At 43.8% G+C, this 115,024-nt stretch overlaps 2 protein-coding genes and 1 long non-coding RNA gene across 6 annotated transcripts; 1 reads left to right on the top strand and 2 right to left on the bottom strand.

Moving 5' to 3' along the window:
• Window positions 1-5,987: 5,987 nt before the first annotated feature.
• cops9 (COP9 signalosome subunit 9) lies at window positions 5,988-33,870 on the bottom strand. The gene is made up of 3 exons (XM_067995488.1): window positions 33,712-33,870; window positions 27,812-27,884; window positions 5,988-6,269 (listed from the first exon to the last, which is right to left on the bottom strand). Exons 1-3 carry the CDS (start codon window positions 33,772-33,774, stop codon window positions 6,232-6,234), a joined length of 174 nt encoding a protein of 57 aa, XP_067851589.1. The 5' UTR covers window positions 33,775-33,870; the 3' UTR covers window positions 5,988-6,231.
• Window positions 33,871-46,426: 12,556 nt separating this feature from the next.
• Window positions 46,427-64,777, bottom strand: otos (otospiralin). 4 transcript variants are annotated; one of them, XM_067995492.1, is made up of 5 exons: window positions 64,658-64,777; window positions 48,460-48,517; window positions 48,201-48,263; window positions 47,914-47,940; window positions 46,427-46,848 (listed from the first exon to the last, which is right to left on the bottom strand). In XM_067995492.1, the coding sequence occupies exons 3-5, from the start codon at window positions 48,256-48,258 to the stop codon at window positions 46,631-46,633; spliced, it is 303 nt and encodes a 100-aa protein (XP_067851593.1). In that variant the 5' UTR covers window positions 48,259-48,263; window positions 48,460-48,517; window positions 64,658-64,777; the 3' UTR covers window positions 46,427-46,630. The 4 variants fall into 4 exon arrangements, with proteins under 4 accessions (XP_067851593.1, XP_067851596.1, XP_067851592.1 ...); XM_067995495.1 differs by lacking the exon at window positions 64,658-64,777 and adding an exon at window positions 51,251-51,269; XM_067995491.1 differs by lacking the exon at window positions 64,658-64,777 and adding an exon at window positions 50,476-50,722.
• Window positions 64,778-73,903: 9,126 nt separating this feature from the next.
• Window positions 73,904-78,597, top strand: LOC137331100 (uncharacterized). Its single transcript, XR_010965378.1, has 3 exons — window positions 73,904-73,939; window positions 76,010-76,126; window positions 78,535-78,597. It is a non-coding gene; the product is annotated as an uncharacterized lncRNA (long non-coding RNA).
• Window positions 78,598-115,024: the final 36,427 nt, after the last annotated feature.

Raw genomic sequence — 115,024 nt, forward strand, 5'->3', positions numbered from 1 at the left:
TGGCAATGGACCACATATTCTTAGACCATTCTTTCTGCTTAGTGTATTTCCACTGACAAATCCAAGGCTTGGGACAGAGTTTGGGCAGCTGTGTGCAAGGACAATTAAACTTGTCACCAATGTTAGTTCATTACTTTTTATTTGACAGTCAATTATAAATTGAGTTACCTTGTGGTGTGACTCTTGGTACAATACTTTCATCCTTCCTTTCATTAGTTGTAGTAAATGCGGTTTACCTTTGGCACAGGGACATCGATAATTTTTGGTCAACTTTACCCGTTCTTCATCAAAACACGATGTAGCAATGGAGAAATTTAAACTGTCAAGCATACATGTGAAGCTGATAACAGATAGACATGAACAGCAGCTGTAGAGAAATCCACAGCCTGGATTATCCATTATCCTAGCAGAATGACAGCAGCAACAGAGGCACGAGGACAACAAAGGTAAGGGAGGTTCAGTCTGAGTTTTCCAACCATCCCAGTGCTTTTACTTTTTCCAATCAGCTCCAAAAATACTTTGTGTTTTGCTTCAGTCTGAATGGCTGCAATCATATGTCTCAAAAGCAATCAGATATGAGGAAAAACCCTTTCAAATCCCTTCCAGCTATCATACCAGTTCTCCACTTCAATTGCCATAGCTAGCACAACATTGATAAGGAAAAGCAAAGATGTAAGTTCTAACTTACTGCCATAACTTCTTCCAACAGGTTTAACATTGCCTTTGAAAAATGTATGCTTATTTTTTTTCTCCTCACAGCCGTTTAACCTTCCCAACCACATTGCTGCCAGCACCGCCTTAGCCCTAACCTACCAGTTGCATCCCCAGCCTCACACTACCTGACTTGGCCTTTCCCAAGTCTCCGGCTCTCTGATGTCCACCGGCCGTGTCTCCCTACCCTCCCGCTCAGTCCTGGACCATCACATCCACAATTTCTCCGGCCTCATCTTTGATCAAGACTGCGGGAGATACAAGACATAATAAAAACAGAAAGAAGCAGAAGAGACAAGTACATTTGAAGAAGATTTTTAAAAGGTTAATGTTTTGAGTAAAAATCCTTCAATAGAATGCGTGCTTTCGACAGTGGGTCTCAAACCAAAAAGTTAACTTGCCTTTTCATTCCAGAGGTCTACTATGTATTTCCAGCATTTAAAAAAAAAAATTATTTCAGATGTCCAGTATTTGCAGTATTACTTTTTCTCTCTCTCTACGGATATATAGTTTTTTTTTATCAAACACATTTAAAAAATACTAACAAAGCAGAGTGAGATTCGGTTAACCCCTGAAAAACACCAACAGTTTTTAAATTAACGATCAGAAACTTTCGAAGCATTTCGAACAGAGCACATTCCTCGGCTCCACAAGTTCTGCCAGTACAGAACGTTGAAATCATCACAATCTGACCTCGGTAAAACACTATGCAAATTTGTCACTTACAGGAGCTTTCACCTATAATAGCATTTTGTAAATTTTGAACTTATCCTCTTCAGCACACTTGTTACAGAATTTTAGGTGGGCTAGTTAAAATAGTAGACTGTACTGAGAGGACAGGTTAGGCAAACTGCAGTAAGTACTTCTAAACACCTATATCAAACTTGTATCAAATTTTTCATACTGTAGTAGTTTAAAAAATGTGACCAACCCCTTGTCAATGAATTTTATTGTCCCCTGAAATGTTTTAGTATATGATGTTTAAGTGAATATTTTTAGACCTGGAAATGCAGGTTTACCAGAATCATAGTAGGTACAGCATAGGAGAAGGCTGTTGGGCCATTGTGCCTGTGCCTTTGAAAGAGCTATCCAATTAGTCCCATTCCCCTGCTCTTTCCCCATAGCCCTGTAAATTTTTTCCTTTCAAGTATTTATCTAATTCCCTTTTAAAAGTTACTGTTGAATCTACTTCCACCACCCTTTTAGGCAGCGCATTCCAGATCATTACAACTCGCTGCGTAAAAAAATGTTTCCTCATGTCGCCTCTGGCTCTTTTGCCAATCACTTTAAATCTTTATCCTCTGGTTACCGACCCTTCCGCCACTGGAAACAGTTTCTCCTTATTTACTCTATCAAACCCATTCATGATCTTGAACACCTCTATTAAATCTCCCCTTAACCCTCTGTTCTAAGGAGAACAACCTCAGCTTCTCCAGTTTCTCCACATAACTGAAGTCCCTCATCCCTGGTACCAATCTAGTAAATCTCTTCTGCACCCTCTCTAAGAATGTTAAATATTGCTCCATGAAAGTCTTTTTTACAGAATGCCTCATTTTAACAGCATCCAGCCAATTCTTTATCTTCTGCTCTTCTTTTCCCCTCTCTCCCCTGAACTACGTCCTGTTGCCAGGGCTCTGGCAATGCCAGTCGAGTCAGTCACTGAGAAATGCACAGAGCCAGGTCAGGTTAGTGCAACCAGCTTTCTCTTTTCTCCCCCCCCCCCCCCCCACTTTTTTAATTTCTACTCAGTACAATCGTCATTGGCAAAGCCAACAGTAGAATGGACTCGTCATAATCTGTATTCTTGAACCATGTATCCTACCAGTCTGTGGCTCACAATAATTGATATGTGGACATGTTGCACCACTAAACCACCTGGCATGACGCTTGGTAATAATTTTTTCTATTGTTCAATAACAGAAACCACTCCAATTTAATGCTGTCCCCCAGGGTTTTAAGATATCCACGATTATGAATTCAACATACAGTTCTCTATATATATATATATATATATATATATATATAGAAAATTTAATTCACTTTTCTTGTCAGCTATTATATTTAAACTATCATGTAGCAATTCAATAAATCTGAGAAACCTTACTTGGAATTAATTAAATACAGAGAGTGACTCTGAAATGGCTTATTAGCATTTCTATCTGTGCAATATCTTGGTTTATAAAAAGCTACACCTTACCAAGTGGCTTGTGTTTTTTGCGGTGCACAAACTTCAATTTACTGCATAGGTTCAAAGTACTGCACAATACAGCACAAAGCCTGCTTTAGTAAATCAGTTGTATAACCCACCAAAAGCAAACGTGCAAACAATTAGAATACTGCATATATATCAGACAAATGGTGTATTATAAATATAACTCAAGCTGCTCCTAATTATGTGTGTGGGAGTGAGGGGGAAGTAAAGCTTCAATTTGTTACTGCTTACAATTAAAAACAGTCGCTCTGAGTTTGTTTTAAGTATGTAACTGGCTTGTGATACTGATGGGAAAATAAATCTGGACAGCTGCACTGCTGTGACAAACTTGCAGGTATTCATGTTCCTCTCTACAGCAAATAGAAGTCAAATTGCTACCAAAATCAAATCTGCCAATTTCACTCATTAGAAGTAACAACCACTTATTTTGGTTTAAAAATGCAACCTGTCCTTATGCGTATATCATTCTTAAAGATAAACATGTTTCTTATTTAAACAAGTTAATACTTTCCACCGCTCCTGCTGATTTTTTCTTATTCATACTCGGGATGTGGGCGTAAATGTAACTCCTAACATTTTTCCAATGTTGAAAGATTTGTATAGTTCAGCAACATTTTTTCCAAATTGAGAAACCAAGGTGAAGGGCCATGGCCCATAGTGCAGATCATCAACTGAAAGGATTAAAAGAGGTGAGGAAAATTGTTCCTATTGCTACCTTTCCAGCAGAGAGTAAAAGTCACGAGGCTTTATATCACACATCACCAGATTTGCCTTTTTCAATATACATGTGTCCATGGGGGCAGGGCAAAAGAGGTGAAAACAGCTGATGAGGTCATACCTCATGTGCTGCTGAATCTGTCCCTTTGAGTGTGTGATGGAGAGAAAAGTGCTCTTAAAAAAAAAAATTGGAAATAAAAATACTTCAGGATGTCCAGTATAAACAATGCATTCAATTAGGGTCAAAGTGACAGTTTTTCACAATCACGTGTTCTGAACACACTATGGGTAGCAGTTGTGATAAGTAGTTCTTCTTCACGTAACAGTCTAATGGAAACATTCTCTATAAATCAATTCTGTAGTGTTTTTAAAAAATATATATAATTGACTAACAAAATGTCACTATTGAAAGAAAACGTTTTATATATGGAAAAATATTGTACATGTATACGGGATATAGAATAGTAATACAATTCCGTTTACATTCAAGTTAATGTAATCCATACTCATGACCTTACAGACCAAAGATATTTCAAATATACTAGTCAATCTCCCATGGAACTGCACACTGAATAGTCTTCAGTTAAAGCAAATCAGAGGGCAGAGGGTAATTGGACCAGGGCATGTAGGTGTAATTCAGTTCACGTTTTAAAGTCATACACTCTGTCCCAAGATTTATATTTTTTTATTGTTTATAGCTAAATAGCAAAAAGATACAGTAATTTAGTTAAAGAAGTACAGTTGGTTGGAGCATAGGAGCTTTTCTGCAGCACAGCACCACCACTGGCAGGAGGAGGTAATTACAGCATTATAAATTAACAGGCAGTTTTCATTTCTACTTATCTGCTTCCCAAATCAAAGCATTATTATGAGATGGTATTATTTTAAAATGGTGTCTGAATTATGCCTGCATACGCTGGTCCAATTATCCCCTACTTCATCTCAAGATAAATAAATCAAGCTGAAAGTTCAATTTTGAAGAGTGATTTTCAATTTGGACACAGGAGGAAACCTGGCAATTGTGGATTGGCCGCCCGTTATACACCCCACCCAAATTAATCAGGCAGGATGCATATCAGGCAGCCAATCTACAACTGGCAGTTCACAGCACATGCCCAAAGTGAAAATTACACCCAGAATTTCCCAAGTGTATGCCTCCAAGGGTCTGATCTTTGACAGAATTTGTACATGCTTCTGTACAATGAAAACATCTGAGGCCATGACAATGTTCATAAAACACCATGCTGATTATCAAAAATCTGCAACTATAAACCAATCGCAATTTGGGCCCACTTCAGCATCTAATATGTTAGAGAGATACTTCGGTGAGATCAGAAGAATCACAGACGTTAAAGAAAAACCCTATAAACTCACCATTTGAGAGAAGAAAGAAAAAGATCTGGAAACTAGAGTAGACTCAACATAAAGATGTCCAGTCACTGTGCAGCAATGAATAAAGCAAATAAAATGCTGAGCAATATTGTGTACTAATTTGACAAGTCGGAAGTTTCAAGCTGTATGGTCACTACGGCCTAAGGGAAACATTCAAGCCCTGGAATGGATGCACAGAAGAACTATGGGACTTATCCCTACTATCAGAGGAAAGGATGCAAATGAGAGGGGACCTTATAGAGGTATATAAAATACTAAGTGACATAGAAAAGGCTCACCCAATGCACTATTCCAACTTAAAAACCATGAGTGCAGGGTAAAGGGACATAGGTACAAACTGGGAAAAAAAACAAGTTCAGGCCTAATGTCAGGAAGCTTTTCTTCACACAGGGTACTTAATACTTGGAATGATCTTCGGCGAATGGAGGCAAACTGGAATAACTTAGAGGCAGTTGGAGATTGTGAGGGAGATGAGCAATGGCTCCCATGGAAGGGTGAGTTAGATGGGCTGAATTGCCTCTTTCATCCGTATTTATTTTTGTGGTAATTATGTACTCAAAAGGTGTGCATTTAGCATTTGAGTCAAACACCAGCAGAAAATTGGAAGCCTCCACAATGAGTTTAATAAACTTCACAGCTCTGTAATATTCCCAGCATGTATTTTTGAACAAAACATATCCTATTCAATCTGTAGGCTTGCACGCACGTAACATAATGATAACGAAGCGTTTTGCGACCATTAAAACTAAGAGTAGAACTCTATTTAAGTAATTATAAGCAACCTATGCACCCCAGCAGATGTTTTGTGAACCACAGCCCTTCAATTATGTTTAAAACTATGATTAGGAGCTGAAAAACCTCAAAAGTTTTGTATTCATGAAGGAATGGCAGGTTTGTTGAGTGTTGGAAAAAAAGCTGCAACTTATCTATAATATGTTTTAAAAAAAACACAAGATTTTGTTACATTTTACTTTAATAAAATAAATTCAAAATTTTAAAACACACAAAAAATTAGCACAGTGACCGTACATAGTCTATGCGGGTTTGTGAAATGTGGGCTCGCTGATTGGAAAATGTCCTGCCTTGAGTGTTTGTCCATGGAAAGGCTGCTGCTAATGTTCTAAGATGTTGACCATTCTTTTCCGTGTGTCATGTTTGAAGACGTACAGTAATTCAGATGGTGAAGTGTGGAGAACGAATCACTGAATATCGTCATCATCAAAGAGGTCTTCAAAATCTAAAGATTTAAACAATAAGTACAATTAATATCCTCAAATCAAGGTTTACTTGAGTTCACATGAGTGCAAAAGACAAGGCTGAAGCATTTGCAACCATCTTCAGCCAGAAGTGCCGAGTGGATGATCCATCTCGGCCTCCTCCCGGTATGCCCACCATCACAGTAGCCAGTCTTTAGTCAATTCGATTCACTCCACGTGATATCAAGAAACGGCTGAGTGCACTGGATACAGCAAAGGCTATGGGCCCCGACAACACCCCAGCTGTAGTGCTAAAGACTTGTGCTCCAGAACTAGCCGCGCCTCTAGCCAAACTGTTCCAGTACAGCTACAACACTGGCATCTACCCGACAATGTGGAAAATTGCCCAGGTATGTCCTGTCCACAAAAACCAGGACAAATCCAATCTGGCCAATTACCGCCCCATCAGTCTACTCTTAATCATCAGCAAAGTGATGGAAGGTGTCGTCGACAGTGCTATCAAGCGGCACTTACTTGCTCGCCAATGCTCAGTTTGGGTTCCGCCAGGACCACTCGGCTCCACACCTCATTACAGCCTTGGTCCAAACATGGACAAAAGAGCTGAATTCCAGAGGTGAGGTGAGAGTGACTGCCCTTGACATCAAGGCAGCATTTGACCGAGTGTGGCACCAAGGAGCCCTAGTAAAATTGAAGTCAATGGGAATCAGGGGGAAAACTCTCCAGTGGCTGGAGTCATACCTAGCACAAAGGAAGATAGTAGTGGTTGTTGGAGGCCAATCATCTCAGCCCCAGGGCATTGCTGCAGGAGTTCCTCAGGGCAGTGTCCTAGGCCCAAACATCTTCAGCTGCTTCATCAATGACCTTCCCTCCATCAATAAGGTCAGAAATGGGGATGTTCGCTGATGATTGCAGTGTTCAGTTCCATTCGCAACCCCTCAGGTAATGACGCAGTCCGAGCCCGCATGCAGCAAGACCTGGAGAACATCCAGGCTTGGGCTGATAAGTGGCAAGTAACATTCGTGCCAGACAAGTGCCAGGCAATGACCATCTCCAACAAGAGAGAGTCTAATCACCTCCCCATGACATTCAACGGCATTACCATCGCCGAATCCCCCACCATCAACATCCTGGGGGTCAGCATTGACCAGAAACTTAACTGGATCAGCCATATAAATACTGTGGCTACAAGAGCAGGTCAGAGGCTGGGTATTCTGCGGCAAGTGACTCACCTCCTGACTCCCCAAAGCCTTTCCACCATCTACAAGGCACAAATCAGGAGTGTGATGGAATACTCTCCACTTGCCTGGATGAGTGCAGCGCCAACAACACTCAAGAAGCTCGACACCATCCAGGACAAAGCAGCCCGCTTGATTGGCACCTCATCCACCACCCTAAACATTCACTCCCTTCACCACCGGCGCACAGTGGCTGCAGTGTGCACCATCCACAGGATGCATTGCAGCAACTTGCAAAGGCTTCTTTGACACCACCTTCCCAACCCACGACCTCTACCACCTAGAAGGACAAGAGCAGCAGGTACAAGGGAACAACACCACCTGCATGTTCCCCTCCAAGTCACACGCCATCCCGACTTGGAAATATATCGCCGTTCCTTCATCGTCGCTGGGTCGAAATCCTGGAACTCCCTTCCGAACAGCACTGTGGGAGAACCTTCACCACACGGACTGCAGCGGTTCAAGAAAGCGGCTCACCACCACCTTCTCAAGGGCAATTACAGATGGGCAATAAATGCCGGCCTCGTCAGCGACACACACATCCCATGAATGAATAAAAAAAAAACTATATTTTCTCTATTCTCTTTTCCTTCCTTCTCTTATCCCCTACCCTCCGCAGTTACCTCCCCCAAAGTTCCACTGATTTGTTAAAAATGAGAAAATACTGTAAGCTCTTTATACAGCTCCATGACTGCAATCATTATCACTCTCTAGTCCAACAAGAAAGCATGGTTACATCGAGTTACATAGAATTTACAGCACAGAAGTAGGCCATTCGGCCTAACTGATCTATGCCGGCGTTTATGCTCCATACGAGCTTCCTCCCACCCCTCTTCATCTAACCCCGTCAGCAAATTCTTCTATTCCTTTCTCTCTCCTGCACTTATTTAGCTTCCCCTTAAATGCATCTATGCTATTCACCTCAACTACTCCTTGTGGTGGCGAGTTCCACATTCTAACCACTCTTTGGGTAAAGAAGTTTCTCCTGCATTCCCTATTGGATTTATCAGTGACTATCTTATATTTATGACCTCTGGTTTTTGACTCCCCCACAAGTGGAAACATCTTCTCTACATCTACCCTATCAAACCCTTTCAAAATCTTAAATGTAAGGAATCTTACAACACCAGGTTATAGTCCAACTGTTTTATTTGAAAATCACAAGCTTTCGGAGGCTTTCTCTTCGTCAGGTGAGCGAGTGTGGGATTCCATGGAAGGTTACCGCATTCATAGTCAGAGAACAATACCTGGTGATTACAGATAATCTTTCCAACTGCCCGTTGTCAAGGCAATCAAAGTGTTCAGACAGAGTGATGTTACCTACAGGACCACCGAATACACAAATGGCCAGAACACAAAACAGAGAAAAAGAGAGGGAGAGAAACATCCGAAAGGAAGAGAAAGACAGAGAATGACCCGTTGTGTTAAAAACAGATAACTTTTTTTCGCTGGTGGGGTTACGTGTAGCGTGACATGAACCCAAGATCCCGGTTGAGGCCGTCCTCATGGGTGCGGAACTTGGCTATCAATTTCTGCTCGACGATTTTGCGTTGTTGTGTGTCTCGAAGGCCGCCTTGGAGAACGCTTACCCGAAGATCGGTGGCTGAATGTCCTTGACTGCTGAAGTGTTCCCCGACTGGGAGGGAACCCTCCTGTCTGGCGATTGTTGCGCGGTGTCCGTTCATCCGTTGTCGCAGTGTCTGCATGGTCTCACCAATGTACCATGCTCCGGGGCATCCTTTCCTGCAACGTATGAGGTAGACAACATTGGCCGAGTCACAGGAGTATGAACTATGTACCTGGTGGGTGGTGTCCTCTCGTGTGATGGTGGTGTCTGTGTCGATGATCTGGCATGTCTTGCAGAGGTTGCCGTGGCAGGGTTGTGTGGTGTCGTGGACACTGTTCTCCTGAAAGCTGGGTAATTTGCTGCGAACAAGGGTAATTTGAGGTTGGGTGGCTGTTTGAAGGCGAGTACTGGAGGTGTGGGGATGGCCTTAGCGAGGTGTTCGTCGTCATCGATGACATGTTGAAGGCTGCGGAGAACATGGCGCAGTTTCTCCGCTCCGGGGAAGTACTGGACGACGAAGGGTACTCTGTTGGTTGCGTCCCGTGTTAGTCTTCTGAGGAGGTCTATGCGATTTTTCGCTGTGGCCCGTCGGAACTGTCGATCAATGAGTCGAGCGTCATATCCCGTTCTTACGAGGGCGTCTTTCAGCGTCTGTAGGTGTCCATCGCGTTCCTCCTCGTCTGAGCAGATCCTGTGTATTCGCAGGGCCTGTCCATAGGGGATGGGCTCTTTGACATGGTTAGGGTGGGAGCTGGAAAAGTGGAGCATCGTGAGGTTGTCCGTGGTCTTGCGGTAGAGTGAGGTGCTGAGGTGCCCGTCTTTGATGGAGATTCGTGTGTCCAAGAAAGAAACTGATTCTGAGGAGTAGTCCATGGTGAGCTTGATGGTGGGATGGAACTTGTTGATGTTATCGTGTAGTCTCTTCAGTGATTCTGCGCCATGGGTCCATAAGAAGAAAATGTCGTTGATGTATCTGGTGTATAGCGTTGGTTGGAGGTCCTGTGCAGTGAAGAAGTCCTGCTCGAACTTGTGCATGAAAATGTTGGCGTATTGGGGTGCGAATTTGGTCCCCATGGCTGTTCTGTTTGTTTGGGTAAAGAACTGGTTGTCGAAGGTGAAGACATTGTGATCCAGGATGAAGCGGATGAGTTGTAGGATGGCATCTGGAGATTGGCTGTTGTTGGTGTTGAGTACTGAGGCTGTTGCAGCGATGTCGTCATCGTGGGGGATACTGGTGTAGAGTGGCGAGACGTCCATCGTGGTGAGAAGTGTTCCTGGTTCAACTGGTCCGTGGGTGCTGAGTTTTTGTAGGAAGTCTGTAGTGTCGCAACAGACTCAAAATCTTAAAGACCTCTATCAGGTCACTGCTCAGCCTTTTCTTTTCCAGAGAAAACAGCTCCAGCCTATTCAGCCTTTCCTGATAAGTATATTCTCTCAGTTATGGTATCATCCTTTGATGAAGGCAAAATGACTTCCATCCTGATCAATTATCCTTCCCTTCTTGAGCAATAAGTGAAGAAAACCTTATTGTGGGTGCCAGTCAAGAGTAGGATTTAAACTCAAGGCGTGTTCTGGGTTGGCTTTTTTTCATTCATTAAGTTGATGAATGGAACTCTTTTCATTTCAGGCACCCATCAGGCACTCCCAGGTTAGCTATAGCACAGCCAGTTGCAAAGTGAAGCTCTCTCCCCTCAGCCCCAACTTCAGCATACTGCACCAATATGACACTTTCACCATTTCCAACACCAGCCTCTGAGCGAAACTGCCAATTAGTGCTTCCTGTAACCTCCTGCAGCCCTACAACCCGCCGAGATCTCTGTGTTCTTCTAATTCTGGCCTATTGCGCATCCCCGCTTTTCGTCATTCCACTATTGGTGACCATGTCTTCAGCTGCCTAGGCCCCAAGCTCTAGAATACTCTCCCTAAACCTCTCCACCTCTCTACCTCTACCTCTCTCTCCATCTTCAAGATACACCGTAAAACCTACCTCTTTGATCAAGCTTTTGGTTACCTGTCCTAATATCTCCTTATGTGGCTCAGTGTCAAATTTTGTTTGATAATGCTCCTGTGAAGCACCTTGGGATGTTTCACTCCATTAAAGGCGCTATATAAATGCAAGTTGCTGTTGTTGAATTGGGGACAGTTTTGTACTACAGGTTCGTACCCAGTAATCTAACTATTTGAGACTGTCCAAACTAATTTCATACAAGACCATTGGGGTGGGGTACCTAGGCTGTTCGAAAATCTTCCGTCAATCAAATAGCGTCTGACTCAAGAAACTATTACATAGAAACATAGAAAATATGAGCAAGAGTAGGCCATTCGGCCCTTCGGGCCTGCTCCGCCATTCAAATTGATCATGGCTGATCATCCAACTCAGTACCCTGTTCCCGCTTTTTCCTCCTATCCCTTGATCCCTTTGGCATTAAGAAATATATCTATCTCCTTCTTGAATACATCTAATGACTTGGCCTCTACCGCCTTCTGTGGTAGAGAATTCCACAGGTTCACCACCCTCAGTGAAAAAATTTCTCCTCATCTCGGTTCTAAATGGCATACCCCGCATCCTGAGACTGTGACTCCTGGTTCTGGACCCCGGTTCTGGACCCCCTGCCTTCGGGAACATCCTCCCTGCATCTAGTCTGTCAAGTCCTGTTAGAATTTTGTATGTTTCGATGAGATCACCTCTCATTCTTCTAAACTCTAGTGAATATAGGTCTAGTTGACCCGATCTCTCTTCATACGTCAGTTCTGCCATTCCAGGAATCAGTTTGGTAAACCTTCGTTGCACTCACTCCATGGCAAGGACATCCTTCCTCAGATAAGGAGGCCAAAACTGCACACAATACTCCAGATGTCTTCTCACCAAGGCCCTGTATAACTGCAGTAAGACATCCCTGTTCCTGTACTCAAATCCTCTTGCAATGAACGCCAACATACCATTCGCCTTCCTAACTGCTTGCTGCACCTGAATGCTCGCTTTCAGCGACTGGTGTACAAGGACACCCAGGTCTCTTGCACCTCCCCTTATCCCAATCTATCACCTTTCAGATAATAATCTGCCCTTCTGTTTTTACAACCAAAGTGGATAACCTCACATCTATCCACGTTATACTGCATCTGCCATGTTCTTGCCCACTCACCCAACTTGTCTAAATCACATTGGAGCCTCTTTGCATCCTCCTCACAGCTCACATTCCACCCCAGCTTTGTGTCATCTACAAACTTGGAAATGTTACATTTAGTTCCCTCATCCAAATCATTGATATATATTGTGAATAGCTGGGGCCCAAGCACTGATCCCTGCAGTACCCCACTAGTCACTGGCTGTCACCCGGAAAAAGACCGGTTTATTCCTACTCTCTGTTTCCTGTCTGTCAACCAATTTTCAATCCAGGCCAGTATATTCACCCCAATCCCAGGTGCTTTAATTTTGCACACTAACCTCTTGTGTGGGACCTTATCAAAAGCCTTCTCAAAAATCCAAGTACACCACATCCACTGGTTCTCCCCTATCTATTCTACTAGTTACAGCCTCAAAAAACTCCAGTAGATTTGTTATGCATGATTTCCCTTTCATAAACCCATGCTGACTTTGTCCAATCCCGTTAATGCCCTCCAAGTGTTCTGTTATCACATTTTTTATAATACTCTAGCATTTTCCCCACTACTGATGTTAGGCTAACTGGTCTGTAATTCCCTGTTTTTTTTCTCCCTCCTTTTTTTAAAATAGTGGGGTTACATTTGCCACCCTCCAATCTGTAGGAACTGTTCCAGAGTCTATAGAATTTTGGAAGATGATCACCAATGCATCCACTATTTCCAGGGCCACTTCCTTTAGTACTCTGGGATATAGATTATCAGGCCCTGGAAATTTGTCAGCCTTTAGCTCCATTAATTTTTTTTAAATAATACTGATTTCCTTCAGTTCCTCCCTCTCACTAGACCCTTGGTTCCCTAACATTTCTGGCAGGTTATTTGTGTCCTCCTTTGTGAAAACAGAACTAAAGTATGTGTTTAATTGTTCTGCCATTTCTTTGTTCCCCATTAGAATTTCCCCCATTTCTGACTGTAAGGGACTATTACCATCAATCAGTGGAAACTGCTGCCCTAGAGCTCAGTGTATTGATTTCCTGCCTCACCACTGAAACTTTTTATCAATGGATTGGTCAGTTGAAAAACTTCAATTGTACAAGGTTTTTATCATTTGTCTTGTCTGGTAAGCTGTTCGCCACTAAGCACCTTTTACAAGAATGGTCAGGCCTCAAACTTATTTCAGAATGTCCATCAATGCCATTCTTGAAGGCGGCATGATTCAAGTCACCTATTTTGGTCTAGGATTTTGAATTAATAACATAGATTTATAAAGAAACAACAAATACTTTTCCCACAATGCCATTCTTAGGTGAACTTGAGATTGTGAGACAGAAAGACCAGCCACATTTACATTTCTACAAAGTTTCTTTATGATTATTCCCTTCAATTACAGAACAGATAGTGATTATATTAAAAGTTAGAATGTAGAAGGCTGTAAAATATTGTTCCAATATTGAGCTTTGTTTAGGAGGAACATCGGCATACATCTACCTACACTGGGATACCACCATAAACGTAAATACTTAAAAAGGTTTGCAGTTTTGTTCAAGTCACCAATACATTTTTTAATTCAAACGAGTTTTGGGGATGGTTTAGCTCACATAATTTAGCTCTATAGTTTTGTCCTCTTCACCATTCCAAATATTTGAACTAGATTTCTGCTCTCTTATTATGTTAAAGCAGCCTGTAGTCACCATTCAATATAAGTTCTTAACTTCAAATTTTTGATGAAGTTTAGTGCTTATTGTGATGAAGGATCTCAGTGCTTTTCTACTTTTGCCATCCAGTGTCCATATTATATACTGCCAGTTAAGGTACAGAATAATCTGATTCAGAAGAAATGTCTCTGTCCAGAGCCCCAACTGCACCAGCATACATTTCCCAAATTAGCCACTGAAGTCTGTGTGAGCTTTTCAAGTTAGTGCCAATCTGTGGGCAGTTCGGTAAATGCACCTACATTGTCTATGAACAGGGCTACACAGGAGCGGTGTGTGGTAGTGGAACACTGTGTTTGTGAAAGCAAAAACTAATAAGGAACACACAGCCAAGGTCGCATCTGTTGGCTCTAAGGAACAGAATGAAACTGCCTCCACAATTAGACCTCTGCCAGCCAGGACAAACCAAGCAAAGGATGTTGGCAATACCTAAAAATCCTACTTAGTTAATGGACAAGAGGAAAATTCCTCATAGTATGGCACATTGGGTGTGTTTCTACTCTGTAAGCCACAAAACCCTGCCATTGCAAGCTACAGCACTTCATAGTTTCCATTAAATTCATTGAAATGAATCACGGTGTTTTAAAATATTAGGTACATAAAAGGACTTGAACTTGTGATCCATGTAATGTGAAGTTAGCTCATCTACTAATGTGACCTAACAAACTTCAAACCAATAAAATGTGAATAGAAGATAATGTGATCAAGAAAGCCACAAATACTCATCCTGGAGTTATCTTGTTGAAATTCCCAATGGCACCACAGTCTCATTAATCTTTAACACATTAAATCAAAACTTCAAAAGAAAAACAATTGATCTTTTGAGACTTGCACGTAAAATTTGGAACGATGCACAAAAATATTTTACTCCTTTTATTATTGTTGTGGCTCGCACACGCAGCACAACCATTCCATTCCTGGATAGAAAAACATCTCCAAGAACTGTAAAATGGTTAAAATAAACATGGTCATACATTTGTAAAATTAGGTTCTATAGTTGGAAGTATACACAACATTGGATACTGGAAACCCTTTTAATTTGCTTATTTATGCAACTGAAGTATAACTGTAGACAACATTTAGGTAAGTATGTTGGGAACGGATCAATTTTAACCTTGGGCATTAGGATAAAAACAACAATTTCAAAGTAGAGCCAAATTTTGGGAGGAATCCTTAAGAAAAAGGTTAGTCACTGCCACGTTACAGTATTCCCATCTACAAGAAACTCGCTGCTGTGTTGGAACACTCCTCCTCCTCCTCCTCCTCCTCCTCCCAGAACAATACACCAAACACAGAACAAAGGTTGTAACTATAATGAGCTTATAAGGAATTCATATCCACAGGAATCATACTGCCCACAAGGTATTTTATTGCCTATTAAAGATTTTATGTTGATTCATTATTCTTAATATGGCCATGTCATTTCCTCTGTAAATCTGACATGCAATTGAAGTATTTGAGTAACTGGAGCTGTGGCACTAATCATAAGTACACAAAGTACATATATAAACAGAGCATTTCATTCAAAAAGCAGTATTTGGGTATAGCAAACTTGTAATCTGAAATCCTGTAATTTATGAAATTATTTGAATGCACCAATGTTTATTCCAGATGGTTTCAGGCACCATCAGGCACTGAGGGTCATTTATTTAAAAATGAATTGGTACACAAAATATATATTAAAGGCAATACATTTTCTTCTATTTATTTAAAGTAATAAACTACTCTGAATGTGTTCCTGGGGGTGTGGTTGATCTGTGATAATGTTGCCCCTTTCTAGCAACCTGATTGTAAGAACCACAGGACCACAAAATGGTTCTGGTGAACTATTTCCATCGGTCTCCAGTGACCACATGACAATTGCCTCCAATCACATGCTTACATCACCCAAAGTCTATCAGAAAATTGGACGCCATTACTGACTAACAACCTGGTTGCAACAGGTCTCTTCACCAGTTGAAAAACTCCAAGACTTTTCCTGACATAAATTTTATTCATCTTTAGTCATTTTATTGAACTGTACACATTTCATTCACATTTCCTTTGAATTTCTAATTACTTCTCAATCCAAATTCAGCAACCTAAATCCTTCTGCGACCTCACAGATCCATGACAACTGGAGTTTTATTCAGCTTTGTGTTCAAGTTTACTGAAGTCTAGACATTTTACACAGTTTTAATTTTTTTTCGGAGTAAGCCTTGGCTCAGTGGTAGCATTCCCGCTTCTGAGTCAGAATGTTACGGGTTTGAGCCCCTCTCCAGTCAGCACCAGCAAGCTGTGACGAGAGTTTATGGTCTCCAGAATACTGGGCTGACATCCAGCGAGCAACTCGCGTCTAACGGAAGCGATGCACTCATCCATCATAGCCCTATTGAGCAAGAGATCAGAGTTCTAGCCTCAGAATACTGGGCTGACATCCAGCAGCATACTCGCGTCTGATGGGAGTGGAGTGACGACCCTCCCCATCGTATCTAGCCGGTCCACCAGATAGGGACACTATTTAATATTTTATTCAATTCATAGATTTACATAGAGTCTACAGCACAGAAACAGGCCATTCAGCCCAACTGGTCTATGCTGGCATTTATGCTCCACACGAGGCTCCTCCCACCCCTCTTCATCTAACCCTATCAGCATATCCTTCTATTCCTTTCTCCCTCATGTGCTTATCTAGCTTCCCCCTAAATGCATCTATGCTAGTCGCCTCAACTACTCCTTGTGGTAGCGAGTTCCACATTCTTACCACTCTCTCACAATGAATCGAACATGAAAGGGATTGTGTTATAAACATATTTTAAATCAATACGCACAATTCTAATCCTTAATCTATGTATCGATAAGATTTATATATCTCTTTGGCACTTGTAGAAGAACAATATCTTTTTCTTTTATGGCAAAATAGCCACAGACAAACAACGCATGCTGTGTGCACAAACTTTCTGAAGGGTACACACTAATTCCAGTAAAATTCATGACTCTGTATGGAGAAAAGTTAAAACATGACACTGGGTGACATAACAGGTTAGACACTGGCTTTTTACCACTAACTAGAGCTTAAATTCAGGGACGAAAAAGTCTCCTGAACGAAGTGTTAATTTTTTTCACAAATATTTTGTTACAACCTAATCTTTGGTTGAACTGTTGGTCATTGAATCCTTGCTCATCAAAATTGCTCAATCAGATAAAAATGTTTAGCTGGTTAATGATAGAATTTTTGGAGCCAAAATTAGGTACATCATATTATGTTGTAAAATCATTTAAATAAGTATATTTCTATAGTCTTAGTAGAAACTCCAACCTTGGTGAGGAGTAATGGATCAGTCGGATAGCCTGAAATAATGCTTAGCTAAGGTACCTAGAGGGAAAGTTTCTGCCCAAGTTTTCAGAAGTCAAGACAGCAGCAGTAGTCATAAGAAGTCTTCAAATAGGAATATTAGATTGTACTCAAATTCAGTTCAGTGGGGAATCCAACAGTTGTCAGGAAGTATGATATGATATTATAACTGTGTGCAAGAGGTTAGCTTGAGGCTAGAAGAGGACAACTACTGATGAAGCACAGAAGGAGGCCATTCAGCCCATTGTGCCTGTGCAGGGTCTTTGAAAGAGCTACTGAATTAGTTCTACTCCCCTGCTCTTTCCCCGTAGTGCTGCAAATGTTTCCTTTTCAAGCATATCCAATTCCCTTTTGAAATCTGCTTCTACCACCCTTTCAGGTAGTGCATTCCAGATGATTACAGACTCACTGAAGACATATCCTTGAGGCAAGAATGAATGCATTGTGCAGAGGAAGACAGATTGTTTTGATATAACAGTTAAAAGAGGTTGTATGTTTTTATATGATCATCCAAGATACAGGAAGAGCATAATTGCTACCTGTTATTTCACTATATAAACAGAAAAGTCCTAAGGTTGTCAAGCAAGTACTCCTCAAAACTACTTACTGATGTTATGTTAAACTGAGGCTGTGATACTGTAATTCTGAATGTAGTTATGCTACATTAAATTGAATATAGTTAATTCTTTAGCTGTAATTCTGAAATGAAGTTAATACTTTGTTTGTAAAATTGCATTGAATTATCCTGGACTATACAGAAGCAGTGTAATATTGTAGTTATAGCACATTAAACTATGCCCTGTTCAATCCTCAATATCTTTGGGGTAAGTGGAATTAAATGGGTCTTTTTAGTAGAGTCGGTTTATATAGTTTGATTTAAGAACCAATTTAAGCATTTGACAGAAAAACTCTAGCTATAAACCTCAATCCCAATCTATTATTCCTACAACTGCTATATGTTGATTGTAAGGGTCCGACTTCAAATAAGTTTGGGGAGTGTTAACCCAGTTTCTCACTGACTATGAGCCCATAGCACAAAACTGGTACTGCATTCAATGCACAATAGTAAAATATCAATGTCTGAAGTAACATGTGAAAAAATGTAAACTCAATGGTTGTGATATGTAAATTTGCCATCAAGTTAAAAGCTTTACTCAGACAGGCCACAGGATGGCTGGTGTAACAAGTGAAAAAACAACAATTTGCATTTATATAGCACCTTTAACCTTCACAGGAGCATTATCAAACAAAATTTGACACCGAGCCACATAAGGAGATATTAAGACAGTTGATCAACAGCTTGGTCAAAAAGGTAGGTTTTAAAGAGCACCTTAAAGGAGAGAGGGGTAGAGGTGGAGAGGTTTAGGGATAGAATTCCAGAGGTTAGGGCCAAGGCAGCTGGAGGCATGGTCGCCAATGGTGGAGCAATTAAAATTGGGGATGCGAAAGAGGCCAGAATTGGAGGAGCAGAGATCTTGGAGGGTTGTAGGGCTGGAGGAGGTTACAGAGGTAGGGAGGGGCGATGCCATGAAGGGATTTGAAAACAATTTGTGTAAACTATGTAAAAGTAGGAATAGACTGGCTGTTAGGCAGTTATTCTTTTCCCAGAGATTGTAAGCCTCTGGAATACATTGCCGGCTTGTGTGGTGGGTGTTGACTTTTCACTAGCCTTCAAGAGGGAACTGGACCTGTTTCGGACTGGGGCAGAGATTGCATCATATAGAAGGAAAGTGTTTTTAATTGATTACACTTGGTCAAAGGATCTCCTGGACTGGTTTCAATTGTTTGAGGGGGTCAAATATTTTTTTTCCCTTATTTTGCTACTTCCAGGAGATTACATGGCTGCAAGGATGGGTGAAAGGTAGGAAGAATTGGTTAGAAGTGATAGGAACATAGGAACAGGAGTAGGCCACTTAGCCCCTCGAGCCTGTTCTGCCATTCAATGAGATCATGGCTGATCTGTGACCTAACTCCATATACCCACCTTAGCCCCATTTTCCTTAACACCCTTGGTTAAAAAAAAATCTTTCAATCTCCGAATTAAAATTAACAATTCAGCTAGCATCAACTGCCGTTTGCAGAAGAAAACTCCTTTCAGTGTAGAAGTGTTTTCTAACTTCACTCCTGAAAGTCCTGGCTCTAATTTTTAGGCTATGTCCCCAGTCCTCGATTCCCCAACCAGCGGAAATAGTTTCTTTCTACTTACCCTATCAGTTCCCCTTAATATTTTGAAAACTTCGATCAAATCACCCCATAATCTTCTAAATTCCAAGGAATACAACCCTTGTTTGTGTAATCTCTCCTCGTAATTTAACCCTTGGAGTCCAGGTCTCATTCTAGTAAATCTATGCTGCATTCCCTCCAAGGCCAATATAACCTTCCTAAGATGCAGTGCCCAGAACTGAACACAGTACTCCAGGTGTGGTCTAACCAGGGCTTCATGGAGCTGTAGCATAACTTCTGGACTCTGCCTAATCATATTATAATTTTCTAAGAGCCCTGTTAATACATCCTTAATAATGGATTCTAGCATTTTCCCTACTATTGATGTCAGGCTAACTGGCCTGTAGTTGCCTGTTTTATCTCTCTCTCCTTTCTTGAATAGCGAGGTTACATTTGCTATCTTCCAATCCACTGGTTCCTGAAATCGAGAGAACTTTGGAAGATTATAGTTAGGGCAACTGCAATGTTCTCACCTACTTTCTTCAAAACCCTGGAATGGAAACCATCTGGTCCTAGGGATATGTCACTCTTTAGTGTCATTATTTTCTTCTTTGCTGTTAATTTGCTTACGTTAATTATGGTGAAACCCCATTCCTGATTCAAAATTAGTTTCCTTGAGGTGTCCAGCATGCTATTCTCTTCCTCTACTGTAAATACTGATGCAAAGTAATTATTTAACATGTCCGCCATTTCCTTATTTCATTTACAATGTCACCATTGTCAGTTTTTAATGGGCCCACATTGCTCTTGACCACCCTCTTTTTCCTATAACTAATGATTTTTTGTGTTGACTTTGATATCCCTTGCAAGTTTCTTTTCATACTCCCTTTTTGTAGCTCTTACTATCTGTTTTGTCACCCTTTGCTGTTCTTTGCATCTCTGCCAGTCACCAGGATCTGTGCTATTTTTTGCATTTTTGTATGCTTTTTCTTTTACTTTTATGTTGTCCATGGCTTTTTTTTGGCAAGTAGAGCTCTTGCTGCTTACTGGTATAAACTGGTTCTGTATCACATTAAATACTTTTTTGAACACCTCTCACTGATCTTCTGTCATTTCACCCATTAACAGATTTGCCCAGTTTACTGTATCCAGTCTCTGTCTCATCCCGTTGAAATCGCCCTTACCTAAATTTAGAATCTTAGTAGCTAATCCGTGTTTCTCCCTTTCAAACACAATGTTGAACTCGATCATATTATGAGGGTCCGGTCATCATGGTGTGGAGCAGGCTTCATGGACCAGCTGGTCTTTTCCTGCCCGTCAATTTCATATGTTCATATGTAACAAGGATGAGAATTTTAAAATTAAGATGCTGCCAGACCAGGAACCAATGTAGGTCAGCGAGCACAGGGGTGATGGGTGAACGGAACGGTGCAAGTTAAGATACGGACTGCAGGGTTTTAGATGAGCTCAAGTTTATGGAGGGTGGAAGATGGGAGGCCGAACAGGAGATCATTAGAATTGTCAAGGCAAGAGGTGACAACGGCATAGATGACAGTTTCAGCAGATGATGAGCTGAGGCAGGGGCGGAGTCGGGCTATGTTATGGAGGTGAAAATAGGCGGTCTTGGTGATGGAGCGGATATGTGTTCGAAAGCTCATCTTGGTCAAATATGATGCCAAGGTTACAAACAGTCTGGTTCAGTCTCAGACAGTGGTCAGGGAACAGAGTTTACGGCGTGGACCGAAGAAAACGGCTTCATTCTTCCCAATATCTAGTTGGAGGAAATTTCTGCTATTCCAATACTGGATATCGGATAAGCAGTGTGACAAATCAGAGGTAGTGGAGGTGGTGGTGAGGTTGAGCTGGGTATCGTCAGCATACACGTGGAACCTGACAGTGTGTTTTCGGATGATGTTACCGAGGGGCAGCATGTAGATGAAAACTAGGAGGGGTCCAAGGATAGATCCTTGGGGGACTCCAGAGGTGACAGTACGGGAGCAGGAAGAGAAGCCACTGCAAGTGATTCTCCAGCTTCAACTGGACAGATAGGAATAGAACCAGGCGTGTGCAGTCCCACCAAGCTGGCCAACGGAGGAAAGGCGTTGGAGGAGGATGGTGTGGTCAACCGTGTCAAAGAATGCCGATAGGTCAAGAAGGTTGAGGTGGGATCATTTACCACGGTCACAGTCACATAGAACGTCATTTGTGACTTTGATAAGGGCAGTTTCATTGCTGTGGCAGGGGCAGAAATCTAATTGGAGGGTTCAAACATGGAGTTGCGGGAAAGATTGACAGATATGGGAGGCAACAACACGCTCAAGGACTTGGGAGAGGAAATGGAGGTTGAAGATGCGGCGGTAATTTGCAAGAAAGTGGGGTCAAGGGTGTTTTTTGCATTGGGGGGTGGGGGGGGGGGGGGTGGTGATGACGGCAGATATGAATGGGATGGGGGACAGTGCCAGACGAGAGGGAACCGTTAACAATATCAGCTAACATGGGGGCCAAGAAGGGAAGTTGGAGGACAGCAGTTTGGTGGGAATAGGGTCGAGGGAGCAGGAGGTGGATCTCATGGACAAGACGAGCTTGGAGAGGGCATGAGGGGAGATTGGAGAGAAACTAGAGAAAGATGTGAGTTCAGGGATAGGGCAGGAGGGCAAACTGTAGGGGAAGTTTGGCTTGGTGGGCTTGGAGAAAGCAAGTAAACGTCAGAGGCAGCAGAATGGGTGGTTTCAATCTTAGTGACAAAGAAGTCCATGAGCTCCTCACACTTGTTGTTGGAGGCGAGGGTGGAGGGGGCAGGGGAGAGGGGTTTAAGAAGACGGTTTGTAGCAAGAGAAGCCTGGGGTTATTTTACATTCCTGGATGATCCTGGAACAGTGAGCAATTTTGGCAGAGAAGAGCAGGACCCGACAGTGCTTTATGTGGGCCAGCAAGATCTGGCGATGAATGGCTAAAAACCAGTTGTCCGCCATAAACATTCAAGTCTACGTCCCTTGGACTTAAAGGAGAGGTAATAAGGGCCATACTAGGGGAAACAATCAGGGTGAGAAAGAGTAATGGTTTTTCTGGGGACGGGGGGGTCAAAGGTGGAGGTGAGGGTGTAAATGAGCAGTTTGGCAGCTGCAGAAATATCATGGTGAATGGAAGGCCAAAGGTTAGACAGGTGGGAATTTGAAAGTGCCGCTGTAAGTGACTTGGGGGTTCGTTTTTGCAAGGGGTGGACACAGAAGGAAGTGGAGTTGGGGGGGGGATGATGTGAGTGGAGAGGGATACAAGGAGGTAATCAGAGATGGCTTTATCTGTGATTGACACGATGGCGTGGGGGGGGGGGGTGGAGAAATGGGTAGGGGAGTTTATATGGAGGGAGAGATTAAGTGAAGATAGGAAGGCAGCAGTAAATTCAGAAGAGAGGGCATGTTGGGTTGAGATGGAGGTTGAAATCATCGAGGATAAGAGTCGCTCGGTGCAGAAGCTGTGGAAGGGAAGGAGTGAAGATACCTCGGTGAGAAACTTGGCGTGGTACTTGGGTGGGTGGGAGAGAACGAGGATTTTAAAGGAGGGATGGGAGGTTGCAACAAGGTGAGATGCTCAAAGGAAAAGGTGCCAGAGGAGTAGGGGGACAAACCAAGGTGTGATTTAGTGATAAGGGCCACACCACCACCGCGGCAGTCTGGGAAGTGGTGGAAGATATAGCCAGGCGGGGAGGCTTCGTTAAGGGGTATGGTGTCATTACTCGTCAGCTAAGTTTCCATCAAGGCCATGTGTCGATGCAATTATTCACAATAAGGTCATGGATGGCAAAGGCCTTCTGGTGAACGAACATTCTGGAAGGAGATGCGGAGAGGGGCAGTTTATCCGCTGGCCAAGTCCACAGCGTCAGCGCTGGGAGGGGTGAATGGGACAGGAAGGAGATTGGCAACATTAGCCCTCAGCGGGCGCGCTGGGCGGGAAAGTTGGTGACAGAGTAGGATGGGGCAGTTGGGGTTGCTGCTCATAAGGAGGCAGCGACGAGTGCCTCCATGGGCCCGTCGGAGGATGCCAAGAGAGGTACACGGTGAAGCTGTAGGCTTATCTAAGGGGGAGTCCAGCCTGGGATGGCGGAAGGAGAGTAGGAAGGTCGAGGAGTGGTGAAGGGTTGGGATAGGGATTTGGGGGGGGCAGAGTACACGAGAGAAGAGAAATGAAAAGAAGTATGACAAAAGGAGAGAGACACCTAGGAGGGGTAAAGAGAAAAGAAGAAAAAAAGGGGGGGAAAGAAAGGGAAATAGAAGTGATAGGGTCGGGTCTAGAGTGGCAGCCAAAACGTGCACGTGAATGGACACAGGGTAATTCAAATTACATAGGCATGGTTATATAGCAAGATTAGGACAGATATGTCCTTGTAGTAAACAGGGAATACAAGGAGGGAGTCCAAGGTTAAAGTCAGAGGTCCTGTGATGGGATAAAGTTGGCATAGATAGGGTGGAGTCAGCTTGGAGCATCGTCGAACTGATGTCCAGGTTCGGAGACGGGTATGGAGGGTGAGTGAGTCCAGAAGTTTTTTTTTTTGTTCGTTCATGGGATGTGGGCATCGCTGGCGAGACCAGCATTTATTGCCCATCCCTAATTGCCCTTGAGAAGGTGGTGGTGAGCCACCTTCTTGAACCGCTGCAGTCCGTGTGGTGAAGGTTCTCACACAGTGCTTTTAGGAAGGGAGTTCCAGGGTTTTGACCAAGCGACGATGAATGAACGGCGATATATTTCCAAGTTGGGATGGTGCGTGGCTTGGAGGGGAACGTGCAGGTGGTGTTGTTCCCATGTGCCTGCTGCTCTTGTCCTTCTAGGTGGTAGAGGTCGCGGGTTTAGGAGGCGCTGTCAAAGAAGCCTTGGCGAGTTGCTGCAGTGCATCCTGTGGATGGTACACACTGCAGCCTCAGTGCACCAGTGGTGAAGGGAGTGAATATTTAGGTTGGTGGATGGGGTGCCAATCAAGCGGGCTGCTTTGTCCTGGATGGTGTCAAGCTTCTTGAGTGTTGTTAGAGCTGCACTCATCCAGGCAAGTGGAGAGTATGCCATCACACTCCTGACTTGTGCCTTGTAGATGGTGGAAAGGCTTTGGGGAGTCAGGAGGTGAGTCACTCGCCACAGAATACCCAGCCTCTGACCTGCTCTTGGAGCCACAGTGTTTAGATGGCTGATCCAGTTAAGTTTCTGGTCAATGGTGACCCCCAGGATGTTGATGGTGGGGGATTCGGCTTTAGTAATGCCATTGAATGTCAAGGGGAGGTAGTTAGACTCTCTCTTATTGGAGATAGTCATTGCCTGGCACTTGTCTGGCGTGAATGTTACTTGCCACTTATCAGCCCAAGCCTGGATGTTGTCCAGGTCTTGCTGCATGCAGACACGGACTGCTTCATTTTTTGAGGGGTTGCGAATGGAACTGAACACTGTGCAATCATCAGCAAACATTCCCATTTCTGACCTTATGATGGACGGAAGGTCATTGATGAAGCAGCTGAAGATGGTTGGGCCAAGGACACTGCCCTGAGGAACTCCTGCAGCAATGTCCTGGGGCTGAGATGGTTGGCCTCCAACAACCACTACCATCTTCCTTTGTGCTTGGTATGACTCCAGCCACTGGAAATTTTTTCCCCCTGATTCCCGTTAATTGTCCACCACCATTCACGACTGGATGTGGCATGACTGCAGAGCTATGATCTGATCTGTTGGTTGTGGAATCGCTTAACTCTGTCTATAGCGTGTTGCTTCCGCTGTTTAGCATGCATGTCGTCCTGAGTTGTAGCTTCACCAGGTTGGCACCTCATTTTTAGGTACACCTGGTGCTGCTCCTGGCATGCTCTCCTACACTCCTCGTTGAACCAGGGTTGATCCCCTGGCTTGATGGTAATGGTAGAGTGAGGAATATGCCGGGCCATGAGGTTACAGATGGTGCTGGAATACAATTCTGCTGCTGCTGATGGCCCACAGCGCCTCATGGATGCCCAGTTTTCAGCTACTAGATCTGTTCTGAATCTATCCCATTTAGCACGGTGATAGTGCTAACACGTTGGATGGTGTCCTCAGTGCAAAGACGGGACTTCGTCTCCATGAGGACTGTGCGGTGGTCACTCCTACCAATACTGTCATAGACAGATGCATTTGCAACAGGTAGATTGGTGAGGACGAGGTCAAGTAAGTTTTTCCCTCATGTTGGTTCGCTCACCACCTGCCGCAGGCCCAGTCTGGCAGCTATGTCCTTCAGGACTCGGCCAGCTCGGTCAGTCGTGGTGCTACCGAGCCACTCTTGGTGATGGACATTGAAGTCCCTCACCCAGAGTACATTCTGTGCCCTTGCTACCCTCAGTGCTTCCTCCATGTGGTGTTCAACATGGAGGAGGACTGATTCATCAGCTGAGGGAGGGCGGTAGGTGGTAATCAGCAGGAGGTTGAAGGGTAGAGTGTCGTAGGATGCACTGCTGGAGGTATTTTCATGGGAATGAAGAGCCAGGAGATGCGCAGAATCGGTCGTGGGGCAGAAAAACAGTGGCGAAGTTGGGGGTCACTATAAGGTCCAGAAGCAGCGTAGAAATGGACTTCGGCCCAGGAGAGTGAATTTCTGGCCAGGACCCACACTAGCAAAATAAAGCTGAAAAACCAGTAGGACAGTCCCAAGCTCAGCAGCTAACAGCAGAGGTGGGGGGGGGGGGGGGGGGATGGGCTGTTAGCTAGGCAAAGTTACCATAAAACTTAAGCAACTGAATAGAAGCTCAGAGTCACAGCAGCTGAGTCTTACTGTGTAGTCCATTGGAATAGCATAATCTTGATGGTAGAGAAGTCCAGGAATTGGGAAAGCCAATTTTGGGCAAAGATCCAGTGCTCACTGATGAAAACAAAGAGCAGGCATGGTCGGGGGATAGGCAGTGGGCCCAAGTAACTTTAAACTTGCAGCTTGAAATTGTAGTTAGGGCTAAAATGCACCCACTGTTAGAGCCAGGGGAACGTAGCAAATAGTGGAAGAGAGGAGATTGGGGGCAAAAGAGCAACGGATGGCCAAGGACAGAGTTACACAGCAAAGGAGCTCCCGAGAGAGTTGCCAGCCCAGGAGCCATCTTGAAAAATTTTGTTTGGAAGTTTTGTTTATGTGGTTGAAGCCTGGGCACAATATTGGAGCTGAGCAGATGAAGCTTTACTCTCTGCTCCTCACCATGCTGTACCTACGCCGGGAGTGCTGGATGCGGATATTGGGTGCTTGAAATCATAACAGATCCAACAGACAAATTGATTGCATCTGTAATTTTGCAAACTTATATTTGAAAACCGCAACTATTTGAAACATTCAGAACCTAAATCAGCCTTTGACGCCTTCTGTAAATGCATAAATACTTTACTGCACCTAGCACCTGCCCCCTAGCTGTGAGTAATACTAACAGCAGCTAAACATTCCGAGTCACGATTCTACCAAGAAACTGGTGTATCACGCACAGCGATTTTTCCAAAAATGTCACTTGGGATAAAACATTAAACTCAAATTCCATTGACCAGCCTAAAAATCAGGAAATCAAAGCAGAAAACATTAGAATAAATGTAAAAATCATTCTTAATTTGTAAAAGTCTCATTTTTTTCAGTTGCCCATTTTTATTAATTTCTTTACTGCAGACTTTTTCGAAAAATAGCTGTTATATACCTTTGAACAAGGAAGTTTGCAATACCAACTGGGGTACTTTGCTTACATATCAGTCCTTTTAGGAGTGAGTGGTGTAAAACTGCCGACAGAACATGACAGAATTATTCTACCACTTTGCTTGAAGTTTTTATTGTTCTTCTTTCTATTCCTGCCAGTCATGCAGTTGTTGCATTTCCTATTAAAATAAATGACGGAGGGAGAAAGGAAATAACCCATCTTCAGAAAACTATCCACTTTAATCCAACTGTCACAATGACATTGGACGGCAGTTCACAAGGTCACATAAGTAATGGCCAGATTTTAACATAATGAAAAATGAGAAACAGAGAGTGCTACCTGCAGCTATCACGGGCTTTGCAAGTGAGGACGATTCAGTGTAAGAAGTTACGATGACAAAGAGATTTCAGAGAAGAGGATGAAGCAGATTAACAAATACTTGACATGAAAAAGAGATTTGTGTAATTGAACAGAAATTACATCAGCATATTAAAAAATGTTAGAGAGCTAGAACAGAATATAATAGGAGACTGCAAAGACTAACTGCAATGCGTGACAGAAATATCAGAGATATGTTTCAATAATATAACAATCTGAGGCAACTAGAGGACACATAGATACAAATGACGTACAAAAAAATGGCTAAGAAAGAAAATGAATCCTTAATCATAATTATTGCATTATTAATCATTTTGCAAACCTGTAATGGCTGCTCAGCCATTACAGGTTTGCAATAAAAAAAAATTCTGAGCATATGTAATAGTGTAAGAAATTACTGAAGAATATCTTACCATTAAAGAAATCTGCATGGACTGCTTTTTCGTTAGCTGCAAGATCCATTAGAAGTCCTGAACTTCCTCCTGCCTGAAAAAAAACCCAAAATGACTGGAGTTATTTAAAGACAGTTTATGGGGTACAAGGTCTGTCAATCATTTGATCTACTTAGAAAAATAGCAAAGCCCAGCTTCTCTTTACTTGAGTAACAAGTGAAGAGTAAATGAAGGTTCACTAGATTGATTCCTGGGATGAGAGGATTATCCTATGAGAAGAGATTGAGTAAAATGTGCATGTATTCTCTGGAGTTTAAAAGAATGAGAGGTGATCTCATTGAAACGCATAAAATTCTTACAGGGTAGATCCTGAGAGGCTGTTTCCCTGGGCTGGAGAGTCTAGAACTAGGGGGCATAGTCTCAGGATAAGGGGCCGGCCATTTAGGACAGAGGTGAGGAGGAATTTCTTCACTCAGAGGATGGTGAATCTTTGGAATTCTCTACCCCAGAGGGCTGTGAATATTCAATCGTTGAGTATATTCAAGGCTGAGATCGACAGATTTTTGGACTCTAAGGGAATCAAGGGATCTGGCGGGAAGATGGAATTGAGGTCGAAGATCAGCCATGATCTTATTGAATGGTGGAGCAGGCTCGAGGGGCCGTATGGCCTACTCCTGCTCCTATTTCTTAAATATAGTGTGATACTGAACCAGATAATTCAGATTCAATCCTGGGAGCGCACAGGGTTAGTTGATCTAAACTGGGGCAGCAACTGGGAAGTTACAAATAAACTAAGGAAGGAAAAAAATAAATCAACCAGGGCTTCTACTCCTGATTCCGGCCGGAAATTGCAATTGTGGTCATTGAGTGAGGTCAGGATTGGCTAGGCTGTGCTGTGCCCATGATCAAATAGCTTGCCAACACTCACTGTCTAGGCTCTCACATGAAGAATGCCCACTTGGCCAACGTACTGGAGTGCTGCCAATGTCTGTGGATTCATATTCTAATACAACTCATTGCCTTAAGGAGACAAAGGAGAAAATTAATAAAAGATTAAAATGTAATATTCAAATATAGGAGGCAATGCACGTTAAGAATAGTAGGAGCCAGACTTTAATTTCCAACAGTGAATTTCCGACTTTGACCACGCTATTGGAAGCAGACACTGAACAATGCAAGCACTTGAAAGGAGAAACAGGATGGAGTTTAGACTGCATTTACACGTATTCTTATAGCAGGTTACACCTGGAATCAGACTACCTACCTGTTCTCTTATCTGGAGTAAGGAGAGAAAATACAAAATAACTTATAACAATCCACAAATGTGGGGAAATCTATAAAACACCGTATATAAAAATAATAGGTGGTATGGGGATGAGTTATCGTACATGTATATAAATGGCCTAGACCCAATTCACTTTCGTGTATGTCTGTACGAGTCCTGACAACTTTTTAATGTTACATTTTTCAACATCAGGAGATAATTGAGAGCCCCCAAATTTTGGTGTTGCATATTAGGTACAGCAATACCCTGGGAGTGAGATTAAAGCAAGTATAGTATGCCATAGCTGATGACACCCAGCTCGACCTCATAGAATGATACAGCGCAGGAGGCCATTCAGCCAATCATTAAGAAAGAGCTATCCAATTAGCCCCTCTCTTGCTCTTTCTCCATAGCCCAGCAAATTTTCCTCCTTCAAGTATTTATCCAATTCCCTTTTGAAAGTTATTATTGAATCTGCTTCTACCACTGTCTCAAGCAGTGCACTCCAGATCATAACAACATGCTGTGTAATTTTTTTTTTCTTCATGTCGCCTCTGGTTCTTTTGCCAATTACCTTAAATCTGTGTCCTCTGGTTGTAGACGCTTCTGCCAGTGGAAACAGTTTCTCCTTATTTACTCTATCAAAATCCTTCATGATCTCCCCTCAACCTTCTCTGCTCTAAGGAGAACAACCCCAGTTTCTCCTGTCTTTCCACATAACTGAAGTCTTTCAACCCGGGTACTATTCTAGTAAATCTCTCCTGCACCCTATCTAAGGCCATTGACATCCTTCCTAAAGTGTGGTGCACAGAATTGACCACAATACTTCCTTGCTTTTGTACTCTATGCCTCTATTTATAAAACCACAGTTCCCGTATGCCTTTTTAACCAACTTCTCAACTTGTCCTGACACCTTCAAAGACTTGTGTACGTGCACCCCCAGATCTCTGTTCCTGCATCCCCTTTAAAATTGTACCATTTAGTTTATATTGCCTCTTCTCATTCTTCCTACCAAAATGAATCACTTCATACTTCTCTGCTTTAAATTTCATCTGCCATTTGTCTGCCCATTTCACCAGTCTGTCTATGTCCTCCTGGGGTCTGTCACTATCCTCCTCACTGTTTACTACATTTCAGAGTTTTGTCTCATCTGAAAACTTTGAAATTATGCCCTGTATACCCAAATCCAGGTCATTAATATATGACAAAAAGACCACCACCTCTCTTGACTCCTCTTATTTGTCACGCTGCTTGTCCAACATCCAGTACTGAATGAGCAGGAATTTCCTCCAACTAAATATTGGGAAGATTGAAGCCATTGTCTTCGGTTCCTGCCACAACTCTGTTCCTTAGCCACCGACTCCATGGACAACATCTGAGGTTGAACCAGAGCGTTCCCAACCTTGGCATCCTATTTGACAGAGATGAGCTTCCAACCCCCATATCTGCTCCATCCACAATATCACCTCCGTAACATCGCCCATCTCCGGCCCTGCCTCAGTTCATCTGCTGCTGAAACCCTAATCTATGTCTTTGTTACCTCTAGACTTGACTATTCCAATGCTCTCCTAGCTGGCCTCCCAGTTTTCACCCTCCATAAACTTGAAGTAATCCAAAACTCTGCTGCCCGTATCCTAATTCGTACCAAGTCCCTTTCACCCATCACCCCCGTGCTCGCTGGCCTACATTGGCTCCCAGTCCGGCAATGCCTCAAATTTAAAATTCTCATCCCTGTATTCAAAATACTCAACCCTGTATACAAATCCCTCCATGGCCTCGCCCCTCCCTGTAACCTCCACCAGCCCGACAACCCTCCGTGATCTTTGGGCTCCTCCAATTCTGGCCTCTTGCACAGCCCTGATTTTAAATCGCTCCACCATTGGCGGCGTGCCTTCAGCTGCCTAAGCCCTAAGCTCTGGAATTCCCTCCCTAAACCTCGCTACCTCTATCCTTAAAATCTACCTCTGACCAATGTATTGGTCACCTTTCCTGATATCATCTTATGTGGCTCAGATTGATAATCGCCTTTGTGAAGTGCCTTGGGATGTTTTACTATGCTAAAGGCGTTGTATAAATGCAAGTTGTTGTTGTAAATAGCAAATGAATATTTATGTAGTTTTACTCACCAAGGAAAGAAGACGGCTACAAAAAGCAAAAGATGTGTAATGATGCACAGTTTTGTGCCAAGTTCTAATTTGCAAAACCATTGGCAGATAAAAGGAGTGCAAATAATAGAAATTTAACTGCAACAGGAACATCGGAACATGAGTAAGTCATTCAGCCCTTCCAGCCTGTTCCACAAATCAGATCATGGTTGATCTCAACTCCATTTATCCATGTTTGATCCATATCCCTTGATACCTGACAAAAATCTATCGATCTCAATTTTGAAAATTTCAATTGACCCAGCATCCACAGCCTCTTGAGGGGAAGAGTTCCAGATTTCTACTACCCTTTGTGTGAAAAAGTGCTTTCTGATTTCATTCCTAAATAGCTTAGCTCTAATTTTAAGATTTTGCCTCTTTTTTCTGGATTCCCCACCAGAGGAAATAGTTTCTCTGTACACACCCTATTGAATCCCTTTATCATTTTAAACACCTCATTAGATTACCCATCAACCTTCTAAACTCAAGGGAATACAAGCTAAGTATATGCAACCTATCCTTATAATTTAACCCTTTAATCCCTGTTATCATTCTGCTGAATCTGCACTATACCTCCTCCAAGGCTTCTGTATCCTTCCCGACGTGCAGTGCCCACAACTCAACGCAGTACTCCAGACCAATCAAGGCTCTGTACAACTGAAACATAACTTCTTCCCCTTGGTACTTCAGCCCTCTTGAAATAATGGTGAACATTCCATTAGCCATCTTGATTCATTTTTGATCATTTTACCAGCTCAAATTTTGGCATTCCACCTTCAGTTATTAAACCTTTGTCAAATTATCAATTTGAAACTGTACCCATGTAAATGGTCACTTCAGAATCATTCAAAAAAGACCAAAAAAAGCTTAAGAGTTTGCATTTTCATATTTAGGGATCAACTGGGGAGGGGAAAAGAGAGTAACCGAAGGCAAGGGCAAAGCAACAAGTTTTGAGGAGGCTTTTGAAGGAGGGGAGAGAGAAAACATTGTGGAAGGGTTAAGGGAGTGTTTGACAGGGTGGAGCCGACACAACTGTAGGCTCTGCGACAAATGGTGAATAAAGAGAGGGATGGATACAAAGGAGGCTAGATATGCGAGAGTGGAGGAAATGTTTTTTTTTATTCGTTCACGGGATGTGGGCGTCGCTGGCGAGGCCAGCATTTATTGCCCATCCCTAATTGCCCTCGAGAAGGTGGTGGTGAGCCGCCTTCTTGAACCGCTGCAGTCCGTGTGGTGACGGTTCTCCCACAGTGCTGTTCGGAAGGGAGTTCCAGGATTTTGACCCAGCGACGATGAAGGAACGGCGATATATTTCCAAGTCGGGATGGTGTGTGACTTGGAGGGGAACGTGCAGGTGGTGTTGTTCCCATGTGCCTGCTGCCCTTGTCCTTCTAGGTGGTAGAGGTCGTGGGTTTGGGAGGTGCTGTCGAAGAAGCCTTGGCGAGTTGCTGCAGTGCATCCTGTGGATGGTGCACACTGCAGCCACAGTGCGCCGGTGGTGCAGGGAGTGAATGTTTAGGGTGGTGGATGGGGTGCCAATCAAGCAGGCTGCTTTATCTTGGATGGTGTCGAGCTTCTTGAGTGTTGTTGGAGCTGCACTCATCCAGGCAAGTGGAGAGTATTCCATCACACTCCTGACTTGTGCCTTGTAGATGGTGGAAAGGCTTTGGGGAGTCAGGAGGTGAGTCACTCGCCGCAGAATACCCAGCCTGACCTGTCCCAGCCTGATATGTGCTGGCATATCAGGCTGGGACAGGTTGCAGACAGATGCGAGGCCTGGAGGGACTTGTAGATGAGAACAAGGATTTTGAATTTGATATGCTGGGGCATAAGGAGCTAATGGAAGTTAATGGGGACAGGGTTGATATGGGCAGCAGAGTCTTGGACAAGTTGTAGTTTATGCAGGGTGGAACTCAGGATCGTTAGAGTGGAAGTGATGAAGACACAGTGGGGTTGAGGCAGCTATCGAGGAGGCCGATGTCCCAGAGGCAGAAACAGGCACCTGGCAGGTGAGAAATGAGGTGTGAAGCTCAGAATAAACAGGACACTAAGCTTGTGCATCATCAACCTGAGTGAGCAGCCACAGCAGGGTCCAGATTCAGGCTGACATGCAGAGTTTATGGTGGGAGTCAAACTTTGGTCTTGCTGATGTTGGGGAAGTGGATAGCACAGTGATGGTTATCTGGATAAGGATGGTGGAGAAAGGTTATGAGCACACACAAGGAAGCCAACCGATGATGTTGCCATGGGGGCAGTATGGAGACAAGGAAAAGAAAGGGGTGAGGGAAGGAGTCTTGGAACACACCCGAGGAGGGAGGAGGAGGAAATGTAGGAATAGAACCAGGCGGGACTCCTAACCCGGGGCACTGAGGCCAAATGATGCCCTTCCACCCCGGAGAGGCCTGGGGCTCGGCTCTGCCCGTCCAGCCCCTTTGACCAGACAGACCTCCGTCTGGGGCCTGGGCCCGGATCCCTTCCATTTTGTTGACGGTTTGACACAGTCTGACACAAACCTCGTCCAGATCCACGTACGGACCCGCGCCCTCGGGGAACATCTCGTCCACCGCCGGCTTCATTGTGACTGGAATTTTCTGTCCCAGACCGTCCCCCGATTCCAAGCCCCGGACTCGAAACCCAGACGGAACTTCCGGTGTCCCACACTCGTTCTGCGTCGATGGGAACTCGCTCCTCGGATAAAAGAGCCGCCGGGGAAACCCGGGCACCTGGCCTTAATCTCACTGTGAATTCAGCGGGTCAGCAGCAAACTCCGTCTGTTAGAAACACAAAGATGCTCCATGGGCTGGTTTATTATTTACACGCATATATATATATATACCATCTAAATAATGGATGTTTTAGTGATATTATTTTTGTGTAAATATGATTGTTAAGCAACAACAAATAAAAAATATTGATAATCACGAAATGCTAAACATTGCATTCGGTGAGTTATTTTTTAAGCAAGGAAGATAACTTAAAAATAAACACACCTGCAAAAAATATAAGACGTTTGCAACCTGTGTCACTCCTGTGGATTATAACTGTAACTCCAAACATCTTCATTTTGCTCCATCAGATTTTGATAAATTAATAGTTAATAACATCAAGTCTTTGTATGCTCAATTCAGGTTAATCATAAATACTTTGTAATGTCCATCAGACAGTGACGGATTGCAGGAGTGAGAGCCAGCATCCAATCCACCTCACCTGAATCATGGCCCTCAAAAGGAGATGCACTTGAGGAGCCAGAATCTTTCGAGTAGTATCAGACATTCATTTAGCTTCACCATTGGTGTAAGGTTTATGAGGGATTCAAATGAAAATGTTATATAGCCAGTAATGGGTAAAACCACAGTTTCATCAAAGTAAACCAATAGCTCAATACAATTAGGACACAGTCCTGTCACCATGACACAGGCAAACTTTTTGATTCCACATTTTTTTCTGTGACATGCTAAAATAAGGTAAAACAGTCTGCTAGACCAACTGAGAAATTATTCTCCCCTCCCCCCCATAGTATGGAAGCTTGACATTGCCAATTATCAAGCAGAATTCTGTTGCAGTTCAGGCTGCCCCCCAACACTTTTTACTCAGGGGAAAAAACAGTTTACCTAAGGCCGGGTCTCCTATGATCTGACATCTGTGCCATTATACATGTCATACATGGAATACTGCAGCCAGCTTAACAGTTATCCCCGAATTGCATTATAGAATACTGGAGATACCTGCCGTGTTCTCCTGACTCTTCCAAAGGGTGGAAAATACCACACCAACTGACCAATGTATACAGACTAAAACTAGTTGGTTAGATTTATTTACAGGTTAATTAATACACAGAATCCAAATAATATTGCAACATACTGAATCAGCACAGTATTTAAAAACAGTAATCAGTCCACAAGGATTTACAATTTTCTTAATATATATGGTTAGACCGCACCTGGAGTACTGTGAGCAGTTCTGGGCACCGCACCTTCGGAAGGACATATTGGCCTTGGAGGGAGTGCAGCGTAGGTTTACTAGAATGATACCCGGACTTCAAGGGTTAAGTTACGAGGAGAGATTACACAAATTGGGGTTGTATTCTCTAGAGTTTCGAAGGTTAAGGGGTGATCTGATCGAAGTTTATAAGATATTAAGGGGAACAGATAGGGTGGATAGAGAGAAACTATTTCCGCTGGTTGGGGATTTTAGGAGTAGGGGGCACAGTCTAAAAATTAGAGCCAGACCTTTCAGGAACGAGATTAGAAAACATTTCTACACACAAAGGGTGGTAGAAGTTTGGAACTCTCTTCCGCAAACGGCAATTGCTAAATTTAAATCTGAGATAGATAGCTTTTTGGCAACCAAAGGTATTAAGGGATATGGGCCAAAGGCAGGTATATGGGGCTCGATTTTACCAGGCCTGCGGGTTTCCGGCGGGTTGGGTTTCGGGAGCGTGGTCAACACGCTCGGTGAAATTAGTGGGTTGCCCGCGCGATCGTAGCAGGCAACACACTAATAGGAATCAATTACCTGCTCCTCCGGGGTCCGCGCTGCTGGTCTGCGCGTCGGGCGGGCTGCGCATGCGCAGTACGATCTGTCAGCTGGAGGCGCTCTATTTAAAGGGGCAGTCCTCCACTGACAGATGCTGCAACCAATGGAACAAATTACAGCATGGAGCAGCCCAGGGGGAAAGCTGCTCCCAGTTTAATGATGCCTCACCCCAGGTATCATCAGATGGGGTGAGGAGGAGGGCGAAGACAGAGATCTTGCACCCGGCGGGCGGGAGGAAGCGGCCAGCCTCTGCCACCAAGAAGGCCTGGCTTGAGGTGGCAGAGGGGGTCACCTGCGCAACCAACATATCGCCCACCTGCATACAGTGCAGGAGGCGCTGCAATGACCTCAGTAGGTCAGCCACAGTGAGAACACGAAGTCTTTCCCCTACACTCCATCTGCCACAACACTGCCCCAACCCCACATCTCCTTCGGCACCGCCAACACTACTCTGTCACATCACCCCTCATACCCACTCAAACCCCATCCTCATCTTACCTCCACCTACTCACCTCGCCAGTACTCATCCTGCCACTAACACGCGACCCAATCCTCATACAATCTCATGGCTCTATCCCATACTCACCCTCTCGTGCATCTCCCTCACGGCCAGCCTCACTCAACCTGCCACCACCTGTGCTGCAGCCACAGGGCATGCATCACATATGTGCAGTAGGCAGCGTAAGGCAAATATTTCGTGAGCATGAAGGGGATGCACAACGGTGTCGGAGGGTTTGCCATGGGTGTTACCTATATTGAATTTCAGAGCAACAAACAGCACACATTATATTGGCACCACCACTGCCATGTCTCCCCGAATCCTGTCTGTTGTGTCCAATAATGCCCGCTCCTGGGTATCACTATGAGGACCCACCACTGATGCCACCCATCGTGTTACTGCAGAGTAGGTGCAGGTGTATTTGCAGGGCTCCTCCGCGCAGACGACTGAGAGACATCCGAGGTGTAGCCGGCTGCACCCTGGAAGGATGCGGAGGAGAAGTTGTGGAGGGCAGTGGTGACTTTGACAGCGACAGGTAAGCAGTTGGTGCTGGGGCCAGCCAGGAGCCGCTCGGCATGAAAGAGCCTGCAGATCTCCACGACTACATGGCGAGCGAATCTGCGCCTCCGTGTGCACTGCTGCTCGGAGAGGTCCGGGGAGCTGCGATGCGTCTCTCTCTGCGGTAGCCCTCCCTCCTGCTGTGCAGGTGGGCATGCAACAACACCGTGTTGGGGGGCTCCACGTCTCTGCGGCGGACGGCGTGGACTGCGAGGTTGCTGGGGCTGGTCATGCTGTTCGTCCTCCGAGGGTGTCCACGCACCACCCATCTGGCAGGTGTTGGTCTGAGGGGTTGTGCAGGGTAGGTGGGTGGTTCCTCGGACTGGGGCTGCAGTTGCGTGTCGGTCTGTCCTCTGGCTTGGCGGGGGGTGGTGGGGGGCAGGGGTTGCCCTATGTGATGCGGTGGCCTCCTGCGTGGGTGAGGGCTCTCCCCCGTGGGGTGCACCTTGGCACCTGCCACAGGCTGCTGGCTGCAACACGCCTGGTTGGAGAGAGACTGTTTCCCCCAGTGTGGGAAACACTCTGCTATGCAGGTGAAATCCCACACTTCCTCTTTTGACAGCTGATTCAGCTCATTAACTGACCTCAACAAGCAAGGTAAGTACTCTCAAGTGGAACCCCGCTGGCTTTAATTGCCTGCGGGATTCCCACCAGTGGGGGCCACGCACGCAGCCCCGCACGTCATCGGGGAACCCGGAAGTGGTCGGGTCACGTGACCGCATATCGGGATTTTCGGGGCCCCCCCGCTGGAAACCCGCAGGAAACCCGACCCTAAAATCGAGCCCATGGAGTTAGATCACAGATCAGCCATGATCTTATCAAATGGCGGAGCAGGCACAAGGGGCTGAATGGCCTACTCCTGTTCCTATGTTCCTATGTTAAAGTTGAAAAAGCAACAAGTCTTTTGGACGAAAGTGACTTTTACGATCCAAAGCTGTACGTGGACAATGTGAATCTTAGTTAATTCACAGAATTTAGCCCTCCAGTTAGATCTAAAGCTGAGCAACCAGGGCTGTTATATATACCTGGGAAGCTCTTTATGTACAGCCATTTCATTAAAGTTAAAATTAAATGACCTGACAATTTGACAGACCTTCGACTTTGAATTGATAGTGCCAGGAAACTGCTTTTTCTGCCATTTCCCACCAAGATCTCCTTTAGACAGAGTGTCATGCTTGTAATGGGTTTTCCTAAAGTCTCAGCATTCAAAGAGAATGGGAGATGTCTCCAATGGGGTAATTTTCACTTTGGGCCTGGGCAGAAAACTGGCAGTTGTGGATCGGCCACCCATTATACAATCCGCCTGATTTTCCTTTCCTTTGATTTCTAATGATAACTCAATCCACCACCGGAGAGATTGAAGAAATACCCCAGCTATCCACAAGTGCCTGACCCAGAAACAAGGTGATGTTATCGTCCATGTAGATATAGGGCAGTGTGAGTCAACTCCCATAAAATTAAGATGCTCAGACAAGGATCTTGTTTTCTTAAGGAAATAATTGGCACCACTGGACCCGAGAACCTATTTACAGCAGACCTGATTTTCGTAACAACTGCATAGAAGCATCTTCCTGTAGAATCTAGCAATGGACGAGCCTTTCAGTAATACATAATACTACACAAAACATAGAGGTAGTTCAACTTTAGCATTTGAAGCAATGTCACCTGAAAAGCCATAGGGCTTTTGCAGGCGTTAATCCTTTTCAAGCAAGACTTACTTTTCAGTAAATCTTTGATTATCTCCAATCAGGTCTAGGTTCTAAGATCCCAACCAGAAGCAGAAATTTTGTCCTATGTGAAATAAAAAGAAATTCGGTATTACATCTTTGTATATAACTGTAGATATACAAGATAAAAGAACCAGATGTTTTGAAAAGAATTAGATGGAAGCTGCCTTTCCTGGCAAAGAAACAAGACGGAGGCTGGAACCCAGCTATCTACAAACTATAGACAGGCTCTTTAATCTACAGATCAACCAGAATGCAGAAGTTATGGCAGATTTTTCTCAATAGGTGCCTGCTATAAATATTTTATAATGTAAATAGCTGGCAATAAGAGAATGTTAGCTAAAATTAAAGCTCATGGAATTGAAGACAAATTATTGACCTGGTTAGGAGATTGATCAGGCGGTAGAAAACAGAGAGTAGGGATAATGGGTATGTACTCAAATTGGAAGGAAGTGACTAGTGGTGTCCCACAAGGATCTGTGCTGGGGCCTCAACTATTCACTATATTTATTAATGACTTACATAACACAATAGAGAGCTATATATACAAATTTGCCGATGACAAAAAGATAGGTGGCATAGTAAGTAGTGTAGACGGGAGCATAAAATTACAACGAGACATCGATAGATTAAGTGAGTGGGCAAAACTGTGGCAGATGGATTTCAACGCAGGTAAGTGTGAGATCATCCATTTTGGACCAAAAAAGGATAGATCTGAGTATTTTTTCAATGGTGAAAAGCTAGGAACAGTGGAGGTCTAAAGAGGTTTAGGGGTCCATGTACACAGATCACTAAAATGTAGTGGTCAGCTCCAAAAACGAATCAAAAAGGCTAATGGAATGTTAGCCTTTATATTTAGAGTGCTGGAATATAAAGGGGAGGATGTTTTGCTACAGCTATACAAAGCCCTGGTTGGACCACATTTGGAGTACTGTGTAAAGTTCTGGGCACCTCACCTTAGAAAGGATATAGTGGCCTTGGAAGGAATGCAGTGCAGATTCACTAGAATGCAACGTGTGGACCACAGTCATGGTGAGGCTGCAGTTAAAAACAGAAATCACACCCCACATCCCAGATTGTCTGTGAGCAATGCCACAAGAAATCGCCCAGTCTTTATTTTTAAAATTATTAGATACAGCAATTCATACTAATGATATAAATATTGACTTGTAAAAACCCAAGCTTTATCTTTCAATTGCTTAGGAAAAACCTCTTAAAAACAATTTTATCTCTTCAAAGTGAGTTCCAGTTTCTCCTCTGCTGATTCTTTAGTCTGAGATCCAGACAGCTGCATAAGACAGACACTAGATTCAACGCACGGACAACCAAGGTGAACAGATTAGTTTTAACCTGAACTTCCCAGAAATAATCCATTGTGTGTACCACAAAATACAGACTGAGGTAATTCGTCATTGTGGATTCAACTCCATAAAATATCCTATGAGAGCACCATACTCAATTTCTAGCTGTGCTAGCTTTTCCCTCAATTTCACTGCTAAGTTACTAATATCAATGCCAGAACTAACAACCAAATGAAACAAAATCTGTGGTTCAGACTCACTACCTCGCATAGTTTCAAATACTTTAGACCTTTTCGTTCTTTCATTGGACCATATGCTGTTCCATTACTATGGGATCAGGTGAATGCCAACGACTGAGGTAACCGCAAAGTTTACATGTGTAAAAAGGAAGAACTAGAGAAGAAAATAAATCAGAAAAATCCAAGCTCTACAGTTTAGTTTGAAAAAAGTACCTCCTCACGGAAGTATATGGCCCTGATTTTCCTCCGCATTGCACCCTAGGTTTGCCTATTTTCCGTGTACAAAGCAAAGGAAAAAGAGGCAATCGAGTTCTATTTTGTAATTTCTCCTCCTCTTTCGCACCTCATGCACATTTCCAGAGATATCCCTGAATGAGGGCAGAGTGCTTCTGCCTGGATACAAGAAGGGGCTGCCAGCAGTTTCCTCCAATTGTCAAACAGTCGAGTGTTTTTTCTCATGGCTGGCAACAAGGATCAGCGGGTTTGGGGGTCTGTTTTTGGACAGAAGACAGAAGGCCCTGAAGCCAACCACCAGCATCAGCTAGTCCAATTTCCTTCTCCTGATTCCGGTTGCAAGTCAGAGAACATAACTTTAAATTAGTAAAAAATAAATTAAAATGGACCCAGCTGCCCAATGTCACCACACTGCTGTATTTCACAAAGTACAGCAGTCATTGATTGCAGGCCATCCAGACAGCAGGTTCCTGCAGCTCCTCTGCCAACACCAGTTACTCCTACTCATCTGTGCATTGAAATTAACCCAGTGCTACCTCCTCAAGCTCACTAATTACATTCTCTGGTATATGAATAGCTGTGCCCTTGTTTGCAAACCTTCATGTAAAGAATGCAGGATGCTTTGAGGTGCTGGAGGAAATTGCAGCGCATACAACACTGAATGTCGGACAGGCAATCTGACAACGCAGAAGCAGTAGAGGGCTCGAGACAGGCAGGGGAGAGGTAGAGCTGAGTGTCAGCAGCATACATGTGGATGGTGACACCATTGGCCCGATATTAGGAGGGAGGCGGGTTGGCAGCAGGGGGTCGACTGGGCGCGTGGGTAACGCACCCAGTGAATTCGGGGTGCTCCGCACGTGATCGCAGCCTAATTGAAGGTACTTACGCGTGCTTCCGGGTTTCCCGTTTCTGAACTGCGCAGCGGGCGCACTGCGCACCCGCATCACAGGCTGTCAGCAGGAGGAGCCCTATTTAAAGGGGCAGTCCTCCAATGCTCCTCCTGCAGCAAAGAACCATATTTGGAGCATGGAGCAGGCCAGAGGCAAGGCTGCTCCAAGGTTCTCTGACTCCTCACTCCAGGTGCTGCTCGATGGGGTGAGGAGTAGGCGGGAATTTTTTTTTCCATCTGATGGGAGGAGGTGGCCTCCCTCTGCCACCAAGAAGGCCTGGCTGGAGGTGGCCGAGGAGGTCAGCAGCAGCAGCAATGTGTACCGAACCTGGGTCCAGTGCAGGAAGCGCTTTAATGACCTAACCAGGTCAGCCAAAGTGTATACTTACGCATTCTCCCACACTCCGTCTTCCACATCACCTCCAGCACCACACAACCCCTTCTGCACTGCCACCACAATGCTCTCGCATCACTCCTCACATCCACTCAACCATCATCCCCACCTTGCCTGCGCTTACTCACCGCCCCAGTTCCCATTCGAACACTACCACGCAACTCAATCCTCATACAATCTCATGGCTATGTTGCACACACACCCTCCCATGCATCTCCCTCACGCTCACCCCCACCCACACCAATGCACACAGCGGGTCACTATGCAACCATCACTCAATCATGCCTCTCTGCGTTTTGCCTTGATAGGAGAAGAGATGCCAGAATGCCCGGGAGAGGGCAAGGACCGGAGGGGGCCCGCCACACCAGGTGGTCCTAACGGACACGGAGCAACAGGCAATAGAAATAAGCCGGATGCTGGAGTGCCTGTCCGTGGCGGACGCAGAGACTAGGAGCACAAAAACGGCTGGTGACAGAAATCTAACACTCAGCACTCATGATAGTGAATGATCTTAGCATCACTTGGCATCTGCTGCACCTCAACATCTGTCCACATGCTTAATATTGCTTTCTGTTCTCTTGCAGAGCCATCTGCGACTACCGTGAGTGCGGAGGACGATTCCTCAGAGGACATGCTAGCTTCTGAGGGTGCATCGTCACATCTGAGGCAGCCATCCACCAGCGCAGATATACACACCTCGGTGGGTGCCCGTCCTCACTTAGTTGGGCTTGCACATGGTGAGTCACCATGCACATGTGAGCACGAGCAGACCCTGGTGGCAGGGGCAGCCGTGGAGAGTCCGCGTCGGTGGGAGCACTCTTCTCCAGGCTCTGCTCAGCTGGACACAGGTGCTGAACCCTGGGGGCCAGCCATGAAAAGGAGAGTCATCGAGGGGCGGCAGCACATTGCCGAGGTACTGGAACAGGTGCCACGCGCACTCTCCACAATCGCGCAGAGGATGGAGGAGTCCAACTCCTGCATGAGTGGAATGGTGGCACAGGTACAGGAGGGTATCTCCAAGATACTGTCACAGGGACGTGAAGGCATCTCTGAGATAGTGTCGCGGGCAGGTGCGGGAATGTCTGCGATGGAGGAAAGGCTAGCCTCCATCGAGCTTCAAGCGCGGCTCAACGAGTCCATTCAGGCCCTGACAACGGCCGTTCGGATTCAGGGTGAGCAACATTCTGCCACCTTAAATAGGCTGACAGATACATTTCAACTAGCCATCCAAGGCTTCACATAAGTCCTCCAAATTGTTGTCCAGCAGGGTGGAAGGAGTAATGTAGGCCTGGGCCAGGAGAGGGATGATGGTGAAGGGGGACATGGAAGTGGGGACGCCACTCAAAGCGTTTCCATGTCTCTCCTGTTGCCCCCCTCTGAACTACCACCCACAATGCTGCCTTCAGTCCAGGTGGCCAAATCTGCCCCTGTACAAGTGCAGGTGGAGCAGTCTTTGGAGGGGCCCTCACAGGCACCAAAACCCAGAGGACGTCGGCCCAAAGCATCTCATCGGTCAGGGCATGGACAAGAGCAACCTGTCACTACCTCTGCTGAAGCCACAGGGGTAGCACCACGTAGGGGTTCCCGTAAACCTAAGGCTAAGGTTTTGTGAGCACAAAGGGGATGCACAAGGGTGTATGACAGAATGTCATGTTTTTGATTTACTTTCGTTTGTTTTGCAAAGCACATTAAAATTTGTTATCACCACTACTGCCACGTCTTTGCAAATCTTGTCTGGTTTGTGCAATAATTCCCTTTCCTGAGGATCACCATGAAGACCCACCCATTGTGTCACTGCAGAGTGGGTGTTGGTGTATTTGCAGGGCTCTTTTGTGCAGACAACTGAGAGAAGCTGGCGATGTCCCTGGTGGCACCCTGGGAGGATCCGGAGGAGAAGTTGTTGAGGGCAGTGGTGACTTTGACAGCGACAGGTAAGAAGATGGTGCTCGGGCCAGCCGGGAGCAGCTCGGCATCAAGGAGGCTGCAGATGTCCACGACTACATGTTGAGTGACTCTTAGCCTCCGTGTGCACTGCTCCTCACAGAGGTCCAGGAAGCTGAGCCTCGGTCTGTGGACCCTATGGAGAGGGTAGTGCCTTCTGTGACACATCTCTCTCTGTGGTTGCCCTCCCTCCTGCTGTGCAGATGGATGTGTCACAGCACTGTGTTGCGGAGCTCCACATGTCAGAGGTAGACGGCGAGTCTGGTGATGCTGTTCGTCCTCCGAGGAGGTCATGACTGCAGCTTTGGTGGCCCCCATCCGGAAGATGTATGTTTGAGGGGGCCCACAAGGTAGCTAAATGTGTCTGCACACCGGAGTTGAGGTTCCAAGTTGGTGAATTTTAGTGTTAGGAGGAGGGTGGTGCAGGCCAAACTTTGTCCAAAGTGACAGAGTGGCCTCCTGCAATGAGTGAGGGTCTCCCCCCAACCTGTCAAATGGACCTTTGCAGCTGCCACAGGCTGGTGGCTGCAACACGTCTGTTTCAACTGGGAGTGTTTCCCCCAGTGGGGGAAACACGCTCAGTTGACCTGAATATCCCACCCCTCCTAAAATATCCTCCCAATCAGGCCTGCAAACGACCTGAACTATCAAAATAATTGCCTTAAGTGGGATGCCGCCGGCTTTAATTGCTGGTGGGAGTCCCGCATGAGGGGGCTGCGCACGCATCTAAGCGCCACGAACGCACCCGGTCGGCCATCCTAAAATCGACCCCCATGTCTGTAGATGATGTTGCTAAAGGGCAGTATGAGGATGAGGAAGAGAAAGGGGTCCAAGGATAATTCCTGCGGGACCGCATAGCTATAAGTGTAGGGGTGGCATGAGATGCTCTGGCTACGATCACATAGGTAAAAGTGAAATCCTTTGAAGACCTGAGCTTTCAGTTGAAAATTCTAGCGTGAATGGTTGCCTTGCTTTTCCAAAAATGATTAATTCCTCAACACTGTCATTTGTTATCTTGATGAGCACAAAATTTTACAATACTTAGAAAATTAGCCTCAGTAAATGTTCACCGGGAAAGGATTGTAAACCTGTATTTCCCGTCCTTTAAAGATGCTTCAAGCAAATGGCTATGGGGTAGATTTTACAACAGGACCTCCAATTTTGGCTTTAGTCGAGCAGTGTATTATTAACACCTACCTGACCATTAAGTGTACTGACCCCAATCAATCTTGCAGCATCAGATTCATTTACATAATGTGGGATCAGGGAGTGGTCACACATTTAGATACTTTGTTCAGGCACCTACACCACTCGGGGCACCTATGAGGCATCGGTTGGCCCCAGCATGCCAAAAAATCCGGCAATTGCTGTCCTGTCTGGACAGGGGTGGGAAGGTGTTGTCTCCTCCTGGACAGAATATAGGAGTACCCCCAGTGACCCCGTTTGTAAGGGGGCCACATATTAAAAAACATGGACTTACTTTTTCGATAAACCTGGTCAGGACACCCGGGTAGGACCCACAGGCACCCTTCGGTGGGCTGGACGCTTCTCCTCACTGGGCATGCCAGCCAAAAATCCTCCCCTAATCAGCGCCTAGGGTATGGGACATGGAAATTCCCAATGTAGGGAATCCCCACCTCCAGCCCTGTCCCTTTCTATGCCATCGACCTTGTAAGGGGTGGGTGGAAGATGCTTCCCCCTTACAAGGCCCTGCAGAATACCTGATGTTAGACTGGGACCTGGGGAAATGCAGGGTTTGGGTCTTGATTTAATTTCCGCCCCTTCTGCCACATTCCCACTGGAATTGCAGCAGAGCAATGCACTGGAAGAACCAAGGATTTGAGGCCTTTTTATCTTGTTACTCTTTGGATGCCCATTTGAAATGCCACAAGGTACTTTCTTGTAGAAATGTTTAGGTAGCCCATATGGGTGAACCAGGGAAGATCTTTTTTTCTTTTTTTATCTTCTGTGAAAGCCAACAAAATATTTCTGTAAGTACAATTCACTTTTGTGAATAATCTTTGAGCAATTTTAGGAATCTAGTTATTTTAAATAAATAAATAATATCTAAAAGCAATCTCTCAGAATATTTGACCAGTGCATCATCTTACGAGAAGAAACAATGTAACAGTGACTGTGATTGCCAAGTATAAATTGCGAGTAAGGAGCTCACTAGGGACAGAGGAAAAAATGTACATTCACACACTAACTGGCAGTATCAGGTCAGGACGAGTTTAGGGAATTTTACAATCAATAGCGCCATTATGTGGTTTTGCTTTCGATTCACAAATTACTCGTAAAATAAGGGCTTTCGTTAGTCTGCTAGGCACTTGAATATATATATACATTTTCTAAGTACAAAAAATGTGTTTCCATAGCATTTAATCCTGGGAAGAGTTATCCATTAAATTATACAGAGGCTGGTTAACAGACTTTAAGAAATGTGGGCATTTAGATTCTATGTTTGTTAAATGCTTTCTTCATTTATACACAATCTGCTCTGTTTATTTTATAGCTGTGGCATAGTTCCATGTGTCATTGAATACAAATTGTAGTCCTCTAATGAATTAAGTGCAGTGCTATGTAATTAAAGGTGCAGTATCCCTCTATTTAAAGCATTAAAGTATAGCATTGCTGTTTACATTTCTATAATAAAATATGTAATTTTACACCCATTCATTAGACACTTACTTTTTATTATAGCTATTTATTTAGAAATAAATCAGTCTATGCACACTGGTTAGTAGATTCTGAAACTATGAAATTGTGTGATTGGCAAGAAATAGGGTCCCTTTGAATAATTCAGATAAATGATTAAGTGTTGCAACCCTCCAATACATTAAAAAAAATACAATTTTAAGTCACAAAAGTTAAAACAAACCAGTTCTTGGAAAAAAAATGAAGATGCACTCTGTGAGAGAAACTTTTAATAGAATGCAAGTAAATTCTGTAACATGATTACATATAAGAAGTCATAAAATTATGGCACTACATAAATGCAACAGATAGATAAGGCAGATTATAATATTACAATAATTTTGTTCTAATGCAGTTCATTCTAATTCTATTTGTTAATGTGTTAAACCAACTGGGTTTCCTTGTATCTTTTTTTCCCTACTCATGTGCCTCCTTTGCAATCTCGACTTGTATTTCATGTTGTTCTGGAGTGTCGTAGCCCATAGTATTCCCTAGAGGAAAATGAGCATAGAAAGTGTGCGCTAGCTCCTGAATCCTATCGTAAGCTCCAATGCTTCGGAAATACTCCACATAGTTCCAGAAATCGCTGGTGGAGTAAGGCCAGTATGGTGGGCTTCGTTTTTCCACATTGTGAACTAAATAAGGAATAAAAGTCCACAAATGGGTACTTCTGATACAAGAATACAATGAGTGTGCTTGTCAGTAAGAAATATTTGATAATATAGGCACACTGGCTTCTCTATAATACATAAATAATAATACAAATATAATCCACATAAACTGATCCTTGTATACAACCTGAAGAATAATGTAAATATAATATGAGTACTCTGGTATATTAATACGGTACGAAGACCAGTAAGAATACTGAGAATGCGCTACAAGTACATTGATCCCTATACACTGCATGTATAGTAACATATGTAATACAGTTACATTGATAACTAAATATGTATAGGTATCATTAGTACACAGCATATCCTTATATCAGTAAATAAATAATAGTATAATACATTTTAATACCAAAATAATATTGCTGCTGTTCCATTAACATATATATTCCTTACCTCTTACTATTGTTAAAATTGGCAATATTAATTGTGTCCAGCTACTAATAATATTTTTTCCAAATAAATTAGGACCGGATAAAAAAAAACTATATTACATTAATTAAGTTTAATTGTATGATTTTGTACACCCGTAGTGTAAATATTTTGTAAGAGTGTTACTACAGAAAATTTATTTGAAACGTTATTTCAACTAGTATTTGCCCTTTGAACCTCACAGGCTCCCTCTGCCCGTGCAGTGGTCTAAGTATTTCCTACACAGATGCCCATTTGTACTAAGTCGATAGTGTTCTTCAAGCTATCTTATGAGGTTTAAGTAATTTATTTTTCCTCCAAATCTAAAGGACCTTAAATTTATCTTTCTTGGATGTGAATCTTACTTCCTCTTATTATCTCTACTTTCTACCTGATGACACTTAAATTATTCCATCGATCAATTCCAAATTACATTCCTACACTGGGACAATAACAGCAAATGTTATTTTAACATTTTGATCCCACAGCATGCCCAGGAACGCATTCAAGGTCTGTAAATTATACAATGGAAAAGTATTCTGCAATAAAATCAAGCCTTTTATATATTCCCAGTGCTGATAAGCTTTTATTGCAAGAATGTAAAATAAGATTTTTTACCGTCTGGCTGTCGGATCACGCTGGCATCTGCAAATAAATAAATAGAGAAATGATCAGAATTCAGAGCCGGACAACTCACAAAAGGGCTTTTCATAGCCCTGAAATAAAACACTTCCCTTGAGTAATGCCAACACATCATTTCAAGATTCTTCCAGATTACTGAACAAAATTAATATAACCGTCTTAGAATAACCCTAAAACAATTTAAAATGTTAATCGTGACTTTTCAAGTTTACAGCAATTTTGAAGTAAAAAAATGTTCCAGAAATAAATTTTATTAAACTTACCAGTCAGTATGTTCAAGATGAGAAATATAAACAACCCAATACAGACAAACCACTTCATTTTGACTATAAAAAAAAGCATAATAATTAAGTATCCAATGGTGAGTCTCAGCATTTCCAAATAATTAGCGTGAGTCATAAATTAAACTTTTTTAAAGGGTTTGCTAATAAATTAGCAAATATTAAATGAAATCACATTTTATTTACTGATCCAAGCTTATACTTACACTTAAAGACTTCTAAATAAACTTTCAATACTTACATTTTTAGTCAGGGATTGCAGTGATTAAGCTTCAGACCTTGACTGCGTTCCTGGCTTGCTGTGGGACAAAAATGTTTAAATTGGCTCGATCTAAATTAGAGGAAATAAACGTCACTTCTCCTACTCAAAGATTTTTTATAATGTGCCCTTTCTACGGATAAGCACGAATATGCTGCCATTTGTGAACGGACCAGTTAGTTTTACATCTAACAGCGCCCTCTTAAGTTAAAGCTGAAAATTTACATTTAAAAGGAGAAAAAGAACTTCCACTAGTGGACTGGATCTTTCTGGAACAATACTGGCGTGTTCGTGACACATGTCATTGTTAACGTGCAAACCAGCCAGCAAGTTCGAGGGGATTAAGAGAAACACCGTGAGTTGCGAATCTCCAGAAGTTGCTGGTTGATTTACGCCACTCCCCCGTTTGCTTCGCACAAACGGCATCTCGCCCTTAGTCTCCCCATTATTTTTAAGAACTTGCTCAATTTGCACATAATTGTCCATTAAACTCACCACAGAAAGTTAAGTCTGATAATTTACAGCGTAAGTACCTTTTTAACGACCTGATAATTGCCAGCCAATCTCACCGGGCCAGAAATTGAACAATTTAAACTGTGGAGTCTCATTCCTTCAGGGTGTAAATTGTTCTTAGAGATTCTTAAAATGTCAAATTTTAAATTTTTACATTTTTTTCCTTACTTTTCCTTTCTATCTCTTTTTTCTCTCTCTCTTAGTCCAACCTTTCTTTTCTCCTCTTTAATTCCCTTTCTGCACCTGATTTGACTCTAGTTCACCCATTCTAATCTACCCTCCTTCTCAGTCGTTCCTCTGTTTCTTTCTCAATCTTTAAATCTCATTAGTTAAGGAGATACACTGTTGGTCCTATCGTTCAGAGATCCCAGATGCCTCTTTTCTGAGAGAAGAGAGAACTATGCACTACCAAGAAAATTAAAAGGATATTAGTGATCACAGTGTTACTTTTACATCCTATCACAATACAAGAAAGAAACTTGACATCTCATGTAAAACAGGGGGAGTTTTGGAGACATAACAGCCAATAATACAATGCTCACTTTATGGGGTAAAGGGGCCTAAGGCTTGCTCAGCATCTGCTTTGTGCTATACTGTGGTCCTGAAGTGCCTGTGGTACTCAGAGAACTACACATCTGTCATGCTATAGGCTCATTAGATGCCCAAAAATTATTTAAATTACTTGATGGCTACATAGAAAGAAAGAACTTGCATTCATATAGCACCTTTCATGTCCTCATGACATCCCAAAGCACTTTGCAGCCATGTAAAATTTTTGAAGTCTAGTTATTGTAATGTAGGAAACATAGCAGCCAATTTATGCATAGCAAGGTCCCACAAACAGCAATGAGATTCATTACCTGTTTCTTTTAGTGATGTTGGTTGAGGGATAAATATTGGCCGCAACACCAGGGAGAACCCCCCTCCCCCTCCCCCTCTCTTCTACGAATAGTACCATGGGATCTTTTACATCCACCTGAGAGGACACCATATCTAGGGCCTCGGAACATGTCATCTGAAAGATGGCACCTTCAACATGACATTACTCCCTCAGTACGGCACTGGAGTGTCAGTTTAGATTATGTGCTCAGGTCTCTGGAATGGAACTGTTAACCCACAACCATCTGACTCAGAGACAAGAGTGCTACCACTGAGCCAAGGCTGACATCTTAACGATAATGAGTTTGAAGCACCTGAAACAGCGCTTCAGATGCCCAATGCTCATATAAAATAGTCACTGCATAGGACAGCCTTACCATATGTTTGGTCTTTCCTCTTAAAGTGGAGCTATTTCTTGGACTGTTCGCAAGTAACTACTGTGTTTGTTTCCACCTGTTTCAATGGCTTGCATGTTTAACTTTTCAAAAATAAAACTTATTGGGGGCTCTTTAAAGCTGGATCCCATTTACTATTTGTGCCTGTTTTTGCCTTCTGGGAATATATCTACTTAAATTCAACAATTGAGAAATTGTGCACAGTTCGTACCAACATTTCCAACATGTGATTCCAGCTGGTGAGGCTCCCGACCGACAGTCACAAAATTATCTCTCTGGAGTCAACACCCAAAATCATAACAGCTTGCTCTATGATGTTGGCTAACACTAGAAACAAATTTGTTACCATTTCATCAATCACCACACATAAAAACAACCGATATACACTGAATCCCTGCCCACTGCCACTTATAAACTTCTGCACAACTGTTTTGACCTTTCAAGTGCATAGCTCCAGGAAGTTAAAATTGCTTTGCTTAAAGGGGCACTGTCATTGTCAAAAATTGTTCATTAAACTTCTTTTGCAAGTGCCTGAGATTATGTAAATCATGTTGAATTACATCTCTGTGCCACATTTACATCACATCATTCGGGTTGAACATGATCCAGGTCTTTTCTCCCTTCCCAACAAAACAAAGTGTTTTCCAAGAACTTCTTGATGAAGACATTGCCCTTTTATCTTAACCCTTCTGCTAAGTAATTTACGTATTAATACAAATCTCTGCTGTGTGTTCCGGATGGTTTTCAGATGAATTGTCTTTGCATCATGACAGATGCAATCTCTAATTTTCTCAGTAGTGCAAATTTTACCACATCTTGTTGAAGGGAAAAAAAATGTTTAGACTGTGCGTATGGATTGAAGCAGTTAACCTTATTAAAAGCAGTTAAGCTTTTCAAGTATCAGGCAGCCCTTTATAGTATCTTATTGGGCTGCCCCCCACCCCGGCCCCCACTCTGAGGTTGGTATTCTGGGGCATGATTTTTACCTGGAGCTGGGAACTCAGCGGGTGGGTAGATTCTCACGTGCGAAACCCAGAACTAAAGTGAGCAACTCAGAATCTGCGATCGCAAGTCAATTGAAGGCACTTAAATTTACTTCCGGGTTTCGTGTCTCCAAGCTGCGCAGCGGGCGTTACTGCGCATCCGGATGACAAGATCTAAAGTCCACTATTTAAAAATGGATTTGGGAGGAGAGAGGAAGTAAAGTATGGATTCACATAGAAAAAATGCAGCACCCAGGATTTCAGATGCTTCGCTTGAAGTACTGCTGGGTGCTGTGAGAACCAGGAGGGAGGTCATTTACCCAAGCGATGGGAGAAAGAAACCTGGTTCTGCCAGCAAGAAGGCATGGCTGGAGGTGGCAGAAGAGGTGAGCAGCAGGAGCTTGGTGCCCAGGTCTTGGCTGCAGTGCAGGAAGCGGATTAATGACCTAACAATGTCAGGAAAAGTGGGTACATTTGCTGATTCATCCACATCCTGTGTTGTACAACGACCCCCCCCCACGCTCACTCTATGTTGGCAAGCCCACTCCATCGTATCACTTCTCACACCCACTTAAGTTTCAGCAGCAACCATCCTTCACTTTCTATGCACTTGCTCACTTCCCCATTTATGCACCCACCACTGCCACTTACCCCAATCCTGATGAAATGTGATTCATCTCTCTGATAGTTACCCTTTGATGCATCTGTATGATAGTCAGCCTCACCCAATGCAATGCATCCATTGGGTGAATACAGCACCTTCAGTCACTCAGTCTGTTCTTTCTTCCCTTGTAGGAGAAGAGAGTACAAAACACAAGGGAGAGGACAAGGACTGGAGTTGGACCACCACAAATAGTCCAGCTCACAGATGCGGAGGAGGAGGCCATGGAGATAAGTGGGAGTGGGACATGTTCAACCCTATCCATCGGAGATGAAGAGTCTTGGGGGGAGAAATTGAATAGGGCCTGATTTTGGGCGGGGGTAGCATGATCCGCTATTATCCTGCGCAGGCAGGACGAGATTTTCATCAGGCCTGAGGATTTATCTGCAATCTGCATTGGAAATCAGCGTTGAGTGAGGATTCCATGCCATCCACACTTTCCACCAGCAGGGGGAGCGCAAATCTCTTAAAGGCAGGCTGTCTCTTAGAAATCACTGAAAGGTAGCTGGTACCTGTTATTTGCTGAAAATAATAGTTTGCTCTCTGCACGGAGTCTGAACGGAGATCAGACATCGCACACGTAAAGCACAGATGCAGGTCCCATCTCTATGTTTACACACCGTTGAGTTATGTTAAAACATTGAATAAAGGTTGTGCACTACTGAATCCCACATCCTCCAATCTGCATGCCAGACCTCACTAATCTACCAATCTGAGTTTGTACCAGGTCTGCGAGAGTGCCTGCACCAAGGTTCTCTGCTGATGCACCAGAGGTCTTGGTGCAAGAGGTGGACAGAAAGAGGGACATCCTATATCCGCGGGGGGGTGGGGCAAGAGGCCCTCCAGACATATACCCAAAAGGCAATGGGAGGCAGTGGGGGACGAAGTCAATGCCAGGCGCACAGCATCATGAACATGGATGCTGTGCAGGAAGAAGTTCAATGCTTTGATATAAGTGGTCAAGGTGAGTGAGGTGAAATGTCAAGTGGCATCTTTTTTTTTATTCGTTCATGGGATGTGGGCGTCGCTGGTGAGGCCGGCATTTATTGCCCATCCCTAATTGCCCTTAGGAATGTGGTGGTGAGCCGCCTTCTTGAACCGCTGCAGTCCGTGTGGTTAGGAAGGGAATTCCAGGATTTTGACCCAGCGACGATGAAGGAACGGCGATATATGTCCAAGTCGGGATGGTGTGTGACTTGGAGGGGAACGTGCAGGTGGTGTTGTTCCCATGTATCTGCTGCTCTTGTCCTTCTAGGTGGTAGAGGTCGTGGGTTTGGGAGGTGCTGTCGAAGAAGCCTTGGCGAGTTGCTGCAGTGCATCCTGTGGATGGTACACACTGCAGCCACTGTGCGCCGGTGGTGAAGGGAGTGAATGTTAAGGGTGGTGGATGGGGTGCCAATCAAGTGGGCTGCTTTGTCCTGGATGGTGTCAAGCTTCTTGAATGTTGTTGGAGCTGCACTCATCCAGGCAAGTGGAGAGTATTCCATCACACTCCTGACTTGTGCCTTGTAGATGGTGGAAAGGCTTTGGGGAGTCAGGAGGTGAGTCACTTGCCACAGAATATCCAGCCTCTGACCTGCTCTTGTAGCCACAGTATTTATATGGCTGGTCCAGTTAAGTTTCTGGTCAATGGTGACCCCCAGGATGTTGATGGTGGGGAATTTGGCGATGGTAATGCCGTTGAATGTCAAGGGGAGGTGGTTAGACTCTCTCTTGTTGGAGATGGTCATTGCCTGGCACTTGTCTGGCGCGAATGTTACTTGCCACTTATGAGCCCAAGCCTGGATGTTGTCCAGGTCTTGCTGCATGCAGGCACGGACTGCTTCATTATTTGAGGGGTTGCGAATGGAACCGAACACTGTGCAATCATCAGCGAACATCCCCATTTCTGACCTTATGATGGAGGGAAGGTCATTGATGAAGCAGCTGAAGATGTTTGGGCCTCGGACACTGTCCTGAGGAACTCCTGCAGCAATGTCCTGGGGCTGAGATGATTGGCCTCCAACAACCACTACCATCTTCCTTTGTGCTAGGTATCACTCCAGTCACTGAAGAGTTTTCCCCCTGATTCCCATTGACTTCAATTTTACGCGGGCTCCTTGGTGCCACACTCGGTCAAATGCTGCCTTGATGTCAAGGGCAGTCACTCTCACCTCACCTCTGGAATTCAGCTCTTTTGTCCATGTTTGGACCAACGCTGTAATGAGGTCTGGAGCCGAGTGGTCCTGGCGGAAACCAAACTGAGCTTCGGTGAGCAGGTTATTGGTGAGTAAGTGCCGCTTGATAGCACTGTCGACGTCACCTTCCATCACTTTGCTGATGATCGTGAGTAGACTGATGGGGCGGTAATTGGCCGGATTGGATTTGTCCTGATTTTTTGCACAGGACATACCTGGGCAAATTTCCACATTGTCGGGTAGATGCCAGTGTTGTAGCTGTAGTGGAACAGCTTGGCTAGTTGCGTAGCTAGTTCTGGAGCACAAGCCTTCAGCACTACAGCCAGGATGTTTTCGGGGCTCATAGCCTTTGCTGTATCCAGTGCACTCAGCCGTTTCTTGATATCACGTGGAGTGAATCGAATTGGCTGAAGATTGGCTTCTGTGTTGGTGGGGATATCGAGAGGAGACCGAGATGGATCATCCACTCAGCACTTCTGGATGAAGATGGTTGCAAACGCTTCAGCCTTGTCTTTTGCACTCACGTGCCGGACTCCGCCATCATTGAGGATGGGGATGTTTGCAGAGCCTCCTCCTCCTATCTCCCACCAATTGCACTAATAGCCACATCCACTCCTCCACGCACTACACCCCCCATCACCCACCTACCAACGAACTTTTTCCATCAGCACTCAACTCTTCCAATCAGATGCTTCCTCTCACCCTCACGCATTACCACTGTTGCAAGCCACACACGCGCAACTCACAGGCCACACACACTGGCAGCTATTCAAACATGACAGGCACATCACCTAGATACATGTCCTACTTTCTTGCAGGCGAAGGTGGCGCATATCAGTAGGCAGCAAGTGGCAGTGACATTCAGCCCCTCGAGCCTGTTCCACCATTCAATGAGATCATGGTGGACCTGTGACCTAACTCCATATACCCGCTTTAGCCCCATATCCCTTAATACCCTTGGTTCACAGAAATCCATCAATCTCAGATTTAGAATTCACAATTGAGCTAGCATCAACTGCCATTTGCAGAAGAGCTTCCCAAACTTCTCCCAACCTTTGCATGTAGAAACATTTCCTAAATTCACTCCTGCACCGTCCTGGCTCTAAATGTTAGGCAATGTCCCCTAGTCCTCGTATTCAAATATAGGAGACCTCCAAAAACAGTTACAAATGTCTCAGCAGCCAGAAGCAATAATCCAACCACTAACCTGTAAATCCTGCATGGTCCCTTTAAATAGCGCCGGCGGGAGGTCCTTCAGGCACTCGAAGACATGTTCAGATAGTCAGGTTTAAGACTGTGTGGTGAGTTGAGCATTAAGTCCCAAAATGGTGACTATCACTTTAAATCAGCGTTGCACACTGATTGAAGCCATTTTCTCCCTACTTTATATGATTCCAGCGTTTGTTACCTGCACCTGCGCTAACTCCTATACCAAGATGGCGTCTGGCACACATCACACTTGGAACATGCGTGCGCATCCAAGACATCATCTTGGATGTCGGAGAGGCCGTGTAGCGCCGAAACAACGGGCACTGCATGGCCCAATTTAGCGCCCTTGGAACCCACAGATGCCCGGTGACAGAACTTTAACATCTTTCACACACATGATAATTTAATTTCATCAATGACTGAACTATGAGTGACCTGAGTATCGTGATTGGCATTATCGTTACTTTGCCAATGACTAATTTGTATTGTTTTTTGTTGTCTTCCAGGGCCTTCACATGTACAAGAAGTATGTGGCGAGCTGGAAGTCATCGATTCCTCAGAGGACCTCATTCCTTCTGAGGGTGCACCGTCACATGACATACAGCCATGCGCCAGTGCAGATACTGGCACTTCGGTTGGTCCTGTTAGCCAGTTATTTGGGTTGTTCTCTGGTGATTCACAACTCACAAGTGAGCACGAGCAGACGCTGGTGGCAGAGGCCGCTGTGCAGAGCCCATGTTGAGGGGTGCATTCCTCTCCAAGCTCTGCTCAGCTGGACACAGATACTGAACCCCGGGGGCCTTCATTGAGAATGAGAATGATTGAGATACAGCTGCACCTTTGCGAGGTACTGGAAAATGTGCCACGCACTCTCTTAACAATAGTGGAGAGGATGGAGGAGTCCAACTTGAACATTGGTGGATTGATGCCACAGGTGGCTGCCTCCATGGAGCTTCAAGCACGGCTCTCAAATGAGTCTATGCAGGCCATGATCACAGCCATGAAAACTTTGGAAGCCAGTATGTCTGCTGCCTTAAAAAGGATGACAGATACCTTATCCAAGGCCTTACAACGCGTCACAGATGTGCACCAAGCTGCTGTGCAACAGAGTGGTGGGAGTGATGTGGCGCTGGCCCGGGAGAGGGATGATGTTGAAAGAGGACATGAAACTGGGAACTCCATTCACAGTGCTCCCACATCTCACCCATTGCCGTCCCGCTACCCCCCCCCCACCCCCACCTCCAACCAGTACCTGAAATGCTGCCTCCTCTCCCGATGTCCGAGTCTGCCCTTGAACAGGTGCAGGTGGAGCATTCTATAGAGAGGTCCTCATGGGTTCCGAAACTCAGAGGTCTTGGGCCAAAAGCATCTCAGCAGTCAGGGCAGGGATCTGAGCAGCCTGCCTCTATCTCTGTAGAGGCCACAGGGTATGCACCACATAGAAGCGGTAGGAAGCGTAAATTTAAACAATTGTAGTTCACACTTGGGTGTTTGAAGAAATGTTATGTTGAAAAGTCTCCATTTTTTTATATTGGCACAGTGAAACTTATTGATTATCACCATGTCCACATCTTAGCCATTATTGCATCCTGAGTGTTAAGTTGCCCTTTCATTTGTTTCATGATGAATGCCACTACATGATGGGACCCATTGGGTGAATGTGCAATGGGTGTATGCATGGTTGAAGAACTGTTCTGTGCAAAGGGTGATGGATGGGGGGGTGGGTGGTTGGTGGTGTTTGTGCTAGGCAGTCTGAATATGACACTTTTATTATGAGAATCTGTGATAGATGAGGACATCCCTGGCATCCCAGGCAGCAATTTGCGTAGATGGTCTAGCAATGGGTGCCCCATCTTCATCTTCCTCCTCCTCTTCTTCAATGTTGTCGCCAACAGATGATGGACGAGCGCCTTTGTCCTCCTCCATCTGTACACCTCTCTGCTGTGCTATGTAGTGCAGGATGCAGCACACCACAATTATTCTGGAGACCCTTGTTGGTGAGTACTAAAGGGCACCTGCAGACCTATCCAGGCACCTGAAGCACATCTTCAACATGCCTATGGCTTGTTCAGTGACACATCTGGTGGTCATGTGGCTTTGGCTGTATCACTGTTGTGACTGTGACTGGTGAACTGTCCCTTCTCATCCTTCTCGACCTGTCTGCAGCCTTTGACATGGTTGATCAAACCGTCCTCCTCCAATGCCTCTCCTCCGTCATCCATCTGGGTGGGACTGCCCTCGACTAGTTCCATTCTTATCTATCCAGTCATAGCCAGAGAATCACCTGCAATGGTTTCTCTTCTGCTCTCACACCGTTACCTCTGGAGTATCCCAACGATCTATCCTTGGCCTCCTCCTATTTCTCATCTACATGCTGCCCCCTCAGCGACATCATCCAAAAACACAACGTAAGGTTCCACATGTACGCTGATGACACCCAGCTCTACCTCACCACCACCTCCCTCGACCCCTCCACTGTCTCTGATTTGTCACACTGCTCGTCCAACATCCAGTACTGGATGAACAAAAATTGACTCCAACTAAATATTGGGAAGACCAAAGACATTGCCTTGGGTCCCTGCCACAAACTCCATTCCCTTGCCACTGACTCCATCGTTCTCCCTGGCCACAGTCTGAGGCTCAACCAGACTGTTCGCAACCTTGGCATCCTATTTGCCCCTGAGATGAGCTTCCGACCACATATCCGCTCCATCACCAAGACTGCCTACTTCCACCTCCGTAACATCGCCCGTCTCCACCCCTGCCTTAGCTCATCTGCTGCTGAAACCCTCATCCATGCCTTTGTTACCTCTAGACTTGACTATTCCAATGCTGTCCTGGCTGGCCTCCCATCTTCCACCCTCCATAAACTTGAGCTCATCCAAAATTCTGCTGCTCGTATCCTAACTCGCACCAAGTCCCATTCACCCATCACTGACCTACATCGGCTACCAGTCCGGGAACGCCTCGATTTTAAAATTCTCGTCCTTGATTTCAAATTCCTCCATGGCCTCGCCCGTCCCTATTTCTGTAACCTCCTCCAGCCCTACAACCCTCTGAGATCTCTGCACTCCTCCAATTCTTGCCTCTTGCGATTTTAATCACTCCACCATTAGCGGCCGTGCCTTCTGCTACCTAGCCCCTAATCTCTGGAATTCCCTCGCTAAACCTCTCCGCCTCTCTACCTCTCCACCCTCCTTTAAGACACTCCTTAAAACCTACCTCTTTAACCAAGCTTTTGGTCACCTGTCCTAATATCGCTTTATGTGGCTTGGTGTCAAATTTTGTTTGATAATCACTCTTGTGAAGTGCCTTGGGACATTTTACTACGTTAAAGGCTCTATATAAATGTAAGTTGCTGTTGTTGTGCCTCGTTGGTGGCGATCCTCACAGGTGTTATGAGCTATGTTTGCAGGGGGTATCCCTTGTCTCCAACAAACCAGCCATTAAGCCTGTCTCCTGTTTGGAAGTGGTCTGGAATATTGGACTGATGTAGAATGAATGCATCATGACAGCTGCCAGGGGATCTGGCACACACCTGCAGAATCCTCCTCTTGTGGTCGCACACCAGCTGTGCATTGATGGTGTTATAGCCCTTTCGGTTTATGAAGTCTCCTGGCTCATGTGGTGGTCCTAGGATTGCCACTTGTGTGCAATTGATTGTGCCCTGCACCCTTGGGAAGCTAGCCAGAGAGGCGAAACCCGCTGCCCGCTCATTCTGGCTGATGTCGTCGTGAGGGAAGTTCACGTAATCGGACGCCCTGACAAACAAGCCATCCATCACCTGCCTTACACATGTGTGTGCAGACAATTGAGACATCCTGCAGATGTCACCAGTGGTGCCCTGGAAGGACCCAAAGGCAAAGAGATTGAGGGCAGCAGTGACTTTTACTGCGACGGGCAATGCGTGGCCACTAGGTCCAGCGGGGAGCAGCTCTTCCTGAAGGAGGCTGCAGATGTCTGCGTTCACCTGCTGACTCATTCTGAGCCTGCGTAGGCACTGCTCCTCAGAGAGGTCCAGGAACCTCAGCCTCTGCCTGTGAACTCTCTTACGTGGGTAATGCCTTCTACGATGTGGCCCCTCTATTGGTCCTCTTTCTGCTGTTCTCCAGGTCCTTGTCGCACACCTCTGTCTTGTTTACCTGCAGATCCCAACGCAGCATGATGTGGCTGCCGTGAATGGTCATTTTCCTCCTACTCAGATGTCCTCTGGAATACATCCATTGCGCCCCCTCATCCTCATCTTGTCAGTTTGAGAGACTCCAAAGTTTTCCTCAAACTGTTTCAACAAAGAACTCTCAGTCTTAACAAAGAACTCTCAGTCTCAACACAAGAACTCTCAGCCAAACATTTGCCTGAGAGAACTGAGAGACCAGCTGCAATGCCTAAGCTTTTATTGAGATGTATCAATCACAGGTTTAAAGGTCCAAATCAACTTCGGCTGCATCTTGCCTCTGTTTCAATGGCGAGATTCAGAAGCCATGGGAAATCCATGCAGGTGAAATGAAATTCGATTCAGGTTCAGAATCAACAAAAAATTACCTACCTCAAGTATTTCAAGTAGGTAAATTGCCCCTTTAATGATCCACCCACCAGCATTAATAGGGGACGTGACTTCTGGGCTTCAGCTGTGCACATCTAAACACGCCCACGTTAAACCCGAAAGCGGGCGTGTTGGAGCCGGGTTACGGTCACGCTTCAAAAAGCTGTTATTTAAAACTCCCACCCACCGGTTTCTATTATTGGATGCATTATTTTCCCTATCTTTGTTACTTTAAACATGCAATGCACAGATCCAAATGGTGGTAGTTGGCTAAGAATTGGCTTGCACTTCTCTTGCTTCACCAAGGCAGCACAGGTTCAGACTGGCAAAAGGCAAATTTGGGACCGGTGTCAAAGATTTTCCTTTACACATAAAAGCATCAACACATGGAATGAACCTCTGGCTGGATAATGGAGGCAAAAGTCTTGGAATCATTGAAAACTGTTGGATGTTGTGATGGGGGAACTGTAGGCTCTTTCTGGACGGACGAGGCAGGATTGACGAAATGGCCTTCTTCATTCATATTTATCATGTGAATTTATGATACGCACTTTCGATCATAACACTTCAAGCACTTAAAACAAAGGCAGTAATAAGTCTGAATTTCCTTCCCGCAGAGTTAAACACAATAATGTGATCTGAAGGATAATTTGAAGGGTAAGCTGACCAACCAGGAACACATATTTGGAATTCAAACTTGGAACGCTCCTTGATTTTCTCTCCATTAAAAAGAATGGATGGAAGATCATGGTGAGTTGTGCTCCCAGCAAGTGGAGTTAAGGCACTCCAAATAAGGCAGCAACTGCCTCCATATGCCATTACATAAAATAGATTCTATGGTGCTGGATCTATAAACTTTGAATTAAAAACAATCCTACGGTGTACCTCCACATGCAGATTGTCAAAAAGTAACCTTAATTACTTATCATACCTGTATACGTCTGTTAATTGTTGAACTCATTTTTAACTGCTTGTTGTATATTTACTTGTTGATGTGTTGCATTAACAACCCTCAACCAGGGTTTTTCCATCCTTTGTCTCCTTATTTAGGTTGAACCACACAACAATGCAATCCAATATCTTCTGGAAGTGGGACCGAGATAGATTTGTATATGAAGGCCCATGGAGGTGTACAGCTAGTCTGTTACTGGGGAGCAACAGGCATGTTTGTAGTTTTCAGTCACGGAATTCAAATCAGACATGGAAAATGACTTGGGATTTAAATTCTACACAAGTGTAAAATGGTAAGACTGACTTCAATATACTGCAAGGCCAGCCTGAGACTGATAGATGTCGGCCGTGAGGTGCAGCATGGGTTGTGCTTTCCTGCAACATGCACACTGTCAGGCAAGAGAGAACTCTACCAGCAGTTCTCCAATGGCTTTTTTTTACACCAAGTTAGAGTAGGTGGTGGTAACCGCTTTCTCATGATATTAAAAAACTTCAGCACTAAGTTTCTGCAGTGCTCAAAATATCCAAAGGTGAGCCTGAGCACTTTTTAAGCCTAGTTTTACATGAGAGTGTGAGATGCCTTTGTGGAGGTGGTTTTACGTCACTTGGCTTTGATGCACTTGGGAGTCACATCAGGACTGAAACCCAAGTTATACTGCCACTTTCACAACAATGCTTACTCAAAAACTCCATGAAATTAGCAGTATAATCGTAGCCAAGTTACATGGGGTTTTAAAACCAGGAAGCAGTATATTGTCATGTATTCGTTCCGGTCATATTTTTGTCATATTCTGCAGAATAATTGATATCTTCAGGACAGATTTACTTCCAAACACAAAAATCAGATACATAGATAATAATGCGAGTCTGAAATGTTATTTATGCTTTGTTCACAATAGTGATTGTAAATTTTCCAATATGACAGCCACAGTCTTAGGACTGATATTATCCAACATTTGAGGAAATTACTCTTTGATGTTTTGGTCGAAAGAATGAATATGACTGCAGAGTTCTTAGTTCCTCTGGACTGTATGACTAATGTTTATGGACCTGGGAATATGGAGTCTTCTATGTCAAACTGTAACTGTACATGTTGTATTACTGTGCTTTAAATGCATCCTTTTAGTGCCCAATTTAGTGAAAATCAGGTTTGTGTTTATTTCTTGTAGAAATGTAATGCTAAATAGCTTAATTATTGTTCCTGTTTTTTTCTCTTTTCTAGCTCTGTGGTCACATTTGCCCAGCTTCATAACAGCACATTACTTTTTGCAGTGTTGCCTTTCTCAAACAATCTGCAGGCTTTTAAATCTTGGCACCACCTGATCACTACTTCTTGATTGGCCTTGCTCTCTCTCCTACTTTTTTCCACCTTGATGATATCTTGCCCTATCTCCAACTCATGCATCCTTTGAGTGCAGCCGACCGTTGGCAGCTCATCATCGGTGCATTTATCCTCAGGTCATGATTGCCAATCACACTGATCACTTCTATTATTTCTCAGTGTCCACAGCTCTGATTTTCAGTCATAAGGTTTGAACCTCATTTTTGTAGATATTTATCACACCTCAATGCCGGGCTTTTATTCTCAAGGAGACTAGTAAAAACATTGGAAATTGTTACAGGGCCATAATCATATCGAGGGTTCAAATGTAATATCGTTTCATTTTATTAAAATTGTTAGGTATCAAACACTGGAAAATGGGTTTAAGTTAATTTTGGGTCACTGCATGCTGTTACTGATACCCCATGAGTGTAAATCATCACTTCCTATTTTTACAAGTATAAAGTATCAGTGCTGTGGAAAATATCATTTTTCACAAGGTTTAGTTGGACTTTGTGGTCGATTCTCACAAATGGTACATTAAAAGGATCATATGAGAAAAGAAACAAACAGCAGTTTTTGGTCAACAATAGCATTACAATACCAAAAACAGCTGTTTTACACTGTTGAGCCTATTTTTAAGATACTTTTACTCTCCTCTTATAACTCCAACCGTACCTCACACCATTTCCTGGGCCAAAAGCATGGACAGGTGACCTGCTTCCAGACCTCTGCCAATGTCCCTCTGTAAATGGAGAAGAGGTTATGGGCCAAGCTGACCTCCAACTTGACCTTTCCTGCCTCCTTATATAGAAGTGTCAGGCCCAATAAATGGGGGTTTGGTGGAGGAGGTTTGAGGGGTTCAACTGTGTCTGCCCCTCTCCAAAAAATAATAACTGAAGCTGCCCCCCACTCCTATTCCACAAGATATCCATGGCCTGCCAGTGACATGCAATAAATGACATCCATTATTTCCTATTTTAAATCAGAAATACCCAAAGAATAATACTTACAAAACAAGTACGAATGCCATTAAAAATAGCATGTTGCTTTATGCAAACAATCAGTAAATGTGAAAGGACAAAAAAAATGTCTAATTAACACCAGGTTTGCATATAGTCTGTCAAAAAGGAACAAATTGGGACTTGGGAAAATTTGCCTAAATCTGGACATTGCTTATAGTTTAGTGTACAAAATAAACATGTCTGACAGTCTTTTATTAATATGATGGAAAGCAAAAGGCCCTCCCACACACGCTCTCCGCATTGGTGGTGCCTATTTATTTAATGCTTTTCAATAGCTGAACGGAAAATGTGTAGGATCATAAAGTTACTTAGATAATCAGATGGTGGGGTTGTACTACAGGAAGTGGCTGGAAACACAGACACATCTCTTAAAGTGCCTTGTGTTTGTTCTTTTAATGCCCAGTGCAGAGCGAATTGGTGTTAGCACTCTGTGAACACAAAATCAGCCTACACACCAATAAAAATGTGGGGAATAAATAGATGAACATAAGAAATTGTAATTCGCCCACGCCCGTGAAGAAAGGTCAAGTTACACAGCAACACCACAGTGGGTGAGATGGCATTTTTGATGTGAATATTTTCACATTGGATTTTATCAACCTGGCAATCAAAATAACTGTATTTCAGAATTAAACATTTCTAATTAGTTGATATTCTTAGCAGTTTGCCTGCAATATCCAAAGGAGGGTCAGAAAACAGATGATTAGAGCAAGTGATCTGTTGCAGCAATTAATTTGTTATCACTCAGATCGGTTCACAAACCAGCAGTTCCGTGGCCTCTGGTACTTTTTCTGCAGAATTGTGGTACGAGGTCAGCAAAATTACACTTCATGGAGTACCTGTAGTCATTTGCTGAGTTCCTTTGCAGGATGCTGCCGCACAATGAATCCCTTACCTCAAGGATGGACCAAACTAAGGAAATGTTGATTTGCAGTTATTTGAGCTGTGGGCTTGGTTTGGGGCATTTCTCAGCTAACAGTTCTCATTTACCTCTCATTTGAATGTAATCTAATTCAATGCACCACACTACTGAACCTTTTACTCTGGGTAGTACATGTGGTTGTTTTCACCAATCAGTAAAATTATCTGTGTATAAAATCTATGCATCCTGGGATAAACCAAAGATTAAAAACACACCTATCCCAGTTTTGAGCTCACTCTGGAGTGATTGGGACCTTGACTGATTTATACCTTCCCCAGAATCCAGTGGGATCAGTCTGACACCCACATCCACCCTGAAAATTAACTGTTGTCAGCAAGAGATTAACAAAGACCAAAAATAAAGCTACAATTAAAAAATAACTCAGCCCTGCCAAGTGTCACTCATTAGTAGTTACAGTCACTCATTCGGTTTAAAAATGAGAAATATTTGTCCAAATTCAACATTAAACACAGTTCCACACACAGAGACATGAATTTACAATATGTCACTTTATAAATGTTACATACTATTTTCCCAATATTGACAGCTCTGATTAACTATAGGATGTGTGACCAGACAGAATTCATCACACGTCACTCACCGAGTCCGGCTCCGATCTCTTGTTCCTGTATCTGATCCGCGTTCAGGACAGTTCGAAGAAATTGAGAGGAGGCACCTGGGGAAAGGAATGAGTGAGAGAGAGGGGGAGAGTGTGAGATTGAGGGAATCCAGCTGGACGTATAGAATAGTCAAGAGTGAGAGGGGAGACTGAGGGACTCGAGCTAGATATATATAGTAAAGAGTGAGAGAGAGAGGAGGCTGTGAGACTGAGGGACTCGGGCTGGACATACATAATAGTCAAGAGTGAGAGGGGGAGCAGAGTGGGGTCATTATAAACTCATTTAATAGAAACTATATTGTTATCAATCAGAGTGGGATATTTTCAAAAAAACCTGGCGAAAATATTTGACACAGAATTTACAAAAAGGTAAAAGAGATTTCGAAGTAAATAAAAAGCAGGAGGAAAGTTAAAACAAGCCGGCAAGTTCCCTTTGTCGTTTGGATTGAAGTGAAACGCAATCGCCGATTTTCCAGTAAAGATCAATTTTTATTCGTTCTACTATTTGGAATTAGAAAGTTTTCAAACAATATTTTTGACCTATCATAATATTATACAAGCTTCTTATAAAACGAGTCTATTAAGTTTGTAACATCAATGTTTTGTAATATATTTTTCTCTCTCGAATGTATTTCACTGGCGAATTGATTATTCATGTTTAAAAGTATTTTATTTATCTCTATTGTACGGTTAGCAGGTATATTAAACTTGCAAAGTGCGAGTGAAGGGCAACAGATTCAGGATGAACTAATAAGGCATTTAAGTGTTCTGAAGTGTCCATGAGCAGAGGACTGCAGCGCTGCTTTTAGTGACTCTCCGACTATATATTCCCAGAATTTGCACTGTGATTCCCGCTGCTCTTTCTCAAGCCCTGTTGTTATTTGCTGCACTGTTGTATTTTGAGAAGTGAATGTTTGGCCATATAAAGTGCACCGTTCATTGAACCCGACGGGCAGAACACAGTTAGCGGGAAAACTGCTGTTCTGCAGATTTGCGAACTTTCCCGACATTTTAAGAGGGGAAGCAATGGTAATTCATGTATATAAATTTAAAGTAGTTTATACGTTAAAGAAAAAAATCAGCAAACATAATTAGCGGGTTGTACAACAGAAGTAATTAGTTGCTTGTACAAGTTATACACTTGTTCCTAAATATTGTGGAACGAGAGCGATTCCAAAATACGGTATAATGCAAGTTGTTGTTAAATGTGAACTGTTTGGAGCTTGAAATGTCATTTAGTATTAGTTAAAACATTTTTTTAATACATAGAAAGATCAATGTGCGAAAGTCGCCCTTTAGTTATGAACCTGACCTTTTACATCAATTCCAGAGTTAGTACCGGATAGAATTTCTTTCAGTTAATTTTAAAACGGGGGATGGCAAAATGATTTGTGACAACTTTTTTAATTTAGCACTTCAATAAATAAAGCAAAGTCTTCATGTGGGAAAATACTTTAACTGAATTTTAGTTTGGTAAATTGCACTGGTGATAAAGCAAAATCTAAGGACAATTTGTAACACAGCATTAAAACTGTTATACATAGAATGGATTCAATATTCACAGCGCTGGCTAAATATTTTTTACATGTGTATACTTTAAGTGAATCCAGTTCTCATTTGTATTTTCTACTCTTCAGTGGGACAATTTACTTCAATGGGTGAAGTTTTCCTCCGTGCATTAACTGTAGCAAAATCCCTGTAATCACCTTTACAATTTTGTTTCACCTCATAATGTGCTAACAATGTGCGGATCCTCACAATTTTTTCTGTCATTTTTTTACTGACACCTTATTTATTGTTGTGTGTACAGGAGGTAAAATTATGTCAGAAATGGAAACGAACTTTTCTGATATTTATTGTATGTCCAAAATTGAAAGGCTGAATCAAAAACATTTAATATTCTAATTATGTACTTTAGATACGCTAATTTGAAAATATATCTTGTTCTTTATAGAAAGCTATGCTGAGAAAATATACGATGCTCTGTTTCACTGAAAATTTGAAATGATCCTTTAATGACCTTAAACGTAGTCCGTGGGAAGATTAACAGGGGCTAGGTGAGTAAAAATTAGAACCTGCCCCAAAGTTATCACATCTGTTGCTTCTGCACACAGCCACTTGCCTTCACACGGCCAGCTTCAGCTGCAAGTGCACTGAGGTCTCAACCACAGGCTTCTCACTATCGCAAATGTATCTCTTGATGGGTCAGTAGGAGGTGTGATTTTAATGGGGCGAGGCAGGCAAAGCCAATTTATTCTCCCCCGTGGTTTAAAGCTTTGTTGACGCAAATTCTTTCCCTGAGCCTAGAACTGATGAGACTCAGCATACTTGAGACTGGCAAATTGCAGCAATACATTACATTCCCATTTAAAGCATAAGCAGTCATACCACTCTTGAAACATCACATTGGACAGAATTTACTGAGGCCCACAATTCATTAGACTTGCACTTGCCCATAGATGTTCCGGGGACTTTTGGGCTGGAAGTTACTGTAAGTTAGAGATCAAAATGGTGCGGTGCCCTCTACAGGGCATCTGGGACCTGTGTGAACAGGGCAAGCAATTGTGTATCTCCTTAACCAAACAGATTGAACATTTGGCAATGAAGGGAGAGTCTGAACTTGGAGGTGTAAATTAGAATAGTGAATTCAATGTCAAATCAGGTACAGAAAGCAAAATAAAGAGAGGGAAATAATGGGCCGGAAATTGCTTTCAAAATAACGGTGAGCCCAACAGTGCTCACACTATTAGTGGTGAAATCAAAGAGCAAATTCCGATGACCACACACATGCAGTCAAATGCAGAAATCCGGAACTTGCTCTTCCTGGTTCACCTTAAAGGGACATCGCCAGCTGCAATCAATAGAATCAACGTACCAGCGTCAACTCGCTCTCCTGCCCAGCTGGAAACCCACTAATATCGCCGCAAAACAGGTACACTCAGTTCTTAAAGTCTAAACTAAGTTTTAACAGCATGGTAAGTCTTAATGCCTGCCAAACAACCTCTCTGGTATTAAAAATTAACTTTTAAAAATGTCGAGTCTCATTACTCCTGATTCTAATAGATTTTGGACATTTAAAATCAATTAATTAAAAAATTGATTTTTTAAAAAACTTTTTCCTTCTATCTCTTTTATCTCAGTCTTTTAATCTTATCCATCCTTTATTTCGCATTCTTTATGTCATTTATTGGTCACATCTATGTTTTTAGTCTGTGCTGTTTGTCTATGAACTGAACTTCCTGGTTCTCACAGCATAGCTTGCTTCAAGCTGATTGGATGAGGGTCTTTAGTGATCCTTTCACCACTCACACAGCCCGGGAAAGAACGTTGATGTTTTTTGAACTCGCAGTTCAAGGAAGTTGCCGCCAAGAAGAACACGGTAACTTAATGGGTGAAGTTAAATCTAATGAGCAGCGACCACTGCTAGTTCTCTGCTTGGAGCAATTTATGGGCCGAGGATTGTATTAAGAGACAGAGATAAAAGAGACAGGGAGAATAAGTAAAAGGAAACAATTTTAAAAAAAAATCTCCAACAACAATTAAAAGCTGAAGGAATGAGACTCCACACTTGGAAAAGTTAATTTTCAGTGCCAGAGAGGTTTTTGGCAGTAATTAAGACATACCACGCCATCAAAAGGGGGCTTAGACTGGAATGGACAAGCTCTAACATTCTGTGGTGAGTTTACATGCAGCACAGAAACAGGCCATTTGGCCCAATAAGTCCATGCCGGTGTTTATGCTCCACACGAGCCTCCTCCCTCCCTACATCATCTAACCCCATCAGCATATCCTTCGATTCCTTTCTCCCTCATGTGTTTATCTAACTTCCCCTTAAATGCATCTATGTTAGTTGCCTCAATAACTCCTTATGGTAGCAAGTTCCACATTCTAACCACTCTCTGGTTAAACAGGTTTCTCCTCAATTCCCTATTGGATTTATTAGTGACTATCTTATATTTCAGGCCCCTAGTTCTGGTCTCCCCCACAAGTGGAAACATCTTCTCTACGTTTACTCTATCAAACCCTGTCATAATCTTAAAGACCTTTATCAGGTCACCCCTTGATCTCATCTTTTCTAGAGAAAAGAACCCCAGTCTATTCAATCTTTCCTGATAGGTAAAACCCCTCAGTTCTGGTATCATCCTGGTAAATCTTCTTTGCACCTTCTCCAGTGCCTCTATATCCTTTTAATAATATGGAGACCAGAACTGTTCACAGTACTCCAAGTGTGGTCTAACCAAGGTACTATACAAGTTTAACATAACTTCTCCGCTTTTCAATTTTATCCCTCTAGAAATGAATCCCAGTGCTTGGTTTGCTTTTTTATGGCTTTATTAACCTGCATCGCTACTTTTAGTGATTTGTCTATCTGTACCCTCAGATCCCTTTGCTCCTTTACCCCATTTAGACTCTTATTTTCCAGGGAGTATGTGGCCTCCCTATTCTTCCTACCAAAATGTACCACCTCTCACTTCTCTATACAGAAATTCATTTGCCAATTACACACCCATTCTGCAAGTTCATTAATGTCTTCCTTTATTTTGTCGCAGTCCTCCTCGGTATTAACTATACCCCCCAATTTGGTGCCGTCTGCAAATTTTGAAATTGTACTTCCAATTCCCGAGTCCAAATCGTTTACGTAAATGGCGAACAACAGTGGTCCCAGCACTAATCCTTGTGGAACACCACTTCGCAACTTTTGCCAGTCTGAGTAACTACCTTTAACCCTTACTCTCTGTTTTCTGTTTTGTAGCCAACTTGCTTTCCATTCTGCTACTCGTCCCCTGACTCCACACGCTCTGACCTTAGTCATAAATCTACTACGTGGTACCATATCGGAAGCATTTTGAAAATCCAAATATATTACATACTCTACAGTACCCTTTCCATTACTTCTTCAAAGAATTCAATAAGGTTATTCAAGTACAACTTCCCTTTTGAAATCCGTGCTGACTATTCTTTATTATATTTTCAGTTTCTAGATGTTTTTCTATTACATCTTTGAGTAAGGATTCCATTATCTTTCCTGGCTACTTGGTCTATAGTTCCCCAGAATTATTCCATCTTTTTAAATACAGGCATCAGATTAGCTGTCCGCCAGTCCTCTGACACTATTCCCTTTTCTAGTGAATTTTTATATATATGTAATAGTGCCTCTGCTATCTCTTGCCTAACTTCTTTTAATATGCAGGTATGCAATCCATCTGGACCAAGGATTTGATAAGCTAAGTTTGATTAGCTTATCAATTATCTCCCCCCTTTCTATCTTAAATGTCTTTATACTAGAGTGTAGTCCATGTCGATGATGTCAGTACAGGAACTTCATGCCTTTCAATGTATTTGAATGGTGAATCAGCGAGCTGCCATTTTCGCGAAGCTGATGGAGGGACAGCGCATCTCAGACAGCACCTTCCGGATTTTCACGTTTAACTGCACATCTGCCCTCGCCTGAAGTTGCTGTCCGATTTGAGCATATATAACGGTGAGTGTTGTTAGCCTCACTGTTATTTTCATAGTAAATTCGGGGCCAATGTGTTCCTTGTTGGGGTTAGACATCATACTATATATGGAGAATCTTTTAACACCTTCTCACGCTCCTCGACAGGATACAGGATAAAGCTGGTCCTATGATAGACAATCTTTCTCTACCTTAAACCTTCTTCTTTGTCACAACTTTTCTTGCCTTTCTTGATTTTATCGATACTACCCATCCTCCGAGCTTTCCTCTCCTGCTCCCTGTGAGTTCCAAATGCATCATCTTACACACTATGTGTCCTATCTGTATTCTTACTCATTCTTTCCCAGGACCTCAAAACTGTATGGGCCAGAACGGCACCCGCCCTTCATTAGACTTGCACTTACCCATAGATTTTCTATGGGGTTTTGCAGGGCAAGTTCCTGTCAGCTGAAGAGTGCAGTGCCCTCAACAGGGCATCTGGGACCTGTGTGAACATGGCAAGCAACTGTGTATCTCCTTAACCAATCAGATTGAAAAATCGTTAAAGAGCAGCGCAGAATCGGAACCAGACAGTATAAGTTAGAATAGTGAATTCAATGTCAAACTCAGGTACAGAAAGTGAAATAAAGAGAGCGAGAGAAAGATTAGATTAAGAGAGAGAGATAAAAGAGACAGAAAGTAAAAGTAAAAAAAAAAATTTAATTTTAATTTTTTTTTAAGATTTCCAACAATAATTAAAAGCTGAAGGAATGAGACTCAACACTTGTAAAAGTTAATTTTCAGTGCCAGAGAGGTTGTTTGGCAGTAATTAAGACTTATCATGCCGTTGGAAATGGTACTTAGACTGGAATGGACAAGCCCTAACATTTTGTGGTGAGTTTAGTCCATATCTACAACGTCAGTACAGGAACTTCACGCCGTTCAATACGTGTAAATGGGGAGTCAGACGGTGAGATGCTGTTTTCGCACAGCTTACAGCGTAGCAACGCATCTTGGACAGCAACTTCCGGATTTTCGCAGTTGACTGTGCATGTGCGCTCACTGGCAATTGCTGCCCGATTTGCACACAGATAACGGTGAGCGCTGTTAGCCTCACCATTATGTTCACACCAAAATCTGGGCCAATACCTCTGTATTTTTTGTTCAGCTGTCCCTTCCTCCTAGAATTGTTATACTTTTAAAACCCAAAACTTTTAAAAACAAAATGCCTCAATATACTCCAACTGGGAGAAGGTTAGATTCCCATGAAAGGGCAGTGTTGTTAGTCAACAATTTCTTTTACTGTTCTACAGATTAAGTTCTTTTGTGATCAGCCACTGCAAACAAGAAACAAAATACAAACCGTATACAGCACAGATATAAAGAACTAATTGCTTGGACCTCTCAAATGTGAGAATGTTGCCACTGCTTTCAGGTAATACACTTTTAGAATTATTAAGCTAATTGTTGTTCAGAAATATAAATATTCATCAATTTAATGTAGATGCATTTATTTTCCATTCCAGTATTCCATTTGCTTACACTGTGTGGGACAGAGATCTCAGCCATACTCAGTACAGTCATTAATGTCATTGTGGGAGAACAGGTTCTGTTCCCTGTACACAATCAATGTGGAGCTCAATATGAAGTAACAGTTCAATCAAAATCCCCAGTTCATGCCAAACTTGCTTCGTGGGGATACAACGATTCTGTCAGACACTCCCTGTATGAAGACAGACTGCAAAGGAGCACGAATGGTTCTGTGGTGCTGCACAATGTACAGGTTAATGACACTAAACTATATGGAATACAATTCGACTGCTACAGCACAACAGTTGAAGCGACAAATGAAACACTATTTGATTTGCGTGTGTTTGGTAGGTGTCTTGATAATATAACTTTTCAAACTCAAAATATATCTCTAAACATGTACTGTGTCATATTCCTTTTACTTTTTCTTTTTGCGAGGACAGGAAATCTCAAACTTTTCTCTCCATTTTTCACATCGCCTGCAGTCAAGATGACCAAGCAAGTGACCTGCTCCACAACCTCTGCCAATGTCACTCTGAGACAATTACTGGGAGGCATAAGAGCGTGCACTGGGGATTGCTCCCTCCATGAGGAGGTTCGAGGCCTCCACTCAGCACTCCAGCTGAGATCAGGAGCTCGGTGGAGGGGGAGGAAGGCGCTATGCTCACTCTGTGGGCTTCCTTCTCATTATTCCAGATTTGTTATTTACACAGCATCTGAAAACAGAATAGCTAGGTTAACATTTTGAAAATGTCTCCTATGTCAGAGCCTGTTGTGTATTTCTAGCTTTTATATTAACCCATTTAAACTGTAGTAACTTTATAGAATTAATTGGAGGATTACCGTATATATTAATGATTTGGACTTGAATGTGGGGGGCTTGATCAAGAAGTTTGCAGATGATACAAAAATTGGCCGTGTGGTTGATAGTGAGGAGAAAACTGTAGACTGCAGCAAGATATCAATGGACTGGTCAGGTGGGCAGAAAAATGGCAAATGGAATTCGATCCAGAGAAGTGTGAGGTAATGCATTTCAGGTGGGCAAACAAGGCAAGGGAGAACACAATAAATGGGAGGATACTGAGTGGTGTAAAGGAGCAAAGGGACCTTGGAGTGTATGTCCACAGATCCCTGAAGGTAGCAGAGCAGGTAGATAAGGTGGTTAAAAAGGCATATGGGAAACTTTCCTTTATTAGCAAAGGCATAGAATATAAGAGAAGGGAGGTTATGCTAGAACTGTATAAAACATTGGTTAGGCCACAGCTTGAGTACTGCATACAGTTCTGGTCACCACATTACATGAAAGATGTGATTGCACTAGAGAGGGTACAGAGGAGGTTTACGAGGATGTTGCCAGGGCTGGAGAATTTTAGCTATGAGAAAAGATTGGATAGGCTGGGGTTGTTTTCTTTGGAACAAAGGAGGCTGAAGGGAGATTTAATTGAGGTATATAAAATTATGATGGGGCTAGATAGAGTGGATAGGGAGGACCTATTTCCCTTAGCAGAGGGGTCAGTGAGGGCTTCTCTGGGGGCATAGATTTAAAGTGATGTGATTGGTAGAAGGATTAGAGGGGACCTGAGGAGCAATATTTTCACCCAGAGGATGGTGGGGGTCTCAAACTCACTGCCTGAAAGGGTGGTAGAGGCCGAAACCCTCAGTGCATTTAAAAAGTACTTGGATGTGCACCTGAAGTGCCGTAACCTACAGGGCTATGAACCAAGTGCTGGAAAGTGGGATTAAGCTGGATAGCTTTTTTTCGGCCGGCACGGACACGATGGGCTGAATGGCCTCCTTCTGTGCAGTACCTTTCTATAATTCTATGACAGAGATTTTCCTAAATATACAGATACATCAGGGCTCATGTTTTGTGAGGAGAGATTGACAAAGCATTTCCAGCAATCCAGTTGAACACATTACAGATTTCTGTACTTTGCTGGAACTTAACCAATCATACGAAATGTAAAATGTTGAAATTCAGAAAAATCTCTTTATTCACCGCCTAACCATTGCCTCTATTTCAGAACCAGTTTCCAAGCCTGTGATGACAATGACTGGCAATTGTTCAACTCCAAATATCACTTTGAGCTGCTCTGTCTCAAAGGGAACAAATGTCACATTTCACTGGGAAAAACAATCCTTGTCTGGAGTCATCAATGGAACATATGATGGGACAGAACTAGTGATAGACCATGTCAGTGAACAGGAACAATACAGGTGCACAGCAGAGAACCCAGTCAGTAATGCAACCAGTGATTCATGGTCCACAGAGCTGTGTAATAGGAATCATTCTGAAGGTGAGAAATTGTAAAAACTATTCCTACAGCCGTACTAATGAGAAACAGAGCACCAATACAAAGTACTTTTTTCGTACATATGCTGAGTAAAAAAAAAGTGGACCTATTCTGTATAGGTAACAACAACTTGCATTTATATAGCGCCTCTAACGTAGCAAAAAATCCCAAAGCACTTCACAGGAGTGTTATCAAACAAAATTTGACACCGAACCACATAAGGAGATATTAGGATAGGTGACCAAAGGCTTGGTCAAAGAGGTAAGTTTTAAGGAGTGTCTTAAAATAGGAGAGAGGGGTAGAGAGGTTTAGGGAAGGAATTGCAGAGCTGAGGGCCTAGGCAGCTGAAGGCACGGCCGCTAATGGTGGAACGAAGAAAATCGGGGAGGTGTAAGAGGGCAGATTTGGAGGAGCGCAGAGATCCCGGAGGGTTGTAGGGCTGGAGGAGATTACAGAGATAGGGAGGAGTGTAGTCATGGAGGGATTTGAAAACAAGGCTGAGAATCTTAAAATCGAGGCTTTGCCAGATGCCAATGTAGATCAGCGAATAAGGGATGAATGGGACTTGGTGTGAGTCAGGATAAGAGCAGCAGAGTAGGGGAATGGCTCATATTTACAGAGGGTGCAAGGTGGGAAGCTGGCTACGAGAGCACTGGAATAGTCGAGTCTAGAGGTAACAAAGGCATGGACGACGGTTTCAGCATTTGTGAAAATTCGTAAATTCAGTCTCGGGAGAGAGGGTACCCAAAGTGCTGACAGCTCGAGTCTATTTATGTTTTAAATGGCTTGACGAAAGAGCAGGGTACACTGAATGTATATGAGTCATGAATTCCAATCACAACTGTACTGACTTTTGAATCATGCACTAATAATTTCAGAATTCCGACGAATATCTTTTAGAGTGGAAATAACAGTACATTGATACAGTTACTTGACTGTATCGACTTTCGACTCATGATCTTTTACAGTGGAAGTTAATAGTACATTAATTAGTTACTTGATAATCTTGATCTGTCAGTACCTAATAGGCACCAGCTCCCACTGAGCAATACAGATGGCCATTTAAAAAAAATTAGGATATAAAATGTTTGGTATCAAAAACTCTAAACAGCATTATATAGTATTGAACATTGAAGGGTTATAAAATTCAAGTGTTCCACAATTCTCAGCTGCTGAAACTATCCACAGAAGCTCTTATTACCATAAACACACATCTCTCTCAGACAGCTTGTAAAAATTACAAGCTGCAATCTAAGCCAAACTTAGCCACACAATTGATTTACAGTGAGCAATAAAAGCGGCTGTAAAGATACCACATTCAATACAGTGCGGTTTTAGTATTTTGTAATTGAGCAATGCATTCACTTGAACTCTACCAAGAGCGAACACTACAGAGGGATTCCACTGTGCATATAGGAAAGTCTTGCATCTAGCATGTGCAGTCACACTTCAATGTGTCAAAAGTATATATAAAAGCAGGAAGAAGCCTAATCATTATCCTGTGGGGTTTTTTCTGAGCTCAGTAATTTGGTCTCTTCAGCTAAAGGTTTATGAACAGTTGTGATTCACAAAAACTTCCCTCAACAACCAACTTCTAATTGAGCTAAAAATGTTTATATTTAGATCACTTCCACACCAAATACCTGAGCAATGACTTTAAAAAGAGACAGACCAGGTTAAAAGCAGCCCCACCTTACAAACTAATCATCACTACCATGCTCCAAATCTCAGATTACTCATGAGCAATAAAATGGGAGATTGGCTATTATTAATAAAGAAAATACTCATAGGCCTCTAGTTGTAGGTTAGATCACTTACTCCTGATTTTTCTTGCACTCCCTGGAAACTTGTTTTAAACTCGTTCTCTCTGCTTAAGGAAATAAATGACCCATGTAACAACAAGACACAATACAACAGTTCCAGACATACTCACTGTATTTTGCCTGAATCTATCCACATATACACATACGTTAGCGTATAACTGATAATTGCTTTCCACTAAATCTGTCACATCACAGATTTGTTAGTGTTTTAATGCATTACAAACTTTAACCCCTCTGTGATCCATTTTAGGTCAGAAACTTCCCTGGATGATTCCCACCATTGCTGCATCCTTATTGCTGCTAGTTTTGGCTTTAATCATATACATTTGCTACAAAATAACACAGACTGCTGGTGATAAAGGGAGCAGTAAGTACAACTATTATTATTAGACAAAACTATGAGGCTTCAGCAGAAGTTCAAGGATGTTCATTATTTATTCCATGTATTCTAAGATTTGTAGACAGCAAAAAGTACTCCTGAAAATATTCAGAAAATACACAGCTGGTGTATATACTTAGTGATTTCAGGCTTATGGACTGCATTGTAAATCATGCAGAAGTTATATTTAAAAAGTCAAGCATTTTGATTATTGGGTAGCATTTTTAATGATAATTATTAAACAACAAGCATGGAACTCCTAAACATTTTATTCTTGCAGATTAAGAACATAAAATGCACAACTAGAAAAGCCTAATCAGTCCATTTGGATGGTTCCAAAATTAATACCTTTCAATTGCCCATGCAATTTTCTCATACTGTCCTCCACTGCCTCGCTGGACAGTCAACTCTACACATTCACCACCTTCTGCCTAAAGCAGTTAAATCTAGGAACATACGAACAGAAGTAGGCCATTCAGCCCCTCAAGCCTGCTCCGGCATTCATACATATCCTGCCTAATCTGTACCTCAACTCCATTATCTCTTGATATCCTCACCTAACAAAAATCTATCGATCTCAGTCGTTAAAGCTTCAATTGTCCACAGCCTTTTGGGGGAAGAGAATTCCAGATTTCTACTACCCTTTGTGTGAAAAAATTCTTTATGATTTCCCTCCTAAATGGCTAAGCTCTACTGTTAAGATTATATCCCCTCATTCCTACCCTAATCCTTTTAACATTTTAAACACCTCGATTACATCACCCCTCAATCTTCTATAATCAAAGGAATACAAGCCAAATTTATGCAACCTGTCCTTTAACCCTCTAAGCCTGAAATTGTGCATCCATCCTCTTCTAAGCTTGAACCCTTTCGTTGGTTCTCGAGTTTGTGGCAATCGAACATATCAGGATTCAATTTATGTATTCTCTTACAAACCATGAAAACTTGAATAATATCTTCCCTGATCCTTCTCTTCTCCAAGTGCCTCAACCTCTCCTCATTCCTCATCATGGTTGCCTTTTTCTGCACTGCTTCCAATGCCTGGTTATCCGTGCCATGCTGGGCCACCAAAATTCAACACGGTTCAATAGTTGTGGTTATACTGGTGCTTTGTACAGATTTATTATCACCTCCGGGCATTTTTTGTGCTCCATCACTCTGACCATAAGATCTGGTTGATTTTCCTTACTGTTGCTGTACATTGTGCTGTTGGTTACAGTGAGCTGTCCACCTAAACCGCCAGATCTTTCTCCTGTGTTGTGCCCATCAAGACCGCAGCTCCACAAGGTAAAATTTCCTTGTGGAGTTCTCCAATCTTCTGTCATAACTTTGGCAGAAGATCGGCAGAAAACATGGAGAAACGGCGTAAACAGACATTTACACTGTTTCTCCATGGTTTTCACCGATCTTACGCAGAAGTTACAGTGGGAGATCGGAAGAATCCCGTAGAAATTCTCCCCAATTTAGTTACTATTCTCACTATCTATTCCCCTTCTGTAGTTTCAGTACTTTCCATTTGTGTGTACTAAATCCCATTTGTCACACATTGGCCCATCTTCCCAACCTGTCCAGATTCTTTTGTATCCTGTTTACCGGTTTCCTTCTGCTGAATCCCTCCCTCCACTGTGGTGTCATCTGCAAATTTAGCTCGGTTTCTGTCTCCAGCTCCAAGTCATTTCTACACAGTGTAAGCAGCAATGGCTCCAGCATTGATCCCAGCACTCCCCTGTGACCCTTTTGTCACATCTCCATTCACAAGCACAGTTGCTTTCTCTGGTTTGGCCAATTTCCATTCCACTGCTGAGGTTAACCACCCGCCCCATGCCTTCCTAGCTTCTGGACCACTTGTTTGTGTGGCACGGTAATAAAAGCCTCGCTGAAATCTAAAGACTTCACGTCCCATATTGGTAGATTGCTATAAACAATGCAGAAATGAGAGAGTGAGTAGAAGAACAACACTTATGTAATCATCCTCTGTTGGTTTTCAGGCTCTTGTTTGAATTTGTGACCTCATTACTAAATTTTAAAATGTTATTAATGTAAAAGAACAGCGATTTCTCAAACAGGGAGGTGGCTGCTCAGATAACACGTGGAATGGGCTCATCAACGAGGGCCTCTCATGTTGATAGTGTGGTTCAGCATCGTTCCTGGTCTTGGATGCAAATTCAGGTCTCATCAATAGTTTAAATTTCAATACCAGCCAAACCTTGACAATGGTTCTTCTGCCCACAAACTATACAGGAGAAGAATACTTCACAGAAATGTTGATCCCCTGACTGCTGGGCATTGAATGAACAGAGCAGTACACTTGTGTTATGATTGTTTGGTGGAATTATGCATTTTCTGACTAGTTTCCAAAAAGTAATAAAATGATGTGAATCTCATGTACATTTCAGATAGAGCAACACAAGAGAGCAATGAAGAAACATCTTACCTTAGAGATGGACTTATTGAAGCCACATATATTACTAGAATTGATGCAAGCTAAACACTGCCCATTGACTGCAAAGTGGTACTTGCATTGTCAGACCCGCTGTGAGCAACTAACTTTAAAAAATGGAAGGAATTGATTGAATCACACGGGGCTGCAGAATGAGGATCATTGGTATGGGATTTTTCATTCAGCTCTACTGTGTCGGAGATTTCAATGGAATTGTGATGAATTTTATGTTGCCACCACACTCCAACAAAACTGAAGTTAATATTATAGCCTCACCCAGCATGCTTTCAGGTGGCAGATGCTGGGTGATGATAAGGGCCCTGGCAATTTATTCTACTACCTGGCCTGAAGACACTGTTGTCAATTGCGTCACTTTGTTCCCCCAGCAGAGATCAGCACATTGATATTCTTTTGTAAGGGGTCTTGTTTAGCTTTGCTACATTGCACATCTGTGAATTGAGAATGTGAATCCCATTCAGCTCTGTTGGGATACTGAACTTTACAGACACATACATCCAGACTGTCAATCTAGTTTTGCACCACTGAACTAAGTTGAGACAAGCATGGGGGTGGATTTTCAACATGCTGCCCAGGCACGAACTTGGCATTGTGGATCGGTGATTTCAATGAAAATCGAGCGGATTCTATAATGGACACCTGATCCACAACACCAGTTTTACACCCAGGAGACAAGTTGAAAATCTACCCCATGAAGTCAACCGCTGTAATCAGCAGCCATGTCATATTGCAGATTTGCAATGTGCGTATATTACCAATGGATTTTCATACATCAATTCATACTTTTATTTTTGGGAACGGTCAGCCAGGGTTCCGTTCCTGCTTGTTGTCCATTAACTCCAGATGGAGGGGTATGCATATGTGGTTGTCTGTTAGGGGTGGGATTGGGCTCAGCTGTGATTACCAAAGTCTAGTCGCCTTCACTGTTTTGTTCACAAATGAATGTTGAACGCTTGGTTTGGGTACCAGGGCAGCCAGTGACTGTAGAGCTGTATCCAGCAAGGAAGAAAGAGAAAAAAAGATTGGGGAAAGTTTTCATAACATAGATGGAAGTAACAGTCCAATAATACAACCATATGTATGCAAAAAAAACAAGGATACATAGTATAGATTGAAAACCATTATAAATCTGCAAACATTGAATTTACTGGGATCAGTTTCAGCACATTAGGAACATAGGAACAGGAGTAGGCCATTCAGCCCCTTGAGCCTGTTTTGCCATTCAATGAGATTATGGCTGCTCTGCATCCTAACTCTTTTTGTGGGAGAGAGTTCCACACTTTGTGTGAAGAAGTGTTTCCTAACTTCTCTCTTGAATGGCATGGTTCTGATATTAAGGCTATGTCCCCTTGTCCTAGACTCCCCCATCGGCGGAAAAAGTTTCTCTCTATCAATACCTATCAAAATCCTAAAAACCTCTATTAAATCACTTCTTAACCTTCTATATTCCAGCGAACACAAGCCTAGTTTATGTAATCGGTCCTCATAATTTAATCCTTGGAGCTCAAGTAACATTCTGGTGAATCTGTGCTGCATTCCTTCCAAGGCCATTATATCCTTTCTAAGGTGCGGTGCCCAGAACTGTACCCAGTACTCCAGGTGTAATCTAACCAGGGCTTTGCTTAGCTGTAGCAAAATTTCCTCCCCTTCATATTCTAGCCTTCTAGATATACCAGCTTACATTCCATTAGCCTTTTTGATTATTTTTTGTACCATCTGTACACATGGACCGCTAAATCTCTTTGGGCCTCCACTTTTCGTCATTTATAAACTACTTGGATCTATCCTTTTTTGGTCCAAGATAGATGACCTCATGCTTACATTAAACTAGGCTGACACTTTAGTGCAATACTGAGGGAGTGATGCACCGTCAATGGTGCCATCTTTCGAATGAGATGTTAAATGAGGCCCCATCTGCCATTCTCAGGTGGATGTTAAAGATCCCATGGCTCTATTTGAAAAAAAACGGAGTTCTCTTGGTGTCCTGGCCACCATTCCTCCCTCAATCAACATCATCAAAAACAGATCATCTGGTTATTCATTCATTTGTTGTTTGTTGAACCCTACTGTGTGCAAAATTGACTGCTGCATTTGTCTACATAACAATAATGATTGCATTTCCACTTCAAAAGTATTGCATCAGTTGGAAAGTGCGTCGAGATGTCCTGAGGCTGTGAAAGGTGCAAGTTCTTTCTTTCGTGGGAAGATTTGTTTTCTCAGACACCACTCTCATCCGTCACAAAACCCAAAGCTGTACAATTCCTGTATCCCTTCCAGATTACTCAGTCCACATTGCAAAAGTTCCTCCACAAACCTCATCACTGTAGCAGAAATAGCATGAAAACAGGAATTTGTAATACCTTTAGTCTTGCAAAAAAACATTTCAGTTCCAGGTTCAAGTTAGTTATGAATAAATAGTATCCTGGTTTGCTATGAGATCCAGTGTAACATGTTCTGAAATATAATGTGAAGCAATGTATGAATCAATATGTAATTTTGCCTGGTTGTTTAGCTGTATGTTTGTTTCTTTAATTTTATACTTTTTAGTCAATGATATACTCACAGAGGAGGGATATCAGCAATAAGAAAAGGAGCATTTTTCCATTGCAAGCATCAAGCACTTCCAGCTCTGGTCTATAAAAGCCAGTAGCACAGTACAGCTCCTTCTGCTTTGTCTCAGCAATATGCTGTAGTCCCACTTCAGAACAGCACCCCTTACTCCTCCAGGAAAAGCAACATTTCCGTTTTCCATACCAGTCATTTTGCAGCCTGAGAAGAATTGCCAATTTACTGCCATTTTTGTGCTTCAGACCATGATCACAAGCTCATTTCACATGGGATCCGTAGAATGAAGAGTGAAAGATAAAGAGAGCGAGAGAGAGAGCACGTGACTGCTTCATCCCCATCAGTGTGCATTTTAACCAAGGTTCTAGAAGTGAAAAAACAATGGGTCAGAAATTGCTCCCGAAATAACCGAGGAGCTCAACAACGCTCTCCATTTTTAATGGAGAATTGAAGGAGCATTTCCCGCGTTTGCACATGTGCACTAAAATGGGGAAATCGTAAACTTGCTCCTATTGGTTCACCAGCGATTTGTCAGCTGCGAATTAAAGGGACATCGCATCCCACAATCATAGAAATCACTGAAAAATCGCAAACTTGCTCATCCGTCCAGCTGGAAAGTAACTAATTACGTCACCAAAAGGTACGCTTAAAAATACCAGGTCTAAACTATGTTTTAAAATCTTGTTTAGTTTTATTGATTACAAAACAACAAAAAATTAAATTTTAAAAATGTGGAGTCTCATGTTATTCCTTATTTTAATAGTTTTTGGTTATTAAAAGAAAAATTTTAAAAACTAAAAAAGTATTTTTTTTTACTTTTCCCTTCTGTCTCTTTAATTTAATTCAATTATTTATTTGGCTTTTTATTAAAATGATTTAAAATTTTTATTTACAATGGCCCCGATATTAGCGGGGAGCCGGAATGGCAGTGGGGGGTCGATTGGGTGTGTGGGTAACCCGCCCAATAAAATCTGTCCATTACCCACGCAATCGCAGGTAAATTGGAGCCACTTAACGTGGCTTCCGGGTTTGGCGTCGGAAACCTGCGCAGCGGGTGGACTGCGCACCCACATCACTGGCTGTTAGCTGAAGGAGCTCTATTTAAAGGGGCAGTCCTCCAATGGCTGCTCCAGGACCAAACACCCAAATAGAACAATGGAGCAGCCCAGGGGAAAGGCTGCCCCTAGATTCAGTGATGCCTCACTCCAGGTGCTACAAGATGGGGTGAGGAGGAGGAGGGATGTATTCTGCCTGGCGGACGGGAGGAAGTGGCCTGCCTCTGCCACCAAGAAGGCCTGGCTCGAGGTGGCAGAAAGGTCACCAGCAGCAGCAACATCTCTCGCACCTGGATCCAGTGCAGGAAGCGCTTCAATGACCTAACTCGGTCAGCCAAAGTGAGTACACTTACTGATTCTCCTATATTCCGTCTTCCACATCACTGCCCTCACCCCCCAACTCATTCTGCACTGCCAACACTACTCTATCACATCACTCCTCACACCCACTCATCCTCAACTTACCTGCACTTCCTCACCACTTCCTCACCTCCCCATTACTCACCCCACCATCACCACTCAACCCAATCCTCATACAATGTCATGGCTCTGCCTCATACTCACCCTCTGATGCATCTCTTTCACGGTCAGCCGCACCCAAACTAATGCATTCATCGGTTGGCCACGTCACCATCACTCACTCACGCGTCTCTACTTTCTCCCCTTATAGGAGAAGAGAGCTCAGAATGCACGGGAGAGGGCGAGGACCGGAGGGGGGCCACAACAGATAGTCCTGCTCACAGTCGCGGAGTAGGAGGCGCTGGAGCTGAGCCACACCCTCGAGTGCCTGTCCATCATGGACGCCGAGACTGGCACCCGACAAACGTCTGATGACAGATCTTTAACATTCAGCACACACAATATGAATTGATGTTAACACGCCTTGCCATCTTCAGTACCTCAACACCTGTGATCATGCTTAATATTGCCTTCTGTTCTCTTACAAGGCTTTCAGCGACTGCTGTGATGGCAGAGGGCAAGTCCTCAGAGGATCTACCATCTTGGCTGAGCGAGCCATCCACCAGCGCAGATACACACACCTTGGTGGGTCCCTGTCCAAAGTTAGTTGGGGTCGCACATGGTGAATTACCACACACGTGAGCATGAGCAGACACTGGTGGCACGGGCAACTGTGGAGAGTCCGCCTCGGTGGGAGCATTCTTCTCCAGGCTTTGCTCAGGTGGACACAGATGCTGAACCCTGGGGGCCATCCTTTAAAAGGAGAATGATCGAGGGGCAGCTGCACATTTGCGAGGTGCCGGAACAGATGCCATGCGCACTCTCCACAATCGCACAGAGGATGGAGGAGTCCAACTCCTGCATGAGTGGAATGGTGGCACAGGTAAGGTAGAGAATCTCTGAGATATTGTCACAGGAACATGAGGGCATCTCTGAGACACTGTCACAGAGATGCCTGCCTGCCTTAAACAGGCAGGCTTATACACTAGCACTGGCCTTACAAGGCTTCACACATGCCCTCCAAATTGTTGTCCAGCAGAGTGGTAGGAGTGGTGAGGGTCTGGCCCGGGGAGGAATGATGGCGAAAGGGGACATGGAAGTGGGGACGCCACTCAAAGTGCCCCCACGTCTCACCCGTTGCCCCCCTCTCAATGCTGCCTCCTCTCCAGGTGGCCGAGTCTGCCCCTGCACAGGTGCAGGTGGAGCAGTCTGTGGTGGGGCCCTCACTGGCTCCGAAACCCAGAGAGCGTAGGTGCAAAGCATCGAATCGGTCAGGGCATGAACAAGAGCAACCTGCCACTACCTCCACTGCAGCCACAGGGGATGCACCATGTAGAAGCAGTCGGAAGTGAAATGTGATGGTGTTGTAAGCACAAAGGCTGTATGATGATGTTCATGTTTTTTATTAATATTTGCTTTTTGTTAAACGCACATTAAATATTATTATTGTCACAACTACTGCCACGTCTTGGCCATTCTTGACTGGCTTGTGTAATAAGGCCCTTTCATGAGGTTCACCATGAACAACCACATTGACGCCACCCATTGGGTCACTTTACAGTGGGTGTATGTGTAGTTGCAGGGCCGTTTTGTGCAGGGTTGGGGGAGGGGGTGGTTGCTGGTGTGGCCGCTGCTCTGTCCAGGTGGTGAGGACTGGACTCTTCATGCTGTCTGATGTTCGGAGACCCATTCACATATCACTGACTCCCTGGCCTCACGATCAGCCAGGTGAGCCACTGTTCTGCCCATGGATTGCTCCTCTTCCTCCTCCTCCTCCTCCTCCTCCTCATTGTGGGTGGCAGATGTGGATGGGGCCTCCTCAAGCGGCACCCCTCTCTGTTGTGACATGTTGTGTAGGGTGCAACACACGACTATAATGTGTTCCACTCTGTCTGGTGCATATTGAAGTGCTCCCCGAGAACGATCAAGGCACCTGAAGTGCATCTTGAGCAGCCCTATAGCCTGCTCAATTGTAGACCTGATAGAGATGTGGCTGTCGTTATATTGACGCTGTTGCTCAGTGGTGGGGTTCCTCAGAGGTGTCATGAGCCACGTGGGCAGGGGGTATCCCCTGTTCCCAAGGAGCCAGCCCTTGCGGGTGTTCGGTGTTTTTTTTTATTATTCGTTCATGGGATGTGGCTGTCACTGGTGGGGCCGGCATTTAATGCCCATCCCTAATTGCCCTGGAGAAGGTGCTGGTGAGCAGCCTTCTTGAACCGCTGCGGTCCGTGTGGTGACGATTCTCCCACAGTGCTGTTAGGAAGGGAGTTCCAGGATTTTGACCCAGCGACGATGAAGGAACGGTGATATATTTCCAAGTCGGGATGGTGTGTGACTTGGAGGGGAACGTGCAGGTGGTGTTGTTCCCATGTGCCTGCTGCTCTTGTCCTTCTAGGTGGTAGAGGTCGCGGGTTTGGGAGGTGCTGTCGAAGAAGCCTTGGCGAGTTGCTGCAGTGCATCCTGTGGATGGTACAAACTGCAGCCACTGTGCGCCGGTGGTGAATGGAGTGAATGTTTAGGCTGGTGGATGGGGTGCCAATCAAGCGGGCTGCTTTGTCCTGGATGGTGTCGAGCTTCTTGAGTGTTGTTGGAGCTGCACTCATCCAGGCAAGTGGACAGTATTCCATCACACTCCTGACTTGTGCCTTGTAGATGGTGGAAAGGCTTTGGGGAGTCAGGAGGTGAGTCACTCGCCGCAGAATACCCAGCCTCTGACCTGCTATTGTAGCCACAGTATTTATATGGCTGGTCCAGTTAAGTTTCTGGTCAATTGTGACCCCCAGGATGTTGATGGTGGGGGATTCGGCGATGATAATGCCGTTGAATATCAAGGGGAGGTGGTTAGACTCTCTCTGTTGGAGATGGTCATTGCCTGGCACTTGTCTGGCACGAATGTTACTTGCCACTTATCAGCCCAAGCCTGGATGTTGTCCAGGTCTTGCGGCATGCGGGCTCCGACTGCTTCATTATTTGAGGGATTACGAATGGAACTGAACACTGTGCAGTCATCAGCGAACATCCCCATTTCTGACCTTATGATGGAGGGAAGGTCATTGATGAAGCAGCTGAAGATGGTTGGGCCTAGGACACTGCCCTGAGGAACTCCTGCAGCAATGTCCTGGGGCTGAGATGATTGGCCTCCAACAACCACCACCATCTTCCTTTGTGGTAGGTATGACTCCAGCCACTGGAGAGTTTTCCCCCTGATTCCCATTGACTTCAATTTTACTAGGGCTCCTTGGTGCCATACTCGGTCAAATGCTGCCTTGATGTCAAGGGCAGTCACTCTCACCTCACCTCTGGAATTCAGCTGTTTTGTCCATGTTTGGACCCAGGCTGTAATGAGGTCTGGAGCCGAGTGGTCCTGGCAGAACCCAAACTGAGCATCGGTGAGCAGGTTATTGGTGAGTAAGTGCCGCTTGATAGCACTGTTGACGACACCTTCCATCACTTTGCTGATGATTGAGAGTAGACTGATGGGGCGGTAATTGGCCGGATTGGATTGTCCTGCTTTTTGTGGACGGGACATACCTGGGCAATTTTCCACATTGTCGGGTAGATGCCAGTGTTGTAGCTGTACTGGAGCAGCTTGGCTAGAGGCGCGGCTAGTTCTGGAGCACAAGTCTTCAGGACTACAGCCGGGATGTTGTCGGGGCCCATAGCCTTTTCTGTATCCCGTGCAATCAGCCGTTTCTTGATATCACGTGGAGTAAATCGAATTGGCTGAAGACTGGCTTCTGTGATGGTGGGGATATCGGGAGGAGGCCGAGATGGATCATCCACTCGGCACTTCTGGCTGAAGATGAATGCAAACACTTCTGCCTTATCTTTTGAACTCACGTGCTGGACTCCACCATCATTGAGGATGGGGATGTTTACAGAGCCTCCTCCTCCCATTAGTTGTTTAATTGTCCACCACGATTCACAACTAGATGTGGCAGGACTGCAGAGCTTTGATCTGATTCGTTGGTTGTGGAATCGCTTAGCTCTGTCGATAGCATGTTGCTTCCGCTGTTTAGCATGCATGTAGTCCTGAGTTGTAGCTTCACCAGGTTGGCACCTCATTTTTAGGTACGCCTGGTGCTGCTCCTGGCATGCTCTTCTACACTCCTCATTGAATCAGAGTTTATCCCCAGCCTTGTTGGTAATGGTAGAGTGAGGAATATGCCGGGTCATGAGGTTACAGATTGTGCTGGAATACAATTCTGCTGCTGCTGATGGCTCACAGCGCCTCATGGATGCCCAGTTTTGAGCTGCTAGATCTGTTCTGAATCTATCCTATTTAGCACGGTCGTAGTGCCACACAACACGTTGGATGGTGTCCTCAGTGCGAAGACGGGACTTTGTCTCCACGAGGACTCTGCGGTGGTCAGTCCTACCAATACTGTCATGGACAGATGCATTTGTGACAGGTAGATTGGTGAGGACGAGGTCAGGTAAGTTTTTCCCTCGTGTTGGTTCGCTCACCACCTGCCACAGGCCCAGTCTGGCAGCTATGTCCTTCAGGACTCGGCCAGCTCAGTCAGTAGTGGTGCTACCGAGCCACTCTTGGTGATGGACATTGAAGTCCCCCACCCAGAGTACATTCTGTGCCCTTGCTACCCTCAGTGCTTCCTCCAAGTGGTGTTCAACATGGAGGAGGATTGATTCATCAGCTGAGGGAGGACAGTAGGTGGTAATCAGCAGGAGGTTGCCTTGCCCATGTTTGACCTGCTGCCATGAGATTTCATGGGGTCCAGAGTCAATGTTGAGGACTCCCAGGGTCACGCCCTCCTTACTGTATATCACTGTACTGCCACCTCTGGTGGGTCTGTCCTGCCAGTGGGACAGGACATACCCAGGGATGGTGATGGAAGAGTCTGGGACGTTGGCTGAAAGGTATGATTCTGTGAGTATGGCTATGTCAGGCTGTTGCTTGACTCGTCTGTGGGACAACTCTCCCAATTTTGGCCCAATTTTGACACAAGTCCCTAGATGTTAATGAGGAGGACTTTGCAGGGTCGACTGGGCTTGCTTTGCCTTTGTCGTGTCTGGTGCCTAGTGGGCTGTCCGGTTTTATTCTTATCATGACTTTTTTTAGCGAGATTGTACAACTGAGTGGCTTGTTCGGCCATTTCAGAGGGCAATTAAGAATCAACCACATTGCTGTGGGTTTGGAGTCACATATAGGCCAGACCGGGTAAGGACGGCAGGTTTCCTTCCCTAAAGGACATTAGTGAATCAGATGGGTTTTTACAACAATCCGGTTGTTTCATGGCCACCGTTACTGATACTAGTATTTTAATTCCAGATTTTATTTAATTAATTGAATTTAATTAATTGAATTTAAATTCCACAGCTGCTGTGGCTCATGACTCCAGACTATTAGTCCGAGCCTCTGGATTGCTATTCCAGTAACATAACCGCTATGCTAGCGTACGCTTATATAAAGGTGTGGATGAGGGGTGGGATGTTGGACTCCCGGAGGGTGAAGGAATCGTGGCAGCTGCCAGGGTATTTGGCGCACACGTGAAGGAATCTCTTGCGGTGGTCACGACCGAGCTGGGTGTTAATGGATTGATAGCCCTTCCTGTTGATGAACAGTCCTGGCTCGTGTGGTGCTCGTATTGCTATATGGGTGCAATCAATTAAACCCTGCACCCGTGGGAAGCCAGCCACAGCGTGGAATCCCACTATCCTCTCCGTCTGGCTGAGGTCATCCATGTGGAGGTTGACGTGGTGTGAAGCCCTGTGAAACAAGCCGTCGGTGACCTGCCTTATGCGCTTGTGTGCAGACGACTGAGAGATCCCGGCGATGTCCCTGGTGGCACCCTGGCATGATCTGGAGGCGACGAAATTGAGGGCAGTGGTGACTTTACAGCGACGGGTAAGCAGATGCTGCTCGGCCCAGCCGGGAGCAGCTCGGCATGAAGGAGGCTGCAGATATCTGCGACTACCTGGTGACTGACTCTGAGCCTCCGTATGCATTGCTCCTCAGAGAGGTCAAGGGAGCTGAGTCTCAGATGTTGACCCTGTTGCAAGGGTCGTGCCTCTTGCAAAATTGCTCTCTGTTGTTGCCCTCTGTGCTCTTGTGCAGGTGCCTGTGGCGCAGCACTGTGTTGTGGAGCTCCACATGGCGGAGGCGGATGCCATGCCTGGTGAGGCTGGTGATGTTGCTCGTCCTCGGATGAAGTGATGAATGCAGCCATGGCACCACCCCCTCCCGCCCCATCCTGAGTTTGAGGGGGTCCGCAAAGTAGATAATTACATTTGCAGAGCAAAGTTTTGGGTGGAAAGTAAGAATTTTGAGTGAAAACACAAAGGTCTTGCAGACAAAACTTTGTCTGAAGTGACAGAGTGCCCTGCTGCAATAAATGACGTTTTCCCCCCACCTGTCAAATAATCATTTGCATCTCCCACTGGCTGCTGGCTGAAACACGTCTGTTGTAACAGGGAGTGTTTCCCACAGAATGGGAAACACACTGAGGATCCTTAAAAATTACACCCCTGCCAAAAAGTCTACTCAATCAGGTATCTCAAGTACTTTAACTATCTGTAAAACGATGTAAATGATCATCCCGCCGGCTTTAATTGCCGGTGGGACTCCCGCATTCCGGAGGCATGTGCGCACCCGAACGCGTCACTGGGGAACCCGGAAGTCAGCGGGTTGGAACTGGACTCCGAACCCGCTCCGGATTTGTACAATTTAAGGAGCGCCCCCGCCCCCAACGTACCCGCTCGGCCATCTGAAAATCAGCCCCAATATGCTAACTTAAAATGAACGAAGTCTGCTCGCCTGCCTGTGGGGGAGTTCTCTTCCTGACAGATTTTGTGGGCATCACTTCTATTTTCACAGACATTTCTATGCAAATCAACTTACCCTGTTCAGAGGCAGCGTTGATTGCGCACAATTTTTTAACAGTTCAAAATCATGTAAGTCAACGCCACACGGCCCGCAGTAAGTACATTCATAAATTTAATTAGCAGGAGCTGCAGCGATCGTTGCCACGCCACTCTGCACAAGTTCTGGCCCAATGTCCTAACTCATTGTCCCACCCAGGTCCTTCATATATATTTTATTGTATTATATCCCCCTTTTAGATCTTTCCTTCCTCTGAAGGTCCTCCCATCTCCCCCTATCTCACACATACCTCTTCCTAAGAAGGACATTCTCCCCATGTCCCTAATTACACTTTGTAAGTGACTGCTGGGATGCGCATGAGAATATCTCAGGCTGATTTTCCCTCTGCTTTACCTGCCCACGGGGAAGCAGCCTGCCTCTGCTCAGTATCTACTTTGGATGTCCCAGCTCCCATGGAGAACATATTTTGTGGAGAATGAAGAGTGTGTACCTGTGTTTCACCACTGTTGGTGTACCCTTTTAGAATGTTAGTGCAATCTGGCTAACACTTTCTTTCTATTCTGGAATTTGTGTGAAAACATTTGGAGTAAAATTAAATGGAAATTTTAAAAATTATGAATACAGTGACCCTGTGAAGTTTGAGAATTATTCTTTAAATTGTGTTTAAAATGATGCCATGAACAGAATATGGCTGCAGTTACCTGGATTGGTTAAATAACCATCTTGATTGAGAAAACATACTTTCTCCTTGTTATTTGATAGATTTGAGAGAGGAGTTCAAAATCATGAACGGTTTTGATAGAGTAAATAAGGATTAATTGTTTCCAGTGACAGAAGGATTGGTGACCAGAAGACACAGATTTAAGGTGATTGGCAAAAGAGCCAGAGGCGACATGAGGAAATATTTTTTTATGCCGTGAGTTGCAATAATCTGGAATGCACTGCCTGAAACGGTGGTGGAAGCAGATTCAATAGTAACTTTCAAAAGGGAATTGGAAAATACTTGAAGGGGAAAAATTTGCTGGGCTATGGGGAAAGAGCAGAGGAATGGGACTAATTGGAGGACTCTTTCAAAGAGCCAGCACAGGCACGATGAGCTGAATGTCCCTCCTGTGCTGTACCCACTATGCGATGCCATTTTTCAGTGACCTGGACAAAGTTTATCCTATTATCCATCTTTACAGAATGATGAATAGTTTACCAGGTTTTTTTTTGACAATGGTGTGATGCCATTGATTATCTAGTATATATGTCCATCTGCAGCCTTATCCCATTTCCCAGGAACTGGGTCGACAGGAAGAGATGGAATTAACTCATTTTACATCAGTCCCTGATTTTAAATGAGAGTTTTAAATGAAAACTACAAAAATGAATGAACCATTAGTTAAAAAACTATGAACATACGAACAATGACTGACAGGAAAAGACCATCTGGTCCATCCAGCCTGTCCCACACAATCGTGATACCTTGTGTATCACAATATGTACACTCCCCACCCCACACCATGTGATCTCCTGTGAGAGGCGAAAAACTGGATAAAAACCCAGGCCAATTTGGGGGGGAAGATCTGGGAAATTCCTCTCCGACCCCTTTGGTGACCGAAACCAGTCCAGGAGATCACTCTGGCCATGGTAATTCTAACCATTACATTATCTACCTTTTGTACCAGGTGATCTCCGCCCCAGCCAGAAACAGGTCCAGCTCTCGCTTGAAGGAATTCAGTGAACCGGCAGTCTGTTCCAGAGGTCCACTATTCTCTGGGAAAAATGCCTCCTCCAGATATCCAACCTAGATCTGGCCTTTTACAACTTAAAATTGTGACCCCTGGTCCTCCCTAACCTATTTAATTGGAATAAATTGTCAACTCTAACACAATCTATTCCTTTCATCATCTTATAAACCTCAATCAGGTCACCCCTAAGTCTACGCTTCTGTAAAATTTAGAGTCCCTGCTCTTTTAACCTACCTTGATAACTAAGACGTTTTAAGCTGGGAATTAGTCTAGTGACCCTCCTCTGCACCCTTTCTAAAGCCTCAATATCACCCACCATGTGAGGAGACTAAAACTGGACACAGTATTCTAACTGAGGCCTGACCAAGGTCTTGTACAAGAACAAAATAGTCTGCTTTGTCTTATAGTCAATTGTCCTATAAATGCACCCCAACACCCTATTTGCTCGAGCTATCACTTCACACCACTGCTCATGAACCTTTAGAGATCTATGCACTAGAACGCCCAGATCTCTTTCTTTCTCCACCTGCTTTAATGCTTTGCCCTGAAGGGTGTATGTATGTTGAGCATTTGTCCGGCCCACATGCATAAAACTGCACTTTGCAAATTAAACATCATTTGCCAGTCACAAGCCCAGCCCCCAACACATCAAGATTTGCCTGAAGCAATCAAGAGTCATCTACAGTCCTGACACTCACACAGACCTTGGTATCATCTGCAAATTTGCAGATCGTACCCCTCAGCACCTATATCTAGATCATTAATAAAAATAGTAAAGAGCAATGGTCCCAACACCGATCCCTGGAACACCACTGGACCGGTCCTCCAAACAGATCCAAATCCATCTATAACTATTTTCTCCCTACGGCCTTCCAGCCAGTTCACAATCCAACTCAATATATTACAACTTATACCAGAGGCTTTGATCTCAGAAAGAAGCCTCTTGTGCGATACCTTGTTGAAAGTTTTTTGGAAGTAGACAATGTCTACTGGGCTTCCCTCATCCACCATCTGGGTAACTTCTTCAAAAAATATCATCAAATTTGTTAGACATGACCTCCATTTTTTGAAGCCTTGTTGGGTGTCCCAAATGTGTTCCTCTCTATCCAAGTAATCATATATTACATCCCTAATGATACCTTCAAGCATCTTTCCTATTACCAGTCAAATTAATGGGCCTATACTTACCCGGATCAGTCTTGTCTCCTTTTTTAAACACGGGGACTACATTAACCTCCTCCCAGGCTACGGGAACCGTCCCAGAGTGCAGTGAGCTATTAAAAGAACAGTCAAGGGGCTCGCACAGCAAGTGTCCCATCTCCCTGAGGACCCTCGGGTGGATATCATCCGGCCTGGCTGCTGTTTCAATTTTCAGATTCTTAATTCTATTCAAAACAATATATTCATCTATATTAATATTACTAGTTTCATTATTAACATCATTAAATTGTGAATCCTTCAATGGCCCAATACAGTCTTTGACAGTCCTCTGACTCTTCACATAATTGAAAAAGCTTTTCCCATTACTTCCACAATTGTCCACAATCCTCTTTTCTATTATCCTTCCAGCTGATCCAAAAGCAGTGTTTGTTTTCTTTAACTGTTCTTTGTACTTAACTCCATTTACTTGATTATTAGATGCCTTAAGATTGTAGAATCATTTTTGTTTATATCTTATTTGTCTTTATACAAGACCAGTCAGCCACCTTGGCTTTTTCTTACCACACTCCCCTCTTTTGACTTTGGATATATATTTGTCTTCCACATGAGCTTTGCACTGGATGGCAGCGTGGCCTCAAAAAACATAACATTTTATTTGTCAGAAAATCAGAAGCACCACAAATCAGGCATGTGGCTGATTCAGCAATATGAGTTACCTGTCATTGTAAGACTTCACACTGTGAGCAGAGCCTCACAGAAGCAGCCTAAAAGTCACAGATGGTAAGTTGTGGAATTACAAATTGGACAAGATTCCTTTCCTCAGCAAAGGTCATACACTGCCGAGGATGGAAGGGAAGCTGAAAAACTAGTAGTCAGTCATAAGAGTGGCACTGACAGTAGACAGAGAGCAGGTTAATTATGTCTCTACTTCTTGGCCAGGGAACACGAAATGTAATGGCAGTTTTCTGTGCTTAAAAGTACATTTTTATTCCAAGAAAACAAGTAAGCAAGTACGTACCAAATCATACCATTCCTAAATAATATCAGCTGGCTTCCAAACCAATGCAAAATTTATGCAAAGTGGTACAACACCTGTGTAAAATAATTAATCTGTTCCCGGCTTACTTTATGTGAATCAAGCTGTGTGCAGCACTAGATCCTATCGTGCCCACAGCACAAAGTGTGCGAATCCACAATCTCACGTTGCTCAGCATCAAGACTTCATAAATTCATAAAAGCATAAATTCCAGCACTCTTTTGATTAGCTAGGGGTCTGACAGGCTTGGAAACCCATCTCCATACGAGAGTGTCAGGGTATACCACGGAGAAATCCACATAAACAGAGCATGCCTGATCAGGAGGGCACAGTCCTGCTGAACAAAGAGCTGAGCTTCAAAAGGTATCCTAGTCTATTGCCAGGAATGTCTATTTCCATCTTTGCAACATTCCAGACTATAATCTTAATATTATTTGAGTTGTTAATGTAAAACAACGTGCCATAAGCTAGATACAGAATCATTGGGCTGGAATTTGCTGGTGCAGGGCGTCACATGGCATGCCCAGTTAGTTAGACTTTTTGTTGCACACTTCAACTCAAAAATGTTTTTGCCCTGTAAGTTGCTGGAAGTGCGAGCTGATAATTGCACAGCGAGGGTGATGGGGCAACTGGGGCCGTAGTGAACAACGGGACCAACAGTTTATCTCCTTAACCAATTAAATTTAAGAATTGAGAAATAAACAGAGGAAGAACTGAGAAGGAGGGTGAATTAGAGTGGGTGAATTCAATGTCAAATCAGGTACAGAAAGAGGATCAGGGAATCATAGAATCGTTACAGCACAGAAGGAGGCCATTCGGCCCATTGATCCCGTGTTGGCTCTTTGTGTTAGTCCCATTCCCCCGCTCTTTCCTCGTAGCCCTGCAAATTTTTTCCTTCAAATATTTATCCAATTCCTTTTAGAAAGCCATGATTGAATATGCTTCCACCACCCTTTTCAGGCAATGCGTTCCAGATCATAACCACTCGCTGCGTAAAAAAGCTTTTCCTCACGTTGTATTTGGTTCTTTTGCCAATCTGTTTTCTCTGATTCACGACCTATCCGCCAATGGGAAAAGTTTCTCTTTATTTACTTTATCTAAACCTGTCATGATTTTGAACACTTCTATCAAATCTTCTCTGCTCTAAGGAGAACAACCCCAGCTTCTCCAGTCTATCCACGTAACTGAAGTTTCTAATCCCCGGAACCATTCTAGTAAATTTCTTCTGCACCCTCTCTAAGGCCTTCACATCATTCCTAAAGTGGGGTGCCCAGAATTGGACACAATACTCCAGTTGTGGCCGATCCAATGTTTTATAAAGGTTCAACATAACTTCCTTGCTTTTGTACTCTATGCTTCTATTTATAAAGCCCAAGATCCCGTATGCCTTTTTAACCGCTTTCTCAACCTGTCCTGCTACGTTCAAAGGCTTGTGCACAGATACCCCCAAGGTTCTCTGTTCCTGAACCCCCTTTAGATTTGTACCATTTAGTTTATATTGCCTCTCCTCATTCTCCCTACCAAAATGTATCACTTCGCAATTCTCTGCATTAAATTTCATCTGCCACGTGTCCGCCCATTCCACTAGCCTGTCTATGTCCTCTTGAAATCTATTGCTATCCTCCTCACTGTTTACTACACTTCCAACTTTTGTGTCATCTGCAAATTTTGAAATTGTGCCCTGTACACCCAAGTCCAAGTCATTAATATATATCAAAAAAAGCAGTGATCCTACTACTGACCGCTGGGGAACACCACTGTATATATTCCTCCACTCTGAAAAACAACCATTCACCACTACTCTCTCTTTCCTGTCACTAAGCCAATTTTGTATCGATGCTGCCACAGCCCCTTTTATTCCATGGGCTTCAATTTTGCTGACAAGCCTATTATGTGGCACTTTATCAAATGCCTTTTGGAAGTCCATATACACAACATCAACCGTATTGCCCTCATCAGCCCTCTGTTACCTCATCAAAAAACACAATCAAGCTCGTTAAACACGGTTTGCCTTTAACAAATCCGTGTTGGCTTTCCTTTATTAATCCACATTTGTCCAATATTAATTTTGTCCTGGTTTATCGTTTACAAAAGCTTTCCCATCACCAAGGTTAAACTGATTGGCATGTAGTTGCTACAAAAAGTCATAATAAGAATAAAACCGGGCGGACCACCCTGCATCGGATTGCACAGTGTTCAGTTCCATTCGCAACGCCTCAGATAATAAAGCAGTCTGTGCCTGCATGCAGCAAGACCTGGACAACACCCAGGCTTGGGCTCATAAGTGGCAAGTAACATTCGTGCCAGACAAGTGCCAGGCAATGGCCATCTCCAACAAGAGAGAGTCTAACCACCTCCCCTTGACATTCAACGGCATTACCATTGCCGAATACCCCACCATCAACATCCTGGGGGTCACCATTGACCAGAAACTTAACTGGACCAACCACATAAATGCTGTGGCTACAAGAGCAGGTCAGGGCCTGAGTATTCTGCAGCAAGTGACTCACCGCATGACTCCCCAAAGCCTTTCCACCATCTACAAGGCACAAGTCAGGAGTGTGATGGAATACCCTCCACTTGATTGGCTGAGTGCAGCTCCAACAACACTCAGGCAGCTCGACACCTTCCAGGACAAAGCAGCCCATTTAATTGGCACCCCATCCACCACCCTAAGCATTCACTCCCTTCACCACCGGCGCACCGTGGCTGCAGTGTCTACCATCCACAGGATGCACTGCAGCAACTCGCAAAGGCTTCTTCGACAGCACCTCCCAAATCCGCGGCCTCTACCACCTAGAAGGACAAGCGCAGCAGGCACATGGGAACAAAACCACCTGCACGTTCCCCTCCAAGTCACACACCATCCCAACTTGGAAATATATCGCTGTTCCTTCATCGTCGCTGGGTCAAAATCCTGGAACTCCCTACCTAACAGCACTATGGAGAACCTTCACTACACGGACTGCAGCAGTTCAAGAAGGCGGTTCACCACCATCTTCTCAAGGGCAATTACGGATGGGCAATAAATGCTGGCTTTGCCAGCGACGCCCACATCCCTTGAACGAATAATTTTTAAAAATTGCCGGGTTTATCCTTACATCCTTTTTTGAACAAGGGTGTAACATTTGCAATTCTCCAGTCCTCTGGCACCACCCCTGTATCTAAGGAGGACTGAAAGATTATGGCCAGCACCTCTGCAATTTCCACCCTTACTTCCCTCAGCAACCGAAGATACATCCCATCCGGACCGAGTGACTTATCTACTTTAAGAGAAATAAAGAGAGGAAAAGAATGATTGGATTAAGAGAGACAGAAAAAAGAGACAGAAAGAAAAAGTAAGAAAAATTATTATTAAATTTAGAATTTGACATTTTAAAAATCTCTAACAATTCACTACCTGAAGGAATGACACAACACTCTTTCAATTATTCATTTTCTGGACTATAGAGAGGTTGATTGGCAATCATTAACAATTATCATGTCATTAAAAGTGTATTTACGCGATTAATTACTAGACTTAACTTTCTGTGGTGGGTTTAATGGGCAATTAATGTGCAAATCCAGCAACTTCATGAAACTCATGGGGAGGTTAAGAGCGAGATGCTGTTTTCGCAAAGCTAACGGCAGAGTGGTGCAAATCATCCAGCAACTTGTGGCGATTCTCAATTCATGGGCATTTCTTCCTCGCCACAGATTGCTGGGTGATTTGCACATTAATAATGGTGTGTGTCGTTCAGATGCCATTATTTTTTCAGCCAATTCCAAGCCATTAATATTAAACTATAGACATAACAAGGTGAATTCTGACGTATTTCCTACATCAGTTGTGGGCTTTGTAATGTTGAAAGTTTCAAAACTAAATGTTGAAACCATTCATTTATATCTTAGCATGTGTTTGGGTTCCATTTTGAATTTGAATTTTCATCTTAATGGGGGCTCAGATGCTTAACATGCATTGGTCATTCTTAAATCATGCTTTCAGCCACCTCCCTAATTCTCTCCCTCTTCCTGTTCAGGTTCCAAACTTCCTGCTCAGGTTACCCATGGATCTAACTTGAAACAAACAGACACCAATTACCCCCCCCCACCCCACTCTACCCACCCTTCCTCAAACAGTAGTGTCTCGTGATGTTGTGTAGTCAGCAATGTTGAGCCATACAGTACAAGTAAAACATTTTTCAAAACTGGAAATCTGAAACAAGAACCAGGAAGGCTGAAAATAAACAGGCCAGTCATTATTTTTAACATAAAAAAGTCATTAATGCCATTCGGACTATTCCATTTCACAGCCTATATGTAGCACTATTACATAAGACAAAGCAAATCACAGAAAATTACGTGCGGTGAGACCAGGATCATGGTGGGGGAGAACTGAAAGCAATGTTAGTCCTGTTACAGGAACAAACAAAATTTACATTTAAAATCTAAGCAACTATTTTCGATCATTTAACTCTGCAACCTTAGTTCCACTTCACCACTTTATTGGCTCACAGTATCCTTAAAATAAGGAGCAGATGATTTCCAACAAGCAACCAAAGGTGGGGGTGTGGAACACAAGGGGGGGAGACAGATGTTGTTGCTTCCGATTTGTTCCGCCCCCTACAGTCTCATTGGCTTCATCGCAGGACAGTTACCAGAAGCAGCAGTTCAATTCCTTCTGATTTCAGTTTGCCAGTGTCCTTGTGAATCCAGTATCTGGCTACATTGCTCTGTTATTCTTCCTCAAAATCAACCCCCCCCAACAACCCACACCCCGCATCCACCACCCCCCCACCCGCCCCCCCACCCTCCTCCATGGAAACATTTTCTGCTCATCCAGTTATTTGTGGGAGACAAAGGTGCCATTAAATTACCAAGAGGAAAGATTACTTGGGAGCACAGAGGAAGAAACAGGCAACATTTAAGCCAAATAGGGGAAAAAAGACTCGTGAGGCACATTGAAGCAGCAGTGGAAAACCATTTAAACTAGACAGGGGGACGGGGGGTGAGGGAGGAAACAAGATCCCAGACAAGGCCGATCATAGGGTAGAAGGTAGTCAGCAGGCAGGTATGAACTCATTCTCAAGAGAAACAGCTGAACCAGAGACCAGGAATAGGTAGACACTGGGGTATATGAGAGGAGGTATATTGATAATATATATATACACATGAATGATAGAAACATTAGAAATAAGATGACGAAACAGAAGACTGTTATGGCATTAGGGAACTATAATATAGTGAGAATATCAGAAACAGGCTAAATCTAGAGGATGGAAATGAAAATAACACTCACAGGTGTCGAGTGTTAGAGAGTCAACAGAAAGGAGGTGGTGTAGCCCCGTGTGTCAGGAACACACAGGAACGGCAGTAGGTCATTCAGCCCCTTGAGCCTGTTCTGCCATTCAATTAAATCATGGCTGATCTGCACCTCAATTCCATTTACCCGCCTTTGTTCCATATCCCTGGAGACCCTTACCCAACAAAATTCTATCGATCTACGTCTTGAAAATCACAATTCACTCAGCATCCACAGCCTTTTGGGGGAAGAAAATCCCAGAGAAAAAGTGCTTCCTGATTTCACTTCTAAATGGCCTAGCTCTAATTTTATGATTATGCCCCCTTGTTCTGGATTACCCCACCAGAGGAAATAGTTTCTCTGTATCTACCTTATCGAATCCCTTTATCATTTTAAACACCTCGATTAGATCACTCCTCAACCTTCTAAACTCAAGGGAATACAAACCAAGTTTATGCAATCTGTCCTCAGAATTTCTCCCTTTTAGCCCCGGTGTAATTCTGGTCAATCTGTGCTGTACCCATTCCAAGGCCTATATATCCTTCCTGGGGTCTGAGGTACCGTGCCCAAAACTGAACGCAGTTCTTCAGATGGGGTCTGACCAAGGCTTTGTACAACTGAAGCATAACTTCCTCACTTTTGTATTCCACACCCCCTTGAGATAAAGGCCAATATTCCATTAGCCTTTTTGATTACTTTGCTCCTCCACAGCTCCTGGTCTCTGACCATTAAGAAAATATTCCGAGTTGTCTTTCTCAGATCCAAAGTGGATGACCTCGCACTTCCCCACATTGAACTCCATCTGCCATCATTTTTTACATTCACTTAGTCCATCTATGTCCCTTCGTAACTTCTATTTCCATCTACACAGCTGACAGTGCCTCCTAACTTAGTCATGATGTGGAGATGCCGGTGATGGACTGGGGTTGACAATTGTAAACAATTTTACAACACCAAGTTATAGTCCAGCAATTTTATTTTAAATTCACAAGCTTTCGGAGGCTTCCTCCTTCGTCAGGTGAACGATGTGAAAATGAAATCCTCGAAATGAAATCGCATTTATAATTCACAGAACAATGCTTGGTGAGTACAGACAGTTTTTTCAACTGCCCGTTGCCAAGGCAATCAGTGTGCAGACAGACAGGTGTTACCTGCCAGGTCTCACAGAATATACACCACCCACCAGGTGCATGGTTCATACTCCTGTGACTCGGCCAACGTTGACTACCTCATACGTTGCAGGAAAGGATGCCCCAGAGCATGGTACATTGGCGAGACCATGCAGACGCTGCGACAACGGATGAACGGACACCGCGCAACAATCGCCAAACAGGAGGGTTCCCTCCCTGTCGGAGAACACTTCAGCAGTCATGGACATTCATCCACCGACCTTCGGGTAAGCGTACTCCAAGGCGGCCTTCGAGACACACGACAACGCAAAATCGTTGAGCAGAAATTGATAGCCAAGTTCCGCACCCATGAGGACGGCCTCAACCGGGATCTTGGGTTCATGTCACGCTACACGTTACCCCACCAGCGAACAAATGTTATCTGTTTTTAATATAACGGGTCAGTTGCTGTCTTTTCTATGTTTCTACCTCTCTATCTCTGTTTTTTTTTGTTTGTTGTTTTTTTTTTGGTGATTTGTATATTCTGTGAGACCTGGCAGGTAACACCTGTCTGTCTGCACACTGATTGCCTTGGCAACGGGCAGTTGAAAAAACTGTCTGTACTCACCAAGCATTGTTCTGTGAATTATAAATGCGATTTCATTTCGAGGATTTCATTTTCACATCGTTCACCTGACGAAGGAGGAAGCCTCCGAAAGCTTGTGAATTTAAAATAAAATTGCTGGACTATAACTTGGTGTTGTAAAATTGTTTACAATTCCTAACTTAGTGTCATCTGCAAACTCTCCACTGTGAAAACAGATAAAAATACTCACTTAACAGCAATTACTCAAGGAGAATGGGGCCCACATTCTCCTTTACCATTCTCTTTCTCTTAATATATTTATAAAAACGTTTGCTGTGAGGTTTTTCTTCATAATCCCTTTTTGCATCGTACATCATTCCTTTGTACACTTTTGTTGTTTCTTATAGCTCTCCTTGTCTGCTGGATTTCCACTTTTCCTGACCCTTTCCTTACCTTTTCTTTTAGCTGAATGCTACCTCTTATCTCATTTGTTGACCATAGTTGCTTAACTACACAATGGAGCATTTGCCTTTTAGGGATATGTACTTGTTTGGTATTGTACCAAATAGACCTTTGAATATTTCCCATTGTTTGCTTGTAGGTTTACCCATTAACAGTTCAGCCCAGTTTACTGTGGTCAATTCATTTCTCAAAGTTTGCCTTAATTAAGTTTAAAACCCTGATTTGATACATTCCCGATATCAAAATGCAATCATATTATGGTCACTCATTGCAAGATGTTCCCTTACCATCAAAATTGTTAATTAATTCTAGTTCGCTACTCATCACTAAATGTAGGATGGCTTTTTTGTTTTTAAACATTGAGATTTATTAGAATGATTCCAGGGATGAGGGACTTTAGTTACGTGGGTATACTGAAGAAGCTGGGGTTGTTCTTCTTGGAACAGAGACGGTTGAGAGGAGATTTGATAGAGGCATTCAAAATCATGAAGGGTCTAGACAGAGCAGCTGGAGAGAAACAGATCCCATTTGCAGAAGGGTCAAGAACCAGAGGTCATAGATTTAAGGTGATTGGCAAAAGAAACAAAGGTGACATGAGGAAAAACTTTTATACACAGCAAGTGCACTGCCCGAGGGGTGGTTGAGGCAGATTCAATCATGGCCTTCAAAAGAGAACTGGATAAGTACTTGAAAGGAAAAAAATTGCAGGGCTACGGGTCAGGGCGGGGGAGTGGGACCAGCTGGATTGCTCTTGCATAGACCCGGCACAGACTCGATGGGCCAAATGGCTTCCTTTCGTGCTGTAACGCTTCCATGATTCGATATTGATTCAGAAAACCATCCCAAATTCATTGCCTTTCCCACTTGAGCTGTTGTGCTGCTCCCAGTCTATGTGAAAATGAAATGTTCCCATTATAACTGCTTTCTTTTTGCTACGTGCTTCCCAGATCTCCATATTTATATATTCCCCAACACATCACTACTATCAGATGCCTGTAGATAATTCCTACAAGAGTTTTGCATGCTTTGCTGTTCCTCAGCTCTATCCATAGGGTTTCCACTGCCTGATCACCCTTACTGAAATGCTTTTATTGTACTGCTATAGTTGCTTCTTTTATCAATGTTGCTACTCTACTTTTCAGAATTTCCCTGTCCTTTCTAAATATCCTATTGCCAGGAATATTAGCACCCAATCATTTGTAGCTAGGCCTCTGCAATGGCTACTACATCATACCCTTTGAGCTGTATTTGTGCTTTGAACTCACTTTGTTTTATTCCTTATGCTAAGTACATTTGTGTACAGAACTCTTATTTGGGTAACTGCCCCCACCTTGTCCCTGTGCCCTGCTGGTTTATTCTTGCTTTTTTGGACCTGGGAGGTAAAAGAAGTTGATCCTGTGGGGGGATTAGAAAGCTACAAAATGAACTACTCTGGTTGGACAGCTCTAAACCAAAAAAAATCTAAGCTAACATTGGCGTTATGCTTTAGGCCACCTGGTCAATGTAAGGAGGAGAACAATATGCATCTGTGAAGAGATAGGAAAGGTATGTAAGAACAGGAAAGTTATTTCAATGGGAGACTTCAATCAACCTAATATAAACTGGGAAAATCCAAGTTGTTTAGAGTCAGGAGTTGGTAGATATAGTGTATGACTGATTCTAGATCCAGTGCCTCAAGAAAGCTATGAAAGGCAATGCTCCTCTTTATCTGGTATTCATTGATGACCCAGAAAATGTACATGTCATGGAGGTTGTGGCACCATTGGGGGACACCAACCACAGAACTGTAAGGTTTAATATGATTTTGGATTCAGAAATATCTCGAACCAGGAGGCAGCTGCATAATTTTAAAAGGGCGAAGTTTGATGAAATGAGGGAACAACTAAAATGAATAAATTGGGGAAGGTTGTTTAATAACACTATAGCATAAAACAAGTGGAACTGCCTATTTCCTTAGTCTGAGCTTCTTGGTTTTGGGAATGTATTTATCATACATCCTCAACATTATGCCTTTAACGTGCTCCACTTGTTTTATGCTATAGTGTTATTAAACAACCTTCCCCAATTTATTCATTTTAGTTGTTCCCTCATTTCATCAAACTTCGCCCTTTTAAAATTATGCAGCTGCCTCCTGGTTCGAGATATTTCTGAATCCAAAATCATATTAAACCTTACAGTTCTGTGGTTGGTGTCCCCCACTGGTGCCACAACCTCTATGACTTGTACATTTTCTGGGTCATTAATGAATACCAGATAAAGAGGAGCATTGCCTTTCATAGCTTTCTTGAGGCACTGGATCTAGAATCAGTCATACACTATATCTACCAACTCCTGACTCTAAACAACTTGGATTTTCCCAGTTTATATTAGGTTGATTGAAGTCTCCCATTGAAATAACTTTCCTGTTCTTACATACCTTTCCTATCTCTTCACAGATGCATATTGTTCTCCTCCTTACATTGACCAGGTGGCCTATAGCATAACGCCAATGTTAGCTTAGATTTTTTTTGGTTTAGAGCTGTCCAACCAGAGTAGTTCATTTTGTAGCTTTCTAATCCCCCCACATATGATTCCAGCTGTCGAGACTCCCCACCGACAGCACAAAGTCACAAAATTATCTCTCCAGAGTCAAGACTGAAAAACATAAGTTTGTTCTGGATGATGTTGGCTAACACCAGATACAAATTTGTTACCAATTCATCAACCACCACACATAAAGACAACCAATATACATTGAATCCCCACCCACTCCCACTTATAAACTTCTGCACAACTGTTTTGACCTTTCAAGTGCATACCTCCAGGAAGTTAAAATTGCTTTGCTTAAAGGGGCACTGTCATTGTCAAAAAATGTTCATTAAACTTCTTTTGCAAGTTCCTCAGATTATGTAAATCATGTTGAATTACATCACTGTGCCTCATTTACATCACATCATTCGTTTCAAATTGACCCAAATCTTTTCTCCCTTCCCAACAAAAAAAAGAACTTCTTCATGAAGACATTGTCCCTTTAACTTAATTCTTCTGAGAAATGGTTTACGTATTAATACAAATCTCTGCTGTGTGTTCTGGATGGTTTTCAGAAGAATTGTCTGCACAATGACAGTTGCAAACTCTAATTTTCTCAGTAGTGCAAATTTTACGGCATTTTGTTGAAGGGAAGAAAAACCTTATTGGCTTTGCATACAGACTGAAGCAGTTAACCTTATGAAATTAAGCTTCTCAATTACCAGGCAGCCCTTGATAGAATCTCACTGGGCTGCCCCACCAGCACTCTGAGGTTGGTGACCTGATTTATGTTGTTGGATGTCTTATTTTCCCAACCTGTGTTACTTTAAACTTACAGTTCACAGATCCAAATGGTGGTAGCTGGATAAGAATTGGCTTGCACTTCCACTTCATTCAAGGCGGCACAAGTTCAGACTGGCAAAAGGCAAATTTGGGACTGGTATCAAAGCTTTTCCTTCACACAAAAAAATGATCAACACATGGAATGAATCTCTGGCTGGATAATGGAGGCAAAAGTCTTGGAATCATTGAAAACAGTTGGATGTTGTGATGGGGGAAATGTAGGCTCTTTCTGGATGGACGAGGCAGGGTTGGCTAAATGGACTTCCTCATTCATATTAATCATGTGAATTTGTGATATTTACTTTCAAACATGACACGTCAAGTACTTATAGCAGAGGCATTGGGAATTTAGGCATGCACTCTCCATAATTTTCTCTGCATTAACATGATGGAAGATCATGGTTAGTGAGCTTGAATTTCCGTTTCATGCTCCCAGCAAGTGAACTCCCCGCTATGAGTGCCATTTCGTAAAATTACCCCTTTGTTGGTTTTCTTCCCTAAATCCGAGCCAAGTAGTTTTATAGTGCATTTACAACACAACATTATTGTGGCTGCAAAGTAGTTTGCACTTCACAATGATACCAGAGTTTCAATATAAATCCAGAGTCAGGGATTCATACTGATACTTTTGTGTTATTGTGAAGTGTTTGATGCATGGTGTTGTGACTGGTTATTCCTGTTGCTATACATGCAATACTCTCTTTTTGAAAGCTGCCCCCATGAGATCTGAATCTTGAAGCTCCTCTGCTCTGCCAGGTACTATGCAGTGCCTCCACACCTCAAAAATTTGACCTTTGCGGCACTCACCTTCACATTCAGATTTCCTTTGGTTTGACTTCCTCCCAAACTCTGCAACTGTAAGCAGTTCTGCTCTGCGTGGGAAGTTGTCGAGTTAAGGCACTCTAAACGAGGCAGCAACTGCCTCCGTATGCCATTGTATAAAATCAATTCTGCATTGCTGGATCTATAATATTTGAAATAAAAACATTTCTGGGTATATTAAGGTTCAAAAACTGTGGTTATGGCTAATTGCACCACGGTGTACCTCCATGTGCAGATTGTTAAAAAGTAACCTTAATTACTTGTCATATGTGTGTACTTCTGTTAATTGTTTAACTCATTTTTTAACTGCTTGTTGTATGTTTAAAGTAACACAGACAGGGAAAATAAGGCATCCAACAACATAAATCAGGACACTAACCTCAGAGTGGTAGGGGGCAGCCCAGTGAGATACTATCAAGGGCTGCCCGGTACTTGAAAAGCTTAATTTCATATCTGTACGCACAGTCAAAAAAGTTTATCTTCCCTTCAACAAAATGCTGTAAAATTTGCACGACTGAGAAAATTAGAGATTGCAACTGTCATTGTGCAGACAATTCTTCTGAAAACCATCCAGAATACACAGCAGAGATTTGTATTACTTGTTGATGTGTTGCATTAACAACCCCCAACTAGGGTTTTTCCATCCTTTGTCTCCTTATTTAGGGTGAACCACACAACAATGCAATCTAATATCTTCTGGAAGTGGGACCGAGATAGATTTGTATGTTTAGGCCCATGGAGGTGTACAGCTAGTCTGTTACTGGGGAGTAACAGGCATGTTTGTAGTTTTCAGTCACGGAATTCAAATCAGACATGGAAAATGACTTGGGATTTAAATTCTACACAAGTGTAAAATGGTAAGACTGACTTCAATATACTGCAAGGCCAGCCTGAGACTGATAGATGTCGGCCGTGAGGTGCAGCATGGGTTGTGTTTTCCTGCAACATGCACACTGTCAGGCAAGAGAGAACTCTACCAGCAGTTCTCCAATGGCTTCTTTTAATACCAGGTCAGAGTAGGTGGTGGTATCTGCTTTCTCGGGATATTAAAAAATTTTAGCTCTAAGTTTGTACAGTGCCCAAAATATGCAAAGGACAGACTGAGAACTTTTTAAGCCTGCTTACTTCAATGATAAGAGAGGATATAACAAGATGTAGACAGGCAGTGGAGACTTTATGAGTAAAGTTAAGAAATAGAAAAGGATTTAAGACTGTAGTGGGAGTTGTGTATAGGCCCCCTGGTAGCAGCTGTGAAGAGGCAGAATGTATAAATGCAGAGATTAGATGAGCGTGTAGCAAAGGCAGAGGGGTTATAATGGGAGATTTTAAATTTCATTTGGATTGGTACAAGCATATGAGCTAATGGGCCCGATATTACCAGGGCTGCGGTTTGTGGTGGGGGGGGGGCTATTGGGCGCGCGGGTAACGCGCCCGGTGAAATCAGTCTGCCCCGCTAGCGATCGCAGCCTAATTGGAGCCACTTACCTGGTCTTCCGGGTTCCCCATTGCTGAGCTGCGCGTCGGGCGGACTGCGCATGTGCAGTAAGGTCTGTCAGCTGGAGGAGCTCTATTTAAAGGGGCAGTCCTCCACTGACTGATGCTGCAAGAAATAGGAAAAAAATTCAGCATGGAGCAGCCCAGGGGGAAGGCTGCTCCCAGGTTTAATGATGCCTCACTCCAGGTATCATTGGATGGGGTGAGGAGGAGGAGGGGGAGGTCAGAGATCATCCCGCCGGCGGGCGGGAGGAAGCAGCCTGCCTCTGCCACCAAGAAGGCCTGGCTCGAGATGGCAGGGGAGGTCACCTGCACCACCAACATATCGCGCACCTGCATACAGTGCAGGAGGCGCTCCTATGACCTCAGTAGGTCAGCCAATGTGAGTACACTTACTCATTCCCCTACACTCCATCAGCCACATCACCGCCCCCACCCCACATCTCCTTCTGCACTGCCAACACTACTCTGTCACATCACCCCTCACACCCACTCAAAGCTCATCCTCAACTTACCTGCACTTACTCACCTCGCCAGTACTCATCCCACCACTATCACTCATCCCAATCCTCATACAATCTCATGGCTCTATCTTATACTCACCCTCTCATGCATCTCTTTCACGGTCAGCCTCACTCAATCTGCCACTACCTGTGCTACAGCCACAGGGCATGCAACACATATGTGCAGTAGGCAGCGTAAGGCAAACGTGTCGTGAGCATGAAGGGGATGCACAAGGGGGTTTGAGGGTTTGTCATGGTTTTTACTTATATTTAATTTCTGACCAACTCACATCACATATTATATTGTCACCACTACTGCCACGTCTTTGCGAATCTTGTCTGGTTTGTGCAATAATGCCCTTTCCTGAGGATCACAATGAAGACCCACACCTGATGCCACCCATTGTGTCACTGCAGGGTGGGTGTAGGTGTATTTGCAGGGCTCTTTTGTGCAGACGACTGAGAGACGTCAGCGATGTGCGCGGTGGCACCCTGGAAGGATGCGGAGGAGAAGTTGTTGAGGGCAGTGGTGACTTTGACAGCGACAGGTAAGAAGATGGTGCTCGGGCCAGCCGGGAGCAGCTCGGCATGAAGGAGGCTGCAGATGTCCACGACAACATGTCGAGTGACTCTGAGCCTCCGTGTGAACTGCTGCTCAGAGGGGTCCAGGAAGTTGAACCTTGGTCTGTGGACCCTGTTGCGAGGGTAGTGCCCTCTGTGAAGCATCTCTCTCTGCGGTTGCCCTCCCTCCTGCTGTGCAGGTGGATGTGTCACAGCACTGTGTTGTGGAGCTCCACGTGTCAGAGGTGGACGGCATGGCCAGCGAGGCTGGTGATGCTGTTCGCTCTCCGAAGAGATCATGACTGCAGCTACGGCGGCCCCCATCCGGAAGATGTACATCTGATGGGGTCCGCAAGGTAGGTACATGTGTCTGGACCCCGGAGAAAGTGTGCAAGTTTGTGAATCTGATTGTTAGGAGGAGGGTGGTGGAGGCCAAACTTTGTCCAAAGTGACAGAGTGGCCTCCTGCAATGAGTGAGGGTCTCCCCCCCACACCTGTCAAATGGTCCTTTGCAGCTGCCACAGGCTGATAGCTGCAACACGTCCATTTCAACTGGGAGTGTTTCCCCCAGTATGGGAAACAGTCCCAGTTGTTTCTAAAATCCCATCCCTCCTGACATATTCCCTTAATCAGGTCTGTTAACGACCTGAAATAGCACAATAAATACTGTTAAGTGACACGCCGCCGGCTTTAATTGCCTGCGGGAGTCCCATATGCGGGGCCTGGGCGCACACGTCGGCGCGTCTGTGGGGAACCCGGAAGTGGGCGGGTTGGAGCCGGGCTCCCGACCAGCGCCGGGATTCCCTGATTTTCGGAGCCCCCCCGCCAGGAACGCACCCGATAGCAGGTGCTAATATCGGGCCCATTGTCAGAAAGATAGTGAATTTCTTGAGTGTGTTCAGCAACAATATGTCCTAGAAACAACAAGGAGGCAGGCCATATTAGATTTCATAATGATTAATGAAACAGATTTGATAAACAGCCTAATGGTGCATGAACATTTATTTAATAGCGATCATAATATGATCGATTTCAACATTGTGTTTGAAAGGGTGAAACCCGTATCAGCTACTAAGATTCTAAATATAGGTAAGGCCGACTTCAATGGGATGAGACAGAGACTGTCTACAGTAAACTGGGCAAATCTGTTAATGGGTAAAATGACAGAAGATCTGTGGGAGGTGTTCAAAAAATAATTTAACACGATACAGAATCAGCTTATACCCCTATGGGGCAAGAGCTCTACTTGCCAAAAAAAACAGCCATGGACAACAAAAGAGTTAAGGGACAACATAAAAGTAAAAGAAAAAGCAAAAATGTAAAAAATAGCACAGATCCTGGTGACTGGGAGAGATACAAAGAACAGCAAAGCGTGACAAAACAGATAGTAAGAGCTACAAAAAGGGAGTATGAAAAGAAATTTGCAAGGATATTAAAATCAACAGAAAAAGTTTTTACAATTATAGGAAAAAGAGAGTGGTCAAGAGCAACGTGGGCACCTTAGAAACTGATAATGGTGATAATGGTGATATAGTAAATGAAAATAAGGAAATGGTGGACATGTTAAATAATTACTTTGCATCAGTATTTACAGTAGAGGAAGAGGATAGCAAGCAGGACACCCCCAGGAAACTAATTTTGAATCAGGGACGAGTTCTTACCATATTTAATGTAAGCAAATTAACAGAAATGAAGAAAATAATGGCACTAAAGAGTGACAAATCCCCAGGACAAGATGGTTTCCAACCCAGGGATTTAAAGAAAGTAGATGAGAGCATTGCAGATGCCCTAACTATAATCTTCCAAAGCTCTCTCGATTCAGGAAACTTTAGATTGGAAAATTGCACGTGTCACTCCACTATTCAAAAAAGGTGAGAGAGGAAAACCAGGGAATTATAGACCAGTTAGCCTAAGATCTGTTGTCAGGAAATTCATAGAGTCTATAATTATGGATACAGTGACTGAACACCTTGAATATTTTCAACTGATCAGAGAGAGCCAGCATGGATTTTTAATGGCTAGGTCATGCCTGACGAACCCGACTGAATTTTTTGAAGAGATGACTAAAGTAGTGGACAGGGGAATGTCTATGGATGTTGTTTCAATGGACTTCCAGAAGGCATTTGATAAAGTCCCTCATAAGAGACTGTTAGCTCAAGTTGAAGCTCATGGGATTGAGGGAAAATTATTGACCTGGTTAGGAAACTGGCTGAGCTGCAGGAGACAGAGAGTAGGAATAATGGGCAGATACTCAAATTGGCGGGATGTGACTAATGATGTCCCACAGGGATCAGTGTTGGGGCTTCAACTATTCAGTATTTATTAACGACTTAGATGACGGGATAGAGAGCCACATATCCAAGTTTGCCAATGACACAAAGATAGGCAGCATTGTAAGTAGTGTGGATGGAAACATAAAATTACAGCGAGGTATTAAAAGATTAAGTGAATGGGCAAAACTGTGACAAATAGATTTCAATGTAGTCAAGTGTGAGGTCATCCACTTTGGACCTAAAAAGGATAGATCAGAGTACTTTCTAAATGATGAAAAGCTCGAAACAGTGGAGATTGAAAGAGACTCAGGGGTCCATGTATATAGATCATTAAAATGTCATGGACATGGACAGAAAATAATCAAAAAGGGTAATGGAATGCTGGTCTTTATATCTAGAGGACTAGAATACAAGGGGGTAGAAGTTATGCAACAGCTATACAAAGTCCTGGTTAGACCACATCTGGAGTACTGTATTCAGTTCTGGGCACGGCACCTTAGGAAGGATATATTGGCCTTGGAGGGAGAGCAGCGTAGATTTATTAAATTGATACCTGGACTCCAAGGGTTAAATTACGAGGCGAGATTATACAAACAAGGGTTGTATTCCCTGGAATTTAGAAGATTAAGGGGTGATTTGATTGAAGTTTTCAAGATATTCAAGGGAACTGATAGGGTAAATAGAGAGAAACTATTTCCACTGGCTGGGGAGTCTAGGACTAGGGGACATAGCCTAAAAATTAGAGCCAGGACATTCAGGAGTGAAGTTAGGAAATACTTCTACAGGGTGGTAGAAGTTTGGAACTCTCTTCCGCAAACAGCAGTTGATGCTAGCTCAATTGTTCATTTTAAATCTGAGATAGATAGACTTTTGTTAGCCAAAGGTATTAAGAGATATGGGGCTAAGGCGGGTATATGGAGTTAGGTCACAGATCAGCCATGATCTCATTGAATGGCGGAACAGGTTCAAGGAGCTAAATAGCCGACAGCTGTATCTATGTTCCTATTTTTACACCGGAGTGTGAGATGCCTTTGTGGAGGTGGTCTCATGTCACTTGGCTTTAATTCACTTGGGAGTCACATCGCGACCTGAAACCCAAGTTATACTGCCACTTTCGCAACAATGCTTACTCAAAAACTTCATGAAATTGGCAGTATTATCGTAGTTAAGTTACATTGAGTTTTAAAACCTGGAAGCAGCATATCGTCATGTATTCCTTCTAGTCATATTTTTGTCATATTCTGCAGAATAATTGATATCTTCAGGACAGATTTACTTCATAACACAAAATTCAGATACACAGAAAATAATGTGAGTCTGAAATGTTATTTATGCTTTGTTCACAGTAGTGTTTGTAAATTTTCCAACATAACAGCAACAGTCTTGGGTCTGATATTATGCATCATTTGAGGAAACCAGTCTTTGATGTTTTGGTCAAAAGGAAGACTATGACGACAGAATTATTAGTTCCTCGAGTGTACTACTAGGGTTAGAGTTTCCGCTTTGGGCGCAATCAGCAAATTGGGAGCAAATTGCGCTTGGAATTGCATTGGATAGGTTACAGTTCAAGGTTCCGCTAAAGTGTACTTGTAAAATCACAAACGTAAAATCTTCCATGAACCAGCGCAATCGGTTAGTGTAATAGAACATAATCGTTTATTATTTTTCTTTGCATTAAAAAATATTCATTGATGTCTTTAAGAGTGATAACCTGGTGCAGTTTTATGAATACAGCTGAAAATGGGTATATCTCAAAAAATAAGCATTTTTAATATGAGTGTCCAGTTCTCCACCTGAAGATAACCTGATTTTATATCACTGAAAACTATACTGAACCATATACTAATTCCTACTAGTGCCTGTGCATCTAAGAAAATGAGCATAATTTGACGACCCTCCTCGAATGACTGCAAGCGGGTGCAATCGGCAGAACTCGCCATCCTTGTTATTTCGAACTGGGGGCTCGGCCAATGATTTTTGAACCAGCGTTAAAGATTGCAGAAACTCGTTTTATGCTGGATGTAACTTACACTTGATTTTCCGCAATCTTTTGCGCTGGTTACACGGTGGTCTTTCCCCATTCAGCCTTTGCGTAGGTCACACCTCGCCTCAGTGCGTCCCGCAGCACATACTCCTGGACCTTGCAGTGTGCCAGTTGGCAATGCTCGGTCGTGGACAGCTCCTTCAGCTGGAAGACCAGCATGTTTCGGGCAGACCAAAGAGCCTCCTTCACTGAGTTTATGGTCTTCCAGCCGCAGGTGATATCTGTCTCCATAAGCATCCTGAAGAACAGCCCGTAGAGCACAGTGTTTTTTTTTATTCATTCATTGGTGGCGAGGCCAGCATTTATTGCCCACCAATCAGTGTCCTGTGTTACCGAGCTGTTTGGGATGAACTGGGACAGATACCAGCTCATGTCTCTTCACACCCTCTGTGCAAAGGCGCAGTCCATCAGGAGGTGGACAATGGTCTCCTCCCTGCCACAGCCTCGAGGGCAGCTCGCGGTGGCATTGAGGTTCCTTACATTTTGGGAGGACTGCACTGGGAGGGCCTTTCTCACTCCATCCAGTCTACATCCTGGATGGTGATGCCTGTTGGTCAGTTCCGGCGATGAGACGTTCTGCCAAATGGCATCGACCGTCTGGTCCTTGCAGGACTCTTAGAACATTTCGTGTCGACCACTGTCTGACGGACTTGTGGTCGAAGGGGTTCCTCCTCAGGAACTTCTCCACCTGCGACAGGTGGGGGGGGAGGGGGCCAATCCAGCTGGACGACGTCCTGCGCCTGCTCGGCCAGACCCAGCATTCTGAGTGTGTTGGTCAGGTAGAAACTCTTACGTAGTGACACTTGGCGTTTGCTTACTGGGGCTCTACACATACCCTGAGGCAGCCACATACAAAGGTGGCTATCAGGATCAGAGCAGCATTGGGGACACTCTTCTCCCCTTTGTCTGGGGGCTTGTACATGGTGGTCCTGTGGACGCGTTCTACCGTGGACCTCCAGACAAAGTGGAAGATAACTCGGGTGACTGTGACGGTGAGTTGTGGGGAGTGGTCCAGACCTTGGCCACATGGAGCAACCCCGCGTGTACCTCACACCTTTTCACCAGGTTCCTGCCGGTTATGGAGAGGGACCGCGCCACACACATACCAAGCTTTTGTTTGGCCTTGGCAATCCGCTCCTCCCAGTTCTTTGTGCAGGCCAGGGGCCTCCCGAACCAGACCCCCAGCACCTTCAGGTAGTCAGACCTGATGGTGAAAAGGACAAGGGACCGAGTCTCCCACCTGCCAAATAACAATGCCTCACTTTTAAGTTGGTTCACTCTGGCCCCCGAAGCCAGCTCGAAATGGTCGCAGATGCCCATCCGTGTGAGGACCAACTGCTGGATGGAGCAGCAGATGGTGAAGTCGTCCATGTACAGGGAGGCCTTAACATGAGAGCTTCCGCTGCCTGGGATGGTCACGCCTCTGATACCTGCGTCCTTCCTCATGGATGCGGCAAACGACTCAATACAACATACGAACAAGATCGCGAAGAGAGGACAGCCCTGCCTGACTCTAGATCTGATCAGGAAGCTCTCTGACTCCCACCCGTTGATTAGGACTGCGCTATAGATGTCCGCATAGAGCAGTCAGATCCAATCGCGGATTCCCTCCCCAAAACCCATTTTGGAAAGCACGTCCATCATCTACGTGTCGGATATTCTGTCACCATTTTGATTGGCCTTGCTCTCTCTCCTATTTTTTTCCACCTTGAAGATATCTTGCCCTATCTCCAACTCATGCATCCTTTGAGTGCAGCCGAACATTGGCAGCTCATCATCGGTACATTTACCCATAGGTCACACTTGCCAATCATACTGGTCACTTCTATTATTTCTCCATGTCGACAGCTCTGATTTTCAGTCATAAGGTTTCAGCCTCATTTTTGTAGATATTTATCACACCTCAATGCCGGGCTTTTATTCTCAACGAGACTAGTAAAAACATTGGAAAGAGCTACAGGGCCATAATCATATCAAGGGTTTAAATGAAATATCGTTCCCATTATTTTAATTGTTTGGGATCAAACACTGGAAAAATGGTTTTTATTTAATTTTGGGTCACTGCATGCTGTTACTGACACCCCATAAATTTAAATCATCATTTCCCATTTTTACAAGTATAAAGTATCAGTACTGTGGAAAATATCATTTTTCACAAGGTTTAGTTGGACTTTGTGGTCAATTCTCACAAACGGTACATTAAAAGGATCATATGAGAAAAGAAACAAACAGCAGTTTTTGGTCAACAATAGCATTACAATACCAAAAACAGCTGTTTTACACTGCTGAGCCTATTTTTAAGATACTTTTATTCTCCTCTTATAACTCCAACCGTACCTCACACCATTTCCTGGGCCAAAAGCATGGACAGGTGACCTGCTTCCAGACCTCTGCCAATGTCCCTCTGTAAATGGAGAAGAGGTTATGGGCCAAGCTGACCTCCAACTTGACCTTTCCTGCCTCCTTATATAGAAGTGTCAGGCCCAATAAATGGTGGAGGAGGTTTGAGGGGTACAACTGTGTCTGCCCCTCTCCAAAAAATAACGACTGAAGCTGCCCCCCACTCCTATTCCACAAGATATCCATGGCCTGCCAGTGACATGCGATCAGTGACATCCATGATTTCCTATTTTAAATCAGAAATACCCAAAGAATAATAATTACAAAACAAGTACAAACGCCATTAAAAATAGCATGTTACTTTATGCAAACAATCAATAAATGTGAAAGGACAAAAAAAATGACTAATTGACTCCAGATTTGCATGTAGTTTGTCAAAAAGAAACAAATTGGGACTTGGTAAAATTTTCCTGGATCTGGACATTGTTTATAGCTTTGTGTACAAAATAAACATGTCTGACAGTCTTTTATTAATACGATGGAAAGCAAAAGGCCCTCCCACACACGCTCTCCGCATTGGTGGTGCCTATTTATTTAATGCTTTTCAATAGATGAATGGAAAATGTGTAGGACAGTAAAGTTACTTAAATAATCAGATGGTGGGGTTGTACTGCAGGAAGTGGTTGAAATGCAGACACATCTCTTAAAGAAATGCGGCTTTTCTTTTTAACAAAAGTGCTTGGTGCTTGTTC

The sequence above is a fragment of the Heptranchias perlo genome, chromosome 13 (genome assembly GCF_035084215.1).
Source record: "Heptranchias perlo isolate sHepPer1 chromosome 13, sHepPer1.hap1, whole genome shotgun sequence".
NCBI classification, from domain to species: domain Eukaryota; kingdom Metazoa; phylum Chordata; class Chondrichthyes; order Hexanchiformes; family Hexanchidae; genus Heptranchias; species Heptranchias perlo.

What these genes read in the sequence shown, in the direction of transcription:
- cops9 (XM_067995488.1), bottom strand. Translation starts at nt 33,774, where the DNA reads ATGAAGCCGGCGGTGGACGAGATGTTCCCCGAGGGCGCGGGTCCGTAC. An exon ending in CGTACGTGGATCTGGACGAG is followed by an intron (nt 27,885 to 33,711) that starts GTTTGTGTCAGA and finishes GTTTTTTTTCAG; the next exon opens with GCAGGAGGAAGTTCAGGACT. An exon ending in CCATGCAGATTTCTTTAATG is followed by an intron (nt 6,270 to 27,811) that starts GTAAGATATTCT and finishes TTAAATCTTTAG; the next exon opens with ATTTTGAAGACCTCTTTGAT.
- otos (XM_067995492.1), bottom strand. Translation starts at nt 48,258, where the DNA reads ATGAAGTGGTTTGTCTGTATTGGGTTGTTTATATTTCTCATCTTGAAC. An exon ending in CATCTTGAACATACTGACTG is followed by an intron (nt 47,941 to 48,200) that starts GTAAGTTTAATA and finishes ATTTATTTGCAG; the next exon opens with ATGCCAGCGTGATCCGACAG. An exon ending in CGTGATCCGACAGCCAGACG is followed by an intron (nt 46,849 to 47,913) that starts GTAAAAAATCTT and finishes TTCCTTATTTAG; the next exon opens with TTCACAATGTGGAAAAACGA.